The 144,179-nt window shown below is 41.4% G+C and overlaps 2 protein-coding genes across 6 annotated transcripts; one reads left to right on the plus strand and one right to left on the minus strand.

Annotated features, from left to right (window-relative positions):
* The first annotated feature begins 3,384 nt into the window (after positions 1 to 3,384).
* NCOA5 (nuclear receptor coactivator 5) lies at positions 3,385 to 28,344 on the plus strand. 3 transcript variants are annotated; one of them, XM_075277377.1, is made up of 10 exons: positions 3,385 to 3,572; positions 9,120 to 9,303; positions 9,951 to 10,058; positions 16,381 to 16,447; positions 18,766 to 19,152; positions 22,305 to 22,390; positions 25,102 to 25,228; positions 25,307 to 25,506; positions 27,197 to 27,514; positions 27,627 to 28,344. In XM_075277377.1, exons 2-10 carry the CDS (start codon positions 9,141 to 9,143, stop codon positions 28,265 to 28,267), a joined length of 2,097 nt encoding a protein of 698 aa, XP_075133478.1. In that variant the 5' UTR covers positions 3,385 to 3,572; positions 9,120 to 9,140; the 3' UTR covers positions 28,268 to 28,344. The 3 variants fall into 3 exon arrangements, with proteins under 3 accessions (XP_075133478.1, XP_075133479.1, XP_075133481.1); XM_075277378.1 differs by lacking the exon at positions 9,120 to 9,303; XM_075277380.1 differs by lacking the exons at positions 9,120 to 9,303; positions 9,951 to 10,058.
* Positions 28,345 to 32,630: 4,286 nt separating this feature from the next.
* SLC12A5 (solute carrier family 12 member 5) lies at positions 32,631 to 106,102 on the minus strand. Of its 3 annotated transcripts, XM_075277364.1 has the most exons (26): positions 105,854 to 106,102; positions 82,124 to 82,203; positions 79,877 to 80,008; positions 75,991 to 76,137; positions 69,040 to 69,094; positions 68,422 to 68,552; positions 64,988 to 65,229; positions 61,673 to 61,884; positions 61,367 to 61,531; positions 58,750 to 58,848; positions 55,226 to 55,283; positions 54,080 to 54,254; positions 51,530 to 51,648; positions 51,271 to 51,369; positions 49,391 to 49,510; positions 48,857 to 48,961; positions 47,775 to 47,943; positions 47,482 to 47,677; positions 46,641 to 46,810; positions 45,126 to 45,257; positions 43,230 to 43,337; positions 41,467 to 41,589; positions 41,205 to 41,383; positions 37,385 to 37,399; positions 35,846 to 35,979; positions 32,631 to 34,724 (listed from the first exon to the last, which is right to left on the minus strand). In XM_075277364.1, the coding sequence occupies exons 1-26, from the start codon at positions 105,903 to 105,905 to the stop codon at positions 34,633 to 34,635; spliced, it is 3,309 nt and encodes a 1,102-aa protein (XP_075133465.1). In that variant the 5' UTR covers positions 105,906 to 106,102; the 3' UTR covers positions 32,631 to 34,632. The 3 variants fall into 3 exon arrangements, with proteins under 3 accessions (XP_075133465.1, XP_075133466.1, XP_075133467.1); XM_075277365.1 differs by lacking the exon at positions 37,385 to 37,399; XM_075277366.1 differs by lacking the exons at positions 32,631 to 34,724; positions 37,385 to 37,399 and having other exon boundaries at positions 35,858 to 35,972; positions 41,183 to 41,383; positions 105,854 to 106,101.
* Between the last annotated feature and the right edge of the window lie 38,077 nt (positions 106,103 to 144,179).

A 144,179-nucleotide genomic window follows, 5' to 3' on the forward strand; every position in this document is an offset into this window, starting at 1 on the left:
CAGTTCATCCAGAGTGATCATGGGCCTCTTGGCTGCATCTCTGAGCAGTCTTTTCCTTGTTTGAGATGAAAGTTTAGAGGGACAGCTGGGTCTTGGTAGATTTGCAGTGGTCTGATACTCCTTGTATTTCAATATGATTGCTTGCACAGTGCTCCTTGGGATGTTTAAAGCTTGGGAAATCTTTTTGTATCCAAATCCAGCTTTAAACTTCTCCACAACAGTATCTCGGACCTGCCTGGTGTGTTCCTTGGTCTTCATGATGCTCTCTGCGCTTTAAACAGAACCCTGAGACTATCACAGCGCAGGTTTATATGGAGACTTGGTTACACACAGGTGGATTGTATTTATTATTTATTGGATCATTCAGAGATCCTCACTGAACTTCTGGAGTGAGTTTGCTGCAATGAAAGTAAAGGGGTCGAATAATTTTGCACGCCCCACTTTTCCGTGTTTTATTTGTTAAAAAGTTTAAAATATCCACTAAATTTTGTTGCACTTCATAATCTTTATGTTTGAAGCCTGAAATGTGGCAAAAGATTGAAAAGTTCAAGGGAGCTGAATACTTTCACAAGGCACTGTACTTTGTACACTCGAGTACTATGGATTTGAAAAGGCCAACATAGTGATCCGGCACGACGACACTCCAAAGCATATGTCAAGATTAGCGAAGAAATGGTTCAATGACAATGAAATAGAGGTGCTAGATTAGTCCCCAGACCTCAACCCAATTGAACACTTGTGAGTAGAGATGAAGAAAAAGCTGTATTGTATCCAAGTGAGTCGACCAGTATGCACCAACATTGTCTGTCCTGACAAAGAGTAGGCACATAGACACAGTCAGTGCCTAGTGCGCGAGCGATAATAGTACCATCAACAAAACGTGAGGGGGATAGATAGGAACAAGCTCACAAGCTACAAAAAAATAAATAAAAAATTGGTAGCCTCAGAATCATACCAACCCAGAGAATACAACAATGGACATGTCATTTTGTTTGCAAAGTGAACACCATTAAAACAAATCCAGTAAGAATTCCCACCAATCTTTGTAGTACGTTGTAGAGAATATTATGGTACCATGATGAAGTACTACTTGTCCATCAAACAATAAGCCCTCATATGGCTCTGTAAATGGAAAAATAACACAGTTACGCCAAGTTTACACCTGTGTTCGGGTTTCCATTCGAGGGTCTGCTTGGGGACATCACAAATGGAAACCTACTGTAATCTGCTTTAAAAAAAAAACAAAAAAAAAAACAGTTACCCTTGGAAACCCAACCTTAAGAAAGGCTATTCTTTTCCTACCTTTAGATGTCTTTTCTGCGCCGCCATTCCGTAGAAATCTCGGTTTTCGTCGGTATGCAAATGAGTTCTCTCGCAGCACTGGGGTGGGCCCCAGCGCTCAAACAGCACTGGGGGCGTCCCCAATGCTGCGAGGGAACTCTCCAGGAACATCCTCCAGGCGTCTTCTTCCGATGCTGGTGATCAAACTTCTAGGCCTCAGCAGAGCTGACTGCGCATGCCCACAGGCAGTTGGCTCTGCCCGAGGCAGTCGCTGGAGAGTTCTCTCACAGCATTGGGGACGAAAACTGGGATTTCTACAGAATGGCGGCGCAGAAAAAACATCTAAAGGTAGGAGAATAGCCTTTCTTAAAGAGGACCTTTCATGGTCCGTGGCACAGGCAGTTCTATATACTGCTGGAAAGCTGACAGTGCGCTGAATTCAGCACACTGTCGGCATTTCCGATCTGTGCCCCGGGTAAAGAGCTATTGGTCCCGGTACTGTAGCTCTTTACAGTCAGAAGGGCGTTCCTGACAGTCAGGTACGTCCTTCTCCACAGCAGCGCCTATCGCGCTGTACTGTGTGAGCGGGGAGGAACGCAGTAGACAACCGGCGCTAATGTCTCCGATCGGCTCCAGGGCCAAAGTCTCGTTTCCATGAAAGCCGGGAATCTTGTAAAGGCTCCTGGCCGGTCTGCTTTCTCTTTCTTTTGCATACTGGTCTATGCAGCCTGCAAAAGAAATTATGATTTTTTTGCAATGCAATAGCATTGTAATGCATTGCATGAGTGATCAGACCCCCTGGGGTTCAGGACCCCTAGGGGGTCTAATAAATGCAAAAAAAATTAATTAAAAAAAAAGTTTTAAAAAAGTATAAAGATTATTAAAAATTCAAATCACCCCCTCTTTCCCTAGAACACATATTAGTTAAATATGGTGAAACACATACATGTTAGATATACCTGTGTCCAAAATCGCCCGCTCTACAAATCTATAAAAATATTTTTCCTGTACGGTAAACGCCGTAGCGGGAAAAAGTCAAAATTGCGAAACCAACGTTTTTTCACTGTTTTGATTCTGATAAAAATTTGAATAAAAAGTGATCAAAGCAAAAGCAATTCCCTAAAATGGTAGAACTAAAAAGTACACCCGGCCCCGCAAAAAAAGACACCCTATGCATCCCCGTACACAGACGTATACAAAAGTTACGGCTGTCAGAATATGGCGACTTTTAGAAAAAAATTTTTTAACAGTTTTGGAGTTTTTTTAAGGGGTTAAAATGTAAATAAAACCGTATAAATTTGGTATCCCTGGAATCATACCGAAACACAGAATACAGGGGACATGTCATTTTGGCTGCACAGTGAACGCCATAAAACCGAAGCCTGTAAGAATGTCGCTGAAATGCACTTTTTCTTCAAATTCACCCCATTCTGATTTTTTTTCCAGCTTCCCAGTACATTATACAGAATAATTAATGGTGGCAACATGAAGAAAAATTTGTCCCGTAAAGATTAAGACCTCATATGGCTCTGGGAGCGAAGAAATAAAAAAGTTATGGGGTTTAGGAGGGGAGTCAAAAACGAAAATCAAAAATGCCATCGGCGGGAAGGGGTTAAAGCAGATTTGAGGACAGAATCCCCAAGGTGAGACCAAGTGACACAATGAACCTAGACTTGGGTTTGGAAGGCGAGGAGTCAAAAAACTAAAATGCCTGTGGTAGGGAAGGGGTTAATGTCTCCACATGTTATACTATTAGTGTATGTTGTGAACCAATTGATTTTTCACCAAAATTGTCAATGTAACACAGAAAGTTGCTTACACACATACATGTCCATTTACTACTAACTGTTGTAATGGCATTTTACCTCAGGAAAACTAAATTACCACACAAAGTGCGGGTCTGTCACAAAAGCGACCTCAGCCCGCCTGTCTACCTCTGAGAAAAACAAAACCAACACGACGACACCACAACCAAAACACCGCGAGTGTCCTAAAATAATAACGTGTAACGGAGCTGTCCAGTCAGAATTACGGCTGAATTCGTCGCTTCTATATTTTACGTCATCACCAGCCATTATCTGACAAGCTCCGTTCGAAGACAAGATGGCGACGGAAGGTTGGTCGGGTGCGTGACGTCACGGCCTATCACAGCTCGCTTATTCTGAGGCCGAGAAGGTAGGCGGTAATTGTCGTAAAGAGAAACGGCGTGTAAGTAGCTGAGGGACGGTCGGAGGCTTTGTGTTTGGGAACGGATAGTCGTGCCGAGGAAAGAAGGACGGCTCTGGGAATAGGTGAGCGCCATGTTTTACGTTTGCGGTGCGGGCGGAGCACTAGTAATAAGCGTGTGTGTATATTGAGGTATATATGTTGTATAAGCGTCATAGCGCGCACAGTGTGGGCCCGTGTGATGCTACAGGATGTTGTGTATCCGGGTTTCCGGAAGTGCTGCACATGTTATGTATAGTGGGGTGTAAAGCTGAGGGAGCTCTGTGTGCTGGTAGGACATAGACAGTCACTGGAGAGGTTGTGTGTTCATACACAGTCTGCAATATGGCCCTTCCTCACTTTGTGTCAGGGGGACCCTCTTGGCCCCTTTAAGGTCTGGTAGGGACTGCTGCTGCTCTATTACTACTCTGTATAGCGTGTTTGTATGGATTTGTGTGTGGGGGGGGGGGTGACACATAATAATATATACATATATACCCATAGTGGCCCCTGCGCACAGTATTGTGCCCCATAGTGGCCCCTGCGCACAGTATTGTGCCCCACTGTGGACACCCATAAACAATTATTATACTCTGGGGTCTTTTCAGACCCCAGAGTATAATAATCGGAGACCCAGGGGGCGAAAAACATAAAATACTCTGTTGCTCACCTATCTCCCGGCTCCTACGCTGTCGGCCTCCGCTGTAGTCCATCTTCATTGACGTCAGACGTCACATGACCAGGGACGCAGGCCGGGGTCATGAGACGTCAGACGACTAGGCCTGAAGCCTGCCCGGATCGTGGAGAGGTAAGTAACAGTGTTTTTTATGTTTCTTACCTCTCCCGGGCCTCCGATCATTATCTGAAAAGACCCCAGAGTATAATGATAGTGTTTGTGGGGCCCGCGGTGTCACTTACTGATCCCAGCCCTGCCAGGATCGGTAAGTAAATAGGGCCCGTTTTACTCCAGCCGGTAACTGCCTATTAAGAAAAAATAAAAAACCGCAGCGGTAGCGGCTGTCATGGGGCCCCTAATGGCAGCTGCCTCTGCTGCTATGGCGGTAGTCACTACTTCTGTGTGCAGAGGGATATTTTTGTATATATATTTGTGCTACCTCAGTATACAGTGGGATAATATATATATTATGGAGAAAGGTCTTTTTTTTTTTTTTTTTTTTTTTTACAGCACTAATATCAAAAGGAGAAAACCATATCTCCCGAAGTAGCACGGTGGAACCCCAACTCCAATCTAGGGTTAGGTTAGGTGAGCTAGGTTCTCAATATCGTTTGTTGTGCATGCTGAGAAAGCAGAACTGCCACATTTGTTAGGCCTGGTTCACATCTGCGTTCTGGAAGTCCACTTGGGGACCCCCTGAATGGAATACCGAACACATTTAAAAAGCAGTTAGCAAAGAAACCACACAGTCCCCATAGAGTATAATGGGATCCATGTGTTTTTCATGCGGAAAACACAAGGACCCCAGTATAGTCTGTGGGGCCTGTGTAGTTTCTTTGCTATTTGCCTTTCAATGCGTTTGGTATTCCGTTCGTGGGGGGGGGGGGGCGCAAGTGGACTCCCCAAGTGGACTCCCCAAACGGAATACCGAACACAGATGTGAACCAGGCGTTAGTCTGTGTACAGTCCATTTTTAGTTTTCTAGTTATTTTTTTAACGCACCAAGTCATAACAGACTTCCAACAGTAGTGTGAACCTGCCGTTGGCTGAAGACTTTTCCAATCTAGTGAAGTAGGAAATTGGAGTATGTGGCAATACCAACCTTTTACTTTTCAAAGGCCCTTTAAAAGCAGCCGCCTAGTTGGTTGCTATAGACAAATGCTTCACTTTTTCTTATCACCAGTTTTAATAGGTGATGAGATAACATGGTGGCTTCATCTAAGGCTGGTCTTACACGCAAGTTGCTGATCAGCAACATAGACTCCGCAGATGCCCGTAAAATGCCGCACTCGCCCATAGAGTTCTATGGGCGAGTCCGTGCAGTGCCGTGAATTACGGCCATTACGGACATGTCCTATAAAGTGCGGACCTCGGTTGCGGCCCGGCACACCACGGATAAAATATCCGGTGGTGCAAGAGGCCGCATTGAATATAATGTGTCCGCAATTGAAAACCCTCAATTGTGGACCATTTGCGGTCTTAAACTACGGTCGTGTAAGACCAGCTTAACAGGATATTTCATCATTGCAGAGCCATCACTGCAGTTTGCTATGAATGGGGCAATCAATATGGCCACAACTTTAGGCGTGATGAGTCTTGGCAGAGGGATACAATGGGACGGATTTACTAATCCTGACTAAGGTTCGATTCACATCTGCCGTTCCGTTCCCCTATCTACATGAAATGCGCAAAGTGAAAAGTCCTGCAAACAGCACTTTTCTCTCTGTATTTTTTGTGTGGAAACCACATGGACCCAGTCATAATCTATGGGGTCCACGGGTTTCCTTAGGTAACTGCGTTGTTTTTTTTTTATGCAGATAGGTTTCTGTTCAAGGGGGCGGGGGGCAACGCCCCGAACGGAAACCTGTACACAGATGTGAATTGAGCCTAAGACTGCAAACTCATTCTCAAACTGCACCAAATTTTATATTTACCATTAGACACTTTCATAAATCTAACACAGTTTAAGAGTGTCCAGTCTAAATTATTCCAAAAAATTTACAGGAAATTTTTGTTGCATTTTTTTTTTTTACACAATGTTATGTTCCTGGCAATACCCCCTTGCCAATAAGCCACATCCATTCCCTAATAAACTTCGCCCTATCATCAGACAAGTCATAAAAGGTGTCTAAAACACATAATAAACAAGGTTCAAGGCATGTATGCCAGTTTTTAGGTGCAGGCTATGCCAGTAGTCTAGCGTATTTTAAATAAATATTTACAAATGTTTACAAGATAAAAATTTGTAAGATTTTGCAATTTTCAGGAAATTTCCAACTTTTAGACAACCTCTTTGAATGTAGGAATGTGTTCCTGTTGAAAAGAAACCATTAGTATTCTGCTCTCCAATAACGCGCTCAAAACAATAGTGGTGAGGTCACATCTCTTGACTGCCGTGTCTAATGGCTTCAGCTTTAGAGCCATAGGATGACGTGGCTGCTCGGCCAAAGGAATATGCATCGCTGTGGACAACTGTGTGCAATTGAGGATTAGAAAGTTGGAGAAACGTTTGTGCTGCAGAGCTTTGTGTGCATTTGGCTCCGATAGGCTATGGGTGATAATGCCATACAGAACCTATTATTTTGGAAACAACCAAGCCATAAGAAGCTTATTTTGAAGCTGCTGCTTCCTGATGAAGGTTTGTCCTATAGGGGGAGCGTGAGAAGTGGGAAGCCCATATGTATTTCTGTTGGTATTTCATTATGGTCTATGATTTGAATATAACTTTAGGAATAATTTCATTGACTTCCATCTATTGTGTTTATTTCTTGCATTTATTGTGCATCCAAAAAAAAATGTACGGTATATTTGCTCTAATGTTATATTGTGTTTTTTTAATGTGGTATTTGTGAGATAAATATGCCAGGACTAAGCTTCATTACCAAGGACAACCACTATACAATGTACAGCGTTGTGCTTGGTGAGCGATGACCTAAGGATAGGTCAGCAGTATATCAGTCTCAGAAAACCCCTTTATTTACAAATTCTTTGGGAGCTGTAGACTTTTAAAGTGATCTTGGCCTAACATCTTTAGCTTTTAAGAGATCGAATCCTTCTTTTTTTTTTTTTTTTTTTTTTTTTTTTTTTTTATACCACACTAGAAGAAGGAACAAATAAAAAGCCTTCAAATTATCCTGGAACATTTATGTTTGACTGGAGAATCTTCTTGATAGAAGAAGGTATATCCAGCACTCGGCAAACTGTAAAAACTTTACAAAATGTACATTCTTTAAAATAAAAAGGGTTTCAGACGGAAAGATAGGTTCATAACCTTTGGATGCAAGATAAAGGAAGAGACTTTTCCTTAGGGAATCTTTTGAAATCAGTTTTGCTGAAATCTGCGGTGACATAATTTGCGCCAAATTTGTCTAGTTTACGTTTGATGAGTTAGGCGCATCTATAAGTCTGATACGTCTATCCTGAAATGTTACTCAACGTTCTACACCAACCATTGGCTTGACTGAATTTGCAACAAGGAGCAAGTATTGAAGAAATCAAAATTTCTTTGCATATCAGTTTAAAAACTCATATCTGCTTTGCAACATTCTTTTTATGCCTCAATTGATAAATAATTGAAAATAATCAAGGGTAAAACGTCATCCCCGGAAGAACACAAACCGAAACAAACCCGAAAACATGCATCTAATCTAATAAATATATAATAAATTAGTTGTGTAATTCATACATCTTGGAAAATAAAATTCACAACCCAATAAGGCTCTCAGGTCCAGGTTACCAGATTCCAATGCCCACTCCTATGTGACTGGGCAACTGTGTCAATAGCTACAGCCCCTCTGTTGTCTCTATCGTGATTGGAGTTGCCACGTAGGGGCTAATGGTAAAGTGTATATCACACAAGATGGTATACACCACATGACTCGAATTACAGTTTATATAACTAACCTGAGAATAAGCTTCCGACTAAAATTCATAAAAAACAAACTTTGCATCTAATTAAATAATAATACTATAATTAAAAATAAGAGTCAGCATCTTTTTTCTGACTCCGTCTGCACCCAAAAATTGGACACATCTCAGACATTTCAACCTACTGGAAAATGGCTGACTTTTCCTCTTAAATAATTATTACAATTAAAAAAAAACAAAAAAAAAAACATCATGGTCAACTAAAAGAGACCGTTAATAAAGGAGAGGTATGGTGAAATTTTACAAATGCTTTCCCCTTGTTGGTCCAGAGGATGGTAAAAACCTTTTAAGGCATAAACCAACTTGCCTAAAACAGGAAAAGTTTTCACTTTATGAGCTGCGGTCAGAGGAGATCTCCATTCAGAAGAACAATTTTATATGTTTTCAAAAGCTATCTAAACCTCTGGAGATAGAATGTTTTATTTTCCTCCAACCGTTTTTCTTCTGGGTTAAACCTTTTACATATGGGAATTGTTGCGGTGCTTTTTTTTTTTTTTTTTAAGGAAAGTCATCAGCGGAACCGTTTCTTTTTGGTTGTGGCGTCTCATTTTTCCAGTTGGTGTAATTCAGCTAATGGACAGTTCAGTTCCTGAAATACATTGAGGTCTTATTCAGGCTTATATATTACAGGGTTTTTCGAGGATCATTACCGAGGAGCCGGGTAGCCAATACGCACAGAATTTAGCTGCTTGCGGATACCTTTCTATGGATATCCATAGGAAATGAGATTGACATATTCATAAACTATATTATACATACATATATTGTTCATTTAAACCTGTATAATAAATTGTTTTACAAAAAAAAAAAAAATAATTGTATTTTCTAGCACTTAGGCAGTCTTTTTTTTTTTTCTCTCTTCTGTAGTCTTGTATTGAACATTGTTAGCTTAAACATAACCATTACTGTTCTAAACCATGTACAACTGAAGTAAAATAAAAAAAAATTAAAAAAAAGTTAACCACTGTATTGTCATCATGCTACCGGAAATATATTTTAAAATGCGTGGCCATTTTTTTTTCTTGTGAAGTTCCATTGGGATTTGTCAAATATGTCTCGTCGAAGGAACAAGAGTACTAGTCCTACCAGGAACCGAACAGACAGTGATGATCCCAAAGATTTAGACAGAAGAATTTTTGTTGGCAATTTACCTACAGACATTATGAGCCTCGCAGATATGGAAGACCTGTTTTCCAAATATGGAAAAATTCGAGGTTAGTATTGCTTTATGCGATTTCATTGATTGTAATTGTAACCAAGCGCCTGGTATATGGAATGGTGACTTTAAACTCCAGGCTGTAAAAGTGCATGAAAGTCATAAAGGGGTTTTCCAGACTTAATAATTGATGGCCTGTAATTAAGATAAGTCATCAAACTGAAGATCAGTAGGAAAGGTTGAAGAGTCCTTCGAACGCCGTGGCCTCTTCACTACTTACCAAACACGGCACCGTACATTTGTATAGCGTCTGTGCTTGGTATCATATCTGAGCATAACTTGAATGAGAATGATCTATAAACTGGCCATGTGACCGATAACGTGACGTATTATGTACTATACGAGTGCAGTTGTGTTTGTATAAATATTCTTGAAAGAGTTAAATAAAATTAAGTCTCGTCACTAGTTCAGTGCTACGAAGGATCACATGACTGAATCGTTTTTATATTTGGTTTTATTTGTCTATAAACTGTCGGACAAAGTTTTGGGATTTTTTTCCCCCTCTTTATCTGAAGTGAAAATGTCTTCCAATTACTGAAACATCTTGGATTTACTTACCTTTTAAAAACGTTCTTGTGTACACCTCAAGGCAATTTGGATGGGGCTTTTTCTTCCATTTTGCTGTAACAGTTGTTCATTTTCCAGCACACTCCATGTTCCACCGCTATGGCTTTGTCCAGTATGAACGGAAAGAAGATGCTGATGCTGCTATCGAGGGTGAAAGAGGCCGCGTGTATAAAGGGAATAGATTAGGTAAGGCAATCTGTAGCTGATAAGACTTTAGAACCATATACATACATACATACACATATATATATATATATATATATATATATATGTATATATTTACATATATATATAATTTTTTTATGTAAATTTGTGCAATATGTTCATAGCCTATACACGATTATGAAAAGACAAAATACACTATATGGAGAAAAGCATTGTGACACCCTTCTTCTTTCAGTTGTATAAAATCCAGCCCCTTGCAGTGCAAACATTTGTGAAAGTATGGACTTGTTCTAAAGAGGCCACTGAATTTCTGCACGGTACTGTAATAGGATAACACAGCTGCCAAAAGTCAATTCTTGGAATATCCTCACACTTAGCTATTCCATGTTCAACTGTAAGTGGTATTATAAAAAGCGGTAGACTCTGCCTCAAAGTGGTAGACCATGTAAAATCACAGAAGGTGGTCAGTGAGCGCTGAGGCACATGGTGTATCGATGTTGCCAATGCTCTGTTGACTCCAAAAGTGCAGAGCTTTAACTCTCCTTTGGCATTACCATTAGTGCAAAAAAATGTGCCCCCAGCGAGAGCTTCATTACATGGGTTTCCATAGCCAAGCAACTGTGTGCAAACCTTCCATCACCAAGCACAATCCCACACATCAGAGTGGTGTAAAGTTTGATGTCGTTGCTGGACTCTGGAGCATGGAAATATGTTCTATGGAGAGAGGAATCGCGCTTTGCTATCTAGCATCCTGATGAATTAGCCTGGGTTTCGCCGATGCCAACAAGTCAGAGTTTGAAGAACGTTATGGTTTTCACAGTAAAGTTTGGTGGAAGAGGAATAATACAATAGGGTTGTTTTTCAGGAATTGGCCCCTTTGTTCCAGTGAAGGAAAATTTGAATACTTCAGCATACCAAGACATTTTGTACAATTGAATTCCTCCAACTTTGTAGGAACAGTCTGAGGAAGGCCGTTTTCTGTTCCACCTGACAACAAGGTCCATAAATGCATGGTTGGTGGAGTTTGGTGTGGAAGGACTTGATTGACCTGCACAGAGCCCTGACTTCAACCTCCTCGAATTAGAACGGAGATTGCAAGCTAGAACCTTTCATCTGATATCATTGGCCACTCAAATTTTCTTCTGGATGAATGGGCAACAATCCTCACAGTTGCACTCTGAAATCTTTTGAAAAGTCAGCCTTGAAGAGTGGAAGCTGTTTTAGCAGCAAAGTGCTGGGGCAAGTCCATATTTGTTCCTATGGGTTTAGACTGGGATTTTATAAAAGGCCCTATAGGTGTCCTAAATTTTGTCCATATAGTGTATATGTTGGCACATATACACTCACTTTTTTTTTTTTATACATACAGGGCCTTTTAATATTTTATAATCTGTTGCTTCATGAGTTAGTGGTCCTTTACTCAATTGTAGGTTGCTGGTGGGATGTCGGCATTGCATGTTGACGGTCTGCAGCCTTTATTACACAACAGCTGAATTTAATAGGCTTGCCCTCTGGTGGGACAAAATTTAAAAAAATGCTACATTGTCAAAAATATACATAATTCTTCCTGAACTGTCAATTTATTTTAATTAACCTGCATGGTGAATGCGGTTTAAAAATAAATAAAAACACCCAATTGCTGGATCAAATATGTACGTATTCTAAAATGTTGCCAATGAAAACATCACGTTTTACAAAAAAAAAAAAAAAAATCTTGCAGCTCCATAAATTAAAAATTACAAAATAAAATTTATGGCGGATGTTTTAATCATGCAAAAGAGAAAAAAATTGTATTGCTATAATCAATCTGACCAATACATGTCTATACAGCATGGCAAACACCATAAAATCAAGGCTCAAAAGTGACATTGATGTTTACACTTTTCAGTACATTATTTGTATCCCCAGATGGTTGCATAAAAAAATACATGTATACAACTCGTAAGAGACAAGCGCTCATATCTCAATGTTGAAATGAAAAAGTTATTGCTCTCGGAAGGGATTTAATAAGAAAAAAAAAAATGTAAGTCCTGATAGTCCTCCTAGGAGAGATGGTAAGAGTCCTCATTAACCTGCCCACCCACATTGATAGTATACACACCGATAAAGAGAGGGCTGACAATCACCCTGACTGGATAGGTTAATCTGTTCTCCCTGACCTATGATTCCTGCCAGGGTTTACTTTCATTTCTCCCATTTATACAACACTTACGTATTCCGAAGAACTTTTCTAGATTCCATCTTTTACTATCCCTATTAAAATCATAGGAAGAACATACAAACTCCATGCGGATGTTGTTGTTGGTCACATTCCATTTAGGACTCCAGTGCCTCGAGGCAACAGTGTTAACCACTAATCAGCTGTGCTACCCCATTCTTCCTTTTTCTCTTACAACATTCATGGTGTTTCATTTGACTTTTCAGGAGAAGCAGTTATAGTGTCACACTTCATGTGTTCACACACAGTCATATGATCAGAAATATTCTGCAGTTTGCTCTAATGCATACTATATTTGTAATTTGTAGTTCTGATTGGTGGGTGGAGACCTGCTGCCATAAAATGCATGCAGTAAGTAGAGAAAGAAACTTCCGTAATTCTTTCACTCAGGTACAGCCCCTTAACTTGCAGGACATATATACAGAAGTACTGATGTGAGTGTTTTGATTGTGCTAGATATCTTCTCTGTCTTTCTTTTCCAATCTTCTGCACCTGCTCACCCCTCCACTCTCCCTGGAACTGGAAATAGCCTTACATTCTGCTGTAAACAATATAACTCTCTAGATCACCAAACTTCTTTCCGTCTATTGTAGCCTAGTCTTAGATACGCCAGCAGGTCTGCTGTAAGGCATTACATATAATGCAAATCTGATCATCTGAAAGGTTACCCTTCACCTAATTAGGGTTTGTTCACATCTGCGCCTGGGGTCTCTGTTTTGCAGGTTTCCGTTTCCTGCCCGAAACTGGGTAGGAAACGGAAACCTGCAGTCATTTTTCAAACCCATTCGTTTGAATGGGTTTGAAAAGTGTCTGGCCTTGAGCGCCAGTGAGCCTTTTCTGCTCTCCGATGCGAAACGTGTTTTTTGTTTGTTTGGTTTTTTTTTTAACCGGACACAAAGTTGCACATGCAGGACTTTGTGACTGGTTTAAAAAAAACACGGTTTCGACGCGGAGAGCACAAAATGCTCACGGCTGGACACGGTCTGCCAGGTTTCCGTCGTCTGCCGGCAAAAGATGGAAACCTGAAAACGTAGAGCGGACGCTGGTGTGAACCCAGCGTTAGCTGTTTTGGGTGTAACTAAATAAGCTGCATAACCAATTTGTGGTTAGGATCCAAAACCTATGCATATGCCCGGCTATTTTGGCAACCGTAAGCGAACAAAGTTATAACTTACCCGAGAGATGAGTCTCTGAGTATGTTTCAGCATCTGGTGAGCATGGCATGCTCACGGGTGTCTGTGGCCCTCTGTGTCATTGGGCACAGTTTTCATGCTCTGAAGCATAATTTACTAAAAGTTGCCTGGTTGGAAGACTATCATAAGCAAACCATTGACCCTTGCTCGCCAGCACTCCTGATGTCATTGTACATGTTATATTATTGATTTACTGTTGAACTCTTCCATTAAGTCTTTTCTAAAGGTTGGGTTATATTTAGCTGCCTATAAATGTTTTCTATTCTGATTTACCTGTAGCCTGTTTAGTTTGCTTTAAGTATAAATAACAAATCTGTTCATTCTTTCTGTGCCGGTACATGTATCACTTGTTTCTGAATAACAGCAGGTACACTTACAATATATTAAACTTGAAGCATATTGCTATTGACTGCACCTCTGTTCAAACTACTAGGCCACGTTCGGTGCATTGCATTAAAACATACTCTGACAAATCATTTTTGAGTGGTAGCCTTGGGGATAGGGAGGTCATGTGCCTTCATACAGTTCTTTTTAGGACAACTAGTGACCGCAGTCAGATATATCTTAGTGCTTTTCAGCATCCTGCCTAATATATTGTCTACTAGCTTCTGCCCACGACTTAGTCTGCGGGTTGTTGGTGATGAGCCGCTTTATAATTAGCCAAATGTGGTTGGTGGTGACCCGCCTGCGTCCATGTTTCGGCTCTGCTACATCTGAGCATATGCACAGCAGCCCCAGCTGTATGCACATCCGTATGGAGAGCAGAGCAAGCTGTGGTACCGTGCTGCCTCAGCTCGACTACATCGGGCAATTTGGATCACAGGAGTTGTCTTGTCTGAGTGTCCTAGCTGCGTCTGTGTTAGATACGGCTGAACAGCTGCCGGTGAAACTTGACACAGTTCGCTGCCGCCCCCCCCCCTCCCCCAGCACAGTTCGAAGACCACATGCCCCTGTGTTACGCACTAGCGCACTGCCTCAGCTCTGCTACATGTGCTAATTTTGAATACAGGACTTGTGTTGTGTGAGAGTGTCTGAGCAGCTTCTGTGTTCGACACGGCTGAACGAATGTTGGTGAAATGTGCAACAGTTCTCCCCCATCCGAGGCAGAACAACAGATTCCCCATCGTATTCACACTGAAACTGTACAGCCAATGTGCTCCTCTTGTCCAGATACAGCCTGTATGTTGTACAGTCTCCTGATCTTCTATGAGACTCCATTTTCTTCAGCTTTTACACGGTCTGGCTCCCTGTTTAGCTCCGCCCCCTAATTAGTGTCTAGCTCCGCCCACCTCATAGCGTGATCCTATGGGATGGCTTAAGGGCCTGTGATAAGGTCCTCAAATGTAGTGTGTATCTAAATTCGTGCTTAACGGTCATGTAGTGACGTTATTTACCAGGATAAAAAGTAGCCTATGTGTTAATCGAGGTTACAATCTATATATGTGCATTGTGTATTTTTTTGCCACAGCAGATTACAAAAACTGAAAATTAGAATGCATAGTAATAATTTTCTGCAACTCTTGGACCCAAGCTTCCCTGGTCACCATCTAGTGTTTGTTACTCTGGTTTCAGTCTCCACATGTGATCTATATAGTAGTCATGTGTCAACATAGTATGTCATTACTGGACGTTTGTACATGGATCAATTGGTGGTGGTGGGGGGGGGGGGTTTGAGAAAGATGCTGTAGGTATTGTGGGTTTTTTTTTTTTTTTGTTTTGTTTTGTTTTTGCTTCTTAACATGATTGCCCTCTGCTTGAAATGCATTGCAATTGCCTTGCTACAGTATTACACTGCTCATAACTGTGACGATGATCTAATACTTTTTCGTGTGTGAATTTACCCATATGTGTTAGTTTATGGCATCCCGCATTCAATAAGGGCGATGGAATATAAAGAGGAAAAACGCTGGACCCACAGTTGTCATCACCAGACATGATGGCCACATATCTTGGTTAGCAGAAAAGCAACGAAACAAAAATAAATCAAAATGTAATTCCATTGACCAAACTCTCTGTTTGCGCGCGATTTCTAATTTCTCCAAATTTAACCCATGATATTATAAAATATTTGCTTGTAGAATTTCTTTTGAAATGCACAGATTTGTCAAATTAAAAAATTGAGGTTTTGTTTTTTCTTTTTTGTTTTATTCGTGGGGTGGAGTGGAACGTACTAAGACAGATAAATTAGTTTGTGGAAACGTGTATATCCAGTGTTGGTTGGTCTACATGCTTACTAAATTCAATAAAACATAAAGATTATAGCTCTACTGAAGTTGCCAGCAACCGCATCACCCGCAAGGTTTTTTGTGTCTTGGTCTCACATTTTGTGCCAATCTTGGGGGAAATACAGCATGCTATGTTGTACATGCTCTTCCCTGCCATGCAGATTGAAGTTTGTCATTGATCACTTTTGCTTATTCTTCGCTATAGGCGCATTTTACCATTAAAGGACATCCTATTGTAAACTATTAAATTTCTTAAAAGTTTACAAAATGAACAGTCTGCAGCTAACAAACAGGAAATTAAGCTTCACTTGAAAATTCTATTTGGATTTCGCTGCTTACTACAAAGCAGAATTACCTCTACATTAAAAAGGCAAGACCGCTTTCTCTTTTTTTTTTTCTTTTTTTTTTTTCATCGTACAGATTTCCCATATATACGGTATGGTTTCTCACTCTGAAGACTTTTATAAAAAAAAAAAAAAAAAAATCAATAAAAAAATTATAGAGTTGACTGGAACTTTTTCAATTTTGTAATTTGAGGCAGTGAAACATGAAATATTCTGTATAGTACTTCAGGTAATGCTATGAGAACGCCTAATAAATATCCGTTCAATACATTTTATGGTGGCAGTTTATTTCTTTCTAGAATTGTGTTGGTTTTTGTGACTACTTTCTAGTTATTGAACAGATGGGTTGATTGTGCTTTTCAGATGTAAACAAGGCAGCGGAAAGAAGAAATATGTATAAGCCTCCGTCCAGGTCAAGCCCATCTCGAAGGTAAAGTACTTGAGAGCCAAACTTGGTCTTCTGTTGGTTGGAATTCGTGGATCGGTCTTTCTTCGCCGTCATTTTTACGGTTACGTAGCTGGACGTCTTCCTACTTTTGCAATGCACCAACCATTTGCCAGTATCACTAAGAATACGGCACAGCTTTGGAATATCTCTTTGCGTTCTCACCGTAATACGTTTTTATAAAGCTTTACTCGGCAAAGGCACTTAAAACAGTCCAAAAACTCACATTTAAAATAATACTCAATATTTGGTCTTGTGTGTCTGTCTTTATTTTTTTTACTCCCCCCCCCCCCCCCCCTTGGTTTAATAACAGATTTCTTTAAAATTAAAATCTGCCTTCTTTAATTCAAATCCACCAAACTGTTACCAATTTCCCTTTCTGAGATCTTTTAATTATCTTAAAAAAAAAAAATAAAGCAGAATAAACCATTTAATTTTACAGATTCTTTGTTAGGGAGCGTTGTCGTCTTGCTCTGAATGACGTTCATTGAGGATCAACTTTTATACATTTGATGGAGACTGATATCCTCTAAATTTGGCTTAGTTTTCAAAAGTTCCGCAGCAACTTGACCCTGAAATGGGTTTTAAATGGTGGTGAGGGGGGAAAAAAACTTCTTTGCATTTGTCTTGCAATTAAAAAAAATTAGTTTCTAAAAAATAAACCAACCTAAATGTTCAAAATTTGCAGTTCCAGCAAGTGATGCATTCTTCCACGTTACAGATATTATTAAAATCAGCGCTGCTTCTGAGGGGGTGGAATAAACGTTAACAATTTTATGTTCGAATGACTTTTTTTTTTTTTTTTTTTTTATATATATACCTTTTAAACACTTTTAAAGATTTTTTTTTCTAACCATCATAGTTCTGACAATTTTGTCTAGGTAGGTAGCAAGTGAATACAACCATGAATTCAGGAACTTTCTAAGGTTGACTATTTGTCTGTCACCACTAAGCTAGTTGGTCAAAAATTTAAAAAAAAAAATAAGAAACCAACAATTGTAATTTTATATTCACAACTGTTTAACTTGTCTACAAATGTAAATATGATTATGTTCATAAGACATCCCGTTTAACTTAATTCATTCACTATTTCAAAGAAGTACAATTATATTTATTTTATGAGACTTGTGAGATCTGGTAGTCCTGCTGTAATGTGTGACAGTTTGTTTTTGGGTTCCCCCCCCCCCCCCTTTATAGTTAATAGTAGTAAGGTAAAGCCTACATCAAATGTTTTGACTCTTTCTAACCGCGTCAGCACACTGTTTTTAGTTTATTTGATCAAAAGCAAGAAAATTAATATTAAAATCAAAAATTACTCATAATTTGGGAGAAAAAAAAGAAAGATCTATTTTATTTTTTGGAAAATCGCACAGCCTTCAGGAAGATATTTTCCTGAATTAAGTTTTGTTTTTTGTTTTTTTTTTTCTTTAGGCCTTTTAGAGGAGAGGATGGTGCTAAAACTACTCTAATATGGTTTGTTTTGTGAATTCAGTGACACAGAAAATGAAAAAGGAACGAGAACTGTTAAAGAGGACTTTTCATGGTTTGGGGCACAGGCAGTTCTATATACTGCTGGAAAGCCGACAGTGCACTGAATTCAGCGCATTGTCGGCTTTCCCCATCTGTGCCCCGGGTAAAGAGCTTTCGGTCCCGGTACCGTAGCTCTTCACAGTCAGCAGGACGTTCCTGACAGTCTGTCAGGAACGTCCTTCTTCACAGCAGCGCCTATCGCACTGTACAGTGTGAGTGGGGAGGAATGCCCCCTCCCCTCCTGATAATACTCGTCTATGGACAAGCAGAGGGAGGGGACGTTCCTCCCCACTCTCACAGTACAGCACTATTGGCGCTGCTGTGGAGAAGGACATTCCTGACAGACCGTCAGGAACGCCCTTCTGACTGTAAAGAGCTACAGTACCGGCACCGATCGCTCTTTACCCGGGGCACAGAGCGGGAAAATCGACAGTGCACTGTCTGCCTTCCAGCAGTATATAGAACTGCCTGTGCCCCAAACCATGAAAGATTCCCTTTAATAATGCGATAGATCCCAAAGTCATATTTCTTTGAAGTTCTATATTAGTCATTATCTCATTTACTGGAGTATTTCATAGGACAAATTTATTCAGACCCAGACCAGTGTAATTCTATCTCATGTATGGCAGCCCTTTTTATTTATTTATTTATTTATTTATTTATTTTTGTTTTCTTGTCTACTTTTGGGCTTAGGATCCATTAAAAGAATTTAGTTACTGCAACTTTTTGTATTTTTCTCAACTGAAACTAATAGCTTGTTTTTGGCGCTCCAGAGATTTGTATGGATTTGGTGACAGTCAGGAGCCGAGACGAGACCGATCTCCTCTTCGCTCCAGCCCCAGGAGAGACAATAGAGAGCCAAGAGAAAGAGATTCACGATCCCTTAGGGACTCGCGTGATGTACGGGAATCAAGGGACGTTAGAGACCTTAAAGACTTGAGAGATTCTCGTGATGGAGACTTGAGGGATGGCCATAGTTCAAGGGATGTCAGAGATCTACGAGATGCCCGTGACTCTAGAGACTATAGAGATCCCCGTGATTCAAAAGATCCAAGGGATTCAAGAGATGTTCGCCTCCGTGAAACCCGTGATACAAGAGATCTTCGGGATTCATTGTATGACCGCTATAGAGATGTTCGTGACGCAAGAAATCCATACAGGTATGAGATGATTTACTTTTTTTATTTTATTTGACTAAATGATGAATTTAATGAAATATTTAAACACATAGGAGTTAATTTATCCTGACTGTTATTTCTACAGTCTGTTTTGCTGGCATGTGTTATGGTGCAATCTACTCCAAATTTATGTACCAAATGTCACGTAATGTTTGATAAATTTGGCAGAGCTACAGGTTTATCACTTTTGTCCTGAGATGTTTTTACCCTTCCTTTACCACCCTATTATTGTAGTGACTTTGCAACATGTAAAAAAACAAAATAGTATTTTATTTTTTTTTTAAATCTGGTATATAGACAGCTAAACAGGGTTATCGCGCTTACAAAAAGATGGCTCCCATTGAAATCAGGTTCTGGTCCAAAAAACCTGTGTGAACTTACCTTTACACCATAGACCTCAAGTCCAATCTCGTGGACCTCAATTAAATCTAGGTTGTTCTGTGCAGGATCTTTGAAACTGCTTTAGCATTTAATGTTCTTGTCTTATGGAGCCCAAACAGTCTAAAGTTGCTAAAAATGGGCAAAGTAAACATACTTAAAATTTGTTGGGTCGAATTTAGCTGCAGAATGTTTGTTTGTTTTAGCCAATAGATGTGTCCTTCACACTACCGTTGTAAATGTCCGTTGCTGTCTCCATCATATGTTACCAGCAACGGACATTAAATTGTCACAGATAACAGGCACTGTGTTCACTCCCATTGACAATAATGTAAAAAACATGATGGAAGCCATCTTCCGTCATGTTTGCTTATTTTTGTAACTGAAGAATCCAGCACCTGCAACATTACAGAATAGTGGATTCTCTGCAGGACAACGCTGAATTCCAGCATGCTTTTCAATGTTGCCAGTATAACAAGTCAGTTAGTAACTTTTTTTTTCCCTCCTAGATATTACTTTACTAAAAGTTGGAAGCATTTAGGTCCAACAGCAAGTCTTCCATGAAGTGCAGACAGACTGTGTAAAGTTACACAAGGGGAGCCCATTGAGTGTTGAAGTGCAAAAAGTCACCAATGCCTTGCCAACTCTGTATGTGTAGAGTTCCAGTTCTACTCTGGCATTGCCATTATCGCACAAACTGTGCACCACCAAGTGCTTTGTGGTATGGGTTTCAATGACGGAACAACTGCATCCAAACCTTACAGCACCAAGCATTAGTTGGAGTCCTACAAAGTGCAGTGCCTTCTCTATATGCTGGACAAGTCAGGAGAACATTACCCACCTGACTGCGTTGTGCCGAATGTAAAGTTTTGTTTTGTTAAGGAGGGATTAGTTTTAATGGGTTGTCTTTGGCCCCTTAGTTCTAGTGAAGACATTTTGGATAATTCAATTCTTCCAGATTTGTTGGAACAGTTTTGTGAAGGCTTTTGTCCCAGTACACACAGCATAGTCCTTAAAAAGGACCTTTCACCACTTTTGGGCACATGCAGTGTTACATACTGCCAGAAAGCCGACAGTGCGCTGAGTTCAGCGCACTGTCGGCTTTCCCGATCTGTGCCCGGTGTACAGAGCTTACGGTGCCGGTACCGTAGTGCTCTATGGTCAGAAGGGCGTTTCTGACCATTAGCCAGAGACGTCCTGCCTCGCGGCGCCTATCGCGCTGTGCTGTGGAGCCGGGAGGAACGCCCCCTCCCTCTGCTCACAGCGCTCGTCCATAGACGAGTATTATCAGGAGAGGGAGGGGGAAGTTCCTCCCCGCTCCACAGCACAGTGTGATTGGCGCCGCGAGGCAGAAGGACGTCTCTGGCTAATGGTCAGAAACGCCCTTCTGACCATAGAGCACTACGGTACCGGCACCGTAAGCTCTGTACACCGAGCACAGATCGGGAAAGCCGACAGTGCGCTGAACTCAGCGCACTGTCGGCTTTCTGGCAGTATATAACACTGCATGTGCCCAAAAGTGGTGAAAGGTCCTCTTTAAGACATGGTTTGGGGAGTTTGGCATGGAAGAATTGACTGGTCCCATACATGAATGGACAAAATGCCCCACAGACTCATTCCAGAATCTTTAGAATGGGATTTCTTTAAGTCCTGTAGGTGTCCGAATACTTTCATCGATGCACATTTTAGTTCCTGAAGGTGGTGTCTAGAACTTAAAATAGGCTTGTCTTGCATGATGTTGCAAAATTGTCTCAAAAAATCTAATTTCTAGTATGAAAAATCACTCCACCCTGACGCTGGCATGAACCTCTTAAAGTATAATCTACACAAATTATGCATAAAAAAATTGTTCACCATGTCCTTGATATTTGAGGAAGCAAATTTTAGAGACATTTAATGAATTCTCCTCAACTTTGTGCCATAGGTAGATATTCCAATAAAACCACATGATTTTGTATCTTCTCTTACAGTTTATATTTACATAGCACATTTACTAAAAACTTTTACATTGTGGCTAAAATATAGTCATAGTTTTTGCAATGTATAATATTTTCTAATATTTGTGAGCATTAGTCTATTAAACCGAATATTGAAATGCAACCAATTTGTTTCTTATGTCTTTAGCGGCTTCATTCTTAAGGCGGGTTCACACCTGCGCCTGGTCTCCGCTTTCAGGTTTTTGTCTTCTGCCCGAGAAACTGGACAGAAGATGGAAACCAGCCGTCTCTTTTTAAGCCCATTCATTCTTCTGGTCTCTGTTGCGAAACAGTTTTTGGTTTGTTTTTTTTTTGTTTTTTTTTTTTAAACCAGACACAAAGTCGGTCATGCAGGAAGTTGTGCCCAGTTAGAAGGAAGAAAAACCTTTCGCCGTGGAGGCCACAAAAACGCTCAGGGGTTTCCGTCTCCTGTCGGCAGAAGACGGAAACCCACAAAGCAGAGACTGGGCGCAGGTGTGAACCTGCTCTTAGTAAGGATCCATTTCACAGATCAGGGTTTGCTCTACCGGTGCCACATACACCGCATCTAATAGAAATTTAAATCTAACAGAATTTATATGAATACGTTTAAAGCAAAAAACAGAACCAAGGCACATTTACCCTCCTCCAGGACAACTCTAAATACTCAAGTGCCTCGTGTGTTCACACATGCCTTTTAATGCCAACGCCAGGAGGCTGTTTTTCATAATGCATAGACTACATTTTTCCCCCTATTTTATTTTATTTCATTTATTTATTTATTTATTTATTTATTTTTAGATCTGATGATTCATTTGATGATTATTACCGGAAGCGAGAGGAGTACGTTGACCGTTACAAAGATTCCCTGGATAGGCACCCAGAAGGTGTGTATTTTTTATCTTGTACTCCAGTTGCGATTTCATAAAGCCATTTGTCCTTCATAAATGATCAACTGAGAATAAAATACAGTCCACATGTTTGTATTGCTAGCCTATCTCTTACTCATATTACTCTTTAATCACATGGCACTTGACAGTTTTTAACACTATGGCCAGTCTATGGAGATATTTGCCTCTCCGTTTCGTATATAACAATCTGTGAATGTGACCCATCATAAAAAATAGACATATCCTTTTTCTGGCTGTTTTTCAGTCAGTCATAGACTTGAGTATATGAGAGGACTGTGAAATTTGTCTCCATTTTTTTTCAGCCTGTTTTTCACAGGGTCATGAACACATGGCTTCATTATCAGTAGCTGGATCTACAATCTTTGTTTAGTGTTTCCCACCTTTTCAGACCCAGGGCACACCTGGTAAACAAAAAAAAAAATTGTCTGGGTATTCCTACCAAATAACTTTTACCGAAATATAAAAAATGTCCAAAGGACGCAGATAGCAATATAGTCTTCGTCCCAACCAGAGTAGCACAGCCCCCTATTGGGTTTCCGAGGCACCTCACTGGTTTAGATATTTAGCCAGTTCCTAATATTTGACCTCATTGTTTGTCCCTGATGTAATAAGACACACAAGTGATGAAAGAAATGGTTGGTTAACCATTCAGCAACCTCTAATAAGTTTTCTATTTATTATTGATACCAAAAATCTAGTTGGTGGGAGCAAATTTTGTGTTGTCACTTTAGCAAAAAGTCAGAAACAGTTGTTTTATCCTCTTAACCCTTTCAGGATTAAGCGTCATTGATGCCCCAATGCTCAGGCCAAATTTAGCACTTTGGCATGCATTGCTTTACAAAGTAATATCTTTTTCATGGCTATGCGTATTTCAAATATTTTTACCGTTTTTTTGTTTGTTTTCAGGACAAATAAGGCTTAAAATAAGTAGCATCATTTAAGAGTTTAATTTTTTTTTTCCGCTAGAAATGGAAAAATGTTATAAAATGTGAAAAAAAACGTAAATTTTGCCTAAAAGAAAATAGGTTTTATATATACAATTGCATATAAGCATATTAAAATTAGACTTTGTAGTTCTTCTGATCAAGTCCTGCTGGCACCAATGGGGTGGAAAGACTGTTTCAATACTATGATCACTATAAAGGGTTAAATTTTGTTGATAATCCTAAAAGCTTCCCTTATCACTTCTACATGAGCAGTTGTAAATCACAGGTCTTTGACTTTTACTTGACTGCAGTTACAGGCATCAGATAAAGTGATGCAGGGTCTAGGGGTTAAAGTGAGTTTACCATGGTATAAAATGTTTCTAATCACCTGCAAATGACCTAAAATAGAAAAGGAAAAAAGAAAACTTATAAATAACATGGATAAATCTTTTCCGTTTCTTAGGCTCCACATTTGACATTATGTGAACTCACCTCCTCCACCATCCCTGTATGGGGCTCAGAACTTGCCCATAACACTCTCTTGTAGAAGTCCATTAATCTGTTCAGTTTACAGGTTCCTATGGTCTTTGTGGCTACTGTAAACTCCAACTCCTGAATGCTTACAGACAAGATTACTGCCCATAATAGAATGAAAAAAAGGTCTTAAAGGGATTCTATCTTTCAAACCCTTTTTTTTCTAACACGTCGGAATAGCCTTAAGAAAGGCTATTTGTCTCCTACCTTTCGTTGTCTTCTCCGCGCCACCGTTCGCCTAAAATCCCTTTTTTTTTTTTTTTTTTTTTTTTTTTTTTGTCTGCATGTAAATGAGTTATTTTGGGTGGGCTCCAGCGCTCAAACAGCACTTAGGGCGTCCCCAATGCTGTGAGAGAACTCTCCAGCGCTGCCTCCATCTTATTCTGGAAGAGGTCTACACCGCGTCTTCTTCCGGCGGTTTCTTCTAACTTCTAGGCCTAGGACAAGCTGAATGCGCATGCCCGCTGGCCACGAGAAAATGGCCACTTACAATACTATGCGCAGTTGGCTTGCCCAAGGCCTAGAAGTTAGAAGACACCGCTGGAAGAAGTGGCGGTGAAGAACTCGTTCCAGACTGAGATGGAGGCGGCGCTGGACAGTTCTCTCGCAGCATTGGGGCCGCCACCAGTCACACGAAAGAACTCCTTTTATATACCGACAAAAAGCAGATTTTAGGTGAACGGCGGCGTGGAGAAGACAACGAAAGGTAGGAGAATAGCTTTTCTTAAGGCTATTCCGACATGTTAGAAAAAAAAAAAAGGGTTTGAAAGATAGGATCCCTTTAATTCTGTATATGTGTGTATAATATTAATGTAATAAACATCTCATAACTACTGTTCACGATATTTATTTTTTTAAATTAAAATAAAAGCAAGAAAATTAGTATTTTGGGTAGAAATGCTAATAATACTGTTTTATGTAGGAATAGATTTTGGGTAAAAGAGTACTCCCAGGCAACCTAACTCTATTTATTTTTTTGTTTTGTTTAAACTCCCCTACAAGTGAATGGAGATACTCGTGCATGCACGGCCCCTTTCTGTTCATGTAGGATTGTGAATGGGGCACTGTTCTCCAGATAGATTGGGTTTTACTTGTGAGAGCCCAATTTATGGCATAACCTTCTGAGATAGTCTAGTATCCTAAAATGGGAACATTCCTTTAATCTGAGCTGTGCCTCTTGTTATGTGTAACGTACATTTGTGTAACTTTCGAGTTCTATCTTTGTAGACCGATACAAGCGTGAAGAGCGTCGGCGAGAGGAACTGTATAGGCAGTACTTTGATGAGCTTCAAAGAAAATTGGATCTGGATCGCCATGTGGACTGTTCAGTTGTTGTTGCAAATAAGCAGTCAAAGTAAGAAGGCATACAGTATGTGCAGCATTTTGCTGAAAATTCAATCAAACTAACTACTAAAGTATTTTTATTTTGCAGGGAATATGCAGAGTCAGTGGGACGAAAGGTCCGTGACCTGGGCATGTTGGTGGATTTGATATTTTTGAATACAGAGGTATCTTTATCTCAGGTCTTGGATGACGTGACTAGAGGGGGCACACCTTTTGCTATAGTAATAACTCAGCAACACCAGACTCATCGCTCTTGCACTGTGAATATTTTATTTGGAACGCCTCAAGGTAATGATATGGATCCTATAAAACCAAGCTCTTTTATTTTATATAGGAGTAGATTGAATTTACTATTGTTCTAACTTCTGACTTGCGTGAGTGGACAGTTTTATGTTTATAGTGGAGATTTGATCGGGCTTCTGACCTGCACCGCACTTGGCTGATTTATTTTTTTTCCCTGAAATAGTTTCATACCTGCCCGTGGATATTACGAGTGTATCATAAAAACCGTGGGACAGTTCCAGGCCCCACTTGTTCTCAGTTTCCTGGTTCAGTCTTATTACACATGAAATTTCTGCTCAGATGAATGCAGTGGTAACCATCCTGTGCCCGAGCATAACTGGATAGGTGTTCCCTCTCTGTGCAGAAATGAGACCAAGAAATAGAGACGGGCAGAGGATCTGTGAGGTATCAGTTCTTTTGTTTTACCCTATTTTGAGCCAACGGACAGAAATTTATTTTTCTTGAGCCAAAGCTCAATTATTTTCTCCTTTAATTGAGTCTGAGCTTTTCAACAAACGTTACATAAATCCAGATCCCAGCTTCATCTCTGCTGAATCCGTCTGTGTCTCCCAAGATAGACTGCAGCTTAAAAGTCTATGTAGAGGGAAGGAGCGGCTGAGAGAGACACATGCAGACAGAGGAAAGAGATCTGATACACTTAAACAATATATTTTCTTTATGATCTCGTATGCATTATTCACATCTGTACTGCTTACGGCTCGTTCACATCAGCGTTGTGAACTCCGTACTTCAGGTTTCCGTTTCCTGCATAAAACAGAGGCAGGATACGGAAACCTGCAGGAGTCTCTCTCACCCATTCATTTGAATGGGTGAGAGAGATGTGCGGCGGTGAGCGTTTTAGGCTCTCCGCCGCGAAACCGGGTTTTATAATCCGGACAGAGTCGGACATGCAGTACTCTGTATCCGGATAAAAAAAATCCGGTTTCGCGGCGGAGAGCATAAAACGCTCACCCGCCGCTCACGGCCAGACCCGGTCTGTGGTTTCCGTCTTCTGGCATGCAGAAGACGGAAACCACAGAACGGACAGGAGAACGCAGGTGTGAACCTAGCATTAGTATTTCTCTGTATTGCTCTCTATAATGTCTGGAAGTGACAGACAGAGAATGGGGAGCAGATGTCCCTTATGTGTTTACTATGGGTGATGTAATAGCATCTAGATTTCACCCACAAGCCTTGGGGCAACTGAAAAAAATTCCTAATACTGTAGGTTACAAGTCATCTAAATTTCCCCAAAAAAGTGTTACTCCTTCTTGGACACACATACCTTATACACATGGAAAGAAAAAATGCTGAAGCTGTTTAACATATATCCTACGTGAGATCAATATGGAGCATGTGGGAATCCATAAATGATTTTTAGAAATTCATGATTGACATATATATATATATATATATATATATATATATATATATATATATATATATATATTAATATTTTTTTTTCTCCCCTCTGATAAATCCTGCTAAACCACAGCAAAATCTGCAACAAAAAAACCACGGCCTCAGCCTTCAAAACTGTAAATTAGAGGAATTCTATACTTTGTGCTTCTGTTTTTTGTTTTTGTGTGTTTGTTTGCCTTTAGTTTTGGGTATTTGTTGATTTTGTATGTGTGTGTCTTGAGTAGATTTTAAACTTGGAATGATTTCCAGACCAGAACTATCACTATCATTACAGAGCATCGGAACATGCCACTTGCAGATGCCATGGTTCTTGTGGCAAGAAGTTTTGAACGGTATAAGGTAGAGAAGCGCGACAAAGACCGTGAAGATGTTGCAAGACAGGCAGCCAAAATGTCTACAGATGCCTTTTTAAGAGAACGTACTTTAGCCTTGGATGAAGGAGTAAGAGCTCCTCCACCCCCTGGGATTATGACCCTGCTTAATTTGCTTGCAGATAATAGATATGTTACTCCTGAGGAAATAGATAAAGTTATACTCTATTTACGTGATCGTAAAGAAAGAATGCTGTCTCTGACTAGCGACCCGTTATCAAGTAAGTAATTGTCCCCATGAAATGGATACGTTTGAATGTTTTCTTCTCAATTTTTTCTATTTTTACTTTGATTTACATTTGACATGCTTGTGCCGTCTTTTTCTTCTCGTAGCACAACTGTCAAGACCGTTGGGCGCAAGTTCAGGACCTTCGCTTGAAGCCTCTTCGACCCATACGAGCAACCAGACATTGCAAATGACATCGCAGTTAACTTCTGGTGCTCCAGCAGCCCAAACTCCAAACAACTCTGAGCTGCAGGCAAAAATTCTCAGTCTGTTCAATAGTGGAACGTCTGCTTCTTCTTCTGTTAATGCCAATCCTTCCAGTTCAGGAGCAACAACAGCCCCGGGCCAGAACTATGGAAATATGCCCTCTGTGCAAAGGGCAGCAGCCCAAATTGATGTTCCATCTCTTGGTCCATCAGGACAGAGGTCTCAGCCCATAGTAAACCAGCATCCTAACTCCATGACACAAGGTGACACTGTAAGGAATGCGGCATCCCGACCTGGTCCATCTCCTCAAGTGCAGAATATGTATGGTCAACTTCGTCCTCAGGCTGCCAGTAATGTACCAAACCAGCGACCAGGGGCATCAGCAGGCATAAACTTTGACAACCCTAGTGTGCAGAAAGCTCTGGACACATTGATCCAGAGTGGGCCACTTTCACACTTGGTAAGTCAGACGGCAGGTCAAACAGTTCGCAGCGGACCCCCACAACAGCCTTCAATGGGTTCATATCCCCGCCACTACTAAATATTGCTCCAGGTCTTACAGATCTCGTGTTGTTAACTTCTAGTAATAACCTACTAGTGGATTTATTAAAAAAAGAAATTAAACGAGTTGTACAATTTCCCGTTTTTGTTCTGTTTTACAAATAAAGCCAGTTAATAAAAAAAATTAAAAAAAACGTAACGACGCAGTGGTTAGCGTCACCAGCTTTTATTTTCAGAAGTATACTGAAAATTTCTGTTTTTCCACATCATGTAAGTCACCAATAATTTTGCATTGGTGAAATGGTTTTGTGAAGACTCTTTGCATTTCCCTGTATGTTGTTTTATCAAATTGTACCTTGTTGGAAAGAACTTTTTAAGTAAAAAGTTATTACAAAAAGAAAATTGTTTTGACTCTTTCCTTGAAATATAATATTTTAGACTTTTCTGTTGATGGGGACTATTGGGCAAATGATAGTGATGACTTATACCAAAGATACACCATCAAATCGGCTGGGAACTGCTCTACAGAAAACAGCGCTGGAAATTGATAGCTCTGTTCTCTGCTGGGTTACTGCAGCTCAATTCTTATACCAATGAACTAGAGCTGCAGTAACTCAGCATGGCCACTACACTGAGAACAGAGCTATCCTGCTTCTCCGTATAGTGTCTGCTGAGGACAGCTTTATACATCCGATACGAATGACCAGTCCTCAAGGATAGGTCATTTACTCGGAAAATCTTAACTCCCATCAAATGGTCCTTTTAATAGCCGTTTTAACACCAGATCCAAAGGGTGTAATAAAATTAGGTTTATTGCATTTTGTGCTGACAGTCTCAAAACAAAATGAAATCGGCACATTAAAGCTGTATGAGTAAGTAAGATAGCATTCAACCACAAAGAGAACCACACTGTAAAGAACTACACAAAACATGAAACTGTTCCCGCAAGATACATAAACAAAAGCAGCCAGTCTATAGCAGTGATTCATTTGGTTCGGAACAGTAATATCTGTACACTGATTTTCAATCTATATCTGTAGTAATAAACCAAAATAAATTAAAGCATTTTATTAATTTACTAGCCATCTAAGGGATTAGCACACTTCATAGGTAACCGGGAGTCACACAAAACATAGAGTGCAGTTTAGGGTTTGTTTTTTAAGATCACATTGGTGGTAGAACTTTCCAAAACACATTTAAATATGTATAAGTATATATATATATATTTATGTATATTGCACAAAGTGAGTTAAAGTAATAGGAGAATCAACGCATTTTGGAATCTTTTTCCCAATGTCATGGTGTCAGCCATATAGTCTGATGCTTGTAGTGCAACTCGATCATTAAAATCGCTTAAGCTGCCACATTTAGCATTGAACTTTTATTACCTCCCACCCGAATATTAGAACATGCCAGTTAGCAACATAGTACTGGAAGATTTTAGAATAAGACTTACTGCTCAGCCCCATATAAGCAAAAGCAATTACTCCGCTTACTCCAGTCTACCAGTGGCAAAGGATTTTCTAGGTCTTCAAACTTTTTTTCTTTTTTCTTTTTTTCATTTTTTTTTATTTTTTATCTTGATAGAATTATTACCAAAATATTTTATATTCTCAAAGGTCCCTGATATGTCTGCATAGAAGCAAGAATGTGCACGTCGTTCCAACTCTGAGAGATACAAATGAATACGAAGTATTAGCAGGTTTAGAAGTAAATCCTGGCCTCTTCGTAAAATGCTCCTCTGTACAAAACCCTAACATGTCTGATACTAGCTGTTGCACTGGCAATCTAAAGCCCGGCCTGTATTTTTTTTTTTTTTTTCAGTGCAGATTGGAAATTGGTAACTTGAATTGTAAGATCTGATGCAATATTGATTTTTGCAAAGAAATTAAATTGGTCATGGTATGACTTGGAATTTCTCATTTTTATGATCGCTTTGCTGTCAGTGAATGAGAACATCCAAAGTCCAAATACAGCTCTTACTTATAGTCTGTGTTAAATCTTTGCAGCCCTTTGGGATCTATTGATCCTGGACTCCAGATTTTTACCTGCACTGATACCTTGTATAAGGAAAAATATCTTTATACCGTGTTAGCCAGTGGATATGAAATATAAAAAATTGAGTCTTCAGTAGTTGATGCCTTTTTTAATGGCTAACTAAAATGATGACAGATTGCAAGCTTTCAAAGCTCTAGGCCCCTTCCTTCGAGTCACTATGCCTGAGGAAGGGGCCTAGAGGCTCGAAAGCTTGCAATCTGCCATCATTTTAGTTAGCCATTAAAAAAGGTGTCAACTACTGATACATTGTAGTAAATCCATGGCAGATGACCAACTTTGTGCTGCTCATGTCTTTACCTAGGCTAGATACATTGCAACTAATTTTCACCCTCTGGATAGAAGGTGTAACTCGACTTTCAAACTATTTGGATCTTCAGGCAGTATTTGTGTCATTAATAAATTTTGTAATATACTTTAACACACCTTGGCTCCTTTCTGTGAAATCCTGTTTATTTATTTTTTTCCTTTTGCTTCTCTATGGAGGGCTGTCATTGCTGCTTTTTGTGTACAGTGTACGGGATTGTGTAAGAGTGAGCGAGGGTCACTTCATTATATCTTCAGTATTATAAAATATAGAAACTTGCTTCTGGTGTCATATGAAAGAGGAGACTCCTCTTTCATATGATGCTAAGCGCTATAGTAAGTTCTACCTGTACTATTTCCACCGATATCACCTTGTAATTGTGATACTTTATATATACATATGAAGCTACATATACTCAAGTCCCAACTGTTTTCAAAGAAAGGTACGGGACAGTATTCTGAAAATTATCTGTTTCTGGTTTATTATGGATAGTCACAGCAGATACTACAATTCAGTTATCTATTAATGCTATATCTTTCCGACCAGTGATATCTAGCACATTTGTGTTTTATAATACCCATGATGATATAACTATTGGAAGTGACCCTCCCCCACTCTTATTTTCCTTGCATGATATACATGCTGGTACACAGTGAGATGTAGTCTACAGCTCTCAATAGAGAAGTAAGGGAAAGAATTTTAAAAAAACAGAATTTCACAGAAAGGAGACAAAGTTTGTTAAAATATATTACAAAATTTATTAATGATACAAACGCTGCCAAAAAATCGAAAGTTGTTTGAAGGTTTGGTTACAGTTTAAACAAGAGTAGTCCTGTTTACGGATGAGGAGCAGCAATCGTAAAGGGGTTTTTCTGGGATTTACCCAAATTTGGACAAGAGCAATCCTTCTTGCATCACTTCATGGTGATCTGTGCTTATCTTCCTAAAGACATTACATGCTGCATCTGCCCATGTGACAACTGCAGCCCATTACGGGCGACTGACTACATTTGTCACTTGTGTATAGCCCATTATCAAAGCCAGACTGTTTTCTTGCTGCAGGAATATGAAAAGTTGGTGGTTTTTTTGTTTTTGTTTTTTTGCTTTTTAATTTTTACTGTTTTCGGTCTTTGGCCAAATTTCGGTAAATCTTTAAACAACGCCTTTAAAATAGTAAAAGAGGTGATAAGTTTATTACAGAGGTTATGCTTTATTAATGATAACGACAAACATTTGTAATACGCTTTTCTGATGGAGACTCAAAGCACTGTAGGGGAGTTAGTGGCGCCATATAGGCGCTCATCCCCCAGTTGTTTATATGGGGAGCCAATTTACCAATCAGTATGTTTTGGTTTTTTTGGCACGTGGGAGGAAACCAACAGAAACATGAGGAGAGCATACAAACTCCTAGCAGATTTTGGTTGATTTGAACCCAAGACTGGCAGCAATGCTAACCACTGAGCCACCATGCTTCTATTTACATAGAAATCCATTATGGGAAGCGAAGGGGTGGGGGGCAGGTTAAAAAAAAAAAAAAAAAAGTCCATATTGGTTTTGATGTGTCTGTTTGCGAAGATCTATATACTGGAGCAACAGCTGGAGCACAAGAGAGCCAGTTTTTCACTCTTAGAGGCACTTCAAGGAACAAATGGCAAACCAAACTCACGGCCACTTATACATGTACAAACATCAAACAGCCAATTTACGTAGCGGCTGCTGCCAAATATGCCTTGCACAGATAAACTTAAACCTTTCCAGGTTCCAATGCTGTCATAATGATTCTATTTGCACAAATAACCTGCACTTGAAGATTTGCATGGTGTTCACCATTGCACTCATGCAAGGCTACTGCTTTTTCTCGCTCTACACAAGGCAAAGTGGAATTACTAGAGACTGGATTCTACAGCAAAACATAAACTACAAAAGTAGTTGAAGCCTATCATCGAAATGGAGAATGAAAAGAGGGCACCGCGTGTTCTGTGCAGAATAAAATGACAACTTTTGGTTTTTTTATATATATATATATATATATATATATATATATATATATTAACCAGAAATAAAGATTGGAGTTGGATATTCTTTCGGATGCTAACTTCATGCTGCAGTCCTTGTTTGAGACCATATTTGCTACTGCATTTCACAGGTTTTCACTGACTTGAGGACAAATGGAATACATTTATTGCAAACACTACAATTTCATTTCATACATGAAAGCACCAGATTATGAAAAAAAATGAACACCATAAGCAAATAAGTCATATATAGATTTTTTTTTTTTTTTTTGACCAGGAACCTCCGTGACGAGGAGCTTGAGCTATTACAGTTATAAAAATATTGACTGAATGTGCTACACATGAGAAAATTAATATAACTTTGCAGTACATGCTTACTCTACCATTAAATTCACTTTTGTTTTAAACAGTAGAACTCTGCATTCTGAATAAATCTCTGTTTATATATTTATATAGTTAAAAAATATATATATGTACACTGGCGCGTGCTCTTTAATGCCTACGCCACATACAGCTTAAAGTCACAGCACTATTGACATGGCACTGTAAAACGTTCAAACATCAAAATGTGGAGGGATTTTTAAAATAATTTTTTTTTTTCATATATATATATTCCGGGGGTGCCGAATTTCCAGCACTTACTACTACAATGGAGTGAGGCAATTAAAAGGAAACAAACTATATCACACGTGCAAATTAAAAAGTTTTAAAGCTCCAAAGTTTCCACTCTATCCTATCGGCTACTGTTCTGGAAGACCGGTTTCTGAGATTTTTTTTTATTACGATATATTTTGAAAGTGCATAAATATTTACCGGCCTTGTATCGTTTTTTTTTTTTAAATAAACATATCGAAAAGCATTTTGGACTGCGGTTAAATTTCTACTATCGTTACATGTGATGTGGGAGTTACTTCATCTGTGCGGTGGTGGAGGACAAAAGAAGCAAGCACATAAAAACACAGCAGAAAGAACTGATGATTGGGATAGTGTGAAATGAACTTTACATAAGCGATCTATCCTCGGCCATGCAATCTGAGACTGTGGAAGCGAGTCACAGTCTCTAAAAGGTCCCCTGACTTCCCTGCCACCGATCTGACTCTTGTCCCAGTTGCCTTGTGTCGAATCCCTTCATCACTCTTCTGGCACAGTTCCTCAAAAGCAATACTACAAAGCAAAGGGTAGAGGAAAAGTAAAAGGCAGAAACAATTGTTCCATTTTTTTTTTTTTTTTTGCATCAGATTATTATTGCAACATGCTCCTCGGCATCAGACAATATATTAACAGCCCTTGCTTGATTTCCTGCACAGCTGAGTGGTCCTCAATGTGTTGTTTGGCCTCTTCTGCGACTTTGGCTCTTCCTGATCTGGGGCATATGCAGTCTGAATAAGACAATGTAAGTTGTCGGGCAATTTTGTCTGCGGTTGCCCCAAATCCCGACAGATCAAATTGCTGAAGCCGAGGAGAAAATAGCGGCTGTCAAGAAAAGGGTGTAGAGGGAGGAACATTTGGAACGGTAAAGCATGCTGGTGAATACCCCCTCTCTCCCTAATCTTGTCACACCAATGCTTTATCTAATGACTCTGTTCTTTTTCGCCAATAGGTGTTGATGAAAATTCTCTTCTGATTTCTGCCAGTACAACCCACGTGTTCTCCAAGTCTGTGTCAGAGAGAAATTAGTGTAACAGTGGATCACAGGATGCACAGAGGGGCCAGTATCTATAGCATCTTAAGCAGTGCGGCTCAGTTTAAGAAACGTACATAGACTTATGTAAAGATTTGTATATAAACTTCATCAGTTGCACGCTGATGAAGATATGAGGAACAGTTGCACTTGTGCTGGAATGGAAGATCTGGTGCTGCAGTTCACATGTAAGGGCATTAAAGGGGAATGGTGGAAGCAAGTGAAGTTTCTGAGCACTGACCATATGCCTCCCCCCATCTCTCCTGATCCCTAAAACTTTTGCAGTATGGAGAGAGGTTTGAAGACTCCTGCTAAGTGCAGCAAAAACTTCATCCGGGTTCTGGTATTCAAGAATAGATGGTAATGACTTCGCGTCCTCCACCGCGAACCAACATAACTCGGTCCAGATGTTCTGTGAGGACTTCTAAGAACTCCATATCTGGTGCCAGAAGTTAAGGGAAGTAAGAAAGCGTTGTCAGCGGATCGTAATATTATAACATCCTATATAAATTTTAAGTATGAATGGAAACCCAGTGGGGTAAAAGTTGGGTTTGCAACTTCCTGGCTGCCACTTGTGCCAATTTTTATCGCAAGTGGCATTTTTCATCACTTTCTTGAAAGAGGACGTGGGGTGGGCTATACCACCTGGCTTAACTGATCATTGGACTACATGAACACAAACGTGCGCATCTACAGGTCCATAGTAAAACGACATGAAAAGCGTATGGATGAATTCATGCAATGAGTACAGGCAGAAAAACTGATAGGAGCCAAGACCTATCCTGAGTTTTCTCCAGGGTGTTGAACCCTTGTTGATAAATACACAGGTATTTGTATGGAGCCATAGAGAATAATGAACAACACAGCTCCAAGCTCGCGCAGATTACAGTGCAGGCGCACATCCTGGCAGTAGTTGAACCCGATTTCTAAGTAAGCGTGACAAAAAGGAATGAGAACTATAAAGGAAAGACTTTTTTCTGCTTAGAAAAATGCAGCAAAATCTGGAGTTTCATATGCCAGTTTTAATACAGGCATCAAATGGCACAAGGATCGTCTGAATTATCAAGCTAGACTCGCACTCCAAAATGGAAATCTACACCAGTCACAAACTTAAATATACGAAAGGACAATGAAAACAGGATGTGGAGCATCTCTGATGCTGATGGATTGATACATTCCCCTGAACAGTGGCGTAACTAAAGTCTTGTGGGTCCTGGTGCAATCTTTTGTCCGGGTTCCCTACCTCATCCCTACAGCGAATTCTTGTTAGTGATGTTTAAGGAATTTATCCTAACCACACTAAGGTTGATTAATGGCTTATGGGCCAGAAGGAAGGCTCCGGAGCCCGTGTGCGACTGCACCCACTGCAACCCCTCGAGTTACGCCCCTGCGCCTCAGTGTGTGGTACTGCGACTCTGCTCCATTCCAAATATATGCCAATGTACTCCCCCACCAAGCTATTAGGCATATCCTAAGGGTAAGTCAGCGTATTAAAGTTCCAGAATACCGACCTAATCATCCAACACGATAAGTTATGGTATTTTTTCACAGAAAGGATACAGTTTTCATCTCCTTTCCTATTACGAGGCGGACCAGGCATATTGAGTAGAACAAGTTTTGCATCATGAGATTTCTTGACTATAACTTCATTAAGTTTCACAGCTGTGTGCATCCTGCGAACATTTGACTGGTTCCTGGGTAAGAAGAATTTGGATAAGAAAACTTGTAGACACACGCAAATCTTCTAGAGCATCAGTTTTACCAACACTATTTAAAGGGGTTGTCCAGTTTCAGCAAATGTTACTATTTGTGCAATGAAATCTTATACAATTTTCCAATATACTTTCTGTAACAATTCCTCATAGATCTCTGCTTTCTGTTCTTTTTTTACTTCCAGTGGATAGAATCAGTCCATGGTCGTGTGATGGACACATAATTGCACAGCTTGTTAGGGTCCATTCACACAGAGGAATTTGGTATGGAATTTCATTGCTGAATAAAAATCCTCCCATTGACTTCAGTGGGTGCTAGCAGAAAAAGGAACCCATTGAAGTCAATGGGAGGCTTTTTTTTTTTTTTTCAGCGCTGAAATTCCTCACATTTTCCTCCGTGTGAATGGACCCTTAGGCTAAGGCGCCATGTTGCAGAAATGCAGCTTTTTTTGTTGCAGATTTTGTTGCATTTTTTTGAGCCAAAGCCAGGAATGGATTGGGCAAAATGTAGAAGTATAAGAACTTCCTACCCTGTTTGCCCGAAAATAAGACAGTGTTTTATATTAAATTATCTCCCGAAATATATGACCTGTCTTATTTTCAGGGGATGTCTTATGCAGCGGCTGGAGTGGGGGACAATCGACAGTCATGCCGATGCTTCCTTAGCGGAGCACCGGCATGACTGCCGATTGTAGGTGGTCCAGGAGTTGAAGGGGGGTGTCTTATTTTCGGGGAAACAGGGTATATATTGCCCATTCCTTTTTTAGCTATTCTTGGGTTTGGCTCAAAAAAAACGCAATAAAATCTGCAACAAAAAAGTTGTGTTTCCGCACCGTGGGGCCTCAGCCTTACAGTCACAGCACAGTAACCAGACATCTGTCTTGTAACAAGCCGTGCACCTGTGTGTCCATTATATGACCATGGAATGATTTTTATCCACTTGAAGTAAACAATGATTTACGACAAGCAGAGATCTAGAAAATTCTGTGGAATTGATAGAAAGTATATTGGGGAATAGCATAACTTCATTGTTAAAAAAAATAAATGGGGCAGACATAATGCCATGTATGCCAGTTTTTTAGAATACAAGTCACAATGTTTTTGTGCAAATTATGTTTTTTGTGGAAAAAAATTGTGCCTTTTTAATTTCTGCATCATTCTCACCACTTTACTGAAAAAGGGTGTGCCAGATTTATCATCAGTTGCACCAGAAATCAGATGTGATGCGTCTACAAACTGGCGTACATTTCCCCCAGGCGCACAGCCCAATGGAGGGTGTTCCTCGTCATAAATATGAGGCGCACCTCCCACCAGCTAAAGTAACACTGATTTGTCAACAACCGGTCAACCCCTTTAACTAGCAAGTTTACAAAACAAAAATACTTACAAGTTCTCCCACTCCCTGATCGCAAGAAAAATAGGAATAAATCAGGATTAGTGACGAACAAAGAATATCTGCAAATTTGGTATAAATGTATTAAAAATAACTTGTGCTTGAACCTAAAAAAATCAACAGACTGAGTGCAATACGAAAATGTCGGAAGATCTGAGAGCATCTCGTGGGTCACTGCTCATGAATAGCAGTTCTAGAATATACTCTATTATTTATCTGATTTTTGCTTTTGCACAACCCTGTTGTTTGTTTCTATGAAAAGTTGTTTGTAACTGTTAACTTCAGGTGTTAATAATTCATTTAACACATACAATAATATTTTCCACTCCAGTGAATTGATTCAGTTAAAAAAATATATATTTTTTTTATTTTGATGAGCCATTCTTACAGAAAAAATGGGCTGATTGCTGAAAATATTCTAATAATCTTGCATTAATTCTTATCATAATACATGTTCGCAGTTCAATAAAGTCGGTCGCTAACATTTTTGCAGTGTATTTACTGCACTACAGTGTGCTTCCAGCTGTCATTAAAGAGGACCTTTCACCATCTGGGGCACATGCGGTTTAATACACCGCTAGAAAGTCGGCTTTCATGTTCTGTTCCCCTTGCTGAAGAGCTATCGGTGCCGATACCGTAGCTCTTAACTGTCAGAAGGGCGTTTCTGATAGTCAGGAACGCCCTTCTTCACAGTAGCGTCTATTGCACTGTACTGTCAGAGGGGGCGTTACTTACTGCCCGGCACCGATAGCTCTTCACCGGGGGCACAGAACGTGAATTCAGCGCACTGTCGGCTTTCTAGCGGTGTATTAAACCGCATGTGCCCCAGATGGTGAAAGGTCCTCTTTAAAATAAAAATATAATACTGCCATTTGCTAATCCTGCCTAAGGTTTAGACAATGCAAACTTAAAATGTTCTAGATTCATCACAGAGGGGCACATTTAGTATTTCTGTCTAAGGTTAAAGCTTCACGTTGCAGAAAAGCTGCTTTTTTTGTTGCAGATTTTTTTATTAGCCATATTTTTTTCCCAAAGGAATGGGAAATATAAAGTTAGCACTTATACTTTTGCCTACTGCTCAATCCACTCCTGACTTTAGCAAAAGAAAAAAAAACTGCAGCAAAAAAGCAGCCTCTCAACAATATGGGCCTAGTCTAGTTTTTTTTTTGTTGCAGATTTTGCTTCGATTTTTTTGAGCCAAAGCCAGGACTGGATTGACCAGAAGGTAGAAATATAAGAGCTTCCTAGATAGTCACCATTTCTTTTGTAGGAATTCTTGCCTTTGGCTCAAAAAACCCCCCAACAAAATCACCAAAAAAATGCGTTTCCGCAACGTGTGCCCTCAGCCTAAAATGGTTTTAGAATCATAATAATTGATGACCTATCCTTAAGATAGGCCAACAACTAAAGATTCTCAGTGCTGCAGCCTCTTCAGTACTTACCGAGCACAATGCTGTACATTTCCACATAGGCTGGCCTAAAAGTTAGTGTAAACTTAAACTAGACTAGATTTATCAAAGTGTCCACTACCGTTTCATAAATTATTCACATTATTAAACTATCTAGTCTAGCCATCGACCTCTTACTTTACGGCAGATAATGTACCAAAATTTGGAGCATTTTTAGTAGACTTTGAAGCTTAACCCACACCTGTCTAAACCACTTGATAAATGTGGTAAAAGGTATGTTAGTTTTTTGATGCAGATTATGCCACAATTCTGGAGGTTTGCTTAATAAACATTCTCCAATGTTGAATGATAAATTTGGTGCTGTCCAGTTTACATTTTTACCACCTAATATTTGGCTGGCAAAAATAGCACACATTGTTGCTAACATTAACATGCAAAGCGATCCACAACCTGTCCCCTCCATATATCTCTGAACTAATCTCCCACTACCTGCCCACACGTAACCTCAGATCCTCCAATGACCTCCTACTCCGCTCTGCTCTCATCCGCTCCTCACACAACCGTCTCCAAGATTTCTCTCGTGCATCCCCCATACTCTGGAACTCCTTACCAAGACACATAAGACTGACCCCCACAATCACAGGCTTCAAGAAGGCCCTGAAGACTATTCAGGAAGGCCTACAACCTCCAATAACACTATCACCTCACTGCCATCTGTACAGTCTCTCCCCTCACCTTCTGTCTCTACCCCCTTCCCTTATAGATTGTAAGCCCTCACAGGCAGGGCCCTCTACCCCACTGTGCCAATCACTCACTGTTAGTTTTATATCTGCCTGTATATTTTGTGTATTGTATGTAACCCCCAAATGTAAAGCACCAGGGAATTAATGGTGCTATATAAATAACCAATAATAAAGAATAATAAAATTGTTGCATCTTAAGCTAAAGCCCCTCTTTAACTTCATGTCATATATCATGATAAATGTCACAGCATGACTAGTTTATTTTTGTTTTGTTTTTTTCAGTCGATCCACTTCCTCCCTCCTCTCCCGTGTTCAAAGGTATTACCTGTACTATGCAGGTTGACTTAGAATTACAGTGATTTAGTCTGCCAATCCCCATAGTACAGGTAATGTCAGCGAGGAGGAAAGTGACAGATCAACTTAGATTCTGGTTCCTATCACTTGACCCTAAAATGGAACCCAAAGTGCAGCACTGGCAGGATCTGTTCCAGGCTGCTTCAGATCACAGGGTTATATACGATTGGAGCACATTTGGTCCTTTGGGTCGCTTGGCATTCTCCCTCATGTCAAGTTTTCTCAGGTATTACCTTTGCTAAAGCCAGCCTACATACCGTATATACTCGAGTATAGTATAAGCCGAGGCCCCTAATTTTACCACAAAAAACTGGGAAAACATATTTTCTCGAGTATAAGCCTAGGGAGGAAATGCAGCAGCTACTTGAAAATTTCAAATACTAAAATGGTCGGAGTTTTTGGGTGCAGTAGATGCTGGGGAAGGGGAGAGGGTGTTTTGGTTGTCTGTCTGCCCCTTCCCTGAGTTTGAGGACTGTTTTTTTTTACCCCACTTGGAATTCAGTCTGGCTGAATATAGGGTATCTGCAGTGCTCCTATTAACCCCTTCCCGACGGAACAGGAGCACTGCAGATACCCTATATTCAGTAGACCAGGCACTTTCAGACACAGGAATACCTAATGTGTATGTGTTTCATAGTAATTTTCTAATTTTGTATGTATTCTAGGGAAAGGAGTGATTTACAACTTTCTTTTAATTTTTATTGCGGCCGGTCATAGACACACACACACACACACCAAAAAAAATAGAAAAAAAAAAAAATTGACTCGAGTATAAGCCGTGGGGGGCTTTTTCAGCACGAAAACTGTGACGAAAAATTTGGCTTATGCTCGAGTATACAGGTAACTACTGATGAAAGCGAGAAAGGAGGTGGATTGCTCCGGGTGTTGGTTCCAGTCACTTAACCCAGGGTCAAACCAGTCCAGAACTCCTAGGGACGGCTGGCAAACTTTTTTGAGCTAGTCTTACTAATGACTTTATTCTTGAAATATCAACCCTATTTTAGAGCACTATGACTCTCCAAACCACACAAAATCTTGAGTGTGGATCAAAGGTCAGTTTCTCTACTCAAGCCAATGAGATTCACAATTAGAATCTTATGGGAATACATGCATAGACTGATGTCCAGTCCACACTAAAGTCCATGCATGATTGGAAGAGTCCTACTGCGGGTTAGCAGGTATAATCAAATGTTTGTAATCTGTAATCCTAGAAACGGTGACTTGTATTACTGTAGAAGCCGTTCTAATCTAAGTATACCTACTGAAGTGCTTTAACCTAACTCTACATATATATATATATATACTTACGGTTTCATGTTGAAGAAGTCTTTAATTCCTTCTGGAGTACTAGGACTTTTGCTTTTATTTTTGTCTGCTGTAAACTTATCCTTTGTCCAGGTAAGGTGCACCTTTTCTTGGGTTGTGTCTGGTTCCTCTGGTGGAGATTGCGGTGTACTTGTTGCATTTTCATCATGTATTAATTTTACCTGAATGTAAAGAAGATCCATATTCAGGGAACAATAGAAAGGGAGATACTTTCAAGGGTCAAAGCACTGGGTTTCAATTTTACCTCTTCTTCAGGCTTTTCCTCACAATCACCTACTTGCTCTTCCGGAACACTTAGATGCAGTCGAGAGTTTGTAGGGTTCTTACGTCTTATTGAACCACGTGATTCATCTGTAATGCTCTGAATCTGTATAGGAAGGAAGTTAAAGGGAGTGTAGACCACATCTGATATTTACTTCGACTTTTGTTTTTGTGGTTTTTGTTTTTTTTAAAGAGGACCACCACCACTAACAACTATTTAACCACTTCAGTACTGGGACAATTTGTGGTTCAGGACCACCTATTTGGGCGTTTTGTATGTGCGGTTTTGAGGGCTGTAACATTTTCTCATTTGGAATTTCCAACTAATTTCTGCTTCTTTTTTGGGTGACACATAGGGCTTTATTTTTATGTTGTTTTTATTTTTGCGTATGTTTAATTTTTTTTATATTTGGGAAAATATTAACCTCTTCTCAACACAGGCATTTTTCGATTTTCATTTATCGTTTTTGACTCTTTCCCTCCCACCAAACCCCATAACTTCTTTATTTATCCCTTCTCAGAGCCATATGAGGTCTTAATGTTTGCAGGACAAATTTTTCTTCATGATGCCGCCATTATTTATTCTGTACAATGTACTGGGAAGCTGGAAAAAAATTCAGAATGGGGTGGATTTGAAGAAAAACTGCAATTTTCATACAGGCTTTGTTTTTACAGAATTCACTGTGAAGCCAAAATGACATGTCACCTGTATTCTATGTTTCGGTATGATTCCAAGGATACCAAATTTATATGGTTTTATTTACATTTTAACTTATTAACAAAAATCCAAAACTGTGCCAAAAAATTTTTATTCTGAAAGTCGCCATATTCTGCCTCCCGTAACTTTTTATACTTCCATGTACAGAGATGCATAGGACAACTTTTTTTTTTTTTTTTGATTGGAGGACCAGGTGTGAGGAATTGCTATTGCTTTGGTCACTTTTTAATCAAATTTATATCAAAACAGTGAAAAAACGGCAGCTTGGCACTTCAGATTTTCTTTTTTTTGGACAGTAACAAACCTTTCCTGCCTTCTCTCTGGGAGCTCCGGCTGAAGTTACTGAAGTTACATTTGCTGAAATCTACTGGGACATACCAGTATGTCGTTGCAGATCTAGACAACTACCTTCCAGATGTAAAAACCCAATGGGTGGTTCAGAAGTTGTTAAACATGACCTTTCACCACCTCCAACAAGTGCAGCTCTTTAAATCAATTAATAGCTGCTGCTCTACTAATTCTGGCACAGTTGGAATTCTGCCTCTAGCCCCCACCATCCCCAAGCAATCAATGCTGGTATTTTTGGTGTGGGATATACTATTTATATCCTGTGCTATCAGGAGGTCGGTGTCAGGGAGGAGCAAAGGAAGGTACAAAGTCAAACATGATGATTTATGGTCATTTATACCTGAAATCTCTGTTAGCAGAATGTGCTGTGATAGAACCCCAAGTGGCAACAGTTGCGATTTACATATACAGCACATTTCTGGGAAAACTAATTTCACTACATGAATTCATAAGAAAATTGATTTTTTTTTTTTTCATGAAAATCAAAATTTACTTATTTAGGCACATCAGAAGAGCTCTTTAGTGGTATTGGACACAAATAGAAAAAAAAAAAACTTATGACTGCTTGACTTCAAATAAAAAAAAAAATCTAAGTTTTTAGTTCTTGATATGGTCTTTACAAACAAGGTTACAAATATGTCTACGTAATCCAAAATTGTATGAAAATGTTGTGTATTCACCTCCCTCTCCCGTTCTGTTTTTGTTAAATGCATTTGTTTCAGGATCTGAGATCGTTGCTCCATCACTAGAGTCTTCTCATATGTGTACGCTGAAATATCACTGTCGTGCTAGAACAGAATAGAATAAATGTTAATCAATCTTAAACAATACAGATAGTATAGATGATACAATTTGAGTCAAGTTTGGTTTCAGTAAATTGTATTTTTATTCTCTAATATCACTTTGAAAATATCCGGGAGAAACCATCAAATCTGAAAATGAGATCATTGGCTATATAATCAGAAAATCGAAATTCCAAGCACTCCAGGATTTTTTTTATTTCTGCTTATAAGTCACATTGGGTAAGTAGAGATGGGTGAACTGCTTCAGTCTAAGCCAGGTTCAACCCAAATATTCCAAATCGTTCCGTTTTTAAGAAACCGAACAAATAGAGATTCATCTTGGACAAACTAAAATCGTTGCCATAACATGCAATTGAGTAAATTAATTGTACTCTTATACCCCAGGTGGAGGGCCAGAGGAGGTAAAAAAAAACATTTAGGCTAAGGCTCCACATAGCAGGCCACAACAAAAAAGTGCTGTGAGAAAAAAACTATGGTGGTAATGCATCGCAGTTGTTTCCATAGTGCTTTTCACAAAAATTCTGCAGAGGTTTCCAATGTTCTTAGTACATTTTTGGTACTTGGAGTCACAACCTAGACTAAACCCCTCTCTGGGATTATATGCTCCTTTTCCAATAGGTCACACCTCTTTTCACACACATTGGAAAAGGCAAATTACATCCTAATTTTGGCAAATTTTGCTTAATAAATATCCCTCAATAATCCTCCCAATGGATTGGGTATGGCAAATGACTCAATTTAAATAAATTTGTATGTTTATAGCAGAGTTGGGTGATATTACTTTCAGCAGGGTAAATGTACTAACGTATCGTATATGTCCAGTCTTCGTGGATAAGATTTCATGCTACCCAAGTATCGGCAAAATCATATGGGGGTTTCCAGATGATTTTGCTACGTATCGTCTTTGCCGAGCGAGACCTTCCTTGCACCAGTTACCACAGATCCGACCCACATTATCCGTGTTACCAGTGGCCATGTGAGTGATTTAAAAAGGTCCCATCACAAAGATCCTATCTTTACTGCTAGTTTATGTGGATTTAAGACTTTTCTTAAATACATTGCTTTATCAAAACTGCTTTGTTTGGCTGCTATCTTAATTTATTCACTTCATTGTTTACACTCTGTTTCTATGGCCCTGGGGATTATCTGCTCATTTGTCAAGTGATGTAGCTGCCTGCTCTCAGGGGGGGAGGGAGTGGCTGGGAGCAGCTCTGAGCTGTTTGTGTCTGATAAGTAGCGGAGCTTCTCAGAGAGCTGCGGGATTTCTGAACTCTTATCAGTCAGTTTAATTGAATTTGGCTGATAAGGGCTGAGATAGGGAGTCCGTTACCTCTGTATGTAATGCAAACTGACTCAAATCCAATTCTGCTACATCAGCTTCACACTGTGGTAATTAATTTACAACCAATCCCGTACAAGTGAAACCCCGCCCACCTATGTGCCGAGAGAAGCAGGAAGTGAAGAGAGCACAACAGCCTGCAGGTTAGTGAACAAGCGTCATGGGAATACCCCTTTAATCTCTTTTTTCTCCTATTTCTAAGACTATATGCATTTAGTCATTTACACTATTGTATACTTCATGGATTAGGGCTGTTTGCACACATATTTTTTGGACAAAAAATTACCCAAATCAGTGTGTTTCCATCATGTTTGCAAAGTATGGTTCATTTTGGGACTAAACTTATTAAGCAAAATTAGTTGCAGAGACAGACTTAACATCTATATCTAATAAATGCCAATATATTTATCCTAGAATGTTACATTACAACTTACCATTTCTACTACTTCAACTTCTGCATTAATTCGTAGATGATACAGGAAGGTGGTGAGATCCTTCTTCATCTGGATACTGTTGTCATCCATTTGAGCCACTGTGAAAATTCGCATTGTACATCTCTTCCAGACCTTAATAGACAAGATGTGGTGTAATTATTTATTTGATACTATTATTTGTAAAAACAAATTGTAACATTTATTTAATAAAGTTTTTTTTTAACTGTGTTGTTACATGATTTTAATATATTATTTCTCATATGATATATTGTAAACACATGTTTATATGTGGTCTGAACGTTAAAGGGGTTGCTCACTTTCAGGGCAACATTGAGAGACCAATTTTATTGTTGATGTAATTAAAAGTTGTACCGTTTTCCAGTATACTTCATATACTTCAATTATTTATGGTTTTCTAGATCTCTGTTGTCATTCTCCCAGTAGGTGAAAATCAGTCCATCGTCGTGTGATGTAGAGTCCATGGTCATAGGTGCACATTGCCAGGCAAATGTCTGCTGTGACTATAACGACCTATGTACATGTGTGTTCATCACATGACCATGGACTGTATATCACATGACCATGGACTGATTTTTATCCATTTGGAGTAAGTATAATGAATGATAACAGCTCTAGAAACCCGTGAGGAATTGTACAACATTTTATTATACAAACAATAAAATTGGTCTCAAAATTGGTTTGAAAGTGGCCATCCCCTTTAATGTGGGTGCAAAGTTTGTAGTCACTAATGAACACCATTGTTTTTCATAGAAATCCTTGACAATTTTTCAAGGCGTTATTACATTGACTTGAAATTATAGTGACAATATCTGTAATTCTGAGAGTCCCTATTACTGATCTTCTGTTTTTTTTTGTTTTTTTTAATTAACACCCCACTGCGAATAACGCTGGAGCCCCACATTGCGGAAAAGCAGCTTTTGTATTGCAGATTTTGCTGTGTTTTTTTTTTTTTAGCCAAAGCCAAAAAAAGAATACAAAAGGAATAGGAAATACTTCTTTTACTTCTACCTTCTGCTCAATCCACTCCTGGATTTGGCTAAAAAAAAAAACGTAATAAAATCTGCAACAAAAAAGCTGCGTTACTGCAACATGGGGCTTCTTTATTTTTAACCAATCATCAAGCAATGCATCTGTGAAAAACAGACATATAAAGTCATTGTGCTATTAGTATTTTTTCATGAAGCCAGAGACTTTAATGGCCGAGACAAGTAGAGAAAAATAGTATATACCGCTTTTTGAAAGGGCCCTTAATGATGATTTTTTTCATATTAGACAAATTTTGTAATATATGTAATTGAAACCCTTAATCCTATTAAATAAAGTAATCGAGTGGGTTCTCTAGCATCTCTAGGTGAGATAAATGGCAGAGACAAAACTACTTCATACATCCACTTGTGAGGGCACAAAAGTGTTCATACATGAGTATCTACTGTTTTGGGAGAAGAAAGCAAGTTGAATATCATTAGTATAGTGAAAATAATAAGACAGGGTTACCTTGTGATGACGCAGAAGGAATGGCAAGAGCATCAGCATACCACCATCATGGACCACCCACCAAACATCAATGTTTCCTTCAGAAAATCGTTCCTGGTTTCCAGGGAACATCGCCACATTCTTGGTGACCATCAAAGCCAAATGAGCAGCAGTAGTTTCCCTAACAAGTTCTGCAATGATAAAAAAAAAACAAAGAGATGAACATCACAAACACTGACCAATATGTAGTGTAAGCCGATGGTTAGTCAGGTAATGGAGGGGGTGTACATCTCACCCAGACTACTCAGGTGGGTGAGATGAGAAAACTCCAGGAATGTTTGTTCTCAGCAGACAACTTTTGTTATTGCGCATTTTGGTAAATGCTCAGTATTGGGCTGGATTTTTAGGAATGACAGGTAGGTTGGTAGTGGGACCTGTTATTCCACCCCCCTCCAGTACACACTTTGGGGATGTTCCGGCAGTGACTCAACTGCAGAGAGTCTCCTCGTCAAGGAGGCTTAAGAAGCCAGCTCCAGCAGCAACACTTTGGCAGAGCTTGGCTGGAGAGCTGACAGAGAGGTCATATTTTTGGAGCTGTGTCCTGAATGACTCAACTGACTTGATTTCTGTGATTCTAGGTGAGGTAACCTATTCTATGTTTAGTTAGAGCCTAGCCGGGCAGGGATTTATTTTTGTATTGTTTACTTTTGTTGCTGCACTGCCTTTTTGAGTGAAAATAAACTCTTATCTTTGTTTTAGGACTAAAGAATCTGAACTTTTATGTCTATGCCACCCCACCTAGCAACCCCAGACCCTGACAGTAGCTAGAATATATCAGTGTAGTAAAACAAGTTAGTAATACCAATGAAATTCCTCCATGTTTGGTGATCTTCCTTCTGTCTCCAATTACGTGGCCATCCAACCAGGACAGTGTTGTGTTGCAGCCCTCCAAGGCCACTGGACTGAATCAAATGAGAAATTCCATCTCGAATGTTGGAAGAAATAACCACCTGGCAGAAACCTTTTACCTTTTCAGCTTCCATAAGTCTACGTATAGACTGGAATAATAAAAAGATACAAAGTATGAATCCTAAAACACAGCCATATTTTTCTACATATGTCTACAGTGTAAAAGTAAGAATACGTGATTCTTACCTCTTCGGCACGTTGAGACTGGGGATGATTTTCCAAATATGTTCCTTCCAACACAGAACCAACAATGGTTAGTCCTTTACCGGCCTTTAACTGAGAGGTTAAAGAAAGGAGCTGAGGATGAACAACATTTTGGTCTTGATCCACTCGAACTAGAACAAGCAGTTGGGGTCTGCAATGAAAAAAGACATTAACTAAAACAACTATGCCAGTATTCGGGGTGAAATGTTGCAGATCTTTGGAGCATGGCCCTTTCACAACCAAAGTTCCTTCAGATACCTGCTCACCACTTTTATGAAAGTTGACTATGGTGGGCCAAAGCCTCTTAATAATTCAGATATATCTGACGCTGACTAGGGAATTGATTGAAACTGGTGTACAAAATTATAGTTTTAATAATTTACACCATTTAAGAATATTTTACAATAAGAGGGAAAAGATCTCTTCTTACCTAAAAAAGGGTTAGGGTTTATTTTTGGGGTAGGTCTTATTTTTCAGGCATTGGAATGAATCAGAATCTTTTTTGATTCGCACCGGAAGAATCTTGAAAAAATATTAGCTTTCATTCACAATTGATGGTGCAGGGTCAGTGGGTCTTAAACTTACTGGTACTCTCTTTCTCTAAACATTGTGTGGCAGGGGCACCGTGACCTTTCTATCTCCTCTCCTTTATGCTATAATGGAGTGGCTGCCTCTGTGGGAGCTAGCAGTGGTGGCACCTAACATCTGGTCATGTAGATAGCCAAGCCCACCGAATAGTAGCGGCTGGGAGGTGGGACCCAAGAAGTGGCACTCAGGAGGTGGGACTCAGGAGCGAGAGAGCGGATTTTACCCTGCCATGTCTGGAGGTAGCGGGATACATGTCAAAGACGATTGGGAGCTACAGTATGCCTATCCTCCGTGTCCTTGACGTCACGTGACAACCTAGCATTGAAGGTGCTGACTATAACTACTAGGGCTTATTTTTGAAGTAGAGCTTATATTTCAAGCCTACTCCAAAACTCCTGCAAAATAAAGCTAGGGCTTACTTTCGGTGTAGGGCTTATTAGAGAAACAGGATATAAATAATTTAATAGTTTCCATACCTCCAATTTTTGGTGTGTGGTGGTCCCTCCTCCAATCTTAGAAGAGCATATCGAGCAGCACTAAGTGACAGTCCACGAATTCCATCTCCCCACTCCTTCTCAGCCCTATGTACAGAAATTTGGTATCATAAATGCTGAAACACTACATAAGTCAGATCAGTCTTTTACTAGGGCCACTTTTTATAAATTGTGGCATCTGATATGACATATAACAAACTGATATTATCAAACACATCTACATATATCTTATACTTATGTAAGCATCTGCTATAAAATATTCCAAGCATGTATTGTCTATATGACCTGCACACCACAAGGTGGCCATAAATACACACTGTGCGTCATCTGAGTCTAGTTCCCGAAGTCTGCGACTGCACATGGACATGAATTATTGCCGTGTGAATAAAGCCTTAGTTTGACCTCAATTTGATCAATTTAAATGAAAATCCAAAGGGATTTCCAAAAAGTATTCTACTTCTGCATACCAATGCCATCATGAGCTATGTTTTTGAACAGGTTTTTGCATATACTCACCCACGGTACTCAATGTATTTGTAGATAAGACCAGCAATCAGCATGGCCACAAGAGCGTAATACCAAGAGCAGATAAACATCAAAGACAGGCAAAGGCTCATTCCAAGGAATGAAAGAGTCCTGCAAAAGAGACAAAATGTCAGTTCATTTATATTCCAAGGGACATTCCTTTAAAACCTGCGTAGTTGGAGACAAACAAATGTATGAAGAGGAATATAAATTCCTAATATCAAAAACCCTCGAATCTCCTAAAATTGAACTTTGCAGCAGGCTTATTTCCTGTCTGCAGACCAGCTGTGTGCTTAACCCCTTAAGGACATTGTCCATACACTGTAGTGTTGTGGTCTAGGGTGAAAGTGATGAAATGATTTTCACGGTCCCGTGTGCAGGCCAACAGTCCGGGCCGCATCAGATAGGATATGTCCTATTGCTGTCCTATTGCGTAGCCTGAGCTTGCGTGACTCCTACTCTTTAAATGAAAGGAGCCACGGACGCATGGCCCATGCACTTCATGTGCAGCCCGGCCATGCTTTTAATTCACTGCACACTGGCTGCAGAACTGTCATCTGCAACCGGCCTAGATCTGATAAAAGTGATCATTTCACCCAAAACAAATGTTCATCGGGTAAAAATCATCATCATAGCTCACAGATGGAAATGTATCCTTAAAAACTATTTTGCTGCGTTTGATATGTTCAGGTGATAGTTGGAAGAAAGATCTTTCATTAGAAAATCCCAATCAATGTTTGTCATCAAACATTCATGAACAGTTTAAATTGGATTTCCAGTCGACGTGTTGCTGCAATCCCCCAGAAACACAAAGTCATCAGTATGAAAACTTTATCTGGGTCGGAAAAATCTCTCTAGGCCACGGCCCAACATGGCATAAAAGCAATGGTCTAGCCACGGTGGAAAGACCATGGAAAAAAAGACGGCGTATTACGTATTTTCTGTAGCATTTTTTTGCTGCTGGGGCTTTAGCCTAAACAACTTTTACAGCCAATCCTCAAACCTACTTTTATATAATGTGCTTGACCAACTTTAAGATCTTTGGGTATACCCTCTCTTCTACACCCTGTAGTTGGTGACAACTGTTCTCACCCTATTGTTGAAGAAGAAGATGAGCCACTTAATCAGAGCTGCCCAATACATCGATCGCAATCTACCAGTCGATCACAATGGACGTATGGGTTGATCGCGGGATGCAGTAAGGGATCCCCGATGTCTGCTTGTTCACAGTGCAGGCTGAGAGTCGACTCTGTGAACAAGCACTCCGGACACTTGTAGGCCGGGCAGCAGCAGCTCCGGGGAATGATGCACTCCCCGCTCTTAGGGATAGAGGGAGCCGGGGTGCTGCTTGTTCACAGTGCAGGCTGAGAGTCATCTACGGACACTGGCAGACGGGGCTGCCGCAGCCCCAGCCTGCCAGTGTCCAGAGATAACGCTCAGCCTGCGCTGGAACAAGCAGACAGCAAGGATCTCTGGGCGGCCACAGAACACTGCTGTCTCCTGCTCTCACGCTCCGCGTCGGCCCCGCCCACATGCACGGCCCCGCCCACAGACACGCCCCACTCGCCGACCCACCCCGGCCCCGCCCACAAGAAGTGGGTAGTAGATCTTTGGACTTGGGCATGTTATAAAGTAGCTCACATGCTGAAAAAGTGTGAGCACCCCTGCACTAGATGGAATATCCGGAAGAAGAAAGAGTATTTTTGATGACCGCTATGTTTACATGATATTTCTGAGCTAATGTAAAATCCTTAAAATACGATTCTATTTCATTTAATTAATAGCCGATATTAAATATTGAAAGATGGAATTTTCTGACATGAAAGTTGTATCAGACCAGCCTTTTCCATATATTCCAGGCCTTCACTCACCAGTGGTAATATTTGAAGCGAGGCCTCCAGTTGGGAGTCCTAAGCAATGTCTGAACTGCGCAGGCCAAGTTAACAAACATGTAACACATCAAGAAAAACCTGCAGTCACAGTGAGGAAGAAGAAAAGAAAGGAACTAGAAGGTTAGAAGCAGTCACAGAAGAATCTGAGAATTAGATGATGGAATGAAAAGATTAGAATCTGAGACTTAAGTTGAAAAAAGTCACATTTTAAAAGAGTAATAATACACAATAGACATACATAGAAAGAATTGGAGCAACTTCGTCCAGAGATGCTATAAGGATGCCAATCTCACAAATGCAGGCGGTCAGCAACAAAGCCCATGTTGGTTCTCCATTAGCCTTCCCATGGCCAAAAACCTATGGAAATAATGAAAGTATAAACCATGATCAATACTGTACACAAATAAATGTAACTATCCACACTTGTGTCAAACTTCAAAGTCAGCTCCATTTTTGCTTGTGACAGAGAGATTTTTGGAGTTGTCTCAAAGCTTCCCATTGACTTCAGAGGGGTTTGGAGGTTATAGCTGTCTCAAGATAAAGCAGTACGCTTATGACTTCTACTGAAATCAATGCAAGATTTTTCACATTTTTACTTTTGGAGCTTTTTTTGAGGCAGGAAAGGCTAAAAAATATGTCCAAAAAGAGCAGCATGAAAGCACCCTTAGGGTGCATTCACACTGAGTAAACGCTAGCTTATTCTGAATGTAAAACACGTTCAGAATAAGCGTCGTCTAAAGCAGCTTCATTCATTTCTATGGGAGCCGGCATACGAGCGCTCCCCATAGAAATGAATGGGCTGCTTCTTTCACTCGAGCAGTCCCATTGAAGTGAATGGGGAGTGCCGGCGTGTACGGCTCAGCATGAGCAGAGCTTGCCGTATACGCCGGCACCTCCCATTCACTTCAATGGGACTGCTCGGAGTGAAAGAAGCAGCCCATTCATTTCTATGGGGAGCGCTCGTATGCCGGCTCCCATAGAAATGAATGGAGCTGCTTTAGACGCCGCTTATTCTGAACGTGTTTTACGTTCAGAATAAGCTAGTGTTTACTCAGTGTGAATGCACCCTTAGGGTGCGTTCACACAATGTATATGTGGCACGTATACGGCGTGTCAGAGTTTGAGCGCTCAAAAAGATCCCATTGATTTCAATGGGAGTTATGAGCATATACGCCGTGTTATTTTGCGCCCGTAATTTTGTGGGCGCAAAATAACGTGGCGTATACGCTTGTAACTCCCATTGAAATCAATGGGATCTTTTTGAGCGCTCAAACTCTGACACGCCGTATATGTGCCAGACCACGCTCCATTTTACATCGTGTGAACACACCCTTATAGATATTGTCTTAGTGACTTCCAAGTGTAGAGAAACTTAGATATGAGCACAGAAAATTTTAGGAAAATTTAAAAAAAAATAAAAAAAAAATTACAGACATGACATTTTATTAAATACCAACACCACATTGGATGCATCCAAATCAGATGTGAGTGGACTTAAATTATTGGAATATTGTTACAGGGGATCTTTTAGATTAAATCATATTAAATTTTCAGTCTTTGGGATCACTTAACCCACATTCAAAGAACTTTGGAGGGTTTCCGAAAAAAAAAAAAAAATGGTTATTGTTATAAAAGACAACTATCATTTTCATCTCCAAAAGATGTAGAAGTAGAGACTTTAAATAACAGTCAACCTGTGCAAGCCATTCAGGTAAGCTTAGCACAAGAACAGAACCATAACGGGGCAACATGGTGGCTCAGTGGTTAGCACTGCAGCGCTGGAGTCCAGGGTTTGGATCTCGCCAGGAACAACATCTGCAAGGAGTTTGTATGTTCTCCCCATGTTTGTGTGGATTTCCTTCCATTCTACAAAGACATACTGATAGGGGAAAAAAAAGGACATTGTGATCCCTATATGGGGCTCACAATCTACATAGCAAAAAAAAAAGAACAGAACCATAATGGAAAATTCCACCAAGTAGTTTTCAACATTATTAATGTTAAAGTACATGGATCTATAATCATAAAAAAGCAGCACATATGAAATTACCTGGCGAGTGTGCAAGGTGGTGACGCTATAAAAAAAGACTAGTGACAAGCTTCAGTTTACTCGACCACCTATGTGAACGTCATGACTTCTGGAACACTGGGTGGAGATAAGCTAAAATTGCCAAAATTCTGGCTTAATTTTCACTGTCAAAGTGACATTCATGCCTAGTACCATATTTATTCTGAGAATTTAATAATAGTGTGTGCAGGGGCCACTGTGGAGCATAAAACTGTGTGGAGGGGCCGCTATGGGACATTATACTGTGTGGAGGGGCCGCTATGCGTCATTATATTATGTGGAGGGGCCGTTATGGGACATAATACTATGTGGAGGGGGACAGCTATAGGACATTACTTGCGCAAAAAGCAAGCGAGCTGCCCTTTCTTCAGGTGGATTCCATGGCTGATTCAGCCGCAGCGTCCGTCTCGCAACACCTCCCTCCGGACTAGGCCCATTCATTTGGGTCTAATCCGGAGCGGAAAGCCACGACGGGATGCCGTGTACTGCACCGGCATCCTGTCGCAGCAACCGCGACGGAATGTGCACATGCGGAATCCCCGTGTGAACTAGCCCTAACAGAATCTCTATTTGTGAACACCATCTTGAAAAGTTTATCGTCAATAAACATTGTTTTATTTAGTTTTACCTAGGGTAATAGCAAAGCATAAGGTGATCGAAACTCTGCAAAACACTGCGATAAAAGTCAGAATATTTCTGAACACTGTAAAATTTACTTACTCTTAGGAAGGGTACGATGCCATCTCGTGATATAGCTTGTAGGAGACGTGGCGCTCCGGTCAAGCTTTGCAAACCAGCTCCACAAGTAGAAAAGAAAGACCCAATGACAATGACCCAGGGGGAAGGCCAGGCCAATGTCCCCACCACTAAATTTCCATTTACAGCTTCTCCAAATCTACAATGAGAAAATAACATAGTAAGATGGATATTTTTAAAAAATTTTATCACGCAAAATGTGCCAGAATCTGGTATAGTTTTTGGCAAAAAAAAAGTTTCTAACTTGACATGTCCTACATTTACCAAGTGTTATAGACACCCTTTATACACCACTAAAACTTGTACGAAAGCAGGCATGGCTAAGTGCAGGTTTACACCTGCGCCGGTCTCCGCTTTCGGGTTTCCGTCTTCGAGAGAAACTGGACAGGTAATGGAAACCTGGCGTTCAGTTTTCAAACCTATTCACTTGAATGGGTTTGCAAAGTGACCACCCATGAGCTTCTTGTGCCTCTCCACGGCGAAACGGTATTTTTTAACCAGACACAAAGTCGGACATGCAAGACTTTGTGTACGGTTAAAAAAACAAATGGTTTCTTCGCGGAGAGGCACAAGAAGCTCATGGGCAGTCACTTTACAGACCCATTGAAGCAAATGGGTTTGAAAACTGACCACCAGGTTTCCATCTCCTGTCCAGTTTCTCTCGGCAGAAGACAGAAACCCGAAAGCGGAGACCGGGCGCAGGTGTGAAGCGTCCTAAGTGGGAAAAGGATGTGGTCCAAGACGGGACACTGTGTGACAAAAATGCACCAAAATGTTGGCACGTTTTCTGGCAAAAACTAAGCCAAATAATAGATTCACATTACCGAGTTTTACCCGTGAAACTCGGTCCACGTGTTCATTGGATCTGCTGGCTTGAACTTAATGCCCGGAGTGGGACTTATAGCATCATAGTTCTGTCCCATACTGATTTTAGTACAGGACAACATCTCTAGAAGTCAGGGACTCTTAGCGTCGTACGTACAATGGCACTCATGACATGAAGGTCAGACCGACAAAAAAGGGCCATGTCCCAAATGTGCGCCACGATATCATAAATTTCCCCCATTGTACGTTTGTCTCACATTACGACAAATCCTTTCGGGTACTTACTTGTCACGCAAAACAACACCTTCTATGCAGCAACCAAAGAGAATAACGGAAGAAACATCTGTCCAGTTGTAAAGGAGGAATCTACGACATGACTTGGGAAATCAGATAGAAAACTGGTCAACCATTACAAGGTTGGATTTACCGCAAAGTACGTGGCTACGCTCCGTATCTTTTATATATTCCTTTATGCTTTTGCTATGGCTTACGTGTTATTAATAATAATGCATCCATCCTCTACATCTAATTGAGTATATGCCGTATATATTTTCCGTATTCTATACATCTACTATTTCCGAAACGGAAGGACATTTGATATTTATAACCTTATACATTGCACTAGCCGTGTGAAAAGGCCAAAGAATTCCACTCAGCAGTCTCATACAGTATAATGATATTACTTCTAATTACTTAAATTACTATTTAGGCCACATCCATTGCTAAAAGTAGACACGATTATGCACACTGCCATTTAATTTTCATTAATATACTTTGACGGTATAATAATAGGTTCACATGTGGCCTTTACGGCGTTTTTTAGTTAATTTTTGTAGAAATTACTGGAAAATATCTTCTCATTACGTGTTTTATGGAATAATAGGTTGTAACATTGAATGCCACAGAATCAGATTTTCCATTCGCCTGGTCTACTCTAAAGGCACTTAAATATGGGCAAACGATCGGAAAGCTTTGTAAACAGACGGAAGAGACGACTTATTTGTTAGACATAAAAGACGTAAAAGTGCTCATGGTCGGAAGGACATATTATGATCAGATTTATATTAGTTCCCCATACCCTACATGTTAAATTGATGACGCATCTTTAGGAAAGGTCATCAGTTGAAGATCTGTGGTTTTGCTTTACAGGCAATGTCACGTTTATCACTTACATGGCCTCATTGAAGCTTAGTCTTATTCAAGTGAACGGGCTGACCTGTAATACCAAGTACAGCCTCTATACAAATGATGGCGCTGTGCTTGGTAAGTATTCAAGAGGATGCAGCTCTCATCTAAAAACTACAGCCTCTTCAAACAGCTGATTGGTAACACGGTGTCTCAGTGGTTAGCACTGCAACCTTGCAGCGCTGGAGTCCTGGGTTCAAATCCTGCCCGGAATAACATCTGCAAGGAGTTTGTATGTTCTCCCTGTATTTGCAAGGATTTCCTCCCATACTGCAAAGACATACTGATAGATAAAAAAAAGTACATTGTGAGTCCTATACGGGGCTCACAATCTACATGAAGAAAAAAAACAGCTGATCAGCCAGAGGCCTTGGTGTCAGGCTCCTGTGCATCTTTATTTGATGACCTATCCAAAGAATAGGTCATCTATTAGAAATCCTGGAAAACCACTGTAATGAACTACAATCCATATGCTTTATGGCACTGATTAAAGCGGTTCTCCAAGAGTTAATACTAATGACTTATCCTTAGAATAGTTCATCAGTATCTGATCAGTGGAGTTCTGACACCCAGGACTCCAGCAGATCAGCTTATCAAAGTGTCAGTGGCACTTGTGCAGCTCTGCTTCCTCTTCACACACCAGTCACATCATGTTACTTTGTCCCGTTGTCTCTTAGTAGCAGAGTCCTATTCAAGTGAATGGGGCTGAGCTGCAGTACCAAGCTTAGCCTCTATGAAATGTATGGCACTGTGCTTGTTATTCACCCAATAACGCTCACCAAGATGCTGCAGTTTCTTCAAACAGTTGATTTGATACTGATGTCCTAAGAACCCTTAGTATTGTGTAAGAGTCGTATTATACAGGATAATCAATTGATTAAACAAGTGCCAAATAACTATATAAGAAACTCATATTGATTTGGGAGACTCGCATTTATAGTACTGTACAAAACGTCTAGGCAGGTATGGAAAAAATGCTGCACAATAAGAATACGTTAACAAAGTAGAAGTGTTAAAAAGTTTATTGTTGTCAATTAACAAAATGAAGTGATTGAAGAAAAGCGAAAACTAAACCCTATCGATATTTGTTGTCACCTTTGCCCTTTGCCTTCCATCAGTTCTTCTTGGTACTTGCAGACAGTTTTTGGGGGAACTCGGCAGGGGGGGTTGTTTCTGTCACCATCTTGGAGAACTAAACCCAGATCTTCGGTGGATGTAGGCTTGCTCCAATCCATCTGTCTCATCATGTCATCCCAGACAGACTGGATGATGTTGAGATCAGGGCTCTGTGGGGAACAAATCATCACTTCCAGGACAAAAGGGAATGAAACTAAATATTGATAGGATTTCCATTTCTCTTTTCTTCAATCATTTCATTTTGGTAATTGACAACATGAAACTATTAACCCTTCTACATTAAAGCATTCTTACTTTTTTGCTTTTTTCCATTATTGTGGAAAATAATTGTTTTTTTCCATACTGCTCATCGATTCTGCAATCGCTCCTCTTACAACGATTGGGAACAACAACTTGGATGCTATTGCTCATAGACGTCAACTCACTTTAGCACATAGTACTATAAGCTCATGCTCACATAGGTGAAATCTCAAAGACTTTAATAATTTCTTTCATCCCTACAATTGGACATAAGACATAGGATTCACATCTGCACTTGCTCACCGTTCGGAAATTTCGTCTCCCACTCCGCTTGAAAAATGGAAGCAGAACTCATCTCTCCACGTGTTCCGGGCGGAAACCTGGCAGTTCCCATTATTGTATATGGGGTTCGCGGGTTTCTGCACTTAACCACTTGGGTTGGGTTTCCATTTTTCAGGTCCCCAAGTAGACCCAAAGAACGGAAAAACAAGCGCAGGCGTCAACGTTCAGATTACCGGGAAAATCCAGACTCAACATATTATAGTTAGAGATGAGCAAGTAGTATTCGATCAACTAGGTAATCGATCGAATACTACGATATTCGAAATACTCGTACTCGATCGAGTACCACTCGCTGTTCGAATGTAAAAGTTCGATGCAGAACCAGCATTGATTGGCCGAATGCTATACAGTCGGCCAATCAACGCTGGTTCTTCTCCTACCTTTAGAAGTCTTCTCCGTGCAGCTTCCCCGCGGCGTCTTCCGGCTCTTCATTCACTCTGCCAGGCATCGGGCCTGGGCAGAGCCGACTGCGCATGTCCGCTTGTAGTGCGGGCATGCGCAGTTGGCTCTGCCCAGGCCCAATGCCTGGCAGAGTGAATGAAGAGCCAGAAGATGCCGCAGGGACACTGCAAGGAGAAGACTTCTCGGAAGATCCAGCCCGAGCCTCACTCGTGGACTTGGTAAGTATAATTTGATTGAATGTTGCCTACCCCTGAAACGAGCATTTTCCCTCCAGAGAGTATAATAGTGTTCGATATTCGATTTGAGTAGTCGAATATTGAGGGGCTACTCGAAACGAATATCGAACCTCGAACATTTCACTGTTCGCTCATCTCTAATTATAGTATCTCTCATCATTATACCAACGCCAATCCCAAGTTGACGTCTTGTATAGGATAATTCTGTGCATACTGTATAAGAATAGACTCCATAGATAACTGAGATTATTACTCTGTTAAGGATACACACAAAAGATGTGGTGGCAATCGCCATTATAGTGCCGACGGGAATAGATTTTTGTGCATCTTGAAGGTCTCCAGACCTGTTAGAACCAGCCATTATTCCTGCGTGATTGAAAATAAAGTGTGAAAGTAATTACTCAGATCCCAGATATATATGAACAGTATACAGAGTATCCACTAACAATGCTACACCCGATGCTACATGATTCACCCCCGATGACAATGCTACATGATTCACCCCGACACCCTACCTTTTGCACTTCCATGCATTTATCACCCTCATCTCTAGACCTATTTATTTATTGGAAGGTGAGAATACGTTTGCTTTTAGCGCTGTTGATTTAGTACGGGCTTTTTAGTTTGCCACATTTTAATTAGTTCTGTGAATGTGACATTTCAGCAGCTTTGCACAATGCGATGGGGGATATTTGCAAATTTCTGGTAAAGCTTCTGATAAAGCTTTTTCGTGATTTTTATTTGTATGTTCTTTTTATGATTGCTTTTAGGTCCTCGCTTTCCAGGAATCTGCTTATTAAATCACTACACAGACGTGATAACATGGGTTCTCATTAAGGCTCAATTATCTCAAACTGTGAAAAGTGATTAAAAATATTGTCAGGTTGAATATTCCAATGCTCAAATTACATCCTCCCACAGATACTCCCCTCCTAATCCGAGAGGAGGCAGGTGAAGCAGAAGTGCGTTAGGAGACATTGGATGCAAAAGAGATGATAAAGGAAATGCGGACTGTCCCCCTCATTTATATGAACATAGAAAGGGAATGTGTCCCTGACATATCACAGGGTGATCCGGGTACTGATTGCCAAATTTGGATTCTGGAAGGAATTTTTTTACCCTGACATGGGCCAATTGGCATAAGCCTCATGGGAGTTTTTTCTTTCCTCTGGATCAACACTGTAGGGTTATAGTTCGGACCTGTGTCTTCATCCAACCTCATCTACTATGTTACATCCTAATATAGTGTATATGGCCTGCTAGTGTTCCAAAAATCTTGTTTATAAAGGGACGCCTGCTCCCCTACAATTGTTATGCAGACATTTTCGCTAATGTTTTACCATACAGAAGGGTTCAGCATAGTAACAATATTCAGAATAACGACTCCACCTCTTTATCAATTGACAGCAGGCTCCCCCCCCCCCGAAGGAGGGGGCGGAGCAGAGGGGGGAAGGAGCGGAGAAAAGGGGGCGGGGCAGAGCAGACGGGGCGGCATTAGCAGGTAGAGAGCAGGCAGGGAGAGGACCTGCTCTCTGCCTGAGCGTCAGGGGAAGGCCGGTGGAGCAGCGCTGCATCCACAGGGCCTCCCCAATCCACCGCTCACTTCCCGTGCTGGGCTGCCGAGACAGTGACACTAAGCCAGTCCAGGACAGCTTGTCCTGGACTGGCTTAGGTCAGCAAAAATGCGGTCGCTTCAGGTCGCCTCATGGGAGGTGCGGTGCTGATTGACAGCCCATTGACATCTATCCAGTTGAGATACAATATGACATGCCAGCTCCAATGGCATTCACGTCATGCACTTATGATATCAAACACAATACACGTTGCTTACTACACTTAACCGGATACCACCAGAACTACCTTGTAATGACATGTCCTCGTGTAGTGGCTAAATACGAGGTTCAGTAGGGACCTCCTGAGGTCAGAAGAACAAGTAACAGGCCACCCCCCTGTGTCCATGTGAAACCAGAGTGGTGCTAGGAGAGGCATATTTCCTTATTGAGACTTGGAACAAGAAATGCCCAGCCAGAGGGTATGTTAGCTCTTACAGGCTTCCCAGAGACAAGGCAGTGACAGCTATGGGATCCATGTCAAGTTGTGATGTCCGTATGGAGAAGGGTATTTTGTTAAAACCCATATCTCAGTCTAAGAAACATCAGTCAGGCCAGAAAAACATTGTTTAGAGACCCTCTGTTCTGGCTCTTCTGAGGAGGAGCACTATACCTTGACTCATCACAGGTAATTTACATGTCATGTGTACTTTACTAAAGAGTTTTTCAAGGCTAAAAACATCGATGATGTATTCAGGTCATCAGTATCAGAGTGGTGAAACCTCCATGAATCAGCTGAATCAGCACAGCAATATGGTACAGAAAGCAGACAGCACTGTTCTCTGTGTAGTGGCCAGACCGTGCTACTGCAGGTCAACTTAAATTCACTTGATTGGGACCTAAGGTGCAATGACTCTGTTCAGTCACTACACAGAGAACAGCGCTGTCTGCTTCCTGCTCCATTTTTTTGTGTATATGTTGTTGACAACAGCTGATTAGTGGGGGAGGGGGTTGTGGGGCTCAATGATCTGATATTGATGCCTAGCCTTAGGCTAGGTCATTAATAATCGTAGCCCAGTTCTTTTATTAGAATACAGAAAAGAATATGTTATAAATCTATTTCCCGTGGTGGAGGTTTATGGGCACGATATGTAGTAACAGGTTGTAAAACAAAGTGTTTCATTAGAAAATCTGAAAAAAGCGCTAGAGTCCTGGGTACGAATCCAACCAAGGACATGTGCAAGGAGTTTGTATGTTCTCCCCGTGTTTGTGTGGGTTTCCTCTCACACTCCAAAAGACATACTGATAGGGGGGAAAAAAACAATAAAATGTACCTGTAACTGATGGAAAGTAAATTCCCACCAGCAGTGTGAAGTAGGTGGCCATGTCACTAAACACATATGGCTGGTCCAGGTTGACGGGATCTCCAGAGGGTACAGAATGCATATTGCTTTTCTCCACCATGACGCCTTTATCTAAGTAGCTCGACCACACGTTTTCTGGAGAGTTTTATATGGGAAAGATAAAGGATGATTAAGCCCCAGAATGTATTTTCAGGTAGGGATCATGCTCTAATTTCCACACAATTCTACATGGTATTTATAAAGTGGCACAACAGCTTTTATATCTGCAGAATTCACCTTGGATAAGTGTGCTGGCTACTCCGGGAATGCCCTGAACCTCGGTGACGTTATTCTGAGAAAAATACAGGTCGCATGTTGCATTCAAGAATGGAGAAGAGCAGAAAAGAGCCCAGAGCTTGGTGGTGACCGTCTCATTCCCAACCTCTATAAACTTAGCACAGACGTCAAAACCTTTTCGTGACAGAGTGCGGTTGCCAAGGATGCAGATACTGAAAAGAAGGGGAGAAAGAAGACAGCAGAAATGGTACACGTTATTATAGAAATGTAAAACTTCAGCCAAAAAGAAATGAATATGATACATATTATCCAAAGGAATATTCCCATCACCAGGGTCGTATTCATGTTGTAGCCTAAACTTATTCAAGAATTTTACCCAATTTGTTTTATCTATGTTGCTCAGTTTGCTGCAAAATATGTGTCCTCAGTGTTTACAGCTCGTTGTTTAGGTTTCAGACCACCGCTGCTATCTCTACGGAGTGGCCAGATTGGTGAATGGGTTGGTGATCAGTCCTTGTTCCCGGCCACGTATATTCTCTTCCCTATGACGGAGCCTTCTGTCAGCCCTGCAAGGTGATAAGGGCTAGAATGGTGCTCGATCAGTTCTTCTTTTATATCTGTATGTATATCTAGAAATAGTGTACAGTTGAGAAGAAGCACAGTCTCAGAGCATGCTGCTATCCTAACCTGTACATCATACAGAGTAAGCCCACCCACCAGGGCTATAACTTGAGGGGGTGCAGTTACACTGGGGCTCGGGAGCCAAAGGAGGCCCATAAGCACTGACATCAATATTGAATTTTAGCTTCCATCTGGCCCATAAGTCAAGGAGACCCACATAATACCCTAAGCACACCAAGGCTGATTAAACTCCTTAGCTCCCGTAACCATCACTAGCAAAAATTCTCTGTAGGGATGAGGTATGGGGCCCCGGACAAAAGATTGCCTTGGTTATGCCACTGTCACCCCTCAACTTTTCTCTGAAACCAGGAAGTGGAGAGAAGAGGAGACAGGAGAGCAGGTGAAACCCTTAGAGAAACTCCTGAGATAGAAGAACTGATTTATATATATGACTGTCCTTTGTGTTTGTAGGAGTACACCAGGGGTGAACCTGCCCTTTTCGTCGCCCGAGGCGGACTACAGAAAGCCGCCCCCCCTCCCCGAGAGGAGGGGGCGGAGCGGAGGGGGCGAAGGGGATGGGGCTTAGCGGCGTGAGCAGGCAGGGAGAGGACCTGCTCTCTGCCTGAGCGTGAGGGGAGGCTGCTGGAGCAGCGCTGCTCCAGCGGCCTCCCCAATCCACCGCTCGGTGCTAAGCCAGTCCAGGACAATTTGTCCTGGACTGGCTTAGGTAATAAAAATGCCGCCCTCCCTGGGGCCCTGGCATAGCGCCGCCTGAAGCGGTCGCTTCAGATCGCCTCATGGGAGGTGCGGCGCTGGAGTACACATACCCTAACTAAAGTGCTGTGGAACATTTTGGCCCTTCACAAGATTATTATTATATCAATATTAATGTAAAAAAATTAAGTATTCTAGAATTTTGCCTGCTATACTAGCTTTAAGGGTTAATAGAAACTCTACTAAAATGAAGATTTGATCGGAGTAAACTTCAATCTTCTACTCTTGTCAAGCTATTACCCTAGGATTTCAGGAAGCTGAGATCTGTGGGATCGTCATGAATTAATTTGGAAGCCTTACACTACCTGCAGAATCGGAATCCTACAGACATAATCACAAATCTCAATTTCCATCGTATGACTGAGCAATAGGGTGATTTGTGTATAACTAGTCAAGCCTGAATTTTCAGGTTCCAGTGGAGTGAACCTTTTATGTCTCAGCTTTTGATCACAGGATCTGTGCGCCGAGGCACTAGGTAATCGAAATTTTCTGCTTGATCTCATAGACTAGGAAAATGATATTAGTATATAAGATGCACAATACTTAGTTCTATGTAATTACTTATTGTACAGGTTTACTTACACAGGTGACTTTTTAGGATAAGCCACTGAGTGTATATACATGACAATTAATATTATATCTGACTCTTATGACGTATTATCTTATTATTATTTTTAGCACCTTCATCTCTAATACTCAGCCCCTAAATTTTTGGGTGAAGCCTAGCTGCTATGATGTCTCCTTTATATAGCACATGAAGAATACAAGAGACTCTGCTCTGTAACTAACTCTCTTAACTCAGAAGCAGCATGGAGGATAATATACAGCAATATTGAACAGTACTAGTGTGAATAAAGCTCTGGGGTGAAATAGAAATCCCGCCAAGGGCAAAAACCATCTGCAAGGAGTTTGTATGTTCTCCCCGTGTTTGCATGGATTTCCATCCCATATTCCAACAAGACATACTGATAGGGGAAAATGTACATTGTGGGCTCACAATCTACATTAAAGAAAAAAAGGAATTCACTGATGGCATTATAATAAAGTAACTATATGCATGCTTGCTAGATGTTTTCATACGACAATATGAGGAAGACATTTGCGCCTTCATTACAAAGTACTTTTAATTGTTTTTTCTTCTATTTTTACATTTCCACTTCTGCCCAGGATCTAACACCAGACTGTTTAGCACTGCAGTTTCCTGCATGTACCCTGCGACTCAGCTTGTTTTCAGTACAATTTCTGCATATATTAATTGATTTTTATATGCAATATTGAAGACATCTGGTAAGACTTTTCCAAAGGGCATATTTATGCATCAAGCTTTTGTATGTATAGCTTAACCCAGGGGTGTAACTTGAAGGGCTGCTGATGGTGCAGTTGCACCGGGGCCCAGGAGCCTTGGGGGGCCCATAAACACTGGATTCAGTATTGAGATTGCAGCTTCCATCAGGCCCATAAGCCAAGAAGACCCACAGATTACCCTAACCATACTAAGGTGGAGTAAAATCCTTAGTACCCGTAGCCATCTCTATGAAGAATTCTCTGTAGGGATGAGGTAGGGAGCCCCAGACAAAAGATTGCACCGGGGCCCACAAGACTTTAGTTACGCCATTGGATTAACCTTTGCTATGCTTTGACTTTCTCTTGGCATGTGTACTCCATATTGAACCAGGTGATAACAGACAGTTCTTATCTACCACTATCTGCTGTATGCAGGTAGTCTATCTCCACAAATGGCATGTGACTCCACCAGTATGACCCAAAATGGGACTAGTACTGGTGAGGAATATCCATTTTTTATTTATTGTACACCATGCTTAGCCACTTTAACTCCTGGACAACCCCTTTAAAGCAAACACAGGTTGAAACACATGGAAAGAACATCTCAAATGCATGTGGTTAATTTTGAGTACTCACGGAAAATCTGGTGGGTCAAATGCAGATTTAATGACTCCGGCGTATATGGCCAGAATTGATAGGATCACACAACCCAAGAAGACCAGCGCAAACTTATTGACGTACTTCACTCCCACAAATACCACAACGGCCATGCAGGTTAGCACACAAGTGCCATAGACACGCATGTTATTAAGTAGCGCAGCTGGCTCCTCACTAGCTTCTTGCGCCTTAAATATGGCCATTCCAGGAAAGAGATACGTCTGGATGAAAAAAAAGGATTATGCAAATTAGGAAGAGAACAGATGAGAAATTTCAAAGAACTCTATACCACATAAAAGGATTTTTAAGGACTTGATGACTTATCCTTAAGATAGGTTATCCACATGTGTTTTGTTGGAGGGTCCAACACCTGGAACCGCCACTGATCAGCTGTTTGAAGGGGCTGTCGGACTCATGAGCGCTGCTGCCTCTTATTTGTGCTGATGACGTTACATTCATTGGTCACATGGCACAGCAGCTCAGTCCTATTCAAGTGCAATACCAAGCACAGTCCCTACACTATGTACGGTCCTAGGCATGGTAATCAGGACAGAAGCCATATTGCTCACCTGATAACTGTGGCCTCTTCAACTAGCTGATCTGTAAGGGGTCCGGGTCTCAAACCCCCACCAATCACATATTTATTACAACCTATACTAAGGATAGAGCATCAATAAATAAGTCCTGGAAAACCCAATCATCAAATTTTAACTAACAGAGAAACATGTAATAAAGTTCTTGATGGCCAATGACTTAATCTAAAAAAGAACTTGATAGGGGAGACATTATAATCCTGTATAAATATATAACTGGCCCATACATAAATTATAATGAAAGTTGTTCTGTGTAATGTCCCTTCAAAAGACAAGAGGTACTATACTAGAAAAAAGTTCAGTCTCCAGAGATGACCAGGCTTGTTCACTATAAGGACTATGAATCTGTGGAATAGCCTACCCCAGAAGCTGGTCATAGCAGTCACAGCTGACGACTTCAAAAAAGGCTTAGATGCCTTTGTACAGCAACATAGTATTGATACTTATGCAATTGCATAGAATTTGGCCTTGTTATTTCCCACTTCTTGAATAGATCAGCATGATGTAAACCCACCTCAAGCATGATATCTTCATCTATCCGTTGAAATTTTTGCAATTTCTATGTTGAGAAGTCCCCGAGGCGGTCCTATCAGTGAGTGACAACTATCACTGTTTGCACAGTTGTAGAGGGGAGGCTGTCAATCACTGATCGCTCTGCCTGTGTGCACAGTTGTAGAGGGGAGGCTGTCAATCACTGATCGCTCTGCCTGTGTGCACAGTTGTAGAGGGGAGGCTGTCAATCACTGATAGCTCTGCCTGTGTGCACAGTTGTAGAGGGGAGGCTGTCAATCACTGATCGCTCTGCCTGTGTGCACAGTTGTAGAGGGGAGGCTGTCAATCACTGATCGCTCTGCCTGTGTGCACAGTTGTAGAGGGGAGGCTGTCAATCACTGATAGCTCTGCCTGTGTGCACAGTTGTAGAGGGGAGGCTGTCAATCACTGATAGCTCTGCCTGTGTGCACAGTTGTAGAGGGGAGGCTGTCAATTACTAATATAACCGCCTGCTGGACTTCTCAGTATAGAAAGAGGAGAGATTCCAATGGATAGATGTCAGGTTATGCTGAAACTTTTCCCATAGCCCTATATATCAATCCATTCAGCTCCTCCTGCTCTATAAAACGCTGCCTGCAGATTGAATGATACAGTCCTATGAAAAAGTTTGGGCACCCTTATTAATCTTAATCATTTTTAGTTCTAAATATTTTGGTATTTGCAACAGCCATTTCAGTTTGATATATCTAATAACTGATGGACACAGTAATATTTCAGGATTGAAATGAGGTTTATTGTACTAACAGAAAATGTGCAATATGCATTAAACCAAAATTTGACCGGTGCAAAAGTATGGGCACCTCAACAGAAAAGTGACATTAATATTTAGTAGATCCTCCTTTTGCAAAGATAACAGCCTCTAGTCGCTTCCTGTAGCTTTTAATCAGTTCCTGGATCCTGGATGAAGGTATTTTGGACAAACAATTCAAGTTCAGTTAAGTTAGATGGTCGCCGAGCATGGACAGCCCGCTTCAAATCATCCCACAGATGTTCAATGATATTCAGGTCTGGGGACTGGGATGGCCATTCCAGAACATTGTAATTGTTCCTCTGCATGAATGCCTGAGTTGATTTGGAGCAGTGTTTTGGATCATTGTCTTGCTGAAATATCCATCCCCGGCGTAACTTCAACTTCGTCACTGATTCTTGTACATTATTCTCAAGAATCTGCTGATACTGAGTGGAATCCATGCGACCCTCAACTTCAACAAGATTCCCGGTACCGGCATTGGCTACACAGCCCCAAAGCATGATGGAACCTCCACCAAATTTTACAGTGGGTAGCAAGTGTTTTTCTTGGAATGCTGTTTCTTTTTGGACGCCATGCATAACGCCTTTTTTTTATAACCAAACAACTCAATCTTTGTTTCCAAAATGAAGTTGGCTTCTCCAAATGTGCTTTTGCATACCTCAGGCAACTCTATTTGTGGCGTACGTGCAGAAACGGCTTCTTTCTCATCACTCTCCCATACAGCTTCTCCTTGTGCAAAGTGCGCTGTATTGTTACCGATGCACAGTGACACCATCTGCAGCAAGATGATGCTGCAGCTCTTTGGAGGTGGTCTGTGGATTGTCCTTGACTCTTCTCACCGTTCTTCTTCTCTGCCTTTCTGATATTTTTCTTGGCCTGCCACTTCTGGGCTTAACAAGAACTGTCCCTGTGGTCTTCCATTTCCTTACTATGTTCCTCACAGTGGAAACTGACAGGTTAAATCTCTGAGACAACGTTTTGTATCCTTCCCCTGAACAACTATGTTGAACAATCTTTGTTTTCAGATCATTTGAGAGCGGGCTGTCCATGTTCGGCGACCATCAAACTTAACTGAACTTGAATTGTTTTGTAGAAAGAAATGGTCCAAAATACCTTCTTCCAGGATCCAGGAACTGATTAAAAGCTACAGGAAGCGACTAGAGGCTGTTATCTTTGCAAAAGGAGGATGTACTAAATATTAATGTCACTTTTCTGTTGAGGTGCCCATACTTTTGCACCGGTCAAATTTTGTTTTAATGCATATTGCGCATTTTCTGTTAGTACAATAAACCTCATTTTAATCCTGAAATATTACTGTGTCCATCAGTTATTAGATATATCAAACTGAAATGGCTGCTGCAAACACCAAAATATTTAGAACTAAAAATGATTAAGATTAATAGGGGTGCCCAAACTTTTTCATAGGACTGTATATTTAATGTGACAACTTCCCTTAAAAATGTAAGCACTGAATGCATAGCTGTTGTGTATAGATTCAGTAAATCATATTAACTCACCAACAGAATCTCGATGGTCCCAAGGATATACATGGCTCCTGCGAATGTTGTCCCCAAGTAAAAACAAAGTCCCACCGCTCCTCCAAACTCCGGGCCCAACGAACGAGATATCATGTAATATGAGCCACCGGCTACAGAGAGATAGAGTTCTCAAAAACATACAGCGCAAATACGGCCACCTTCACACATTGCATCACCGCACTGCACCTCATACCACTGCATTATTGGTCAATGCACTGCACTCTTACAGCACTGCACCATGTATTGCTGTGCTTAGTACATTAGGTATCACATAGATGATCTCGCAATATATTGCTATACTATAATAGTTATTAAAATAGACAACATTACACCAATTCTTCACGTATAACTTCATTGCAATACTTCCTTTCCTTCCGTACTCGCGTACTAGACATTTTCATTACTACACATTCTTCTTAAGGACTAATCCCCTTATGTTCTTATTTAATCTGATTGATGCAAAGCGCCTGCATCTGGCATATAGTCTCCAACACCCCCACACACATTGCGTCTGCATCCAGCAATATTGTGTACCCCCACCCGATTCCTCCCACGCACTGCATCTCCCGTATTTCGTTCATCTGAAATTCCCCCTACCTGGCACAACTCCATTGGTAGCGATGGCGCTCATTGAGATAGCAGTCAGCATGGTCTGCAGAGCAAACACAGGTAGGCGCCATGAGCCTGTACCCAACGCATAATGGGGTGGGAAAGATGATGACAGGAGCAGTGCATCATAAGGGGGGGAGACATGAGACGCAATGCATCATGGGAGGATAAGAGAAGCAGTGCACCATGAAAAGAATTTGTCTCAGGTACAGTGCGTGGTAAGGTGAAGATGTCAGACGCAGTGCAATGTGGGGGATTTTCTGGTGCAGTGCATGGTGGGAGTAAATGATATCAAATGCAGTGCACAGTAAGAGGATGTGATATCAGATGCAGTTCACACTCAGACTGCATTGCCTGAGATACAACACTCACTCAGACAATGGGAACTGAGATGTAGTGCACACTCCATGTGATATCAGGCGCAGTGCACCCTCAGACAACAAAACCTGAGATCCACTGCACACTCAAGGGTGTGATATCAAATACAGTGTACATTCACAGGACATGAGATCAGATGCAGCAAACAACCAGGGATGCAGTGAACGGTCTGGACATGTGATATCAGATGCAGTGAACAGCTCATATCATATACCACAGGGCCATGCTCAGGCTATATAATGGGTTTTGCCATGAATAGCAATGATTTAGCACTTGGACAGGGGATATAAGTCCACGTCATATCCATCGGGACATGACATATCTACTGGAGGATGAAGGCCAAAAGATCCCCTTCTGTAGGACATGGTGTAAGAAAGTGGTAACTTATGTCCGATATCACATGAGAAGGTGCAACTTCAGGCACAGAGGATGTAATGTCATACATGAGGAATGAAACATAGAAGACATGAGATCACAGAACATGTATTGTAACACTTAGACACTGTCAAACCCAACAATTATTATACCCAAGGTAGATCTACGTCTTGTCTGATTGGTTGTGCATTCACCCGACCAAGCATAGTAAACCGTCCTCATAGATGGAATGTCAAATGTCTCATAAAGGGGTTGCACCAACTTAAGGACAGCTTAACACATATCAATAGGATCTTTGCTGGTCTGACTGTTGGGAACCCCACTAATCATGGGTTATCTTATGTACCCCACGTCAAAATGGAGCAGAAGTCATACCAGCATACCGCCACTCCATCCATCTCTTTGGCGTAACCATGCATTGTTCTCTGCTTCGGTTTGGCAGTTCCCAAACCACCGGTGTGACTGCCGCTCCTTTCAGATATGGGAACCCTAGTTCTAATGATTGGGAGGTCCAGTGTTTGGGTCCCACCAATCAGAGCATTATCACCAGAACTCAAGATCGCTGCATAGTCTGACAGTGTTCAGTCAGAGATGATTAGTTGATGAAAGTTATTAGGGACATACCACTTTAACGTAGCCTAACCTAACAGCAGTAATTGCTCAGAAGTGGCGGGGGCTAGAGAAAAAATTCTACCTGGAATGTACTAATTTTACTTTAGAGGTTGTTATAGATGTGACAATACAAATTGTGTGGTTTTTATTAAAAAGGCAAAAAAATTGTCCACTTTTTTTTGTAAAGCTACTTAGGTGCTGCAGTCAGCATTCACCGCGGCATCTAAGAGGTTGTATGGCATGGTCTCTAATCGATGATGGGGAGGTCCATGGTACCCACTCTCCTGGGGTCATCTGAAGTCACAGGGACAGGAGAATGAGGAATCACTCAACTCTCTCTACAGCTACATGATTCCCTGCACACTGGTCAAAGTGAGAGTTGCGAGTATATCCATCTTCACTTCAACCAGTTATGTCTCTGGATCTACTGGGGATATGGGCATGGACTTCATCTTATTTAGAGCGCTTTAAGTGACTACTCAGAGTGAATTATGTTATGTACTTTGCTCACAGCACAAGCAGTAGACTCAGGGGGGTAAAGAATGCAAAGTTCTGGAATTGGTGGAGGGGGTAAATGTTACTTTTTAAAGCATGGTGGCCACATTATATTAGATGAATGTGTGACACTACTTTACCCAGAGGCCACATCAATATGGAGAATCACATCCCATGTCACCAGATAGCATTACCCCGGATGACTGCTGCACAGGAGAATCAATATCCTGCTACATTGGGAACAGTGTCCCTTGGGTCAAGCAGTCTCCAACTATATAAAAAAAATGGCTATTATCTCTATGCTCTTGTATTCTCAAGGATCTTTGAGGAACAATGAAAGGTCTTATTTCCCATACAACTATATACCTAGCACTTGTTTAATTATTATATGGTGACGTCAGTGTGAACGGGGGGCTGTGATAATTCTTCAGCTTTGAGTAATAGTGACTTTCACACTTGAAGACATGTGAATGTGTATTCGACATGTCATCCCGACGTAAAATGACGCACAGTCACCTCCGCAGGTCGGTTGCATTTATGTTAGTGTTAGGGCTACATGGTGACCTCCAGTAGCAGCAGCTTAGGAAATAGGACTGCATAGGGTCTGCATTTGTCCCACAATCTTTTCGTGATATAGTACATAGACTGTATATGAAGAATGTATATATATATATATATATATATATATATATATATATATATATATATAAAATGTCACCGCGACCTCACCGTAGACGATTATATTGTCGTAATTATGTCTTAGCTATTATATACGGTAATAAGCATAGAATGCAATACCAGAACTAGTCACCGGGTGTCATAACAGACAAAACTACGTTATATACCGCAATATCGGTAATAGGGTGACATTAGTACAACTACTCATACACAAAAGCAGAAGAGACCTGGATAGGTTCTTGGAGATGGGAAGGAGCAGGTTGTGTCACCAGAGCTTACTACAAGCAATCTGTTTCCGTTTCAATTGCACTGGTATTATAAGTATATGGGGCTGAATATTTTGTGTATACCTTCCATAGTTCGGGAGACCTGCAAATCTAGGGGTTATTTATTATATTGCTGCGCTTGGTTTTATATAGCAAATGTAGCAGTGGAACGGGCCCTATTAAAGGATGCAAAGAATTGGAGTTGGCGGAGGTGATGCAGTCCTATGTAAAACCATAGATAACACTGTGATGTCATAACGCTGAGTTGTGTTAAGGATTAAGGCGGCCATACAGCCGAATGTTAGGTTGGTTGACAGCTATGTCTTTTAATTGTCCCATATATGTCAGTCCGCAGTTCAACTGAGCATGCATGTTCTGGATATGGACAATTCTCTCGGGATACAGTTGGGACACCCAGTTTTGATGTGAGGTTTTCCAGGCTTAATTATTTATAACCCATCCTTAGATGTTTCTTCCATTGTCTTGGATGAAAACTGTTTTAGGCTAAGGCCCAACGGGCTGTAAACGCAGTGATAAAGTGCTGCGGCAAGAACCGTGATCGTATTGCGGTTCTTTTCGCAGCGCTTTGAAGAGAAAGTTCACAGAGTTTTCCTCTGCGGACTCTCTCTTCCCACTATATCTATGGGAAAGCCGCCGGCGTTTCCGTAGATATAATTGACATGCTGCGATTTGCAAAGCCACAACGGCTTTGCAAATCGCAGCGTGCCCGCGCTGCATTTTTTCCGCAAAGTGGGGATGGGATTCGAATGAATCCCATCCCCTTTGCTTGCACTGTAAAACACCACAATTTTTCTCGCAGCGTTTCCGCCGCGGGCAAATCGCGGCGTTTACGTCCCGGTTCAGGTGATCGCTGCAGCCTCTGCACTGCCTATAAGCATAGTGCCCTATATTTCTGTACCACCTGTGCTTGGTTTTGCAGCTCAGCCTGTTCAATTGAATGGGACTGAGTTGCAAACAGGTCGTGTGACTTCACATGTGATATCACATGCCCTATTAGGGGTTGAACCCTAAATTGAGGATAGACTATCAATTATGAATTCTGGACAACCCATTTACTCGATGGCCTATCCTTAGGGTAGGTCATCAATTATAAATTGGTAGGAGTCTAACACTTCGGCTGACCACGTTTGAAGAGGCTTTGGCGTTTCCATGAGCTCTGTGGTCTCTTCCCTACTTACCAAGCACATTGTCATCCATTTGTACAACAGTTGTACTTGGTTTTCCAGCTCAGTCCATTCACTTGAATGGGACTGAACTCTGAACTAGCCATGTGAACGATGAACATTATATCACAATGCCTGTGTCAAGGAAGCAGGATTTGGAGTGTTGTTGCTGCTGATGCTTCAAGTAGATGATCCGTAGGGGTCCTGGGTATCGGACCCCCACTAAATTTCAAATGATGGCGTATACTAAGGATCGGTTAATAAATCAATTAATAGGTTTTGGAAAACCCCCTTAATGTATACGGCCATGTTTAGGTGACAACCTCAGCTCTGTATCATGGACAGAAGGATCATCCTCGTAGATGGGGCACACGATATGGCGTGTTACAATACTACTGCTTGACTGTTTGGCAGGAGATTTCCCCCGAACAGCCTCATCAGCCTTAATTGAACGTCTTCTCCAACTTTAGCTTAATAGCCTAGATCAGAAATGAGTTTTCCCATTTTAGTGCTATCTAAAGAGCGCACTTACAAATAAGCACATGCAATAGAATCCAGAACTAGGCGATAACTCAGGAAGCAGCGCCGCTCAATTAAGGATTAGCTCTGGCACTAGCAGCGATCCCATAAAGAGTGGGTGTGATATTAGACACAGTCACTGGCACTAACATCAGACAAGAACATCATGGAAGAAATACACATCACACACTGGCAGGCCATATGACATCCATCACTCACATAATGTGATATGGGCCACGCAGACTAAGATTATGTGCGTGTTCTGGACTTAATGTGGCGCAATGCAGCTAGATGGGAACATATGGGACCAATTTGGTTTTTAACAGTTCGATGCTGCTGAATTGTCCAAATGCTGAAAGTAGAAAAGCTATGAAGAGTGTCGGTGGAGATGGCAGGAGAGAGAAGCCATTAGGTATGAGAGGGTTATGAGAACAGGAATGTGCAGACATATGGTAACATTGAGAATATTAAAGGTTGGAATAGAGAAGAACATCAATGATAAACACAATTTCTAGTGTCCTATCTCATATACATCCAGTTCTAAGAATAGCTGCCTGTATGTGACGTGTACTGTGTGCTGGGAATATACAGAAGCAAGGCACGTATACAACATACGCAACTATTGGGTTTATTGCAGCAGATGTGTTGTCATTGTTACTGTACTGCTATGTATACTGTTATATGGCTTCTACGTGTAGAATAGCAAAGTACTGGTGTAACTACTATATATAATATATGCATGTACACTGGTCAGCCATAACATCAAGAGAAGTGAATAACATTGATCATCTTCGACTGGTTCTTGGAACTGGAAGCAGGAAGATGGGCAAGTGGAACGACCTAGGCCATTTTGATGCAAGGCTACATTGTGTGGCTAGATGGTTGCTTCTGAGCATTTCTAAGGCCTGGTGCACATCTGCGTTCAAGAAGTCCGGTTGGGGACCCTCCGAACGGAAACCTATACACATAGAAAAGCGGTTACCTGGGAAAAGACGCGGACCCCATAGACTTTAATCGGGTTCATATGATTTCCATTTCTGCATGAAACATGCATAAAGAAAAGCGCTGCTTGCAGGACTTTACTCTCTGCATGTTTCATGAAGAAACTGAGCAGAAGCACATGGACTCCATTATAGTCTATGGGGGCTGTGTGTTTTCACAGGTAACTGCTTTTCTATGCGTATAGGTTTCTGTTCAGGGAGTCCCCAAGCAGACTCCGCGAATGGAATCCCACATGGAGATGTGAACCGGGCCTTAAACAGCAGGTCTTGTGGAGGGTTCCCAGTATGCGGTGGTTAGCACCTAGCAAGAGTGGTCCAAGCTATCATAACTTGCCCAAGGCTCAATGATACTAGTTGAGAGCAAAGACTAGGCCACTGAGGCACCTGACTTCCTAATTACATCATGGAAGACAGATTTGCATATTCTTCCCATGGTCCCTTGCAAAGTGGAGTGCTATAGGCTTAATAAGTCTCCACACACCTATATGGTGGTGTCTACCCAAGGAGTGACGATATCCCCCTAGGCCATATGGTCTAATTCTATAGAGCTATTGTAGCACAAATTGCTCAAATAACTTTTTGCTGAATATAATAAAAAGCTGTCAAAACACACAGAGAATTGTAGCTTGCTGTATATTGGATTGTATAGTTGCAGACTGGTCAGAGTGCCCATGTTACCCTGGTTCACTGCTGAAAATACCTAGAGTGAGTACATGAACCATGGAGCAATGGAAGAAGGGGGTCTGGTCGAATGAATCTCAATGTCTTTACATGATGTGATAGCCAGGTGCTATATGCCGTCTAACTTAGGAAAAGATGGCACCAGGATGCACTATAGGAAGGAGGCAGGGTGATGTATTATTGGGAACCCTTGGGTCCTAGCATTTATATGAATGGCACTCCGATGCATTCCACGTACTTTGGCACATGCCTTCATATTCCCTAATGTCTATGACCTCCTTTAATATCACTGACCTCCTTAGCAAGTTATTCTACCCTACCACAGTAACAATTGTTTAGGAATGGTTTGAGGAACGTGACAAAAAGTTCAAAGAGTTGACTTGAGCTCTACATTACCAAGATCTCAAACAGATCGAGCATCTGTGGGATTTATTAGGAAAAACAAGTCTGATCCATGGGACTGCACCTTACAACTTACAGGGCTTAAAGAATATGATCTCAATATCTTGGTACTAGATACTTAAGCGGTCAAGTGGAGTCCATCCCTCAATGAGTCAGAACTGCTTTGGTGGTACAAGGAGGATCTAAACTCTATAAGCAGGCCTTGTTAATGTTATGGCTGATCAGTGTGAATCTATACTGTATATATATAATGTAGTCTGAGAAGTTTAGACTGCACTGTAAGTGTCCCTCATGGTGGCCTGATCTATGGTCCTTCCATCATCTACTATTCCCTAGCCCCATACTCACACAGGAGCAGCACATCACGACAATAATAAAAGACTCCAGGACACCTCCAACTCCCACAACCCAAGTGAGACGCAGGAAGAGGATGACACCAAAAATGTTCTGTAGGCATGGTAGGTAGACACCCATGAAGGTTCCCATCCTTGGAGCCTAGGATAAAGAGCAACAATTCTATAAGGTAATGAAATTCTTAAATTTAGAAGAAAGTTATAAAAAATAACAAAAACATGCAAACTTATTTTTTTAATCCTTTTTAAAGGGTTTTAAAAAATTTTCATCTACAGCTGTATAAATCAGTGATGGATTTCCAAGTGGTCGTTGAACAGTAAGAGGCTTCTATGGTTTGGTCATGTTGGCATGGTTTAGAAGGCTTAGGCTGGTCTTACACAACGGTCCACAAGTTGCTGATTGGCAACATAGACTCTGCAAATGTCCGTGTCCTGCCGCACTCGCCCATTACGGACATGTCCTATAAATTGCGGACCACGGTTGTGGCCTGGCCACACCACGGATAAAATATCCGGTGGTGTAAGAGGCCCCATTGAATATAATGTGCCCGCAATTGAAAACCCTCAATTGCGGACCATTTGCGGACTTACATTACGGCCGTGTAAGACCAGCCTTAGGATCTTACTCTATGATAAATGACTAAGAATTCAAAAATTACAGGCAGGAACGTCCCAAAACACGAAATATAGTCGGTAAAATCCAAGTGTTACTTGTGTTGTTAAAGAAACTGTCAGACAACCTAATCCATTTCAGATGAGAAGTCCTTCAGGGATTCCAGGTTTGTCTGGCGGTTCACTCCATATGGCTATTAACTCAACACTACAGCTTGGCTTTTAATGACCATGGTATTCTCATGAGGTTCCTCGTAAGGTTTCCTTGTTTCGCCTAGGTTTCTCTTAGAAGTCTGAATGATTCCTCATCCCTGATGCATGGTTTCCTTGTAACTAGCAGATAAGAAAATATCGGACACCTTGGACCAGACTAATCTACGGTCAAAGTGACATGTATTCTGTAATCTTAATAAACCGTCTTTCTTGAGGAAATAAAAAAATAGCAATAGTAAACATATTATTGACCACCGGCTTACAAAATTTAGATTTTTCATTAAGAAACAGAAAATTCTCTAAATGACTATTCAGCCGTCACACACAACCACTGCTGACCTCAACAGTAGGCCGGGGGAGCGACTCCTATCAGTATAGATATCTATGATGTTAGGAGTCCTTGCCTCCGAAAGACCTACTGAGTCGTACTATAGTCGGTACAGGACAGTAAGTCGCTGGGAGGTAGGGACTCCTTGTATCATAGATAACTATACTGCTAGGAGTCCCTCTCCCGGCCTACTGTTCAGGCTGGTAAATCTGGCCAACACATGGACTGAGTTTCATAACTATATGCAGGGTTATTAACAGGTTCTTACTATATATTTTGAACAAGGTGTATAAGCCCGTAGACCCTTCAGGGACCTCTGTATAGTAGGTTGCGACTCTATTGGTTGCGGTACTGTATGGCAGCCATCACCGCAGTACCTTGCACAAAGAACAGCATCCCAGCTGCCAAACTAAGCCCCCAGACTCTGGGTCACACTACAACAAGAGCCCCAACAAAACCCATAAAACTAACATAAGTTAGTTGATTGACTTTGCTCTCATGTACGTGGGCTACTATAGTTGAGTACTGAATATAGGGTTACTCCTAATCCTAACACATTTTCAGTCTAGATCTCAGTGTTTTAGAGCAATGGTTCCCAACTCCAGTTCTTGACATGGTTATCTGATAAAGACAACTGGAACAGTGCTAAAGAAACAAAGTCAGGGCGAGTTCACACCTGTGCCCAAACTCCGTTATGCAGGTTTTCGTTTTCTGCCGGCAGAAGATGGAAACCTACATTCACTGCTTGCTGTCAAGCGCTTGTGTTTTGTGCTCTCCGCTGCGACACCATTTTTTTTGTTAACCGGACACAAAGTCCTGCATTTCCGACTTTGTGTCCGGTTAAAAAAAAAAAAAAAACGGTTCCGCTGCGGAGAGCACAAAACACTCACAGGCGCTCAAGGGCAGACACTTTTCAAACCCATTCAAATGAATTCAGTTTCTCGGGCAGGAAACGGAAAACCTGCATAACAGAGTTCGGGCGCAGGTGAAGCCACCCTCATTTGTTACAACGTGCTCTGATTGTAGAGTTGTTCCTAATGCTGCCACATCCTTTGGTATCTTACCAGTTTGCTACACCACCGAGCCCGCTTAGCCTCTTATGGCCCTATGCACAGGACTGAATGTACTTCTGATGTGGGCTGAGTTTGCAGTGGAATGTACCAGATGACATTTGCCATAATGTATTTTTGGAAATCACTACCACCACACATAAGACTGACCCCCACGATCACAAGCATCAGAAAGTCCCTGAAGACTCACCTATTCAGGAAGGCCTACAACCTCCAATAGTGTCAGCATACCACCATCTGTCTCTATCCCCTTCCCTCAAAGACTGCAAGCCCTCATTGACTGAGCCCTCAATCCCACTGTGGCAGTTGGTCACTGTTAGTATTGTTCTGTGTATTATATGTAAACGCTTAAATGTACAGCACCATGGAATTAATATAGTAATGTACAACACCATGGAATTAATATAATAATGTACAGCACCATGGAATTAATATAATAATATACAACACGATGGAATTAATATAATAATGTACAGCACCATGGAATTAATATAATAATGTACTGCACCATGGAATTAATATAATAATGTACAGCACCATGGAATTAATATAATAATGTACAGCACCATGGAATTAATATAATAATGTACAGCACCATGGAATTAAAATAATAATATACAACACGATGGAATTAATATAATAATGTACGGCACACCATGGAATTAATATAATAATGTACTGCACCATGGAATTAATATAATAATGTACAGCACCATGGAATTAATATAATAATGTACAGCACCATGGAATTAATGGTGCTCTAAAAATAAATAACAATAATAATGTCTTCAAAAAGGAAGAAAATTGTCTAGCTAGTGCCACGTAATGGTGGTAGCATCTTTGTTAATAAATATTAAATCATTTAAGGCTTGCAACATGACTAGGGGTATTGGCCAAGCTAGACACCCATACAATGGAGTCTTGAACCTGGAACTAAGTCCTCTGAAATGACTCTAAGCCTATCCCTCAGTCTGTTGGCACACGTTTTGAATACCATAGTCCTCTGGATTTGGTGATAGTGTAATTTGGTTACATCTGTGCTATGTGGTCATTTCATTCACGTTGGCTGGTAAGATTATTTTCTGTAGCTGGTGTAATGGCCGCTCTTCTGTCAGATGATAATGGTCCTTATTGATTTGGTGATATCAGCTTATCGGTTCAGTAGTGATCATTTTTTTCTCTTGCTGCTTCAAAACTTTGTCCTGCTTTGTACATCCTACAGCTTTGTTCCAGTATAGTGTATGAACAGCCGCATAGAACGTTATATTTTACAAACGTTTTTGCTTCTAGACATTGCAGGTCAATAGTCACCTAGGGAGGCTTACTCGAGGGCCGCAACCTTCAAATTTCCCTGCAGCTAAGATTAGCCAACCCCTTGTGGTCTCTATCTTCCAGATCATTGAAGTTTATTGATATTACTTGTAGTAAGCCTTATGTATCTCATGAAATAAGATGAAAGGAAAGTCTTTGTGACTACATTTCCCTGTATAGATCATTAGCTGGGTTTTTTTTGCTGATACATTGTAATAAATAAGTTGAACAAGTAGACTTCTGGATGGAGATGACAACTGTGAACATATTACTGAACTCACAGTTAACATTAGTCACTGGTGTATATCCAGTTATGATGTTCTTGAAGGTACTTTCTAAAGTCTTACCTGAATAGGCTTCTTCTTTGCCCCTTCATTGTTTTCCGCTTCTTCATGCTCTTTTACTCCTTGGGTCAAGTTTGTGTAATTGGCCAAGCCGCTGAGAAGTGAGGAGACCATTGGACTAGTGTCCATTTCCTCCTACAAACATAACATTGAATCAATTTGAGAATTAAAGGATGGAATAATGGGTAACAATATAATGATGTGTTGCTCCCTTTGTAATGGATAATTTGTTTGGTAGTATATGAGGGACTCTTTACTTATGAAAGTTAACCTTCTTAGGCCTGTTTCACAACTGCATTTTGTATTTCATTCGGGGAGTCAACTTGGGGACCTCCCCCCGAATGGAATACCAACGGCATTGACAAGCGGTGAGCAATGAAAGCACACGGACCCCATAGACTATAATGGGGTGTTTGTATTTTCCACGCACAGAACATGCGGAGAGAAAAGTACTTCAATAACTACTTTCCTCTCCACATGACTCGTGCGAACACCGTGCGGAAAACACACGGACCCCATTATAGTCTATGGGGTCTGTGTGCTTTCATAAGCTCATCACTTGTTAATGCATTCCTTATTCCGTTCAGGGGGTCTACAGATATGCGGGTATTGAGTAGGTCTCAGCTCAGATGTGAGTCATAGGCTTGTTACTGGGCCATAAAAGGCTGCAGAACCTGCACTTCAAGGCAGATCCTGGGAGCAAGCAGAGGCGCTGGGGTCTGTCCTGAAAAACTGAGAGTCTGTTGAGAATGTACTGTGCTATTTTGTTTGTTTGTGGCTTGGTAGTAAGCCACACGTATAGTTAGCTTTTTGCTGTTTAGTTAGTGCTCGGACGAGCAGGGTTTTGTTTAACGTTCTGCCTGATGTTAAGGCTGTATTTTATTTTTTCTTATTCTGTACCTCAAGTGAAGGTTTATTTATTTTGCTGTTTTTCCAAATAAACCTGTTTGCACCAGACATTGTGCCCCTGTTTCTGGTTGGGTCCGCACCATTGCTGCTACCAAGCTAGCTTCCCCATGACTGATATACCAGTGGAAGATGCAGCTGCATTAGTACAGTGTTTCTCTTATCATGATACAGATGAGTTACATTTGTTCACTGTTAAAAGTGATTATTAATATGAATAAATACAAGGACATAATGAAAAATACGACACATGAACTATTTGTTCCAATTTCTGTGCCAGAAAACATTATTTATTAGTGCTGAAATGGTGTTTCTGCTGTATAGAGAACAGAGCTGGAGGTTCATAGCTCTGGTCAGTGTTGTGGCCGTGCTGAGTTACTGCAGCTCAGTCCTATACAAGTGAACAGAAGTTAAGCTGCAGTAACCCAGCATGGTCACTACAAGGAAAACAAAGCTATCTGGTTCTGTTATTCATAAATGTATAATTATGGCGGGATTAATTTATCTAGAAAACTGTATGACTGTACATGTAGCGCGAGGAAGGAATTATTTCATGTCTGGACTACAATTACAGACACTTTTGCTTTCTTTTGGACCCAAACTGCTACGCCTTAAGGTGACCATACACATCAAACTTTGGTTGGGCAGAAATGGTCAATCATATAATGTATATATAATGCTTGGTGAATGCTAATTCTGTATATGTTAGAAAGGAAAGATCAGGTATGCTGAATTATTATATCCAATCCTTTGTTCTGAAGGGATATACTCTGCCACCGGAGTTGTCTCTTAGCCCTCGTTCACATCTGAGCCTGGTCTCCGTTCTGCAGGTTTCCGTTTCCTGCACAAAACAGAGGCAGGAGACGGAAAGCTGCAGGACTCTTTCATACCCATTCATTTGAATGGGCTTCAAAGATGTCCGGCCGTGAGTGGCGGTGAGCGTTTTATGCTCTCCACCGCAAAACCGTTTTTTTAAAATCGGAAACAGAGTCGGACATGCAGTACTCTGTGTCCGGTTTTAAAAACCCGGTTTCGCGGCGGAGAGCATAAAACGCTCACCGGCGCACACGGCCAGACCAGGTCTGACAGCTTTCCGTCTTCTGCTGGCAGAAGATGGAAAGCTGAGAACGGAGACCCGAACGCTAGTGTGAACCTAGCGTAAGCGTCATTGTCCATGTATATGGGTATTATACTAGGAATAGCCAAAAAAAATTTGTTTGTAATATGTTGTAAGATCATATAATTTTTACTAAAGGCTACAGATCTTACTTGGGGCCTCTTTTGGTTTGTCATTTTTGTTTTTTGTATCATTGAACTGCTCCTTATTCCGATTCCAAGACTCACCTCGAACAGGGCCATGTTTTTTCCTGTGTCCATTTCCGAGCTGTTGATAAATGGGGAACTTTCCTTGGGGTTTCCATCTCCTGAAGACAAAACATACATCAGAAGTGATCACATGGTCTCCATTCCAGGAATCTTAGATCTCCCTTACCCCCTATAATCGGTGTCATCTTATAATTAACTCCTTATTAATGATATCAAGAACAGCTCACACCGCTGACTGACAAGAGCTCGGCACCTCCAAGCATATCTCCAGAAGGAAATGAATAGAGCAGAAGCCAGTATAAATAACAGGACCGTAAAGATAGCCATAAATGTCTACAAGGGAGTACTCGTACTAGAGGTCATGCTCTGAAGGTGGACTATGGGAATCTTCGGACTAATAACAGACTAGAACGCTAGCGAAGTGTGGTGAAAGCATGAAGACGTCTCCCAGCAGAAGTATAACAACATCTTTTATACGGTGGGAAAAAAACCCTCAGCGTTCTCATCTCGATGAACAGAGAATCAATTATGAAATTCTAAAGCAATAGGGCAGATAAATAAGTAGACATGATTTGCCGACAATTTTCCTCATGTTGTCATCATCATCCTCATTATTCCCGATGACTAACATTGTGCAGCTTCTTCTTTCCATCAATATTTAGTCTCTCACGGTTATTTTTAAGGAAATCCAAAGGCTGGCCATCAGCAAGAATTTTTTATGATAGATACTGCAGTTACTATATATATATATACATAGGAGGTATTCCCTTCCATAGGATAAGCCATTAATACCTGCTAGATGTAGGACCCATCTCTCGGATTTGGGGACCTATATCTAGATCAAGATCAGGGCCCTAGCATTGCTACAAGTAAATGGAGAGATGTTACACATACGTGCGCCTCTCCACTCATTTGTATGCGAGTTAATCTGTTCTCAAGTACAGATCTAGTATTGGCAGGACTGGGAGCCTTCAAATAGTTGTAGGGAACTGGAAAAGTAACATCTAACAATTAAGGGGTTAATAATCCATTATTGGATTTGTCGCAAATTACAGACACTGATGCTGGGTGACTGGGTACCATCTTTAAAGATCCAAAATCCACCATAAATATCGGGAAGGGGTTAAATGCGCCATATTAAATGGTTATTCCGACTTATTTTTGATTATTTGATAGTGGTATCGAGGGACCAATAAACTTAAAATTTACTCACCTCTACCCGGTCCTCTGTTTCCAGCATTGACAGCTCCTTTTGTCTACCTACACGTTCTCTGGCTGATGTCACCAGCGATGTCCTATTCATTGTAGGTGACAGCCAATCACAGGCCTCAGAGGTGGCCTCTTCAGAAACGACACATGACTGCTGTGGTAGCCATTTGTGAAGAGGAGACCGAAGAAGCCTAAGATTGGTTGTAGCAGTCTCTTGGCACAAACATGCAGGGGACCTACAAATTGAAGCCCGTACCTGTCACTATTGAGGTGAATAATGGAGAGGTGAGTAATTATTTCTTATGGGCCCCTAAGCAGCTGTATTAAATAATATAAAAATAAGTCATATTAGTTCATAGTGACAGCCGGTATTGTAGCCTACAGCTGTGTTCACAATCTGGCAGACTTCAGAGCTGAATTCTCCCAGCAATGACTGTTTGGTTTGGGTCTTCACAATGCTTGTAGGAGTAAATTTCATTGTAGGAATTGTTAGTACACCAGAAACTATACTGCTATATGCTGTTGAGAAAAACTAAGTGCATTACGACTGCTCAGCGTAAATATTCGAGGTGTATCTGTTGACAGAGTTGCTAATAATTAATAGCAGAACTATGAGTTCAGCTCTGGGTTATTAAGGCTGTAGCTCAGGATCAGTGCAAGAAAAGCAAAATATTAACAAAGATATTCAACTTTTTATAAGTTCTAAACTGTAAGCTTTGCTTGCAACAAAACACATGGGGCATCTGCACACATCACAGTACTGCGAGACAGCATCATTAAAGAAACCTATCCTACCTACAGTATTTATAAGAAGAGTTTGCTATTGTATTGCTGTTCAAGATCCATTTTTCATATTGCCTTAGGGAAAATGCGACAATGCTTAGCTAGAAATATGGCAGTAAACTACAACATTATAAAACATGATAAACACAATAAAGCATCGATCTGACATCACTCATAAAGCAAAAACCTAGGCTATATGAACCAAGAGATCAGAGGTGTAGATTGAAGCTCCAATGCAAAATCTCTAAGGGGGCCCTGCTACCTTGTGCCATTTAGATTACTGGGAACCCTACATGAGAAGGAGTTACATTAACTTACTGGGCCTACTACAAATAGGGGATCATAAATTGTCCTTAATACAGTTTGATAGGCCTCCTTGTTCACTCTTCTCTTCATCCAACAGTCTTCAAGATTTCTCCTGTGCCTCCACCATTCTCACTTCCCCTAGACATCTGACTGTCCCCCACAGTCAAAACCATCAAATTCAACCTGATGGCCCATCTCTTCAGAACAGCCCACATTAACCTCCTTCCACTATTGCTACCATATGAGTAACTTCTACCCTCACCTAGTTTCCCTTGAAGGTGGTAAGCCCTCAAGAGGAGGGCCCCCTTTCCCACTAGTACTCACAGCTAAGGGGCAGGGCCCTCTTTCCCACTAGTGCTCACAGCTCAGGGGCAGGGCCCTCTTTCCCACTAGTACTCATAGCTCATGAGCAGGGCCCTCTTTTCCACTAGTACTCATAGCTCAGGGGCAGGACCCTCTTTCCTACTAGTACTCACAGCTCAGGGGCAGGGCCCTCTTTCCCACTAGTACTTATAGCTCAGGAGCAGGGCCCTCTTTCCCACTAGTACTCATAGCTCAGGAGCAGGGCCCTCTTTCCCACTAGTACTCATAGCTCAGGAGCAGGGCCCTCTTTCCCACTAGTACTCACAGCTAAGGGGCAGGGCCCTCTTTCCCACTAGTACTCATAGCTCAGGAGCAGGGCCCTCTTTCCCACTAGTACTCACAGCTAAGGGGCAGGGCCCTCTTTCCCACTAGTACTCATAGCTCAGGAGCAGGACCCTCTTTCCCACTAGTACTCATAGCTCAGGAGCAGGACCCTCTTTCCCACTAGTACTCATAGCTCAGGAGCAGGGCCCTCTTTTCCACTAGTACTCACAGCTCAAAGACAGGGCCATTTTTTCCCACTAGTACTCACAGTGAACCGCTAGACTGCAAGACACTGCAGTGAGGTCCACAAGCCCCCAGACGGCAGACGTCTGCCTGAGCAGAGCAGCAATTTACAAGCTGCAATATACACTGCACCAGTTAATCTCACAGGTACGGTTAGTGTGTGAGGACTGAAATGCAAACTACCAGTTAACTACACTGGCAGTGGTGTTTGCGCAGTTCTAGTGTGAACAGACTGCAACAAACTGTCACCAGTTAACTTCACTGGGAAAGTGCACCTGTGTATAGCTGCTGGGTGAAGCCGAATGAAGCCTTGTAAAGGACATTGCTAAATTACATCAGAGAAATAGGCACTAACAAATGCTTCACCCTGCTACACAGTAAAGGCTGCCAGGGGTTAAACTTCACCCCTGGCCAGTAACATAAAGGGCTCCACAACAGCTAGGAGCTACAATGTAAATAGACAGTTCAATAGGCTTTTCTGGTCCCTACCGGCAGTGCCCTGGTTGGGGCCAAGGAATCCTATCCTAGACGCCTAGTCTGACAACCTGCCTTCACCAGAATCTAGCCCTGACCTCCTGTCTCAAAGTCATTTAGTTAAAGTGTGAGCGCCCAGCGGGCGTAAACACAAGCTATAAAAAGGCAAGTCCCCGCCCACAGGGGTGGTGGCCATAACTTCAATGAACATGCTCAGTAGGGGCAAAATGGGACTTAGCATCCGAGCGGCTCAAAAAGGTCCAATAATGCTCAGTAGGGGAAGAATGGGACTTAGCCTCTGAGCGCCTCCAAAAGGTCCAAGCATGCTCAGTAGGCAGAAAGCTGGACTTAGACTCCACACACCTCACTGCACGACGCCAAGGGCGAGAGTTGGATTGACCTGCAGGTGGCGCTGTGCGCTGGAAAGGAAACCTGTGGGACTCCATCCTAACAACAGCTCAGAGGCACGGCCTTCTTTCCCACTAGTACTCACAGCTCAGGGGCAGGGCCTTCTTTCCCACTAGTACTCATAACTCAGGGGCAGGACCCTCTTTCTCACTAGTACTCATAACTCAGGGGCATGGCCCTCTTTCTCACTCGTACTCATATCTCAGGGGCAGGACCCTCTTTCTCACTAGTACTCATAACTCAGGGGCATGGCCCTCTTTCCCACTAGTAATGATCTAGCTGGTTTCATGTATAGTTTAGTTTCATTTGTCTCTATATTTCCCAACCATATACCAAGGCTAGTATAACAGAAAACTGGGCCTTTGGGCTTAAGAGAGATAGGGTCACCTGCCCACAGTTTTCTCAAAAGTTAGCTCACATAATAAACACCATATAGTGCTAACATAATACTGCCATATACAGCCCATATAATACCACCTTATATTGCCCAAATTTGCAGTATCTAAATAACACTCACTGAAAGAATCCACTTAATAGTTTAAAGGGGCGTTCTGGGACTTATTAATTGATGTCTTATCCTTACAATTGATCATAAATTGAAGCTCATCAGGGGTCAATGCCCCATGGCATCCTCTGTTTGAAGAAGCAGAAGTGTTCCCTGAGCACTGCTTTTGCTTCACAGGTCATATGACATTACATTCACCAGTCACATGGCCTGATGACAGCTCAGTCCCATTCAAGTGAATGATACAAAGCACAGCCACTGTACTGTACAGCACTGTACTTGCTTTATTGTTAAGAGACCAAAGTAGTCATCTGAATAGTGCAACCTCTTCAAACAGCTAATTCATAGAGGACCCGGGTGTCAGACCCCTACTGATCTTTATTTGACACATTATTCTAAGGATAAGTCATCAATTAATAAGCCTGGAAAACTTGTTTACCTCCTAATTAATTGAATCATACATGGTTAATTAATGATAGGTTTTACTTTACTCCTGGGCTTTTTGGTCTCAGGCACTCTAGTAAATCAGGATTGTGCCCATATTGCCACTCCTAAACCTGCTCTGCACATAGGAGAGTCTATGGGTCTGTATTACTCATTGCACCAATGTACAAGGCTTGCACTATATTTGGACACTTAAAATCATGTGAAATCTATTGTAGTCACTTTCCTTAAATAGCATTTTTTTTTTTTTTAAATGAATAGTTCAGATGAATATAAGAAAATTTGTTATATATCTTCTAAAAGAAATATTCTTCTATGTCCTCCTATCAGCTACTCTCCTGCCTGCTAAACTGATCAATTCACTGCTCAGAGCCATCTTAAGTGAGGGTGAGGAGCCTGTAGAGAGCTTCTCTTCCTACTGCTCCCAACCCTCTCCAAAAATTACTAGGAACTACAGCCTGTCTGTAAAGACAGATCTGGCAGTGAATTGAACAGTTTAGCAGGCAGGAGTCGCAGCTGATAACAGGTGATGGAAGCATTTTTCTATAACAAGATATATTACAAAGTTTCTTATATTTATCTATTCTATTCATTTGCAAAAAAACAAAAAACAAAACGCAAGACAAACTTTCCAATTGCCAGACCAAAAACATAACACTAAACAATAAAAATATTCCAAAAAGCACAGCGGGAAAACATTGAACAGCTTCGTCTTGATAAATTCCCCTGAGTGTCTTGCTTGCTTAACCAATAAAGTTTACCGGACTAAGAAGATGTGAAATGAACCTTTGTACTTGTCCAAGTGCAATAAGAAATGACTTTATATTCTATTGGAAATCCAGTTCTCTGACTAGACATATATTGATGTACTTGTGTAAAAAAAAGAAACTGGACTATTTGTCATTTATTGATCTAAATCTCATCTTATTTGGGCTTAGGATTCCAGTGGGCCGCCCTACAGGCTTTCAGATATGAGTGTTCATCTAGAGATGAGTGTAAAACACTAAGTAGGACTGCCCGACGGACTCCTGGGCCCGGAATAAGGAGGGAATAAGATCAATAAATTAAAAGTTAACCTATCTTCCCAAACAACTGAATAATAATCTGTTCTGCAAGCAAAGATTATCCCATACAACACAAGACTGTGTAGGAACTTCATCTCAGTCAATGACTAAATAATCTGAACTGCCATGTTCCTCATGTTCATTGCCAGATACAATGCCCCATTCATAGAGCACAAAAATGTCCCCATACTGCTCCAGCCACAATGCTTAGTGAAAAAGTCAGCTACGAAATATCCCATATAATATCATCCAGTTATATATATACTCGTAGCTACAAGCATTTCTGTAGACAACAATTGTTGCTAAGTAGTTGAATATTTAGAGAATCAAATCAGCAATATCACTGGGAATTCAGCACTGCAGTGAGATTAAACACTTATTAGATGCAGCTGCAGAATATCTGCATGTCTCTCCCTCTCTCTGTAACTGCTCCCACCTACTCCTTCCCTCTCCATAGATTTCTATGGGCAGTAGATGTAAGGGGCGGGTTCACACCTGCGCCCGGTCTCCGCTATGTGGGTTTCCGTCTTCTGCCGACAGGAGACGGAAATCCGGCAGACTGTCCTACCGTGAGTGTTTTTTGGTCTCCGCGGCGAAACCTTTTTTTTTTTTTTTTTAACTGGACACAATGTCCTGCATGTCTGATTTTGTGTCCGGTTAACAAAAAAAACTGTTTCACCGCGGAGACTACAAAATTCTCACGGGCGGACACTTGGTAAACCCATTCAAATGAATGTGTCAGGACTTGAACCCAAGGACTTCAGTGTCCCAAGCTGCAGCTCTTCCAACTGAGCTATTCAGCCTTCCGAACAGCTCCTGTGCTGATCTGACCCTGGTTCCCGCTACCTCTAGTTTCAGTTTCCGCCTCTCTGGTTTGCTCCACCCTGTTCTCTGATTGTACTTCCTATATAAACCCAGCCTTGCACTTTGTGCCTTGTGAGATTATTGTGCTTCCAGCCTGTAATCTAGCGGCTCTCTCCTGCTCTGCTGCAAACCCTTATACTCATCTTGTGTATCGACCACTGGCTTGCTCCTGACTATATTACCAGCCTTGCAAGTAAGTCATTTTCTAAGTAGTAGCAACTTAAGACTCCGAACCAGACCCAGACCATTACAGAATCTCTTCTCTTCCACCAATGGTGATATGACCTAGCGGCTACAAAATAACACTTTAATGACTCCTTTCAAAGACCTAACAGGACTTTGAGGGTATTGTGCTTCTTATTGATGCACCTATATAAAAGGCCGATGACCCATTCTCTTTAATTAGAGCCTCATCATTAATATCACCACATAGATCTTCATTGTTACCATCACATCATTATTAGGTATCGACCTTCTTCAGGCCTTATCACCATAAACAACTCCATAAAGAAGTACACCATCACCATAAACTACAATATCATGGTGGAAATGCTAAGAATCAACGGTATTGCTCTACAGCCAGTGGCATCACACTAAAACACATCAACCTCATAGAAACAAACTCCATAATGAATCTCCTTAACATTTCATTTGTGATTTATTGGGAGACGTCATCACACAAATTGGAAATATGTTAAATTATTCATCATTTGTCTATTCACTACACAAAGGTCTTGTCCGGCGTGGGATCTCGACATTATCGTCTTTAGTTGGATATGTCGGCAAGTTGTAAATCATGTTTCATTACATGCCGGCTGATAATTGGGTTTAACCACAATGTCTTTTATGATGAAATGTAATACACTTCAACACAATGAAAATACATGGACAAGTTCGTACACGACGTCTCAAACGTTGACTGGCCAGAACATTGTGGTGACTGGGCTTCACTCTTGGTCAAAGTCTAAGTCCAGAATAAAAATATCACTCAAGTGATCTTTGGTTTGTATCCAGAACTCAATATACCATGGGGATAAGCAGATATAGAGCCATTTATATTGCTAATTCTGAGACAGAAAGGCCTATGGAGCATTAGCAATCGGCATATGGTCACTCCTTTGAAAACAGTCTCCCTGGCTGAGCCTTATCAACCACCGGGGTGCACCTCGCAGTATGAGAAGCAATGGATTAGTACACCAGTGTGACTGTAAATCTAAAGTATAAAGAGCCACCTAGTCTATACAGGAAGGTTCTAGAATACTGTTCTATCAGAATAAAAGAATAAGCGGCACAAACATAGGCGAAAAGAATGCTTGGGAGGAATTTTACTGTGTAATGTATTGGAAATAAAAGAGAGAACGCAAAGCTAAAAGCTCCTCCAGTCATTGAATTTGATTGACATTGTCACTCCGCATTTCTGCTCTTAGAGGAGACTTTTCAGAAGAAAAAGTGTAAGGGAAAGCTCTTTGGCATCAGTACAAAATCTGCACCAGAACAGTGTACCTAGCAAGTGCCATGCATAATACCGGGGTGTTCATGAGCGGTGGGGGGAGATATGGGGGTACTGTATGTAGTATAACTAAGGATTCAAGATTAAGATTTCTCTAAGCCAGGGGTAGGTTACTTAAATTCTGATTCTGGGGTATAATATGTAAGTATGAGGCTCCATAGCAACACTTATAATAGGCCCCGCTCCACCATGACCACCTTCAACTGCAACATGAAACATGAAAAGCTAATTATTATTTCGGTTTCCTATATATTAATGGATAATGCACAATGTCATGTAATAGTACAAGGATAGTGCACACAGTGTACAGGCTTAATGCACACAGTGATGTCATAGTACAAACTTAATATAAACAGTGATGTCACAGTACAGGGATAATACACACAGTGATGTCACAGTACAGGGATAATACACACAGTGATGTCACAGGACAGGGATAATACACACAGTGATGTCACAGTATAGGGATAATACACACAGTGATGTCACAGTATAGGGATAATACACACAGTAACATCATAGTATATGCAAGAGTGAAGCTCAGGACTGTGTCATATTTGGTTTTCTACATCTCCCTCCATTATCCAGAGTCACTAACTGCACTTCAGATCTCAGTAGAAATGTTCCCCCTTATATGTTGGGGTCCATTGGTCTGTAAATGTCTATATATATATATATCTGTATACATTTGTCTCATATACATATTTATGTTGGAAAGAGAAATAGTTGAATAAGATCAGAAAAAATCTGCCTCCTGTTACTCTGAGTCTATGCCAGAAAGACATATTACAGCTCTAATTCACCACACCCTCCTTTAATTTTATTTTGGCGTCAGCAAAATTGAGAGAAAACTGGCATTTCTCCGTCCCATCTGCAATGAATAAAATAATTGGTTCTTGTTCTAAGCTAATAGACATCAATAATGGGACCTAGCAGGGTGCCCTCTATCCCCGCTGCTTATTATTCTTCTATGAGGACCTGCTGATAGCGATTAGAAACAACATGAACATCAGAGGCTACAAGGTGAGCGCTAGAGAACATAAGCCTTTGCAGATCATCTCTTAATATATCTATTCAGTCTTTATCGAACTTCCCATCCGCTATGGAAGAGTTTAAAACATTTGGCAACATGTCAAACACCTATCCCTCACTGCCAGCACTGCTCGCTCTGTCTGCTTGTACTACAAACTCACATCTTTTGGGTTTCAGTAGGAACGAAGAACCATAAGGATGCAAAAATTTAAAGTTTTTGGACAGGCCTGTACACAATATATTTATTTGTTTGGTATGGACTGGATAGGAACTGGCTAGGTCCTCTATCCCATTTGGTCAGGCTTTTTTTAATAAATTTTTATTATTTCAGATTTATTCCCTTGCTTGAGTGCATAAATTAAGTCTTACAAGCTTTAAAGAAGGCCATTCATGTTCTCTAAGGTAGGGAGACTTATTTGGATAAGGAACACCCCCCTGACAGTACAAGTCTATAGAGGAGTACCGTCATAGAGGTGTTCCTCACCACCTATTGATGACGGTGAGCTGTGACACTGATCCCTCTCGGTACAGTGACATTGGTAATCAAATTTAAGGACACTGATATTTCTCCTACAGGGAAAGATACCATCAAAGCTGATGGTATATAACACTGCCTAGGTTAGAGGACATGAAAGGTTCTCTTTAAAACCTTAAATGGGTTGTTCAGTGGCACAAATAAATATTCAATTGTATATAAACTGTAAAAAATTAACTTACTAATATAGTTTTTGTGATATAATGTTCAGAAATTGCCCAATTTTAGATGCACTCTAAGGGTCAGTTCAAATGAATGAGCCGACATAGGAGTGAGCCCGTGCGGCTTCCACCTGAAGAAAGGGCATGTCGTTTCTTTTCTCCGCTAGCGGCAGCCCGCCGCTAGCGGAGAAAAAAAGCTTGGTGGTCTACATAGACCACCATTGTAAAGGGGCGGATTTTGATGCGAAATCCACTGTCAAAATCCGCCCCTTTGCCTACGTGTGCGAACTCCAGGAAGCGGCGCCACATATCTGTTCCAAGGAGAGAGAACGTCTTTCCGCACAAGAAGTTGATACGGCTCTGCACGCACAAATCCTGGTACTGGTAGGTCCTGGGCGTGGAGAGATCAAGCAATGGCCTCCCTGATCCATCTTGACAAGGTGGCTTTGGATGCTTTAGTGCCTGTGGTATGGCCATGGACATTAACTAGTAGGTTTTCTGATTTTCGGAAGGCGGCCGTACGCTCCAGGTAGATACGTAGTGTTCTGACCAAATCCAACTTGTGCATCCTCTCCTCTGCCTCGGAAGTGGGAGAGGGAAAAAAGTCTGGAAGACTTGATCACTCACAAGAGCAGACTTGTGCACCTTCAGCTTACCTCACCTGAGCTGTGGGAGTTGCTGAAAAAAACCTCACTGTATCTGACAGGTTGCTGTTCACATTAGCTGCGCTTTAAGGCAGCGGGGTTTTTGTTTTGTTTTTTTTTAACCCCGGCCAGACAGGTGCACACAAGTCAGCAATCGCACAGGCCATAGAAATAGATATTAATGCTTTATACTCTGCACTAAACAAAGGGAGCTGAAAGCTCCCACAACTGACTAACACAGGCAGGTCGGCACAGGCCATACCAAAAAATATTAGTGCTTTTAGACTCTGCACTGACATAAAGGGAAAGCTGAAGCTCCCGCAACTTCCACAGCTGACTGCAACACAGGCAGGTGGGCACAGGCCATAGCAGGTGGGCACCAGCCACAGCAATATAGGCACTAGTGCTCTAGACTCTGCACTGACATAAAGGGAAGCTGAAGCTCCCACAACTTCCACAGCCGACTGAAACACAGGCAGGTGGGCACAGGCCACAGCAATATAGACACTAGTGCTCAAGACTCTGCACTGACATAAAGGGGAAGCAGAAGCTCCCACAGAACTTCCACAGTTGACTGTATCACAGACAGGCTATAGCACAGAACATAAAGGAAGCTGACAGAGTGCCCATAGCAATAATATCAGTGCCTTTAGTTTTTCCACTAAACACAGAGAAAAAACTGGAGACTCAGCTTTACGTTATTGCTGGCCAGTGACTGAGCTGTAACAGCTGAACAATCAGAACACGCTGCAGAGCAGGTAAGACAAAACCTAAATCTTTCCTTCAGAAGAAAGAAAGAAAGGGAAGAAAAGAAAGAGGAAGAAGGATTTACAAACACCTTCTTCCTCTCCACCACCCGTCCAGTCACACAGGACAGAAAAAAAAACACAAGGAGGAGGACGTCTCTCGGCCTCTTATAGGGGAAGAAGTCTGTTAGTTAATTAAAAATTCCACCTGTCCTAACAGCACACAGGGGCAGGAATACCCCATCTTGTGCTGCTGTTGGGCGTAGGGGGAATGACAAGTTGAAGACTATAACAAGTCTCTGTATTCATGGTCATATCCACTGGCTACCTATCAAGACAATAGATTTTTACCACTATGATGGTTAGAAAAAAATCTTTAAAATTCTGCAGAATGTTTGATGTTTCATTGTCTACAAATTTAGTTGAGAAAACCCCTTTAAGCCAACCAGATCCTTGAAATAGAATTTTATGTCTAATTTTTAACAGGTCGTGAGATGTTGCTGTTCCATTATGTTGAGTTTCGTTTGATCCTCTTGACCTACTCGGTTTAACCTTACTTCCGTAATGTACGTAAATCCGTATATTACAACCGTTCCACTTATAGATAGAAAATAGACAAAGATTCTAGCCTTTAGATTCAGGTGTGATGAGGAAATGTCCATTAAGATTTACAGCAACCATATGACAAAGTAAACATGGACAACATAGAATCTAATCACAAGGGTAACGGGGGCTAATGGGGGTCAATAGGGGGTTCACAACACAATTTCGAAGTCAAGCATATGACAACGTGTAATATTTTACAAAATTGGATAGTTTTTGCATTCTCGAACAAAAATCCTTAAAGCCATGTATAATGTACAACGCGTTTGTCTACGTGCTTCTAATATACAGTAGATGGCCTCGTGGGAGTGAAACTAGAAAAAAATTCTGCAAATATTATTTGTAACAGTTTTTTTTAATTATGAGTCGATTTCTAAAAAGAGAGAATATCTTTGTTGCTGGAATATTTGTGAAGTTAACTGAATGTGGCAGTAAAATTCATCCAGGGGCCACTATACAGCTACATGCAAATGTTACCTGGCACTTGGTCGTAAATTCCTAAAATGTCACTGACAATTTTTTTTCTAGTGGTCGCTTTCTTCCTAGCCCTTTCCTTTGTTTCTATCCTGGGGTCAGTAATATGATGCCTGACTCTTCGCTTGAACTAGGATCCCATGAGCCAGGGATATGAGCCCACACCATAGGCGTCAGGCGACATCAATATGATGTGTGATTGAGAAGATGGGGCGGAAGGATGCTGATTGGCCTGATTCTGCCTGTAGATGTCATCTCAGCCGCCCAGTGTGTCTACAGTATATAAAAGCAACCTAGGTGGTTTCTTAAATAATGTACCCAGTATGTTATACTGCCTAGAGATGAGCGAATTGAAGATGGTGAAGTGAAAGTCCATCCGACTTTAAGAAAATATTTAATTGAATCCGGATTTCCTCGCACTTTGTGGTAACGAATCAAATTTTTCATAAAATGGCTGCTGCACGTCAGGACATGGGGCAATGAACTCTGGGAATGCGGGATCAGCCACAATGTCATGCATGCAGCCAATCAGCAGTCAGCCCTGTGATGTCCCAGCCCTTTAACCCCTTCGTGACTGCTCATGTCACCGGGAGCGGGTGTTAGCTGTAACTGACAGCTAACACCCTGCTCCATAACCACCACGGTATCCAAGGGGTTCCGCCATGTTACATATCCCCCTCAGGCACACCTTGCGGCAAGACCAGGGGGTGCCGATAGGCATTTTCTGCAGCCCAGGGTCTGGACAGTGACCCCAGGCTGCTAGTAGCCCCCAGTACCTGGTTGATTCTGCCCAGAAGTGAGGAAGTCAGCCTATGCATTTGCATAGGCTGACTTCCTCTGTAGACTGCAATACACATGTATTGCAGTCTATTAGTGCTGAACCAGTGATCAGTGCATCGCTGGTTCAGGTCCCCTAGTGGGACATTACTAAAAACCACAGCAAGGCACAGTGTCCTACACCATTATGCAGGCTCTCTGTATGGGGCTATTGGCATCAGCCTCATGGGGTTTTTGCTTCCTGTAGGTTTATAGTTTGGATTTAATGGACATCTGTTTTATCCAACTCATCTAGTATGTAACCATAACTTGATCGAGATGCTGTACGATAAGTATCTGCATATAATATAATGAGTGTACTGTGCCATGTCAGAATGATCTGGGGGCCCACCTGGGGATTCACTTGTTCAACCATGGATTAGTCTGAGCCTTTACTTAATTATCTACAAGATTACTTCTAATATTTTTAAAAAGTTCCATTGAATTTCAAGATAACTTGGACCCTGGTAAGATGTTACTCTCCAGCTGCTGTGAAACTACAACTCCCAACATGCTCCATTCACTTCCATGGGAGTTCCAAGAACAGCAGAGAAAGTATGCATGCTGGGAGTTGTAGTTTTGCAACAGCTGGAGAGCCGTACATTCCCTACCCCTGCTCTAAAGTCATAAACAGGAAGAACTTTAGCTAGTTATAGTGGTTTCTCTATGGTAAAAATTTGCAGAATCATTTAATTATCCAAATGTTAGAAATGTATTTGTTGACCAAGCCGTAAATGTCCAACTCATGCTTTAGTTAGGTAGGTCCTACAATTGTCCTACATTGTCCTGCTGTACAACAGAATGACATAACTTGCTAACCGGTATCTTCCTAAAGACAATTATTGTGTAGACCTTGATCAAAACTTTAAAGGGGCTTACTGAGCTAAAACAAATATAAAGAAATCCCCTATATGTGCTGAGTTCTCACCAGGAGAGTCCACCATTCTTCAGAAGTAATTATGTTTTATTTTCATTATCTTGCCCAGATCTGTGCTGCACCTTTGTTTTAATGCTGCTAGAGCTTGCACATGATAGATTATCATGTAAAAAACTTCACTCCTTCTGAATCCCCTCATGAATATCTCTATTTTTAGCCGTGTGCATGCCCCTCTATTGCAAAGTATAAGGTAGTGGTGTAATACTTCACTGTACTTACTAATACAGCTTTACTACTGAGACACTATTGTGTTGCCCTGTATGTGAAACGCTATCCCTCCAGAGACACAGAGGGAGGCAAAAAATAGGACAGAGTGTAGATGATAGATGTGAAATGTTACTTCCGCTAATTCAAGATGAAGTAGAAAGAGTAGATACACACATGTTCACTGTATGGGGTAGGATATTACGCAAGAAGAAGATAAACAGTAAGAGAATAAACATGTGGCTAGTGTACAAAGTCATCTCTTTAGTGGACTTGATATTAGTAACATGGGATTCTTCCCATGTTCCTTTGCAGTGGAGCGCTCATGGCTTAATAAGACTCCACACACCTAAATGGTGGAGTGACAATATCCCCTCAACCCAATGATATTAGTAAGTCACTTATAGTACTGCACATAATTTGCAAATATCAGAAAACCCCTTTAAGTTAATTTTCCATATTTTTTTGTTTTCACTATCCTCTTCTTATAATATGTATCAAATTACTCACTCCTTTTTATTCCTATAGAACAAATATAGTCACCATTATAATGTATTGAGCTCAGTCCATAGTCCATTCCCATTAGGAGAGTTACTTATGCCCTAATCTTTATGGGCATTGCAATAATTTAACCAATGTAGTGAAAATTGTCTAAGATATATATAAAGATTACCTATGTCCATTAATTTCTTATGTACTTAGCTGGATACAATGTATTTTCCTTGCGTTCTAAAGCTTGCCATGAAATATTTCTGTCTCTGAGCGTATGATAAAGTGAGATATAGCTGCTGGAAAGTCGTCTCTGGGAGCTATGTGTTCATTGTAACACTGTCCTCTAGTTCTATGTGTAACACATTATAGAAGTAATCATTATCGGTATGGTAACACAGCTCATAAAAATCCGCTCAATAAAATTAGCATGATCTTCATCCCCACAGGCTACTCTTCCAATATCATCTCTATGCAAACCTAACAAACCTAAGCCTCTACTTTCATTACGGTTACAGAGCTCTCAGTGATCATCAAATAGCTTGGTCTGTCCTAATTACCAGGGTCGCAAAATGGATCGGGCGGTGGGGTAAAAACGAATTACCCCAAGGACTTTTATTTTAAAGATCATAAAGCTCTTCGCTGATGCTTCTCTATTCCCCAACCAATGGGAACCCAAGATTGGTCACTATGTGGATTTTAATCTTCTCCAAGATTTCTCATACTCCAAATCTTGGTATTATGATTCGTAAGACTATCCCCACACTAAAATTGAAACATTCAAATGCAACCTTGACACCCACTTTTTTTTAGAATGGCATATAAAATATGGTGTCCCTTCTTCCACTAACGCTTACGCCACCAATTGCCTTCACCAACTTTCCGTTGTAGATTATAAGATCTTGTGGGCAGGGTTTCCCGACTGTTGTTGAAATCGAATAGCTCAATTCTTTACTCCCTCACATCTGTGGGAAAATCAAATCAATCCTGTACACTTAAAGTTGTCTCCAACAGAAATCGGTGGTTTCGGCCAACAATGAAGGGAGTCTATCACCTCCCCAAGCATATTCAAGTGTCACCCCTGTGTTACAGAACACATTACCGTGATAAACTTCTGTTACATAGGTCACTTTGGAAGACTTGGAGAAAAAAACAACTTTAAAGTCTTATGCAAATTAGACAATTGGTGCACTGGGGGCGGATCTTCGCATTGGGAGTACTGTTCTCCATGCTCAGGTAGGTTGGGTGACATAGCAGTGGGCCAATGAACTACCATGGCATGGAGTGGCTCAGCCAGGATATGGTAGGGGTCTGAGTGGCAAGACCAGTTTGCTAGTCCAGCCCCCACTGAACCAACTGTCCTAGTTTCATAAGACTTGAACACTGTTTTCCTGCAAACCTTCATAAGTGATTTACATAATAGAAGTATGTTCTTTATTATTGTAATGTGCTCTGTAACATATTGGCGACAGTAGAATATATTTGGGGGAGGTGGAATTAGTAGACTCCATTTAATTTAAAGGGGTTGTGCAGGACTTCAAAACTATAACTGCTTTCATCTTCTCAGTAAGTGACATCATGTCCATTACTGACATGGCCATGTGGCAGATCATTCCCATTCATCTGAATGGGACAGAGATGTAACATTGTCATGTGGTCAACAGACGTGAGGTCACTTCCTGAGAAGAAGAAAGTAGCCATGTTTTTGAAGTCCTGCACAACCCCTTTAATAAGTATGACAAGCTTAAGGCATAGACTAGTGAAACAGGTTGTACATACCATAGGGCCATCCCAGGCAGCTGCTTTGGGCACTTGGAGAGAGGGGGTTCACTTAATTTTAGTAGGTCATGAAAACCTGCTTAGGCACAAGGGTAGTAAACATGGCTGTGAGTGATTAAGTCAAGGAAGGAGAATGGGGGTCAATGTGGCTTGAATTAGTTGTGGTGTGTTATTTTACTCTCTGCCCCCACCTCTAGGTTAATATAAGTCTGTTATCTTGCTGTGTCACTTTCATCTTTTGCCCCAGTACCCAAATTGCATACATTTAATATCATTATGTGATTATAAACATGAATATTCATTTCCCTGTTTCGGAGAGATAAAAAAAATGTTGCAATAAAAAAATGCTTAATTTTTCAAAATTAAAAATGCAAAGAGTCAAATAACTTAAAAAAGGAAATGTCCCGGAATGAGGATTAGTCAATTAGAGAGACGTTCTGTCGTTCTCATTAGGTGAACTTGGAAAGAAATGAATTCATCTAAACCTAATATGAGACCAGAATTCTGTGCCTGAGGTTAGTAACTAACAATACCCAAATAACAAAATATGCAATTTATGGAAATGAGTGTTACGGTCATCCAGGCACCCACCGCCATACACAAATACTTGCCCGGTCTCTTTTTTTCCTCCTTCTATATCTTTGCCAGCCATGTTCCTGTGCACAGTTCTACCGCAACTACGTGTACCCTGGTAACTAACACTATCACGACAATCCCTTTATCCAAGGATTTCCATCCATTCCAATGGAAGACGCATTAAAACAGCAATACTAATGCTGTAATGTGTGCACTTTCTAATAGAACATATACTGGAACTAGATTTCAGCCCAGTTCACATCAGCAATCGGGTTTCCGTTTGGAGAGTCCACTTGGGGACCTCCCGAACAGAAACCTATATGCATTAAAAAGCGGTTACCTAAGAAACCACACGGACCCCATAGACTATAATGAGGTCCGTGTGGTTTCCACATGAAATATGGAGAGAAAAGTATAGCAAGCAGCGCTTTTCTCTCCACATGATTCGTGCGGTAACCGAGTGGAAACCACACGGACTTCATTATAGTCTAGAGTGGACCAGGCCTTACTGAACTTGTAGGTTTAACCATTAAGTACTATCATGGTACATGGGAAGAATATGCAAATCTGACTTCCATGATGTAATTATGATGCCAGTGCCTCAAGTATGCACACCAATAGAGGGCGCTGACTGAGAATGTGCAAGTCTATCTTCCATGATGTAATTAGGAAGACAGAGTCTCAGTCAAGCAAGCCTATAGAGGGCGCTCCCTTTAACATCATGCCGACCTTCTCAGAGGCCTTTGTTTGCAATGATGTTGGGATTATACCAGATACAGTCTTCTCTGCCAAGGACAGCTGTTTCGATGTACTTGCATCTCGTCAGCTTGGCGCAGAGAGGACTGATCTGGCAGAGGTGAGAGGCTTAGACAGGGTTGGGGGGATATTGTCACTCCATAGGGAGAGACCACCATATAGGTGTGTGGAGTCTTATTAAGCCATGAGCGCTCCACTGCAAAGAAACATGGGAAGAATATGCAAATCTGACTTCCATGATGTAATTAGGACGCCAGTGCCTCAAGTATGCACACCTATAGAGGGCACTGACTGAGAATGTGCAAGTCTGTCTTCCATGATGTAATTAGGACGCCAGTGCCTCAAGTATACACACCTATAAAGGGCACTGACTGAGAATGTGCAAGTCTATCTTCCATGATGTAATTCGGAAGACAAAGTCTCAGTCAAGCAAGCCTATAGAGGGCACTCCCTTTAACATCATGCCGACCTTCTCAGAGGCCTTTGTGATGTTGAGTACTATCATGGTGTCTCTCCTAATGATATGTGTATGGTAGTGGTGTATGATAGACGCCATGATAGTACTGAAGGGTTAAATTAATGGGGTGATCAAAAATTTGTGTCTTTTTATCTAAGTGGCTCGACAAACAGGAAAAGCTAAAACCTCTATGTAGAATTTTCAAAGACTTATCCTTTTAGTTAGTGCCCAATATACTTGGATCCCAGTTCAGGTCCAATCTCAGTAGCTACAGAAAAAAAACTCTACCGGAGAAGTTTTTTTGCATCATTTAATAATATTGGAAATTTTTGCTACAAAATTGATCAAGCAGGATATATCCAAGCATTGCATTCCATAGACGATAGAGTCTGCTCTTGGCCTATAATATTTTTGAACTTTTCAGATCACACAAGGGAAGACGTCTCGTGGTCATTTTAGGACCTCAGATACCCTAGGACTTATACGGTAGATGTCTGATCCTTCTCTTTTCAATTATTATAGGAAAGGATCAGGTTCCAATTTGTTGCAAATTTGTGCAATATCGAGGTCTTGTGATTGTCAAAAAACGTATTATCTCTTCTAACACAGCCCCGTTCCCGACCCATTTGACTTATAGGGATGAACAATAGATCCATGTATGGCCAGCTTTAGTGAATTATTTTTACTTCCATCTATTCAGTCTCTGGCAAAGAAATCGAATGAATAGAGCCATAGAGATCAAATGAAACCTGTTGTAAAATTGCTGTGATTTGAGATATATTGTTGACCCACAAAATCTCTAGATGATTCTAGACGCCAGTTGTTTTCAGTGGGGTGTAGGAGAGACATCTCTGCAAGGTGCAGGCTAGACATATTTGTATGTATGCTAACCCCTGTTTAGTCCTACAAAAAATGTTTCTCGCTTTGTGCCGAGAATCCGCACATCTAATTCATCCAAAAATACTACATGAATTGGGTCACTGCAGAGATGACTGAGGTCAAGCCTCATCTTATAATGGATTACAGCCAGCACCATAAACAAACACTTAGTCAGAGTAATAAAAGCCCGGAAAAATGAAAAAGTGCTAAAAAGGACGATATGTCCCTATTATAACCGCTTAAGACGTAAATTACAGTATGTTACTAAGCAGTCCTTTAAGCGAACAACCAAAACTGTCTCTTTAATGAATTGTCCACTTTAATCAACCTTATTTACATAGAAGTATGATGAAAAGAGTGTTTTTCTACTGGGACCTCCAGTGATCATCTGTGATCTGCTAGTAAGTGTTTAATTACCCTGCAGTGCCACCGCAGGAGACAAGAGGAATTACACTGTGCCAATTGAAATGAAAATTTCTGCTGTAATGAATGGACATCCCAGGTCCTCCAGAGTGAGAGACACTCTCTGTAACCACTTTCCGCTCTGGGAAATATGGTAGATAAGGGTCCTAAACATGATATCTCCCTACTATTAACTCAGAATTATACAATGATGCAAATGATACATAATGCAATGACTCAAAACCAGACAGGACCTTTAGTAGAACAGTTTTGATATAAAAGTGTTTTTATTTTGCACTATAGACGGTTTCACCATTTGCATGTTTTTCAAAAACTCCAATAGAGAGAGAACATTTCTTACCTACACTGAGGCAGATTTATTAATGCATATCATAAATGGTAACTGGGCGGTCAGAAGATGTGCCAAGTCTATCAGTCATTCACACTGTTTAGTAACTTTGGGGCCACTTTGGTTTATGTTAGATTAGTTTTCCTTTAGACCACCTCTTGGTTGGTATCTTGTAGACCACTATTTTATGCCTTAAACTGGTTAACGCCAAGACTAAATCTGGTGCATTTTACATATCGACAGTCACACCCCACTTGGTATCTCTTTGCCTCATGTGAGGCTTGGTTCACATCTGCGTTTGGTATTGCAGCACTTTTCTCTCCGCATGTTTTGTGTGGAAACCACATGGATCCCACTATAGTCTATGGGTCAGTATGGTTTCTTAGGTAACCATTTTTTAATGCATATAGGTTTCCTTTCAGGGAGTCCCCCAGCGGATTCTCCAGATGGAAATCCGAACACTTATGTGAACTTTATTGTGTTACCTTGGTTGATATCTTGTAGACCACTAGTTTATGCCTTAAACTTGGCAATGCCCATAATAAATCTGGCCCATTTAACATTTTGACATGTTCACATCCTCTTAGTACCTCTTTAGGGTATGTTAGACACCATCCCCTCCATTAGGCTACCTCTTGGTTGGTATCTTGCAGACCACTACTTTACTCCTTAAACGGGTCAACGCCAGGACTAAATCTGCATTTTACACCTTGGCATAGTCATGCTCCCTTGGTGTCTCTTTGGCGCATGTTAGACTAAAATTTCCTTTATTAGGTCTGCTCATGGTTGGTATCTTGTAGACCACTACCTTATGGCTTAAATTGGTCAATGCCAAGCATAAATCTGGCAAAGTTTACATCTCAACACATTCACACCCCCTTAGTACCTCTTTAGCGCATGTTAGTCATAGTCACGTTTTCCTTCATTAGGCCACCCTTTGGTTGGTATCTTGTAGACCACTACTTTACTCCTCAAACTGGTCAATGCCAAGAATAAATCTGCATTTTACACCTTGATATAGTCATGCTCCCTTGGTGCCTCTTATCCACACGTTAGACTATTTTTCCTTTATTAGGTCACATATTGGTTGGTATCTTGTAGACCACTACTTTATGCCTTAAATTGGTCAATGCCAAGAATAAATCTAGAACAGTTTACTTCTCATCACATTCACATCCCCTTATTGTATTACCACTTGGTTGGTATCTTGTAGACCACTATTTTATGCTTTAAACTGGTCAACACCAAGAATAAATCTGGCTCATTTTACATCTTGACATGGTCACACTCCTTTACCCCCTTAGGGCATGTTAGACACATTTCCCTTCATTAGGCTACCTCTTGGTTGACATCTTGTAGACCACTGCTTTATGCCTTAAACTGGTCAACGCCAAGAATAAATCTGCATTTTGCACCTTGACATAGTCATGCTCGCTTGGTGCCCCTTTGGCTCACGTTAGACTAGATTTTCTTTATAAGGTCAACACTTGGTTGGTATCTTGTAGACTACTATTTTATATCTTAAATTGGTCAAGCCAAGAATAAATTCGCCACATTTTACATTTTGACATGCCCCCTTGGCGCCTCTTTGGGATTTGATAGATTAGTTTTCCATCATTAGGCCAACTGTTCGGCGGACCATTATTTTTCGCCTTAAACTGGTCCACGCTAATAAGAAATTTGGCACATCTTCCATCTCAATACAGTCACACCCCTTCCACTAAATATCTTAGAAAAGGGTTTAGTAGGGAACAAACTAATAATCAATTCATCTCAACTAATTGGCGCCCAACTAATGGCACGACGCCAGAATTCGCAACATCAATAGTAAATTTGCCCCACTGGGTATCGACTAAAGAAAATGTCAATCCTGTAAAAGATTTTGTTGAGTGCATTAAATTCCAAAAACAGTAAATCTTAGTATGAGTATATTGGAAAGAAGACAAAGGTGGAAGGTGAGGTGATATATTTGGTTACTTTTATATCTCATGGAGGGACCATTCATTTTACAGTTCAATATGATACATCTGCTCCTGTACTATACATCCTCTACCCCGGGGAAAATAGGTTGCAGCAAAAAAAAAAAGTCCCAATATTCCATCATTGAAAGGTTATCCTGTAACACCAAAGAGAACCTCAAGATCCAACTATATAAGACTCCTTGACTAGTATATGGTCTATGATATTCAGTAATTGGACAATTCAGTAATTTTTTCTTAAAATTAAATTTTTAGTATAATTTCAGCACTAGAAATATGTAAATGCCCAAATATCTGATTCGGCACAATATACCAAATTATAATTTTTTTTCTTGCAGACTGTTCCCTTAAGTAATGCTATATGATGTCAGCCTGCAATAGAAAATCTACAGAACCGGCAAATGCTCAGTGAAATATAAAAAGTTGCGCCAATGAATCTAAGTATGAAAATGACTTGTGATGCAGTGACAATGACATGGAATGCAGCGTTTATGCGAGAAGACGGAGGAGCAGCGGAGAATACAAACAAGGGTAAGTCTGGAAGGCGATATATACTGGAGGAGATTGCGGGGTGGATGGGAAAATGCAGTGAACATGAGAGATGATGCACCACCGGCACTAGGAACATAATGAAGCTGATGTTAGGCTGATGAGATGTCTCTTAGGATGTGCAAAGTAAACAGACATCATGTCACAAAAAGCCTGAGCGAGGAGACAGCGGTCATCAAAGGAGGGCAGATTGCAAAGGGGTGGCAGAGGTCAGCAGGGACTACAATACTCAGCAAGGGGCAGGCGAAAGGTCTAGTGGGGGGGGGGGGGGTAACACCTGGCGATCAGGAATCAGAGTGGCAAGGTCTTTGACTGTGCCATTTATGCTGATGAGATAATATGGGTCAGTTTGCAGTGGCGAGTGCTAAGTAGATTTTGCATTATGATGGCCACTGTGTAACATACAGGTGGCAGAATTATGCAGACTAAAGCGTGCAATGCTGCTTACTGGGAAAGTGGCTCATACAAAGCGAAACCTATGCCTGTATAGAATATATCTATAGATTACATAGCATGCAGCATCCTGAGGATCTCCGCACAAGACTGACTGCTTTACAATTGATTGAAGCTCTTTTCTCAGCAGAAATGATCCGGTATAATGCAGAAGTGCAATGTGCTCGGATCTGCAAGGAGGTCTGGGTCGTAAGGCTACGTGTAGGGGTAAACGCTCCAGTATTAGCCATGAAGGGACCAAGTGCAACAGTGTGCACCACTTAGATTTTGGGGTGCACGAGATGTTTCCAGGCCTTAGTCTTTTTTTGGGGGGAAGCATTTCTTTTATTCCAAAAACACTTGGCCCCTTACTGTTTTATGAATGGGCTTCAAAGTGAACATAACATGGGGGGGCCCATTCCCCCCCACCCCGTCTGGCCCCCCCACTTCAGAAGCAGCACTGCGGAGAATTAGCTCCCCCCACCTCCCCCTTGTCAGATTCCAGCACTTACCTTGACTGGTACCCCCCTCTCCCTCCTCACACTCAGTCAGGTTGTTGAGCATCCTGTCTCTCGCCGGTGGTGTTCCCTCTCACAGTCTCTCTCTCAGGCTCCTTTTCTTCCTTTCCAGGGACTGATGCCTAATACTGCAGCGATGCTCAGTGTGTGATAGAGGGAGAGAGAGAGAGGAGGAGGAGGAGGAGGAGGCTGCAGTGCAGAGATCCTTCAGCGCGCACACTCACAGCCCCATGTACTGGGAGAGAGGGAGGGCGAGAAGGAGGGGGGCAGAGAGCGCGAGAGAGATGGGGGAGAAATAGAGACACTGGAAGGGGAGAAGGAGGGGGCAATGGAATAAAAGCAGAAGAAAAACATGCAGGAGAGAATGACGGAGTGAGCTGTGCGGAGACTGGATGACAGGGAATGGGCATCACAGGGAGATACTGTATATGGGAATTCCCTACATCTCTGTCTGGTTCATCAGCTCTTAAGGTGCCCATACCCATTAGATGAATTCGGATTAAATTGATGGATGAAATTTTGCACGTGAGCAATCATTCACCATGACAGCCGTCAGAAGCGCTCTCAAAAAATAGATCGGACATGTTGGAATTTTCTGGTTGTTACTATCGGTTATAAAACAAGTGCAATATCTTACATCTGACCCAGAAAGTTTGCTTCGGCAATAAGCTATGTGGTCGTATAGGATAGGATCCCCTTATTAACCCATAAGGTGTATGACAGCACAGCCAATACTATGGCATGACTAATTTTAGGTCAAAGATGTAGGAAAGGCAGACGAAACAACTAGCAGAAACAAGAGGTAACCTTCTCCTCCGGACTGGACCACATTTTTAAGCTCCTCGTCTCACAAATGGTTGTCTTTTTAAGAACCCTTTATGGTTCGCAATGTCCTGGATTAGGCACAGGCCATTAGACAGTATTAGTTTAGCTTTCATCTATTCATCTAACTCCTTCATTAGCCGGGTGTCTATCCACATCTCTGCCGAGAAGACTTAATCATATTCACATATATCTTTACTCTAATAGGGATCGGATTCAAGGTCCATCCATCTGATGACTGCCCCACATAATGGGCGACCTGGCACAATCTAATGGCTTCAGCTGGACAGACCAAAAGTTTTACCTGGCATGGACATGAGCGGCGTCCAGGTTGATCAAGGTGATCGAATGTCATCAAAATGTTTTGGTCTGGATGGTAGAAATACCTACAAGTTGCTAACTGGGTAACCAATTCTTAAAGGGGATTTAACGTATCCCCTATTCAAAGGAGAATTGGGGTCTCCTGTCCCCCCTTTCTAAATGAAGCAGTGATTATGCAAGTACTCCATTCAACTCTATGATGGATTTAGTCAAGAGTTGTAATGAGTTGGTTCCACCAATTCCATGGTGAATGGAGTGGCAGCAACCCAAACAACTGTTGCACCATTCAGGAGGCTACAAGGGACCCCTGGTCTTGTGAATGGTCTCAGTCAGGGCAGCTTTAACCATAAGGAAAATGGTGCATCCACACCGGTCCCTATTGTAGTAAGGGCCCCTCAGCCGACACAGATCAAGCTTGACAGTCCCTCATTTTGGATGCTGTCCCACTGTTTTGGCAGGTAGCAGTTTCAACGCTATCTCCTTAGGAAATGGTTAGGTTGAATATAATAGTGGAGCCTGGAGTTGTCAGATCTGTGTTCGATTATTCAGCCTACAGTGTGGTTCGACTTCTCCAATGTTTCCTATTCTTTATAGGGGATGAAGTTATCTTTGTAAGAAAACCCCTATAGGCCCCACATTGCATGAAAGCAGCTTTTTTTGTTGCAGATTTTGTTTGGGATTTTTGAGCCAAAGCCAGGGATGGATTGAGCAGAAGGTAGAAGTATAAGAACTTCCATTATATTTCCCATTCCTTTTATAGCCGCAACCGCAACAAAATCTGCAACAAAAAAATCTGCGTTTCCGCAACGTGGGGCCCCAGCCTTAAGAAGCTTTCCTGACATAACAATTCTTTAGCATCTTTCCTTATAAATCTGTATTGTGCCGCTCCACAGTTTTTCCTCCTATTTATGAATTCATTGACAGCTGGGCGTTACCAATTGTCCCCGCACACTATAATATTATCCAATCAGTGCTCACAGTCTTGCACGGACACACCCCTTTGACAAGGAGAATGGTAACACCTTGTTGTCAATTTATTCATAAATGTCTAGTAGAAATGATTTTCGGACACTGCAGTTGTCTCTGAATTGTAACAAGTATTTACTAATACAGAGAAGTCAGGATATCCAATAGGTCTTATTTATAGGGATTTTCCTGGAGAATACAAGTATTTACTAAAATAGACATGTCAAGAGAGCTGATGGGTCCCCTTTAAATTTGCGACAGGTCATACTTCCCCGACTCGTCCTTATGACTCATGAATCAATTCTGATTTCTTGGATTAGCAAAACCTGAATGAATATGCTTGTAAGAGAAGTAATTAGCTCCTCTCAATGGACACTTTCCGCCTGGAGATATGAACGTGTTGACAATGTAGCCCATTAAACCCCATGAACTCTCTTAGATAAGAGCTCACAAATTGTTGAGTCAGAGATGTTCCATACAGTACCCTATGACAAGTGCTGCAGGCGCCGGTGTCACACATGCTGGTGTCGCGATACTGTACCTTGGCCGTCCAGCGTTGGAAGTCTATGCATGCTTGATTTGCGTTTGCATGGGGCTGACCTATGGTCTGTACAGCTGGTCATCTCAACACAAAAGAGATTTGCAGGCAACCAGAGCTCCAGATGCTTAAACATGCAAATTGATTTGCTAACATTGCCTTCGTGTGGATCACTGAACAAACCAATTGTGACTTAAGGTGGCCATAGACATCTTGATCCGACTTAATAGCACATGAATGCGGATTGTGTAGTTGTATCAAGTAGCCATGAAGAATATATTAGAAGCAGATCTGATACATGTTGCATGGGATGGATCTAATCAATACGTATATCATCTGGCCCTATATACAGACTGGTAGATCAATACATGTATATACATAACATATAACATATATTCCGTCTATGTCCCTCCCTTCTTGCTTCCCTTTCACTTTGATCTTTCTCCCTCATATTTCCTGTCTCCTCCACACCCCTTGGGAAGCCGTCACTTCATCATGTATTCTGGAGGCATAGCTCTTCTCCCTTGAGTGTAGATGATGCTCCAAAAACCTATATCTAGAAAGGACACTGCAGAAGGGGGGAGGGAAGGGGCTCATACTGTCATTTACATTCACATGCAGTGACACTGGAAATCCTCTGTGTTCTGCTAAAGCTGGAGAAGTCTACCTGCCCTTAGCTTAGGGAATGAAATCAATACCGAGCCATCAGGATCACTGACATCAATAAGGATGAGGGGAACTGCATGGGTGACTTAGCGTGTTTTAGGAAAGGAGCAACATGTCTGTTGGTGTGGAGAGTGCCGTGTCCTGTGCCCGTGTCCTGTGTCCTGAGCAGTGGGTGTAATCCGTATATAGAAATATAAAGTCAATGACAAAAAAGAACCCACCCAGATTGAAGTGTTGGATTGCTGCAAAACTTGGCAAGCAGATGTGTCATAGACAAATACGTAAGTGATGATAGGTGTGGTCTGATTACACTCAAGAAGGCGTATAAATGCTTCCCCCGCAGTACTATTAACAGGATATCAGGGCTACTTTTGGGTAGCGTACATCTTGGTGAGAGATCCTTGACATGCCTCTGCAATGCACTCAAAGACAATTTTCCCAAATGACAGACTTTGGGTGCATGCACACTGAGTAACGCCGGGCGTGTATGAGAGCCGTACACGCCGGCATTACAGCAGACTGCCGAACACTTCCCATTCACTTCAATGGGAGCGCTCGTAACAGCGGCGTTTACGAGCGCTCCCATTGAAGTGAATGGGAAGTGTTCGGCAGCCCTGCTGTAACGCCGGCGTGTACGGCTCTCATACACGCCCGGCGTTACGTAGTGTGCATGCACCCTTTGAGTGGAATAAGAGAAGTAGGATGGTTCTTCCAATGAATGTCCCACCATCTACAATGTTCTGACCCCACGCTAGGTTCACATTAGCACTGCCTCTCCATTGTTATAAACGGAGACTGGCAGAGCCCAATAACTATACTGAGATTTGTCAGCTGTTTGTTCTTTTAAAAATTAAACTGGTGGAGGAAAAAGTCCTCCGTGGAGGGATTTTTCCTGTGCAAATTTTTGGTGTACACCACGACGGAGACCCAAGTGCAGATGTGAAAGTAACCTGAGGAGGTCTTGAAATCAGTGGTTGCATAAGGGTATGCACACATGGCCAACAGGTTCTGGATGGCCCAGAAAACCAATAGAGATGATCGTCTGATCCAGTGACAAGCACGGAGTGGTTGTCGTAGTTTCCTTGTCCACCATTTATACACAGATGGCATCTTCACTACACACAACTGTCACTGTCTGGACCATTTCCAGCTACTTATCAGATGGAGATTTAGTGTCAAATTGACAGACAGCCACCATCACCTTCATTAGGAGTGATATAATTAACAAGAAATCTGGACTACTATGGACTAGAGCCATATCGCCTTTAGCAACAAACTCGGGTTCTGTTTCGGATCGGACAAAATACGGCCTAGTGATGAGGTCTTCAATCCTGCCTTTTATGTAGAGCGACACACTACCACAACTGCTGGGCTATTGATCTGGGGTATCTCCATACCCAACCGTATCTCATCCCGTATCCAGGGTACAGGTGGCCCAATACGGTACTAAAACCTCCTCCACTCAGATGTCCAATATTGCTCAATTAGCTTCTCCTTTCCGTGTAATATTGTCATCATTTCCATATATCATCATTAAAGTCGCCCATAGAAAGTTTCATTCCATTTCAACAATTCATTATTGGTGTATTCTTGGAGTGTATTTCATCAAGATTTTTATTATAAGGGTGGTTTGCAATTTCAGAATTTTTCGGAAAAAGTTCATGACGCAGATTTTCATGCAAGTTTTCAAGTCAGAACTAAATTGTATCCCCAAGTTCTCAAAAGGTCTATTCACAGATGTATGTCTGTCGAAATGAACACAGATGGGTCATGTCGACGCAGAGTCGGACCACTATAACAGTGGTTAAACATGGAGCCCAGCGGACTCAATTGACTATGATCGGGTCCACCGGGCGTAAACCGTTTCAACACTGAATGCGGCGGAGAAAAAAAGTCCATGCAGGACTATCTTCTCCACCGATTTTTGTCAGACTCCAACGCAGATGTGAACTAGCCATAGTCACAATACAATAGAGAAGTGTTCATCGAGATAACAGTAGGAACGGTAGTCCATAATCTACGTATAGACTGGTTGTATGTAGTGCAGTGTATGTACAGCACTGTGTGCTGCTGACACAGGAGGCGGAGGGCTATGGGCCCACCTGGGGACTTCTCTGCCCCCCTGTGGGCTTGACTACAAGGAACGCACAGAATCGACCTAGAACTCCGAACTTTCTGCAACTCCCATTCATTTTAATGCAGTGCAGATTACAAGGAGTATGGCAGTCGCTCTGTTATTTCAGCCATATGCAATCATAGACCCTCGCTCATATATACAAGACTTTCCCCGAACCATAACTGTACGGACCAGCGTATATGGATGGCTGTCATGCGGTTTACCCTCGGATGGTTCTCAGCATGTAGACTATTCTTTTTCACAACTGTCGCGGTTATTATTGATCGTTTTGACAACTGCGAATTCTTTAAAATAGTGCATGAGGCTAATATATTGCTGGAGTTTTGCGGCGGCCTCTGTGCGGAGGAACCAGCAGTTATCTCTGTGACAGCGGCCCCCATTCTGATGGTTAATAAGCAGTTATCCCACTGTGCATTCACCGCATGTAAACTGTATGATACACCACCACCTGGATGTACCAGATACTCAGGAGCGGATCCCAATCCATGCCACACTCTAACACAAGGATTTTTTAATTTCTTGTTTGTTAAAAATTTTATTTTAATTTTTAAAAGTGTGGCAAAGATAAAACTATTATTCACCGGTATGTCTTACTGCAGCACCGCCACTGCAATCCCCATTGTCCCTGCAGCAATGGCTTCATGTATATCATTCACGTGACTGTCGTAGTCGATCACTGATATACATGACAGCATCACCTCTAAGGCCAGGCATTGGCTGCAGAGGTCATATGGTTTATGTACAGATGTAGAAAAAGTTGAGTTTAATTTTTTATATCCCTCTTGGAAAATCATAACCCGTAGGGTAGAACTTACGGGGACAGATGAGCATTTGCCACGCTATGCTGTTCCCGTAACCTCCATAGAGTAGAATGGGAGCTACGGAAACAGTTGAGATCAACTTCCATAGTGTCACAATTACAAAAACTTTGCTATGAGGTTTACAAACGTTTTTCAATATCGTAAACAGTATAGATGTGTCACGATATTTCGGTAGCTTCCATTCTCCTTTATGGGGGCTCAAGGAATGGCGTAGAATAGCACTGCTCAGCTGTTCCCATAAGTGCCTCAGTAGGGGCCAAGACTTGGAAACCGTTTTCTTATCTCAGGAGTAATAAGCCGAGATGGAAATAACCCTTTAAAGTTTTTCCCATCTTGGGCATTATGTGCTGAAACTCCATATTAAGTGATATCATTGCAGGACCAGTGGGGACCAGATAGGTAGGCATCCGGGGTGGTGGCTTTAGTTTTTAGAAAGTATACTGGTATAGCCATAGGGGTTGCAAATGGTTGAATCTGTCTGGGTCACCTCAAGCCCCTTAAAATGTAAGAGAATGGCAACAGAGATGTTATGCTCTATACAAGGTCTGATCACTATATTGTGCATTATATAGCATATATGTGGTCACATGGGCATGCTGAGTATTATGACCTATGGGAGCACCACCTGTGAGGCCCAATACCATGTCTCGACCGGAAACAAATCATGGACCCCAGTCACCTAAAATGAAACGATTAGAGATGGGCAAACCTCCCACGATTAAAGACCCCATGTATGTTCACTATGGCACTTACCGGCCCTACTAAAGTATATTGTGGCTTACTAGAGATTTTGGTGGAGGTAGACTCCCTTGCTGGGACCTCAACGATCTGCGGTAATCAATGGTAAATCTGGCAGCAAGTATTTTGTTCCCATGTAGCGCCATCACTGGGGAAATTAGGCATTACATAGAGAACATTCAAGTCAATGAACTGTCTGTGTAACATGGGACAGAACAAGGAAGGTTCTGGCAAAGATGAATGAAAAATTTGGCTGCACCATAATAATGGGAGGTTCAGAAGTTGGCACACGCAGTAAGTATCAATGAATAGAGATGAGCGAGTACTGTTGGGATCAGCCGATCCGAACAGCACGCTCGCATAGAAATGAATGGACGTAGCCGGCACGCGGGGGGTTAAGCGGCCGGCCGCCGTCAAAGCGGAAGTACCAGGTGCATCCATTCATTTCTATGGAGCGTGCTGTTCGGATCGGCTGATCCGAACAGTACTCGCTCATCTCTATCAATGAACCCTTCCTGACAGCTGTCAACAGCTGGTGGAGCTGGAGTAATGGGATGTTCTCAAGGCACACCTGAGTCCTAATACCTGCATATATCACAATGAACTGAGGCCAAAGGAGGTCCAACAAGGTAGGCAGATACATGAAGGAGAGGGATAGATAGATAGATAGATAGATAGATAGATAGATAGATAGATAGACAGATAATAGCTGATGCCATGTCTCATCTGCCTCCACCCCATGTATTTAGCAGTTAGTTTTCCATCTCTTTTTCTACATTTGTGTCTCCGCGCTGTCTCACCGTGTGGTTCTGCCTGAGTCACCTCGTCCGGATCTCAATTTATGTAGTAACAGCATGAGTAAATACAAATGTGAGGCACATTGAACAAACCTACAGCATGATTCACAAAATACTGAGCAGGTTTTTTTTCACTGCAGTTTGTTTCTGCTCTCGACAAAGCAGAACAGAGGACATACATCAGCTTCATAGGGGTTGGCTGTGATTAAAACATACAGGAAAGCTGTTTCACCTCCCACCGCTTGAGCACCACCACTATGGTGGTCTTACCAGTGCAGAAGAAAAGTCACATAATACATCCACATGACCACTGAAGCCATTCTCTGAGCTTGGTGGTCTCACACTAGGATCACCACCAAGGCCATCACTACAGGACAACACAACAAGACTGGAAGAGGAATAACCTGGGGATTAAGGTTTTTTGAAAGCCTTTCTTGCTCTTGGAGAAATTTTGGAAACCTATTTAAGACAGAGGCCACACATTGACAATTCACAGCAGGATAGCAGAGGTTGTATTGCCATCAGTTAACCGGCTGCATATTATAGTAGTGGATAAGGTTCCTATCCACACAATGCAGAAAAAAATCACAGTGACAAGTGTTTAGCGTTAGGAACCGGCATCTTGTATTGGCACATTTTATTCTATAAGAGGGATGGCTACTTTACTACTTGATTTGATTTTGTAACCACTGACAACCCCTTTTAGTGCAGAGCCCCCTCCCCACTCCCATTGAGGAAACAGCTCTTTCAGTCAGCTATGTGTTACATATGTTAGTACATGACTGCAAATCTTCTTTAAGGCTAAGGCCCCACGTTGCGGAAACGCAGCGTTTTTTGTTGCAGTTTTTTGAGACAAAACCAGGAGTGGACTGAGCAGAAGGTAGAAGTATAAGAACTTCCTATATATTTCCCATTCCTTTTAAAGTTATTCTGGACTTTGGCTTAAAAAAACACAACAAAAACTGCAAAAAAATTTCATTACATTTCTGCAACGAGGAACCTCAGCCTAAGACACATATAAAGCATTAAAGGGATTCAATCATAAAAATCATTAAAATCTTCTCCGCGTCACCGATTGGTAGAAATCCCAATTTTCTTCTGTATGCAAATAACTTCTCTGCAGCACTGGGGGCGTCCCCAATGCTGCGAGAGAAATCTCCAGTGCCGCCTCTATCTTCGCCTGGACAGGCCTCTCCCTGCGTCTTCTTGCAGCGCTGGCTTCAAACTTCTAGGTACAGTAAGCTGGGGTAGGCAGCCACAAGAAAATGGCCGCAGACATGCGCAGTCGGCATTTTAATGATTGAATCCCTTTAAAGAGGTGGTTCAGGACTGTGATATTGAGCTCCTCTACAGCTGACTTCACACTCGGGTTTTTGGATCGGATTTTGATGTGGCAGTCGCCTCAGAATCTGGCTCCAAAGAACGCCTCCCACGGATAGTGGCGACTGGATCCAGTATCGGCATTCCACTCCGGATTAGGCCCAAATGAATGGGCATAGTCAGAAGAGAGTCTTGTGCTGCGGACGTCGCGGTGAAATTAGCCAAGATAAGGCAGCTCGCTTCTTTTTTCTGCGAGCAGGAAAAAAACCACTAGCGGATAAAAGTGAACAGCTCCTATTCAAGTCAAAATCCGGTCCAAAAAACTCTGTGTGAACACAGCCATACTCTTCTCAGGCCAATGATATCACATCCATTGGTAACGTAGCATGCTGTAGCTTACTCCCATTCAAATGAAAGAATATGAGCTGCAATACCAAAGACAGCCATTATACAATGTATGGCGCTATGCTTGGTAAACAGTGAAGAGGCCACAGCTACCAAGGTCATAGCCCTCGAAAACCCCTTTAAATTGCTTCTGAGCATATCACTTATTCTCTTATCCTACTGCTCTTTACTTTAATACATGGCATACTTCTTAAAAAGAAACTCTAAGGACAGATCACTTATTGCTCTACTGACTTGAAAATAACTTCCCCATCATTTCTCCGTCATATGGATCCATCTTCCCTCCTATACGCCATTTTAAGCATCACAATAATATGTCAGAAATGTTTGAGGCTGGGGTCCAACATAGCGTACATGCCACCGTTTTTGTGTAAGATTTGCCTACATGTCCAGGGAACAGGGAGGTCACATCTTTTTTTAAGTGTCTCGTAGATGTTTTGGAAAAGTTGGCTAGTTCCTGTGTAATATCTGTAGACAAGAGAATACATATCGTGTATAGAGGAAGACCAGGCCATTGCTTGGGGTACTTGAGCGGAGGATGGATCCCATACAAGAACACCACATTACCACATTATACATCTTTTCTTTGCCACGGTCTACACACAGACCTGGTCCCCGAGAAACATTATATACATTATATACCGTACTAACATCACAATTAAATCTCCATCTTGCTAATATCTACACATTCATAACCAGGCACATTCTCTGTGTATGAATGGGTTTCAAGGTCCACGTGTCCATTTCTATACATCACTATGTATCGTTGTAATAAAGCCAGCCTCAATAATATAACACCGCACAATGCGCGTACTGTACTCTCTACACAATAGTGCCATCCTTCCCGAATACACTCAATACTCTGGAGACTTTTGCAAGAAATTTTTCAGTCTAGAACAATGTAGGCGACTTCCACGCGTCTGGTTTTGCACACATCTCTGAACGCCACTGCTGCAGATCACAAAACACTTCAGATTGTGATAAATCTGTGCACAGAAATGCAACCAGCCCCTGGTAATCCATAAATCTGACAGGATTACTGTGTGCTGGGCAAGGTCTAAGCAGGCAGAATCATCCACAGACTGCTCATCTATGTCCCTCGAATGGCGCACGTGAGGCTCAATCCCTTATATTTACTGTAGTCCACATGGTGAACATTCATGGTGTATTAAATCCTAAAATATGCAATGCTACTCTGTGGCTCTTCTTCATGCATGCAATCGAGGCATCTATAACCTGGACATTTTATATGGAAGCAGGGGTTTAGCTATAGGGGGTGCAGATGTGGCAGACGTACCCAGCCCAGGTTCCTGATGGTGACCAAAAGCCCTTGCACCATATAAGAAGATGCCATTATTATAATGGTACATTACTGTTACACTATACTTGGCCTGTACTCTTGTGTATGCATTAACATATATGCTAATGTTCCCATAGACTTTAATAGACATGAGTATCTATATGTCGCACATTTAGGTCCCAGGCACGCAACCATCCGCAGTATACCGGTCAGTAAAAATAGCACGGACACATAGATTGGTATCCATATGTCATATATGGTTTTCACTGACCCATACATTGCAATGAATGAACCAAGTGCAAATACAGACCTATATAGGACCTGCTCTTCACTACGGTCCAGATACACATCCAGAAAAACTATGGATATGTGTATGGGCCCATAGAGATGAATAGGTCTGTACTTTTATCTGCAATTCCTGACCTGCTCGTGTGCATGGAGCCCATATGGAGCTATTATGTGTCAGTATACCTAGTTAAATCTGCACTAAAATACATCATCAACCATGTTTTTCTATACAGGGAGAGCTGCAAAAGAACAGATCTGTTGTATGTATTTTTTCAGTAGTTGACTATGGTGGAGAATTGTGTAATACTTAAAACTCCCTTTACATAGTTACATAGTAGATCATGTTTAATAGAGACATCAATCTATCAAGTCCAATCTATAACCCTACAATCCCCTACAGTGTTGATCCAGGGGAAGTCAAAAAACCCCATGAGGTTTATGCCAACTGCTCCATTTCAGGGGAAAAAATTCCTTCCTGACTCCAATCTGGCAATCAGTACAAAACCCCGGATCAACGTGTCCTTATAATCTAGAGTCGATAATCCGTTATATTGTTCTCTTCGAGAAAGGCATCCATTCCCTCTTTGAACTTGTTCAGTGAATCCACCATCACCACTTCCTGGGGCAGAGAGTTCTGTAGCCTCGCTGTTCTTACTGTGAAGAATCCCCAAATATATTTCTGGTGAAACCTTCTCTCCTCCAGATGTAGATGTAAAAAGATCCTTAGAAAGTTCTTTGTATTGACCCTTCATTTACTTTTCTCTAAACTGAATAACCCCAAGTTTGTTAATCTATCGTTGTACTCCAATCCACCCATTCCCCTAATCATTTTGGTTCCCCGTCTTTGTACTTTTTCAAGTTCACTTATGTCTTTCTTGTATATTGGGGCCCAAAATTGCGCACAATATTCTAAGTGTGTCCATACCTTTGGTGGCAATGTAGAGAATCGAACACCTGCTGTCAGGTTCTGCTAGCTGATGGTTGGGAGGCTGAGAAACAAACTAAAACTGGGGTGGATAAACAAAAATTGTTTTTTTGTATTTTTTTCTTTTTATTGATATAAAACCAGATTTTACAACAAAGTATAAAAAAAAAAAAGAAAACATGAGCAGTAAGAGTCAACACAGGAAAAAGCTAGGATAAATCAAAGTATATAAAGACACTCTATATCGGCGCACAACAACATTATTATCAACAGGTGCTCTCAGAATTTTACATCAAGGCTCAGAATAGGATCTGATATGTATATATTGTCCAAGAAAGGCCTGAAAGAGTGTCTCAAACATCAAGTACAACACACGGCTTACAAAGACAGTGCTATATATTAAGCAATAGCTGGATTAAGGCTCCACCACTCGGAAAAACCCGGTAAGTAAACAAATAACTCAAACAGAAGACATTAGGCATAGCTCATGGGGTCCCATATCAAAAAGGAGGTGCAGAGGAGACCATAGGGTGCAAGAACATACGCAAATACAGACATGGGGACCTAAGTAATAAGGGAATATTTACATTAGATAGGGGTATTAGTGCGGTCCAAGTAATCAAACCAGAGAGATCATTTATCGCAAAATTTAGTGAATCTGTGATTTGTGGACGCTAGCATTGTCTCCAGAGTGAAGACCAAATGCACCTGCTGTACAAGCTTGGCTATAGTGAGACAGGACATAACTTTCCACCTACGTGCTATCATCCTTGTCACAGACAGCAGAACCTGCCCCAACACAGTTTTCATACGATCTGATAAGGACTCTCCATCCAGGGAAAAGTGTGCTAAACCCGGGGCTGGCATGAGTGGCAGGCCAGCCAGTGAGGACATAAATTGGAAGATGGCGGTCCAGAAGGCCAAAACCAGAGGGTATTCCCACCACATATGAAACGTGGTGGCAAGACCCCCGCAGCCCCTCCAACAAAGATTTGAATGAGAAGAATCCACATGATCCATCTGAGTCGGGGTTCTATACCACCTAAGAGAAATTTTGCTTGCCATTTCCCAGTGTGTCGCACCCCTGGAGACCTGCCAAACAAAACCAACCGCTTTATAACAGTCCTGGAGGGGAATTGTTCTCCCAAGATCCGTTTCCCAGCGGGACAAGCAGATAGGCTTAGCTTGATCCGAAGGAGACACCAGAAGCTTGTAGAACATGGAAGAGCAACCCCTAATTTCAGCAGAAGGACGCCATAAACAAAGGGCCAATTTAGGGAATATAAGGCCAGAGGCTGCTCTTGACTGGAGGAGATGCCGAACCTGAAGATATTTAAAAAAAAAGTCACTCTGGGGGAGTAGAAATTCCTCTTTTAACATAAGAAATAATTTGAGACGGTCATCCGAATACAGTTGTTCCACTATACAGATACCACTGCCCAACCACCCTCTCAAGTCCAATTGGGGGAGAAGTATGGACAGGTAAGCGAGGGGCATATCTGACAGGGGTATCAATTCGTCCGTGGGGATATGTAAACACAAGTATCTCCAAGCCCACACCGAGGACTTAATAGCCAACAGAGGAAGTTGGCTATACAGCGGGGGAAACCCCTTCGGAAGGAGAAGGCTCGCAAGAAGGATCCCTAGAGTTGCCTCTTCCACTTCTCCCCAGCGGCACTTAGATGTATCGGACCACCACACCCTCAATTGCTCAAGTACTATCGCTACATAATATTTCTTAATATTGGGAGCACTAGTTCCACCCCTGGACCAAGGGCGTACCATAACATGAAACCGAACCCTCGATGTCTTGCCCTCCCAGATAAAGTGAGATAGCAGCCTCTGAAGCTCATCTAAGTATGAGGTGGGGAGGGGGATCACAACGGTCCGAAACGTGTACAAAATAATGGGGAGTACCATCATTTTAACTAGGGATATTCTACTAGCCCAAGACAGAAGAGGCTTATTATAGCTACTCAGTAGGGTGGAAACTTTGTCTAAAAGAAGTCTGTAGCTATGAGCAAACAAGGAGGAGCTGGAAGATGTTAGGGAGATGCCCAGGTAAGAGATAGACTCCCTGACTCCATTGAAAGGGGAAGCTGATGCTAGTCTCCCTGCATAGAGAAGAAGAGAGACCAATAGACAATATTTGAGATTTGAAAGGGTTAATCTTGTAGTAAGAGACTGTACTGAAAGATTCCAGCACGGCAGTGGTGGCATGTAAAGAGGACAGGGGATCAGCTAAAGAGAGAAGAACGTCATCAGCATAGAGCCCAATCTTATGCTGCTGACGGCCAACAGAGATACCCACAATCTGCACCGTGGTCCTAATATGTTCCGCCAGAAGCTCCATTAGCAAAGCAAAAATAATGGGTGAAAGGGGGCAGCCCTGCCTAGTACCATTAGAAATTTGAAAGGGGTCAGACAGGAAGCCGGAGGACAGCACCTGCGCCGAAGGGCAGAGGTACAAAGCCATTATTGCAGCCTTAAAGGTATCGCCCAAGCCAAAAACATCCAGGAGGAGATCTAGATAACCCCAGTGGACCCTATCGAAGGCTAAAACTGTCTAACTTTTAGACAGCACAAGGTTGAACTAGACAGTCTTAAATAGCCCCAGATTTGTCTGGCTCACAGTTTAACTTATTAAACCATGCCACCGTTCAACAAACTCCACTCATATGTCATATGAGGAGCACAAACTGTTAGAAAGTGTCTAAAACACCCTGGCCCAATGGTAAGATTGTTGCACATTCATTGGTAATGGAAGTTGGCAGGTGACCCTCATGGAACCATCCTTTAGAATTTTACATAGGACCTATGGGTCCCCGCCAAACTTATATATCCTGAAATCTCATCCTTGTGTTCCAGAAACTACCATAGCAGTGGGGATACTCTACATACATGATGGACCAATCCATTGGTACACCAATATTGGCTGTTTATTCATAGATTGATCCATCGCCTCTTGGGCCCTTCTGTGTCCTTTACAGTGTCTGTTTTCTTGTTGGGTCTTAAACCAGTGGGCCTCCACATCTAAGAAATTACTCCAATACATATTGATGCCTGATAAGATTCATCTAGCATCTAAATAAAGGACACCCAAACTTTTAATCTCTGAGGTCCTTAAGCGTGTTGATATACGTAATAATGTTACAACAGATTAATGCTGTCCTAAATGATACTCAAACACATTTTGCCACCCTGGATGAATAGATCGAGCATCCAAAGTATAACTTAAAGATGCAATGATTGACCCTTTGATCCCCATCATGGTTGAAGCCCTTAATATGGGAAGTCAGAGACTTCTTACTCCCGTATAATTTTGCTCACTTCAAACATTTTCTATAACATGGTTTAATCTGTTATTGTTGCTAGTTATACTGATTGATTAGATTTTTTATATACTTTGTCCCTATAAGTAACTCTGTATTCACAATCTGTTTGGGGATTCTGCTTTAAAAATGCAAGCAGGACTTTTCTCTTTGAATTTTTCAGGCGGAAACCCGGTGAACCCATTATAGGCTATTTAAGCGGATTAGGTTTCCTTATTTTCCCCAAACATACCTGAAGAACGGAAACCCAGATGTGAATCTAGCGAGATATGTATTCTTATCATGCATTCTAATTCCTTTCTAATATTTACATACAGTCATAGCCAAAAGTTTTGAGAATGATACAAATATTAATTTTTACAAAGTCTACTGCTTCAGTTTTTCTAATGGCAATTTGCATATACTCCAGAATGTTATAAAGAGTGATCAGCTTAACAGCAATTACTTGCAAAGTCAATATTTGCCTAGAAAATGAACTTTATCCCCCAAAACACATTTCAACATCATTGCAGCCCTGCCTTAAAAGGACCAGCTAACATTGTTTCAGTGATTGCTCCATTAACACAGGTGTGGGTGTTGATGAGGACAGGGCTGGAGATCAATCTGTCATGATTAAGTAAGAATGACACCACTGGACACTTTAAAAGGAGGCTGGTGCTTGGCATCATTATTTCTCTTCTGTTAACCATGGTTATCTCTAAAGAAACACGTGCAGTCATCATTGCACTGCACAACAGGGAAGAGTATCGCAGCTAGAAAGATTGCACCTCAATCAACAATCTATCGCATCATCAAGAACTTCAAGGAGAGAGGTTCCATTGTTGGCAAAAAGGCTCCAGGGCGCCCAAGAGAGACCAGCAAGCACCAGGACTGTCTCTTAAAAGTGTTTCAGCTGCGGGATCGGGCTACCAGCAGTGCGGTGCTTGCTCAGGAATGGCAGCAGGCAGGTGTGAGTGCATCTGCATGCACTGTGAGGCAGAGACTCTTGGAGCAAGGCCTGGTCTCAAGGAGGGCAGCAAAGAAGCCACTTCTCTCCAGAAAAAAAACATCAGGGACAGACTGATATTCTGCAAAAGGTACAGCGAGTGGACTGCTGAGGACTGGGGTAAAGTCATTTTCTCTGATGAATCCCCTTTTCGATTGTTTGGGACATCTGGAAAACAGCTTATTCGGAGAAGACGAGGTGAGCGCTACCACCAGTCTTGTCTCATGCCAACTGTAAAGCATCCTGAAACCATTCATGTGTGGGGTTGCTTCTCAGCCAAGGGAATCGGCTCTCTCACAGTCTTGCCTAAAAACACAGCCATGAATAAAGAATGGTACCAGAATGTCCTCCAAGATCAACTTCTCCCAACCGTCCAAGAGCAGTTTGGCGATCAACAATGCCTTTTCCAGCATGATGGAGCACCTTGCCATAAAGCAAAGGTGATAACTAAATAGCTCAGGGAACAAAACAGAGATTTTGGGTCCATGGCCTGGAAACTCCCCAGATCTTAATCCCATTGAGAACTTGTGGTCAATCATCAAGAGACGGGTGGACAAACAAAAACCTACAAATTCTGACAAAATGCAAGCATTGATTGTGCGAGAATGGACTGCTATCAGTCAGGATTTGGTCCAGAAGTTGATTGAGAGCATGCCAGGGAGAATTGCAGAGGTCCTGAAGAAGAAGGGTTAACACTGCAAATATTGACTTGCTGCAATTAACTCATTCTAACTGTCAATATAAGCTTTTGTTACTCATAATATGATTGCAATTATATTTCTGTATGTGATAAAAACATCTGACAAACACACAGAAAAACCAGAGGGCAGCAGATCAGGTGACAATATAATATTTGTGTCATTCTCAAAACTTTTGGCCATGACTGTAGTATATGAGGTTGGATGAAGACACCGGTCCATCAAGCCCAACTAATAACCCTACAATGTTGATCCAGAGAAAGGCAAAAAAATCCCCATGAGGTTGATGTTACGTAATTGCCCCATATCAGGGGAAAAATTCCTTCCAGACTCCAAATCTGGCAATCCGTATAAAACCCTGAATCAACTTGTCCTTACTAAAGCCCATAACCCTTTCTCTTTTTCCTTCTTTTCTTTTTGCATCCTTATATTTTCGATGTATTTCCTTATACAATGTTTTTTCTGAATATATTTTCTGGATATTTGTTCTCTACTTATTACGTATTACAATTATTAATTTCTGTTTTCATTCACTAAATACCTATTAAACTGTCTAAAACACATAGAAAATGAGGTGTAAAGCATGTTCGACAATTATGGTGCATATTTATTAGTTTAGCTGTACTATATGTCTTTGATCTCTCCCTGGCAAAGCTTAGTTAGTGTTGCTAGGGAAAACTTTAGAGCCTGTTTTCTACTACAAGGAAGTAATATAGGTTAATAAAGTATATTACAAAAATGTTCACCGTTTAGCCTATTCAGGGAAGGTATTTTATCGGTTTCTACAGTCAACTTTGACATATTTTGTTAGCTTTTAGTCATGAAGCCTATTGTAAGTTGTTTGCTATTGGTCACCAACTTGTTGATGGACATAGCTCTAGCTTTCTATAAAATAATGTCACCTATTGCACTGAATTCTGGGAAAATTCTTGTTTGTGAATCAAATTGTTGTATAATACATTTGGCTAAGGTGCTCATATACATTAAGGCCACATGTATATGGGCAAATAAGGTTCCAAAAAATGCAGGTCATATATTGCCAAATATATATATATCCAGAGGCCAGAACTGCTTGCATCATAGTGATGTATGAAGCTAGTATGAAGCTGTCACAAACTGTATATAATATAACACTGTATAGCCGCAGGGAGTCGGGGACTCCTACCATCTTAAATCACTATGATGAAAGGAGCTCCTGTCTCTGGACCACGGAAAATGCAGGCAATATATGGTGTGGATTTTCCAAATTGTTCATGGAGCCTTAATAACTGTTAGACAAACTCTACAATTTCACCATACATGTGCACACTTGACCATGTGTACCCTTTTTTTTAATGGACATTGGAGGCGCCTCCTTCAAGACACCCCTGGTGACAATGTATCTCCTCTTGAAAGCCAACATCTACTATATTGCGAGTGTTGGAACAACTCCTTACATTGGACAGTCAGCTGAGCCCACCAAGAACACTGGAAATCTCACCACTGGGTCCATCACTGATCACATTCCCTTTACAGGCAGTTGCAGAGAACAAAATCCTACTTACCCCCACTTTGTACACCGTATACAGTGGGGCAAAAAAGTATTTAGTCAGTCACCAATAGTGCAAGTTCCACCACTTAAAAAGATGAGAGGCGTCTGTAATTTACATCATAGGTAGACCTCAACTATGAGAGACAAAATGAGAAAACAAATCCAGAAAATCACATTGTCTGATTTTGTAAGAATTTATTTGCAAATTATGGTGGAAAATAAGTATTTGGTCACCTACAAACAATCAAGAGTTCTGGCTCTCACAGACCTGTAACTTCTTCTTTAAGAGTATCCTCTTTCCTCCACTCATTGCCTGTAGTAATGGCACCTGTTTAAACTCGTTATCACTATAAAAAGACACCTGTGCACACCCTCAAACAGTCAGACTCCAAACTCCACTATGGTGAAGACCAAAGAGCTGTCAAAGGACACCAGAAACAAAATTGTAGCCCTGCACCAGGCTGGGAAGACTGAATCTGCAATAGGCAACCAGCTTGGATTGAAGAAATCAACTGTGGGAGCAATAATTAGAAAATGGAAGACATACAAGACCACTGATAATCTCCCTCGATCTGGGGCTCCATGCAAAATCTCACCCCGTGGGGTCAAAATGATCACAAGAACGGTGAGCAAAAATCCCAGAACCACGCGAGGGGACCTAGTGAATGAACTGCAGAGAGCTGGGACCAATGTAACAAAGCCTACCATCAGTAACACACTACGCCGCAGGGACTCAGATCCTGCAGTGCCAGACGTGTCCCACTGCTTAAGCCAGTACATGTCCGGGCCCGTCTGAAGTTTGCTAGAGAGCATTTGGATTATCCAGAAGAGTATTGGGAGAATGTCCTATGGTCTGATGAAACCAAACTAGAACTGTTTGGTAGAAACACAACTTTTCGTGTTTGGAGGAAAAAGAATACTGAGTTGCATCCATCAAACACCATACCTACTGTAAAGCATGGGGGTGGAAACATCATGCTTTGGGGCTGTTTCTCTGCAAAGCGGCCAGGACGACTGATCCGGGCACATAAAAGAATGAATGGGGCCATGTATTGTGAGATTTTGAGTGCAAACCTCCTTCCATCAGCAAGGGCATTGAAGATGAAACGTGGCTGGGTCTTTCAACATGACAATGATCCAAAGCACACCGCCAGGGCAACGAAGGAGTGGCTTTGTAAGAAGCATTTCAAGGTCCTGGAGTGGCCTAGCCAGTCTCCAGATCTCAACCCTATAGAAAACCTTTGGAGGGAGTTGAAAGTCCGTGTTGCCAAGCGACAGCCCCAAAACATCACTGCTCTAGAGGAGATCTGCATGGAGGAATGGGCCAACATACCAACAACAGTGTGTGCCAACCTTGTGAAGACTTACAGAAAACGTTTGACCTCTGTCATTGCCAACAAAGGATATATAACAAAGTATTGAGATGAAATTTTGTTACTGACCAAATACTTATTTTCCACCATAATTTGCAAATAAATTCTTACAACATCAGACAATGTGATTTTCTGGATTTGTTTTCTCATTTTGTCTCTCATAGTTGAGGTCTACCTATGATGTAAATTACAGACGCCTCTCATCTTTTTAAGTGGTGGAACTTGCACTATTGGTGACTGACTAAATACTTTTTTTGCCCCACTGTACAAACTCCTCCTCACTACATATGTGCTGGTGAGGACAGCAGGGAAATTGATATCTAGAGGAGCTACTTGTTCCCAGAAATCAAACATTTGTCTAGCTCGAAGATAGCTGTTCCCATAGGACAATCCATTTAACTATATGATCCCTAGGGAAGGAGCAGGTAGCATGCAGTGGCATTTATACTGTCTAATCTATCTGTATCAGGAATCCAGAGGAACGCTATAGAGCTATCACTTAGGTATGTATGTATAAAGGGTCTGAAGGACAACAGGTGCCCAGTGAGGAGGATCGTGAATGCGGCTTCTTCTGTAATTGAAGCTTTATGAAGCAATAAACATTTTTTCAATCAGTATTTGGCAGTTAAGGATTTGTTAAGGTCACATTTCCAGCTACGGGTATAGGGAGGCAGCTGAATACCGCCAGGGGATGTCAGGATATTATAAATCTGAGACAGTGGATGGTTTCTGGAGCCAACGCCTGAGCATGTGGCCTCAAATGGATGAGATATTTGTTGGTGAAAGAGCACCAGAAATATCTAATTTGTGACATCTCTAACCGTGCAGAGAGGAGCTGTCAAGTTTCATTCTCGTCTACGCATGAAGGGCACAGCTAGGCTGCCCGGCATCACAATAACATTGTAGATATAGTTGGGGTTTTAAGGTGGGTTTTTCCAGTAGAGAGTATAGAAGAATGGAAGGGTCAACTAAATGGCAAATGTTCTGGAACACCTCCACGAGTTGTGAGGAAGTGGGGGTTTAGCCGGGGGCATTTCATTATCAATTTCAATGTTGATGCCAGCAAGAAGAACATTGAACTGGAAACATTTTCTAAGCACAAAATATAACAGAAGAGAATAAAAATAGATATATTTTTAACAGAAAAATCACCCTGTTTATGCCACCAAAATTATAGCTTAAAGCTCTTGGCTGAAATACAAAAGCTACAGTATGTTATACACATAGACACACTCGTGCCCAGTTCCTACTGCTTTCTGTAGCCATTTTACCTTTCTACATGCCACTGCTTGGCTAATCTCCTAATCTTATAGCTGTGATTGACCTTGACCTCGGCCTTGTTCCTGGATATTCTTCTTGGCCTGGGTTGTTTATGTAGTAACAGTTCTCCTACTTGTGGCTCTGACTCTTGGCTCCATTCCTTACTAAGTTACTTCTCGTAATGATCCGATTTTGGCCATGATACTGCTTTATTAGTGCTACTGCCATCATGGAGTGACAATATGGACACCACAAACAAGGAATCTGTGAAAGTCCTTGTGGGGTTTAGGGAGAAGTAGAAGACATCTTAGGCCCGGTTCATATCTGCATCTGGGTTTCCATTTGGGGAGTCCATTTGGGGCCTGTGAACTGGGCCTTAGACTACACAACCTAGTTTAGCCAAAGCCAAACTGATAGCGGCTTAGAGAATCCACATTTCCAATAAGAGACACTACAAATTATACTTAGTGTCACCAACCAGTAAGTGACTTTATTGAGTTATTTTCCAGTTACATTAGACTGTTGTTAGGAACCTGACGCAACAATAATCACTGTAAGTCTTGGCCAACTAGAATCCCCAGGCACCGAGGAGAAAACAGTCCTGAGTGTACTACGCTCTCCTAACCGGAGCGAAACCAGGCCACATAGTTCATTGCCAGAGCTCCTGAAGGTGGAGTTGGACTTGGTAAAATCCAGGACCCAGATCCACAGCCGCCAAGAGAGCACCGCGAACCCCAAGTAAAGAGGACCCGAAAAAAAACCAGACACTAACCTCAGTGGATGAAGTTGAGGAGCACAGGTCAGCACGGAGAAACAGATGTACAGGGCAAGCAGGTAATCCAGAGATCAAGCTAGGTTCCAGAAGAAGCCAAAGGGTAGTCAATCAAGCTGAGTCGGTTCACAGGAGGTCATGTAGCAGGAGGGAGAGGCAGAAGCATAGTCAGGAGCACCGGGTCATACACAGGAGGTTTCAGAGTAGCCAAAACAGGATTCAGACAGGAGAGGTCAGGAAAACCCAAAGGTAAAGGTCAGGTAAATGCCAAGTTAGGAGACTCAAAAGAAGGCTGTCTATAAAGCAAGCCGGGGTCATACACCTACAAGGAGGTAATCAGGAGTACAGAGGCAGGAGAATGCTGTGGAGCTGATTCCGTGGAAGAAATGAATAACCAGCAGCGGGCTAGGGCCAGAATGAGCCTCTAGCCCACCGCGAACCCTCCGATCCCTGAAGCAGAAGATCCTGTCTCTAGCGGGGGAGACCGAAACCCCTGCAAAGCCAAGCGGAGGTTCCGGCCTTCCTCCATGAGGGACTGGAAGCACCATTCCGGTGCTGAACACAGAGTGGACCGGAAGCCTCCACGCGGCACAGCGGAGGCCCCGGCCCGCCCTAACAACTGTATTTTATTTGTATCAGGGGCAAATACCTATAAAACTTTTCCTTCTCCACTATCTGAGTTGTTCCTACTAATGGTATTATTATGATTATTGTCCATCCCAGGAGACTTGTATTAATGGTGACGGTGAGTACCCTCAGCTGCTGGTATCCATAGCGGTTACTATGCCGGCGATAGTACATACACCCTATATAGAAGTATCTATTTATATAGACAGATAACTCTATATGACAAGATTATATTACTATGTAATTAGCATCATAAGTCATTGTGCCTCCTTTACCGCTCGCTGAGCTGGCTGCTCTCTGTTCTGTCTCTTGTGTTGCTTCTCTGTTATGTAGAATCAAGATCTAGAGATAACATTGTATTCTCCATTGATGCTCAAAAATGTATGTTCCTCTAATTCACTGAGATTCTAGAACTAGGCGAAGCCATTCTACCATCACTACAGATGAATGAATCTAACAAGTCTGTTCCCCACGATCCTTTACATTCTCAATTACTGATTTCTAGCAAATCTCAAATTTATAATGGGATTCCATCATCTCTATGAGGGACCTATGGGATGTCCCGGAAGCCATCAACAAGTAGAGTAGCTGCTGTTGGAAGATTTCATTATGACTAATGTAAGTAATTATGATCTTATTATTATAGTTATTAAGCCATGAATAGTTGAAGTTTATTACATTGCGAAAATATTCAAGTGTTCAGGAACCAATCAGATTCACAGAGGAAACATTATTATGCAATCGAAAACCATCAGTAAAATGAGCAGATCTATCAGCTTGTTGATGGTTTCCACATTACTTTTACATGCTTATAGTCAGCTTGAACATATATAATATGATATGACCGGAAGTGGGTTTAAAGTGCAAGAGTACCCAATAGAGGACCTAGAGAGTGTAAAGAGGGTGCCACACAAATTTGTCCATCCTCTTGGTTTTGCAGTCCGTTTTACATAGGAGACAAATTTATGAAATCTCTGAGCCAAGACAAATACATCCCCAGATGGATATTCCAATCTCCACCATATAGGAGTACATTGTCATACAAAGGGTAAATGTGGCCCCCATTGCTGTACCTCTCAAGTGCAACCAAAATCTATCCTGGTATAAAGAAAATTTCTGCGATTGTGAAAATTCTATAAATATGTCTAACAATTCAGTCAATTCTGAAGCGAAATTGCTCTTCAGAAGATACAATTTAATTTTGATGATAACATTGAAAGAGGATGTATCACCTGTTGTTATATTAACATATTTTTGATGATTTTAATTTTAATTTTCCATGACACTATCTACATTTTTAGTTCTTTATACGGGTCTATTTAAAGTCTATCTCATGCAATTCTTACTTTGGCCACTAAGCCTAACAATAGCCTGACACTTGCAGATTCTGTAGGGGTTTTCTTTGCAAGAGTTACTTCATATACATCATAAACAAGACATGCAGGATTACAATATAACATAATAACTCTATAGATAACACCACTGATAGATCCATTAATGAGGAGAGATGATGTCACAGCTTATCTACTCCCCTCTTTACAGAGCATGTCTCGAAGACTCTACCATAGACCCCAATGAGTCAGCTCCATTCCTGCCCATGGCCATGACTATACTGTAAAGAATATCACAAAATTTTGTTACTACGGTATTCGAAATACTGAAATACTCGTACTCGAGTACCACTCGCTGTTCGAATGTAAAAGTTCGATGCAGAACCAGCATTGATTGGCCAAATGCTATACAGTCAGCCAATCAATGCTGGTTCTTCTCCTACCTTTAGAAGTCTTCTCCGTGCAGCATCCCCACGGCGTCTTCCGGCTCTTCATTCACTCTGCCAGGCATCGGGCCTGGGCAGAGCCGACTGCGCATGTCCGCTTGTAGTGGGGACATGCACAGTCGGCTCTGCCCAGGCCCGATGCCTGGCAGAATGAATGAAGAGCCAGAAGATGCCACAGGGACGCTGCAAGGAGAAGACTTCTTGGAGGATCCAGCCCAACCCTCACTCGTGGACTTGGTAAGTATAATTTGATCAAACGTTGCCTACTCCTGAAACGAGCATTTTCCTCCCATAGACTATAATAGGGTTCGATATTCGATTCGAGTAGTCGAATATTGAGGGGCTACTCGAAACGAATATCGAACCTCGAACATTTTACTGTTCGCTCATCTCTATCAGCAACGTTTTTGTATTTTACTTCTCTTATTTTTTGTTAACATAGCTGTATGAGGGTTTATTCTTCGCATGACAACTTGTACTTTCATTCAGACCCCACAATCTCATTGTGGTGGATCTTATCCCCAAACCACCCAGATGCTGTGATCGCTATTGACTGCGGTGTTTAAGGGGCTAAACCGCCTGAGTCAGAGTATTTTCCAACTCCAGGGGGGCTACTCCTGGGTCCCAGCTGTGTAATGCATCCGAGACCTGCAAGTCCAGCACCTGTGTCTGCAACATCAAAGAGCCGTACTATTACAGTTCATAATTCAGTAGAAAACTGAATTTAAAAAATCTACAATTAGGAAATAAAATAGATTAAATGATTTAATCTGGTTTTAATATACAAGTTTTAAAAAATTATTTTAAAAGGTTCAAACTTCAGAATTCAGAACAGAAGAAGATAAAGTTTTATCATTAATGAATAAATAATTGTAATATCTACATAAATCTACATGAGGTTGACATAGACCATCTGTCCATACATTACTAGAGGGCCAAGAAGGTCTTTCATGTAAGTTATATAGTTGGATCACCATATGGTCGGTCTAATATACAAAGAGGATTAGAGTTGCACTGCCCCAGTATCTAAAGTTCCACAAATCCAACAAAAACTGACATATCACCATAAAATATGGTCAGTAGGCCATCACAAATACCCTAAGAACTGCAGTCCGTTGTTTTTCCAACCTGTCCTTTAGTCAACTCTTTCTCTTGACTGCCACAGTCTCTAGAGTACTTAGGCTAGGTTCACATCTGCATTAGGGTTTCCTTTTGGAGGTCCGAACCCCCCCCCCCTCCCGAATTGAAACCTAATCCACTTAAAAAAGTGGTTGCCCATGGAAATCTGCAAACCTCATAGATTATAATGGAGTCCACATGGCTTGCAGCCAAGGAGGGCTCTTTGGGCATTGTCATTGCTCCCAATTTCTAAACAGCAACTCCCTCATTGTTCCAAAGGGATCTTTGGAGCAATGACGACGCCCTTGTTGCTCCAAAGAGCTCATTTACATGTTGACAAAAACTACAATATCCCAGCAACAGAGGTAGCAATTCACAAAGGATGACAAATTTTGGTGACAAATTCCCTTTAATAAAGGGTGGCGATCATCCTATAGTTCTTGTAGGATCCGTACTGCCCTCAGTAACATTTTCTAAGGTGAACACTCCGGAGACATCAGCGCTGGAGAAATGTTTTCTCGTTCAACAAATAAACTTGGTTTTTGCAGTAAGGAGATGTAAATTAGACACTGGAGAAGAAGATAAACCCTTAGACATTACTTCTAACTGGGCCTTGAAAAACACCTTATTAGATAAATTAATTACATTTAATTAACTCTTTAGATAGCTGTTGGCTAAGAAAGCTCATGGAAGAAATACTAGAGTTTGCTGTAACATTGCATCATATACAATAGGTTAGCCATACACATTAAATAGCGGTTGGTTGGACGTTCTTTTGGTCTACAGGTATCTCTCCTGACTCCCCCATCTACCCACATGCTCAGGACATCATATATGTGTACATGTGAGTCATGCATGTGTACCAGTTGTGGTGAAAGTGTATCGCAAGTGAACAAATGGCACCAATGGTAATAACCAACAATAAAGCACAGAGGGCCACTGGCCATACGTGTGATCGACTACGAAGTGACAAGTTACAGTGGAGCAGCTCACTGTTAAAGACATGACACACACATTGAGTATTGCCGCGCCTGTCATGACCTGAGGAATACAACTGTAATGTTTCTTTACCAGCACAGTGAACAGCGTAAAAAAACAAAAATTGGCAATTTTTTTTTTTTGTTACCACCGAAAATGCATTATAAAAGGCAATCGAAAATGTTCCCCAAAATGGCAGCCATAAAAATGTCAAGCTTTCTCGCAAAAAATAAGCCCTCGCGCAATTCCATTAACAAAACAAAAAAAAAACTGTAAAGTTATGTGACTTGGAATGTGGCAATAAAAAAAATTACAATTACAAAAAGAATTTTTACTTTACAAAAGTAGTAAAACTTAAAAAAAACAAGATACAAATTTGGTATCAAGGGTCCACATGGTGGCTCAGTGTTTAGCTCTGTAACCTTGCAGCGCTGGAGATCTGGTGTTCACAGTCCCACCAAGGGCATAAAACCATCTGCAAGGAGTTTGTATGTTCTCCCCATGTTTGCATGGATTTCCATCCCGTATTCCGAAGAGATACTGATAGGGAATAATGTACATTGTGAGCTCTATGTGGGGCTCACAATCTACATAAAAAAAAAAAAATTGGTAACAATTCAATGGTATCGACCCAGTGAATAAAATGTATAAGATTATTTAAGCCGACCTGTGAATGGTGCAAAATTTATAGCATAAAAAAGAAATGGTAAAATTGGTTTCTTTTTCTATTTCTTCCCAGAAAGAGTTATAAAAGTTAATCTATGAATTATATTTACCCCCAAAACAATGCCATTAAACCTTAGAATTTGTCCCACAACAAGCCAGTCCTCATACAGTCACATTGATGGAAAAATAAAAAAGCTATACGGTTTTAGTATGTAACAATGGAAAGGCATAAAAATGGTCTCAAGGCCTAAAACCAGACTGGTCATGAAAGGGTTAATCTGTACACATGATCACTACTGCTCTATACAGTTGTCATTTTAGATCAGGTTGGACATTATAAAGATCTTATAAGTATCTATTGCTTCTCCTAAGACTACATTATTAGTGGGGTGGCACACTATGGCAGGCAGTGCTAACTATATGCAATAGTTTGTCCCTTACAGATCATTGCTGCTGTAGGAGATGGCGGTTGTTTTTATTGTGTATACTGGCTTCTGCCCGCGACTTCGTCTGTGTGTTGTTGGCGTCAATGATCCGCCTATATTCAGCAAATTGCTGCCATCGATGGTATGACTGCTCCGGCATTTCAGAAGCTCTCAAGCTGTCCTGCTGCTGAACTTGTTCCTCACGCCGTGCCTGTGATTGTTCCGGCATTTCAGCAGCTCGCTGGGACACCATATAATGAGCGTGTTTTTGGTGTTGATGATCCCCCTCAGCTCCACTTGAGGAGAACTCTAACTTCTTACGGAAACACGAGTTCTTTTGTTGTGGTTTTTAGAGCCAAACCCAGGAGTGGAATGAGCAGAAGGGAGAAGTATAAGAGCTTCCTATATATTTCCTATTCCTTTTGTAGCCATTCTTGGCTTCGGTTCAAAAACTGCAACAAAATCTGTAACACTAAGGGTCCATTCACACAGAGCAAAATGGCGCTTTATTTGGCGCTGAATATTCAGCGCTGAAAAGAAGCCTCCCGTTGATTTCAATGAGTTCTGATAGCTATATTTTCCAGCGCCAAATAAAGCGCCATTTTCCTCCGTGTGAATGAACCCAAAAATGTGGGGCCCCAGCGTTAAAAAATTTTTCATAGCACTTTGTACTATTAAAAAAAACGTGAAAAATAATCACATTTTCTCTCCTTTTTTTGTTTACATTTTCTCAGATACTAAGAAAAGAAAAAAAATAGTAATTTAATAAAAATATTTTAAAAAGCCCTATTTATAACCAAATATACCCAAAAATTACTTCAATAACCCAAAGAAAAAAATGTTATAGCCCTCAAAACCGCATGTACGAGAAAACTCAAAAATGTGTCGGAGAACATAGCCCAGTCCGAGAGTGGTTAAAAATCACAGGGTCGGGTCAAAAAAAAAAGAAAAGAAGAATGAAGTTCATCTGTTTTTTAATAGACAGCTTAAAACAAATAACAAATTAACCCTAAAAATTGACTGACAGGTGTAAATTGTGTTACAAGGGGATGTAAATGGACAATAAAGACGGTTTCATACAATAAAATAACCTAAAACTTCTATTTTTGTAGATTTAATGGTGTTGACTTAAAAAAATGACCATTTCAAAAAGTTGCCTTGGCTTGCCACTTTTATTTTGCTGTTAGATGCGTTAATGGGGCTTCTTTGTGGCGGTTTTGTTTTTACGTTATATTTCCTGGTGACAATGTAAGATTTTCTCTATAAATAGAAGTAATAAAGCTCTGCCTCTTCTACTCGGCTCCATTTATTCATCAGCGCTTTCGCTCCGGTCAGCTGAAATGGATTTCTATTTCATTTTAAATGATCAAGTTTCTTGGCTTTGATAAAACGCACCTGGGAAGGAAAATGTGTTTATGGAGCCGATGACATCTGAGATGTCAGTCACTGTCACTGTCAATCACACCAGAATCGCTAGGAAAACCAAATCAAATTTTTTTTTTTGCAGCGCCTCAAAACCCCACGGGGCCCCATTCCTATATTTTTGCCTTTCCAGTCTTTTGCTTATATTACATTCCTATGCATATGTCGCTGAATTGTTCTAGGTTCGATATTTCCTTTTGGGTTATATTCCATTGATTCCATCAAGAACAAGTGCAGCGCCACATGTAACCTACCATACACCTAGTTTTTGCGTAGCTTTTATTTTTTGTCAAAAAAATTTCCATAAAAAATGCTAGTATGGTAAGCCTTGTGGATGACTTTTTATGGGTGTATTTCCCCATAGTGTTTTTTTGTTGTTGTTGTTCAGAGCACAGGGTTTTGTTTTTTGTTTTTTTTTACTTTTACGACATTAATAGGAAAACACCTGAAAAAATGCCAGACGTATTGTGAAAAAAAAACAAAACACACAGGCAAAAATTACAGTAAAAAAAATAAATAAAATACCATGAAAAAAAGCTTAATGTACAGTATATAGTGATTTTCTTAGTATACTATAGACCAGGGGTGGGCAATTAATTTTCCCATGGGGCCACATGAGAAATTGTAACGGTTCTAGAGAGCCATGCGCGTCATGGCAAGTTTAGCGCCACCCACTTCTCCGCTGACTCCGCCCATTCTCAATCATTTTTCCATGCGCCCCACAAAGTAAAATCCTCCTACAGTCACCCTAACATTATATACACCCCCACATTATAACGTTTCCCTCCAAATGTCCCACAGTATTAAGTCCCTCTCCTTGTGCCCCAGTATAAACCAGCAGAAACTAGAGGGGACATTAAATTGGGACAGCTGGTGGGGGACATTAAACTGGGGGCAACTAGAGGCAGACATGTACCCCTCCAGCTACACCCCATGGTTTAATATCCTCCTCCAGCTGCCCCAGTTTAATGTCACCCTCCATCTGCCCCCTAGTAGTTTAATGTCCCCTCTCCATGTGCATTCAGTGTAACTGCCCCCCGACATCTGCCCCTAGTTCTCCCCTCTTGCTCACACATGCTGTCTCTTTTCTCTTTATCATCCAGCAGCCCTCATTGCCGGCAGCTTGCAGCAAGCACACAGTCCCGTGTGGCTCCGCCCACTAACGAGTCATAGCCTATCCTGGTGATAGACTGTGATGACATCATCCTAGGTCCTTCAAAAACCTTCCACTATGCGGGCCGGACAGAAGCAGTCAGAGGGTCGGGTGTGGCCCGCAGGCCGCACATTGCCCAGGTCTGCTATAGACGGTCATGCATTTATAGCAGTGATTCCCAAAGTGGTCCAGATGGACCCGCAGGGGTCCACGGGAGACTCGATGGGGGGTCTACGTTAGATCTAATCTTCACATTTTTTGTCAAATTTTGGGAATATGGTTGGAATGTAGCAGTAGGGTTCCACCGAAACCAGTAAAATTTTGAAAGTGGTCTACGAGAAAAAAAAGTTTGGAAACCTCTGATCTATAGACTATCAATGTCTGGATGTTGTGTTTTTTTAATGACAAAAAATGGGATAAAAATCACCTTAAAAAAACCGCTTGTGTAAAACCAACCATATGGTCCTCTATAGAGAGATCTTTTTGAAAGGTTTGGCCACCATTAAATATCATATTAATTCTATAGATCATACCAAATAAACAATGTTAGCCATTTACAAGTGCAGTTATTACATTTACCGACACAGTATGGCGCCACCTGGTGTTCAATGTGTATAACAATATGCACAGCCACCTGTTTGCACCGCCATCCAGCCAAGCACTCCGCTCCGGATTAGGCCCAATGAATGGGCTTAGTCCGGAGGAGGGTGTGTCTTCAGGCCGAATCGCGAGGCAAAACAGCCTGAAGAATGAGCACCTCGCTTCTTTTTCTGGGAGCCATCTTTTTGGTCAGAATTTTGAGACGGATACGGTCTCAAAATCCTGACCAAAATACTCTGTGTGAACTTACCCTTACTGAAAAATATGGTCTCTTGGCAAATATTCTGTCCTTTTCAGAGCTGGCAATAGAAATAGTTGTCTGACCCCCATCTGCAGGGGAGATGAGAAGGGACCAGGTTGTCAGCTGCCAGAGGGGGAAGGAGATCCATTCTATCCAGCACCAGCAGCACCTATATGCATTTTATTATACTGTGAACAGTGCAGTTACTTTCATACAGCTATTTATATCCTTTCAGGAATTTTTGGGGGATTTTCATGTATAACTACTTTGAGGCTAAGGCCTCACATTGCAGAAATGCGGCATTTTTTCAGTACCAGCAAAGAGTTTGTGGTTAATGTGATCACACATTGCAGGAAAAAAGCAGAAAAGCTTCTTTTCCAAAGCCGCATATATTTTTGTGAGTGATCATTTTGTCTGTGGAATCACAAGTGTTTTCCCTATAGATTTATTAGGGGGAAAAATACACAAATACAGTGTTGGCCAAAATTGGCACCCCTGCAATTCTGTCAGATAATACTAATTTTCTTCCTGAAAATGATTGCAATTATTTGGTATTATCTTCATTTAATTTGTCTGCAATGGAAAACCACAAAAAGAATTGTCAAAAAGCCAAATTGGATATAATTCCACACCAAACATAAAAAAGGGGGTGGACAAAAGTGTTAGCACTGTTTGAAAAATCAAGTGATGCTTCTCTAATTTGTGTAATTAACAGCACCTGTTACTTACCCGAGGCACCTAACAGGTGGTGGCAATAACTAAATCACACTTGCAGCCAGTTGAAATGGATTAAAGTTGACTCATCCTCTGTCCTGTGTCCTTGTGTGACCACATTGAGCTTGGAGAAAAGAAAGAAGACCAAAGAACTGTCCGAGGACTTGAAAAGCAAAATTGTGAGGAAGCATGAGCAATCTCAAGGCTACAAGTCCATCTCCAAAGACCTGAATGTTCCTGTGTCTACCATGCGCAGTGTCATCAAGAAGTTTAAAGCCCATGGCACTGTGGCTAACCTCCCTAGATGTGGACGGAAAAGAAAAATTGACGAGAGATTTCAACGGAAGATTGTTCGGATGGTGGATAAAGAACCTCGACTAACATCCAAACAAGTTCAAGCTGCCCTGCAGTCCGAGGGTACAACAGTGTCAATCCATACTATCCGTTAGCGTCTGAATGAGAAGGGACTGTATGGTAGGATACCCAGGAAGACCCCACTTCTTACCCAGAGACATAAAAAAGCCAGGCTGGAGTTTGCCAAAACTTACCTGAGAAAGCCAAAAACGTTTTGGAAGAATGTTCTCTGGTCAGATGAGACAAAAGTAAAGCTTTTTGGGAAAAGGCATCAACATAGAGTTTACAGGAAAAAAAAGAGGACTTCAAAGAAAATAACATGGTCCCTACAGTCAAACATGGCGGAGGTTCCCTGAGGTTTTGGGGTTGCTTTGCTGCCTCTGGCACTGGACTGCTTGACCGTGTGCATGGCATTATGAAGTCTGAAGACTACCAACACATTTTGCAGCATAATGTAGGGCCCAGTGTGAGAAAGCTGGGTCTCCCTCAGAGGTCAGGGGTCTTCCAGCAGGACAATGACCCAAAACACACTTCAGGTCAGCACTAGAAAATGGTTTGAGAGAAAGCACTGGAGACTTGTAAAGTGGCAGCAATGAGTCCAGCCCTGAATCCCATAGAACACCTGTGGGGGAGGGGAGATCTCCTGATGGCAGTTTGGAGAAGGCCCCCTTCACATCTCAGGGACCTGGAGCAGTTTGCCAAAGAAGAATGGCCTAAAATTCCAGCAGAGCCTTGTAAGAAACTCATTGATGGTTACCGGAAGCGGTTGTGCGCAGTTATTTTGTATAAAGGTTGTGCTACCAAGTATTAGGCTGAGGGGGCCAATACTTTTGTCCGGCCCATTTTTGGAGTTTTGTGCAAAATGATCAATGATTTGACTTTTTTTTCATTCTCTTTTGTGTTTTTTCATTGCAAGCAAAATAAATGAAGATAATAATACCAAAGAGTTTGTGATTGCAATCATTTTCTGGAGTATTATCTGACAGAATTGCAGGGGTGCCAATACTTTTGGCCAACACTGTAAGACCTCATTGGCTCCTAGCGCCACCTATTGGAATGTAGCTCCCTATAGCTTAATACTTGGTTTTCAAAGAAACCTAATGCCATTATCTGGGACTAATATCCAAGCCAATATAACTACTCCAGCAGAAAGAGGTTCCCATCTACAGACAGCTTTTTTTTAATGGAAATATATTATTTTGAAAAAATACAGAAATAACCGTATGCAATTATACAAGATCTGCAGTATAGGCAGGGAATAAGGCCTGACCTTGTGGAAGTGGCAATATATTATTCCATATTGTATTAGAACTGTACCTGTAAAGGCATTATAGATCTTAGATCAGATTCTTCTTCACCCTGTCAACATGCGTAAGAAAGGTTTCCAGTAACTCAGGTTGGTTTCTACAGTATCTATCGATCTTGGCCATAAGTGTATGTAAATGTAAGCGTCACCTCTCATACCGCACATAATGGCATAGTGTCATTTATCACCGCACGCTGGACATACATATGCAATGTGCGCTGCTTATTTTCTATGTTTCCCCCATTTTACTGTATTGTCTATTTTTGGGTGCAAAATAGAGAAAAAACATAAACATGCTAAAAATGCTTGCCGAATGGAGATCATAATGTTTAATGTGCCTCTACGTAGAATCATAGGGACTTATGAATATATATATGTTATATCTTATAATATATTCAAACTGATCCATGATCCATCATATGTGATAAATAGACCCAACACTGTGGTACGAGAAACATCCCCATATCATGATGTTTGCACCGCCGTGCTTTACTGTCTACAGTGTAATCTGGCTTGAATTCAGTGCTTGGGGGTTGTTTGACACATTGTCTTTAGCCATTAGACTCAAAAAGAACAATTTTGTTTTTATACGTTGTGCAATTCCTCTTTGGGCTGTCAATGTGTGGCCTATTCAGGACATGTCTTTTTTCAACACAGGACTTTGTAGAAGGGTCGGTCTTGTGGTAACTTGGCTTCAATTCATCTTCTTCTGACTGTAGCAGCACTCACTGGTGATTTCAGATCTTCTGATGATAGCAATAGATAAGCGAACAGTGACATATTCCTTATTCGTTTCGAATAGCCCCTCAATATTCGACTATTTGAACGAATATCGAATCCCATTATAGTCTATGGGGAAAAAAGCTTTGTTTCAGGGGAAACCACTATTCGACTCAGGAGAGTCACCAAGTCCGCTATGACACCTCAGGAAATGATGACAACACCTCTGGAATGCAACTGGGACAGCAGGGGAAGCATGCCTGGGGGCATCTAACATGCCCAAGTCACTGTATTATGCCACTAATAATGCGGGAGCTGACTTTTTCCCATAGGAATGCATTGACCAGCGTTGATTGGCCGAATGCCATACAGTGTACAGCATTCGGCCAATCAATGCTGATTCTGCCGGAGGAGGCGGAGTCTAAGATCGGTCCACAGCAATCTCCATTGTGGTCTGATCACAGATGTAGAAGAGTTCAGCGCACAGCCAGCTCTGCTACATCTCAGCCCAAAGATGCAGCTAGACTGAGCGCACGGCCAGCACTGCTACATCGGAGATGAAGCAGAGCTGGCTGTGCGCTCAGCTTGGCTACTCCGGAGATGCAGCTGGGCTGAGCGCACGGCCAGCACTGCTACACCGGAGATATAGCAGTGCTGAGTGTGCGCTGAGCTCTGCTACACCCAAGATGCAGCAGAGCTGAGTTTGCAGCAGGGTTCAATGCACACTCAGCACTGCTACATCTGAGATTCAGCAGAGCTGAGTGTGCAGCAGGGTTCAACGCACACTCAGCACTGCTACAAGATGTAGCAGTGCTGAGTGTGCGTTGAACCCTGCTGCACAATGCTGGTCAATGCATTCCTATGGGAAAAAGTCAGCTCGCGCATATCGCAAGCTGACAGGGATCCCAACCAGATAGAGCCCCAAAGAGCTGGGTGAGTAACATTCCCCCCTAAATAAAGCTAATCTCTAGCTAACCCTGCCTGTACATCTGTCCCTGTCTCACAGTCACATAGTTCACAGTCTCAAATTAATCAAATGTTAAATCCATCATTCGTCTAAATTGGAGGTCACCTGATTTAGCCAGCCAATTACTTTTTCCCCTTTTTTTTCGATGCCTCCATTGTCGTAGTTCCTGTCCCACCTCCCCTGCACAGTTCTTGGTGCAAAAAAAGCGCCAGGGAAGGTGGGAGGGGAATCGAATTTTTAGTGCGTTTGCCTGGTGGTATTCGATTCCAATTGAATACCTCGAACGGCCTGATATTTGATTGAATATGTATTCGATTAAACAGTGTTCGCTCATCTCTAATGCCTACGTTTTCCTACTTCCTATCCCACCTCCTCTGCACAGTTATTGGTGTAAAAACAGCGCCAGGGACGGTGGGAGGGGATACGAAGTTTTAGTGCATTTGCCGCGTGGTATTTGATTGGAATCGAATACCTCGAACAGCCTGATATTTGATCGAATACCAATTCGATCGAACGCCGTTCGCTCATCTCTAGATAGCAGTATTCACTTGTAACTTCAGATCTTCTGATTCTAGCATCACTTACTAGTAACTACAGATCTTCTTCTGATTGTAGCAGCACTCACTGGTAACTACTAGAGATGAGCGAACACTATTCGAAACAGCCATTTCAAATAGCACGCTCCCATAGAAATGAATGGATGTAGCTGGCACGCAGGGGGCTAAGCGGCCGTCCGCTGGCAAAGTCGGCGTGACGGCCGCTTTCATTCATTTCTATGGGAGCGTGCTATTCGAAATGGCTGTTTCGAATAGTGTTTGCTCATCTCTAGTAACTACACATCTTCTGATTGTAGAAGCACTCACTGTTAACTTCAGATTTTCTGATTGTAGCAGCACTCACTAGGAACTACAGAACTTCTTCTGGTTCTAGCAGCACTCACTTGTAACTTCTTTGATGGTAGCAGTATTCACTTGTAACTTCCAATCCTCTGACTCTAGTATCACTCCCTGGTAACTACATTTCTTCTGATTCTAGTAGTACTCACTAGTAGTTTTATATTTTCTTCTGATGGTAGCAGTACTCATTGATAACTTTAGATTCTCTTTGATCTTACTGGATGTGATCGCTGGCTGAGTCTGGCTAATCTTCGATATATTCAAACAGTAACTCAATGTTTTTCACCAGGACAACGTCTGGAATGACCCATTTTTCATGTAAAAAGGCAAAACGCATGATGGCTAATACGTGTAACATTTGCCACCCTCCTACCTTAAGTAAGAGTGAAAATTGACCCCTGTTATTCATCAGAATGAATGACGCCAACAATTTACGTCCTGACTGCTATTATTCTGAACAAGTCCATTAATGATTCAGTCACTCAGATTTAGCAGCATGCACGTCCATGTTGTTTGCTCTGTTTTTTCTACTACCTTATAACACATACAAGTAAACTATGTGCTATATATAAATATCATCTCTACCAAAAACATTGATTTACCAGGGTAATAGGATAATGACCGCTATTTGTTTAACACTACTGTATGTGTGTTTGTGTGTATATATATATATATTAGCTCGATCTAGCATAATAACATCAGTTTCCAGGTAAATTGAAGCACCACTGTTTTCGGGAAACAGCCCATGGGCCTAATTGTGTTTGTACTCAGCAAGCTCTATTGCTATGTCACACATGCTGAGACATATGCTCTTTTAATCCCATCTCAATATCTTAGATTACATTATGTGCACACAAGTCTTTCTCCATGGTTTACTATTTTTTTTTTTGTTCTCTTTATAGGCATAATAAATGCAGTGACGTGACAGTATAAGGATATTAAATACAGTGATGTCACAGTATAAGGATAATAAATACAGTGATGTCATAGCCAAAGGATAATAAATACAGGGATGTCACAGTATAAGGATAATAAGTACAGTGATGTCACAGTATATGGATAATAAATAGTGATGTTATAGCAGAAGGATAATAAATACAGTGATGTCACAGTATAAGGATAATAAATACAGTGATGTCACAGTATAAGGATAATAAATACAGTGATGTCACAGTATAATGATAATAAATACAGTGATGTCACAGTATAAGGATAATAAATACAGTGATGTTATAGCAGAAGTATAATAAATACAGTGATGTCATAGCCAAAGGATAATAAATACAGTGATGTCATAGCCAAAGGATAATAAATACAGTGATGTCACAGTATAAGGATAATAAATACAGTGATGTTATAGCAGAAGGATAATAAATACAGTGATGTCACAGTATAAGGGTAATAAATACAGTGATGTCACAGTATAAGGGTAATAAATACAGTGATGTCATAGCAGAAGGATAATAAATACAGAGCAAAGGAATATTGAACACAGTGATATCATAGTAGGAGAACAGGATGATGTCACAATACAGAGATAATATACATAGTGATGCAGTATAAGGTTGGAATCACACAATGGTGGTATAATATGTTGGATGAAACGTTTTGCCAACACGGGGTGCCCAATTCCACAGATCCCTCATACATTACAGCGTACTGAGTGATCAGTGAAAACAGGTAAAATAGGACATGACCTATTTTTTTACTGTTTTGAAGTGAAAAGCGGATCAACCACAGATAGTTCACCATCTACAAATGAGCAGGATGGGGTAATGTCTGTGAACAACATGGACCTCATGCATCCACAGATACAGATGTGTGCATGGGGCCTGAGGGCAGAATTTGGGGCCGATCTGCCTCCAAATCAATGCCAAATTCCATTGTGTGAACGGGCCGTTGGTCACAGACTGTGGATGAGGTTTGTAGAAATCTCATCCGCTATAATGCTACTGTATAATGCTTGCTAGCTACTAACCCACTGCTTTTACTGCCTATTGCTATCCTGAATCCGGCTCTAATGCAGGGTTATGCTAGAAGTAAACCATTCTGAGCCTAGGTGGGACCTACGTGCAACCTAACTAAAAGTCTCGGCATTTACAATTTACTCCTATATAAGCAAAGAAAGAAAGAAATCCTACAGAAATATGTAATACCAATTTATCATAGGTCAGACACATAGCTCCTAGGTCCTAGGTTCTGCTCATATAGGGCAGGCTGAAGGGCTGTAACCTTTAAGCCCCTAATGCCACTAAATGTACAGTAGATTAACATGTACAGTCCTATGAAAACGTTTGGGCACCCCTATTAATCTTAATCATTTTTTGTTCTAAATATTTTGGTGTTTGCAACAGCCATTT

The sequence above is a fragment of the Leptodactylus fuscus genome, chromosome 6, assembly GCF_031893055.1.
Source record: "Leptodactylus fuscus isolate aLepFus1 chromosome 6, aLepFus1.hap2, whole genome shotgun sequence".
Lineage (NCBI taxonomy): Eukaryota > Metazoa > Chordata > Amphibia > Anura > Leptodactylidae > Leptodactylus > Leptodactylus fuscus.

What these genes read in the sequence shown, in the direction of transcription:
- SLC12A5 (XM_075277364.1), bottom strand. Translation starts at nt 105,905, where the DNA reads ATGCTCAACAACCTGACTGAGTGTGAGGAGGGAGAGGGGGGTACCAGT. An exon ending in TCGTGATGTGCTGCTCCTGT is followed by an intron (nt 69,095 to 75,990) that starts GTGAGTATGGGG and finishes TTTGCTCTGCAG; the next exon opens with ACCATGCTGACTGCTATCTC. An exon ending in CCACACACCAAAAATTGGAG is followed by an intron (nt 47,944 to 48,856) that starts GTATGGAAACTA and finishes TTTTCATTGCAG; the next exon opens with ACCCCAACTGCTTGTTCTAG.
- NCOA5 (XM_075277377.1), top strand. Translation starts at nt 9,141, where the DNA reads ATGTCTCGTCGAAGGAACAAGAGTACTAGTCCTACCAGGAACCGAACA. An exon ending in CAAATATGGAAAAATTCGAG is followed by an intron (nt 9,304 to 9,950) that starts GTTAGTATTGCT and finishes TTCATTTTCCAG; the next exon opens with CACACTCCATGTTCCACCGC. An exon ending in TTTATTTGGAACGCCTCAAG is followed by an intron (nt 25,507 to 27,196) that starts GTAATGATATGG and finishes CTATCATTACAG; the next exon opens with AGCATCGGAACATGCCACTT.